Source organism: Oncorhynchus masou, chromosome 25, assembly GCF_036934945.1.
Source record: "Oncorhynchus masou masou isolate Uvic2021 chromosome 25, UVic_Omas_1.1, whole genome shotgun sequence".
Classification (NCBI taxonomy): domain Eukaryota; kingdom Metazoa; phylum Chordata; class Actinopteri; order Salmoniformes; family Salmonidae; genus Oncorhynchus; species Oncorhynchus masou.
Genome location: NC_088236.1, coordinates 41601959 through 41704152, shown reverse-complemented (window position 1 = coordinate 41704152; position 102194 = coordinate 41601959). Strand labels below are relative to the sequence as shown.

The 102194-nt window shown below is 44.5% G+C and overlaps 3 protein-coding genes across 14 annotated transcripts; 1 reads left to right on the top strand and 2 right to left on the bottom strand.

Moving 5' to 3' along the window:
- Positions 1-255: 255 nt before the first annotated feature.
- On the bottom strand, positions 256-36168 carry pole (polymerase (DNA directed), epsilon). 2 transcript variants are annotated; one of them, XM_064937795.1, is made up of 47 exons: positions 36096-36168; positions 23410-23545; positions 22816-22896; positions 22665-22709; positions 22475-22567; positions 21696-21850; positions 21175-21319; positions 20880-20960; positions 20536-20643; positions 19277-19387; positions 19094-19179; positions 18833-18952; positions 18571-18703; positions 18147-18260; positions 17843-18055; positions 17638-17745; positions 17136-17264; positions 16898-17000; positions 14489-14635; positions 14240-14385; positions 13816-13964; positions 13558-13650; positions 11623-11925; positions 11171-11366; positions 10633-10847; positions 10376-10478; positions 10123-10203; positions 9762-9884; positions 9239-9667; positions 8750-8893; positions 8333-8473; positions 7888-8041; positions 7513-7619; positions 7141-7317; positions 6593-6816; positions 6115-6335; positions 4580-4784; positions 4176-4349; positions 3852-3977; positions 3380-3512; positions 3027-3225; positions 2750-2881; positions 2238-2431; positions 1775-1975; positions 1324-1449; positions 994-1083; positions 256-858 (listed from the first exon to the last, which is right to left on the bottom strand). In XM_064937795.1, exons 2-47 carry the CDS (start codon positions 23527-23529, stop codon positions 739-741), a joined length of 6798 nt encoding a protein of 2265 aa, XP_064793867.1. In that variant the 5' UTR covers positions 23530-23545; positions 36096-36168; the 3' UTR covers positions 256-738. The 2 variants fall into 2 exon arrangements, with proteins under 2 accessions (XP_064793867.1, XP_064793866.1); XM_064937794.1 differs by lacking the exon at positions 36096-36168 and adding an exon at positions 25724-26151.
- LOC135514354 (acetyl-CoA carboxylase 2-like) lies at positions 26260-69516 on the top strand. Of its 11 annotated transcripts, none has more exons than XM_064937783.1 (54): positions 26260-26344; positions 30889-31546; positions 36505-36637; positions 36864-37002; positions 37213-37322; positions 37517-37598; positions 37743-37841; positions 42260-42369; positions 42665-42775; positions 42989-43198; positions 43423-43593; positions 43828-43989; positions 44097-44260; positions 44586-44736; positions 44856-44959; positions 47146-47227; positions 47421-47566; positions 47700-47850; positions 47972-48106; positions 48420-48566; positions 48845-49033; positions 49720-49820; positions 49925-50013; positions 50135-50259; positions 50601-50714; positions 50906-51019; positions 51110-51199; positions 51295-51413; positions 52589-52612; positions 53190-53330; positions 53754-53853; positions 54166-54276; positions 54509-54565; positions 55056-55097; positions 55221-55436; positions 55637-55792; positions 56103-56306; positions 56576-56731; positions 56848-56970; positions 57129-57398; positions 58021-58118; positions 58428-58548; positions 58699-58809; positions 60014-60157; positions 60446-60566; positions 60763-60859; positions 61251-61347; positions 61571-61706; positions 62013-62190; positions 62338-62462; positions 63823-63977; positions 65113-65283; positions 65538-65674; positions 65797-69516. In XM_064937783.1, exons 2-54 carry the CDS (start codon positions 30909-30911, stop codon positions 65921-65923), a joined length of 7404 nt encoding a protein of 2467 aa, XP_064793855.1. In that variant the 5' UTR covers positions 26260-26344; positions 30889-30908; the 3' UTR covers positions 65924-69516. The 11 variants fall into 11 exon arrangements, with proteins under 11 accessions (XP_064793855.1, XP_064793859.1, XP_064793856.1 ...); XM_064937787.1 differs by lacking the exon at positions 26260-26344 and adding an exon at positions 27139-27249 and having other exon boundaries at positions 54169-54276; positions 62338-62450; XM_064937784.1 differs by lacking the exon at positions 26260-26344 and adding an exon at positions 27139-27249 and having other exon boundaries at positions 54169-54276.
- Positions 69517-69661: 145 nt separating this feature from the next.
- Positions 69662-87631, bottom strand: LOC135514357 (forkhead box protein N4-like). Its single transcript, XM_064937796.1, is given in 10 exon segments — positions 69662-70619; positions 71132-71275; positions 71278-71514; positions 74925-75132; positions 75586-75682; positions 77450-77577; positions 78481-78591; positions 78717-78829; positions 83742-83929; positions 87552-87631. Coding segments are annotated over 10 exon segments (1563 nt in total). The 3' UTR covers positions 69662-70362.
- Between the last annotated feature and the right edge of the window lie 14563 nt (positions 87632-102194).

The window sequence follows — 102194 nt, the reverse complement described above, 5'->3', positions numbered from 1 at the left end:
TGAGTTCGGAACAACAATGTATACGAAGTAGTTCACGCAAACTTTGCCCGAACTAAGAATAAAATATGCTTCCCAAAAAGATAACATGTTCGCTGTGGAAGAACGTTTATTATGAGTGCCGATTTCCTGCATTTATCAGCGTCATCAGGTAGCCTGATTTCAGATGTGTCCATGTAAACAGAAACTGATAAACGGGACTGATAAGAGGATTTCACAAACTCTGCCTTCAGAAAATGCGCATTGAAAGAAACTGTCAATTGTGTACTCATTACAAAAAAATATTTATTGACAAAAATATTAAGACAATATGAAACCCTTGACCAGAGGTCTATAATTTCTCTCATCAATAAGCATTCCTATACAAACTCAAAACACCATATCTACAATTTCGCATTGAGACTGGAAAGCTGATTGACAACTCATTTACATTTCCAGTACTTGGGTGGTCAAGAAATGTATGTTTATGTTGTTTTTACAGCTACAGTATAGAAAAGCATAGAGGAATAAAGGTGCATTATCATAATTTATTGTCACATCAAAGCTCTGTCTCAAAGTGAGGAATATTCCCATTCTGTCCATTCTGCATTTAAATATCTCCAGCAGGTGACATCTGGGTGAATTTGTCCAATAAGAAAAAGCCTGCGGTGTGCTTTAATGAGCACAACCCTGGTAACTGACAGGATCTCCAGATACAGCCACAAAAGCCAGTTTTAGCTCACAGACCCAGACTGTGGCTCATCATCTAGACTGGCTTATTTGTGGACTCATGACCAGTAGCCAGTCAATGGTCTCTTCCAGGAAGTTCATGTTGTAGTGTGTGGCGATGTTCCGGAACACTTTGATCTGCTCTGAGAAACTCTGTGGATGGAGAAGAGGAGACCTTTTCAAATCCGAGAAAACACAATGGTTCATAACCTTTGAATTTAAGATGTTATAGTGGGTGGCACATCGTTTTAACACGGCTAGGGACACATGGGTTGGAGGAGCACAAACCTTGGTGGGGAAGGTGAGTTCAAAGTCTCCTGCACAAGTGCAGTAAAGAGGCATGTTGGCCTCCTTCACTCCTTTACACTTGGCACAAGCCTGCAAGGGAACGCAAGGCACGTTTTTACTTCCCAGTGAGACACGGTCACAATTCCTGAAAACAGTAGTTACTAAGTAGTGAACCTGGGTTGTGTTCATTAGGCACCAAACTGAAGAAACAGGCAGGGACTACCTGAACTGCTCCTTTTGAAAACGTATTCTGTCGCTTTCCTTAATGAACACGACCCAGGTCATATGAATCCCAAAGGATGCGTCAGATATGAGGTTGTGTTTCCTCACCAGGTCCTGCAGAGTGTAGCTCATGAGTTTCTTCTGCAAGGCCTCCACCAGGGCCATCTCAATGGACTCAGTCTCATACTGGGTCTGGCAGTTGGAGCAGAACCACTGGGGCAAAACAGAGCCGTCCTGTGAGCACAGAACAGATGATTTACATAGTGAACACGAAGGAGCACGCACGCACACAATTTAAACCAAATTGAACATGTTTCATTATTTGAGACTAAATTGATTTTATTTGTATTATATTAAAATAAGTGTTAATTCAGTATTGTTGTAATTGTCATTATTACACACACACACACACACACACAAAAATAATAATAATAAAAAATAAAAATAATATTTCGGCCGATTAATTGGTATCGGCTTTTTTTGGTCCTCCAATAATCAGTATCAGTGTTTAAAAATCATAAAATCGGATTGGATGAGCTGTAGGGGTGGGGGCACTGACCTGTGCCACCGAGGGGTCCTTGCAAAGGTCGAGGTCGCGGCAGAAGTTGCAGTGGTGGCAGATGACCTCGGGCAGGATGTAAGAGTTGCAGGGGTCGCGGAACTGGGCTTCCTCCGAGAACTCACCCACATCTACCAAACGCAACAGGTCCCTCTTCAGCTTGTTCACCTGGTTCACTATGTTGGCATCCAGGGAGAGGACCTACAGGGGAAGGTTGTGTTCATTAGGCACCAAACGGAAGAAAACATAACTGAAATGCTCATTTTTGTTTTCCGTTTTGAAATGGTGTGCACTAATGAATACAACTCTGGCGTGAATTCACTAGGCACAAAACGGAAACAAACGGGTTGAAACTGGGAGGGACTACCTGAACTTACCCAATAAGAAATTACAATTTTTCATTGCAAAAATGCTTTGCTACGGTGTGCACTAATAAATATGACCCTGGTTCCCAGTCACTGACCTGGCAGACGTATTTGATGAATTCCAGGGCTGGGTTGCTGAGAGGCAGGTGGGAGCCAGGCAGGACGGGGAACATTTCCGAGGGCTGGGTCACGCTCCGGGTGCCTGTCACCTTCTTCTGGATCTTCTGGGTGATGGTGAAGAAGTTCTGGGTCAGCTCGCTGGACACATACTCTTGAGAGAAGGAGATCATACCTGTGGAGGAGAGACGGCTTATTTTAATCTGTAGACTGCTAGACTGGATATGTGGGGAGACTATTGAAGGTTATAGCTGGCTAATAGTCAGGTATTGCTGGGTTTTCCAGTGTAAGCCAGCTAGGGGAGACTATCGAACAATGTAGCTGTCTAGTAGTCACAGGAAGTAAGTGGTGGACAGCAATCTAAAAGCTATTTGGAGATTAGACACAAACCAGATCACCTTAGACACCTGTGGTGGTCACTCCTCAGTTTTCACACCAAAATAACTTTGTTTATGTCTGCGTATGGTTGTGGTGCCGCTCTCTCGTTACTTACCAGGAAGTGCTGTGGAATCTCCTGCTGCCTGCTGGGAAGTCTGGCTTCCGCCCCGCCTCTTAATGGGCGTGGCTCCCGGGGCGTTGCGTCTTAGCTCCTCCCGCATGCTGTGGTAGATGGCAGCAATATAGGCTGAGAGGAAAGAGGAGACATGGTAAAAGTCAGACGAACACAGGATATCAAGGAGCTGTGCCCACGGACACCCTCCAACTTCATTCTGGATCAAACACTGTACACGTGCTATGCTAATGATGACGATGCTTGCGATAGTGCCTACCGGAGATGATCATGAGGAAGTATTTCTGACAGGAGGCGGTCTGAGGCAGATACTGCATGATGTTCCAGCTGCTCTCGATCAGCTCCTCCACCTCATCCACCTCTCCGGCTCTATCCTCCTCCTCCTCATCAGCTTCCTCCTCGTCCTCGCTGCCCTCCTCCTCACCATTCTCCTTCCCCTTCTTCTGGGCTGTCCCGTTCTGAAAGTCAATGTAGGTAGTGAGTGTCATTTCAACCCCAAATATTTTCATTGGTTATGAGACATAGGAAAAACAACACACATATCCGTTAAATATTAAATGAAATTGTACTGGTCGCATACGCATATTTAGCACAAGCAGAACTAGAAGGTACCTCTCCATACAGGACGCTGGAGGGCAGTTTGCCCTTCACGCCTCCATAGTTGGCCAGATCCATCCACATAAGGAACTCCCAGCAGCGGGAGAAGGAGATGGAGAGGGAGTGGAAGATTTCCCGCGAGTGAATGCTGAGGAAGATTTTTTTTTAAACAACCTCAGTCAGAACAAGTAAAAAAAAAAAAAAAGAAAGAAAGTTCATAAAACAAAACCTTGCCTACTAATTTATGGTTAGTGCTTGATCCCACAGGGTGACGGTATGCTTGGCTGCATGAAATCAAAAAAAGGTGACGACTAATTTCCACAAACCTTCACCCCATGTGATCTCGCTTGGGGTACATTTAACCTTCATTTGATTTAACTAGGCAAGTCAGTTATGAACAAAATTCTTATTTTACAGTGACAGCCAAACCCTCCCCTAACCAGGGACGACGCCGGGCCTGCCCTACGTGTAGGTTAGCTAACCCAACCTGTTGGTGATGTACTCCACGTAGCCGATGGCGTCGTCAATCCTCCGCTTCTTAGTGCAAAGGAGGATGCGGTTAAAGTTCCCGTACACCACGGTGGAGCCCAGCCGCTTGAACTCTGCCACCAGTCTGAGATAGGAGAGCAGAGAGAGCCATTCATCAAGGCATCCAACGTCAATACATGGCGACAGACCATTTAGAATTAGAATAAATTAATTACAACCCCCCCCCCCCCAGATAAAGCTGTATTTGAAATGTCTACAGTTGACTCCAATGGAAACAACCAAGGGCCAAGTAGGGTTGTGTGTGTTGGGCAGTGCCACTTACTGGAGGAATACCTTCTTCATCATGTTGTGTAGGGTGCGGTGCAGCGCCGGGTCGTAAAGCAGTGAGCTGGGCGAGCGCAGCCAGCGGTAGAAGTGCATCACCTGGTTGTCGGCGTAGACGTTGTGGTACCGCGTGATCTCCCGCACCCAGCCAACCACCATGCTCTTTAGGATCCTGCTCGCAGACAATACATCCAATCAAATCAAACTTGATATATAAAAGTACATTATTTTAACCTGTGCTGGGCTTCAGTGCAAGGAAACATTTTTTAATTTTTAAAATCAGCAACAACAAAAAAACAAACACACAGGCTAGTTAGTTTAGAGGCGAAACAGTTGCTTGAGGGATCTGGGGTGTTTCGAGGTGTCGGCGGCAGTGGTTGCATGTTATTACGAAGAGGTCACCTGAAGGTGTTGGAGCAGAGGGCGGTCTCGTCGTAGCTGGCCACGGCACTGGCGCCCTGGTTCCCCGACATCATTTCCTCCAGCGAGGCTTGCTGGATGACGTCAAAGCTGACGCCCAGGCTGGCTCCTCCCTCCATGTCGTTGACATGCTGCGACTGCAGGATGGTGTTGACAGCCAAACTCTGCAGGTCCAGCTCCACACACACTGAAACACAGTAGAACGACAGGGGAAAGCAGGTTGAAAACTAGTTGAAAGCATATTTCCATTTATTCCAATGAAGTTGTTTTAAAATGTACCGCATCACCGGTTGCTATGCACAGCTGATTAATTCCTAAATACAAGACAATGGTTGGGGCTACTTCAATGCGTCAGTTTTGTCCATAATGTTTGTATTAGAGCGGGGATGATAACCCCAAAAATTACAGGCACCATCATTTTCCTACCTCTTCAATTTTGCATTTGTCAGTTATTTTTGTGTGATTATGCTACACAACGTCCCTAAAACCATTATTTGGTCATCGGTAATGTGAACTATATGAATTCCTGCTATGACAACATCTGAAAGTATCCGCCTGTCCCGGGTTTCGATGCCGTGTGAGTGAGCCACTCTAACACCCACTCCGTTGACGTTGTGCAACCTTTCAAAAATGCAATTACAACTACTGTCGTTTTCATTAAAAGATGGGAGAGTGTCTCAGCTTCCTGTGCGTGTCAAATGGCACCACTTTACGACGGCAGTTGGCTAAGCCGTACGGTTTTGGTGTGCACACGGAGCGTGGCCTTTGCAGTGAACACATCAAGTAGGGGCGGCAGTGTAGCCTAGTGGTTAGAGCATTGGACTAGTAACCGAAAGGTTGCAAGTTCAAATCCCCGAGCTGACAAGGTACAAAATCTGTCGTTCTGCCCCTGAACAGGCAGTTAACCCACTGTTACTAGGCCGTCATTGAAAATAAGAATTTGTTCTTAACTGACTTGCCTAGTAAAAAAAAAAAAAAAAAAAAAAAAAAGGCCCACTCCTAGGAGCTGGGAAGTTTGAGTAGGACATTCATTAAAATGACATAGCTATCGAGCAACAAAAACATAATTTGCGCAATCAAGCAAAGTGTTTTTGGATTTCCACTTCCGCCGGCGGTGAATGATGTAGCCTACGTAAGTTTGCACATTTTTTTTTGGGGGGGGGGGGGTTGACAAATGAATCTAGAAAAAGAGCCAAAAGATATGTGATAATTCTGGATCATATTTTAAAAATGTTGCACATCAAAATATCAAATCATGCATCCCCTGGATATGATGGATGAAATGGACATTTTTTTCTTGAATCTGTTGCCTTACTTGGCACAAGAGAGAGAGGAAAAAAAGAAGAAAAAAAAGAAGAAAAAAAATCACTATGGAGAAGCAACTGCGTATTCATGTATTTTTTTTATTTTATTGGTTGTATTTATTGTTATCGAGCAAAATGTTTAAATGTATCATGATTTGACCGTTTGTCTATACGGCCCAGCTCTGGTGTGTGTGAATGAGTAAGGCTGGCTACCTGTTGAGTAGCAGCCCTGAGCGTTGATCTCCATGGAGCCCCGGTCATCAGCCTCCATCACCAGCCTGCTGTCATCGGCCTCCTTGCCCCCCAGGTCAGGCCTGGCGGTGGGGGACAGCCACAGCAGGTGGTTGTGTTTCCTCAGGTGCCTGGCCAGGAACAGGTCAGAACCAAAGATGGACACGTCGTGGGGCAGGTTTCCCACCGGCAAGTGGTAGTATCTGAGGTGGGATGGAGGAGAGGGAACAGTAAGCGACAGTAGCCCAAAACGAGCATAAAAGTCAATGATATTACACAAATGAAACTCCACACTAAATATGTAAAGTGTGAAGATTATTATATAATTTTTGTATATACAAATAGAATGTAAACACCCCTCCCCCCCCTCCACTAGGGTTCTTATTCCAGTTGTGCCATTTAGACTGTGCTAGGTGTACAGAGCTAGGAGACAGACCTAGTCTCGTGCTGTGTTACCTACCTGGCCATGTCAAAAGCCTGCGACAGGCAGCTGTCCAGGTTGAGGTAGTGGCGGACCATGCGGCGGGCACCGTGGCGCTGCCAGTCCAGCACGTTGTAGCTGATCTCGTCCACCACATGCACCGGCACCACCGGGAACTCCTCTAGCACCGGCATGCCCGCCACCAGACGCCTCAGCTCCCAGTTGGACTGCACTGCGATCAGGGTGGGCCCGCGGCGCTCCCCCTGAATACAGAGAGAGGACAACGGTCAATAGTGTTACCAGGGCTGTGTTTATTATGCACCAAACGGAAGAAATTGGACTGAAACCCAGAGAGAGGACCTGCACTTGCCCAATAAGAAATGCTCATTTACGTTTTCAGTTGTAAAACGACCCTGCTCTATCCTATTCATCTGTGATAAGCATATAACCTTACACCTTCAATAGCAAGTCTGAAAACTTTAGAGACAGAGAAGGCCTAAACAAAACAACACATCCGAGAACAAGCTGGAAAGAGCAATAGAGTGGCAGAACCATGCAGGTGACAGGGGTGCAGTGGATGGAGGTACCTTGTAGTTGAGCAGTATGCGCTGCAGGGCTCGGTGGATGGCCTTCACGTCGTTCTCAGCCCGCACCTCAAAGGTGTGTTTCTCGGGGGGCAGGAGCTCTTCGCTGGTCTTCTCCAGCAGAGCTGTACGCTCTGCCCCATACAGGGTGTTCAGGTTGGGCATCTGGTTACTGCGAACCTAAGGTAGGAAGGGGAGGAAGACGAAGGGGACTTGATGTCTTTTTTTCTTCAACAATTTCCTAGGAAATGACTTTAAAATCACTCTCTCGTCACATTTGTGTAATGAAGCATTACAAGGGAAAAGTCAACTATTTTAAGGGGAAATCTGATGTGTAGGGTGCTTGGGTACAGAGTAGATGAGGTGTGGTCTTACCGTGTCCAGGACAAAGATGCTGGCCTTGCGCTGTGAGGGGATGAACAGGCCGAACAGGGCTTTGTGGCCCTGGCTGTGGTGGTAAAGGTAGATGTGTCGGACGCTCCCTGGGGAAGACAACACAACGATACTGATTCAACGCTCCCATCGTCACGTTCCATGTAAGGGGTCGTGTTCATTAGGCACCAAAAGGAAGAAATGCCAGGTTTAGGTTGATTTACATCATAGTAAATGTCAAATCAGTCAACACAATAACTTTTAAAAAAGACCGGTAAAGAAAGATTACAAATAGATGTTAAATATATGGACGACACATTGAGACACAGTAGAGAAACAGTGAAGGGAATCTGCAGTGCCAGTGGGAGCTAGTCCTACCAGGCTCCAGGTAGCTGAACTGGGCCAGGGACCTCATCTCCAGGTGCTCTAGGTCGTACGCCTCAGCCTCCCGGCCGCCCAGGTCCCGGACCAACTGCTTGTTGACCATGCACATACAGCCCAGCTGTACCAGGGCCCGGAACAGCAGAGGGACCTGGGGGAAAGAGAGAGAGAGAGAGGGTTGTTCATTAGGCACCAAACAAAATAAAACAGATTAAAACCATGCAGGGGCTACCTGGACTTTTATTTTGCAAACTTATTTTAAAACCTTTTCTGTTTATAAAAAATTTGTACTACACACACGGAGACTAACACTCAAAACACAGCCATTGATTAGATTTCCCTAGCTATGAAATGTTAACCATGATCAAGACACACAACACTGGATTCAGGAATACAGTACAACACGAGGAACACGACCTTGTCCTATCCCGTAGGTAGGTACCTGTGTCTCGTAGACCCCCTCTATGTCTGGGGCAGAGAGGTCAGCGTTGATCTCGTTGATGTGCTCCTGGTACATGTCCTCAGGGACAGAGTACTGGTACAGGTAGTAGACGACGTTGGAGCGCGGCAGAAGGCGGTTCACCTGCACAGAACAAAAAGCAGAGTGCTCAGTCATCAAATAATAACAGTAATAATGAGAAATGTTACGTTTATAGTGCTTGTCATTACAAAAAAAAAACTCAACAAGCTTTTAAGCGACAAAAAAAAAAAAAAAAAAGCTAGGCAATTTGAAACCGCCGACATATCATTCAAGAGTAGACGGACGCTCACGAGAGGGTCGGGAGGCTTGAGCGGTCAGCGGAGGGAGATTGATTAATAGACCCGTGACAATCTGTCTCTTCATTAGACTAACATGTACCTTCTTGTATGTGGCTCCCTCCTCCTGCTTGGGGACCTTCTGGTTGACGTAGAACACCCGCGGGATGTTGAGCTTCATGCAGTGCAGGTCACTGCCGATCACAGCCCACAGCTTATACAGCCCAGGGTGACTGGTCTCTGCAATCTGGGGGAGAGAGAGAGAGAGGAGAGGACAGGACATCCAGTCACACACAGACTTCTGGGTTTAAGCATTCTATTTATTAGGAAGAGCATTCAAAAGATATATACATATTGTCTTCCTTCTGCTCTGTACAGTTCCCATGAACTATTCTGAAACAAAAGGTATTTAGAGTTTTAGTCAGCGTGGACACAGTTTAAGCCTAGTCCTGTACAAAATACTTTAAACAGATTCTCCATTGAGCAGCAGCATGCTTTTTAGATCAGCACGAGGCTTGATCTGTGTCCCGGAAACCGGCCTAACTAAATGTTATTTGACCCCCACCCCCCCCGTAGGCCCAACTTAACCCACCTGTACGATCTGCCAGGGCATGTCCAGGATACTGCGCGCCGTGCGGCGGAGGAAGCTACCCAGGCCTGTGGCGGGGCCCGCGTCCCGGATCACCCCTCCCCCCACGGCCTGGACCTCGCCGTCCAGCAGGCGCCGGCGCTTCCGGCGCTCCTTCCTCTGCCGCAGCTGCAGCTCCCACTTCTTCTTGTGGTAGCGCAGCCACACCAGGCGCGCCTCCTGCGTTTCCCCAGTGGGTGGTGGAGGGCCGAGGATCTCCCTCCAGGACTGGGTGAGCTCCATCTCCTGGGACTCCACGTCCTGGCTGTTCTCTCCCTGCGACACCCGCTTGCGCTTCGTGCTGATCAGTATGGCCGGCTGCAGGGGTCGGGCAGGCATCCCAAAGTCCTCAATGTCAGCCGCCTGCCCTGCCTCCAGGGCATGATGGGCCACCTGAGAGGCGGAGGCAAGAGAGGGGGAGTGGCGTGAGTGGGTGTGTGCGTCTATCTGTGCGTGTCACCACTAACCGTTGGCTAGGCGGGTGTACCTGTCTCTTGCCCTCGCTGGTGAACAGCTCGCTGATCTTCTTCTGCTTGTAGATGTCGTTCTTCTCCAGCAGCTTCTTGTGGAGCCAGTCCGGGTGGCGCACTCTGGGCACGGGGTTCTTCACCTACAGCCCGGATCACAACGGGACCAGATAGGGTGAGCAGCGAGCAGGTACAACTTGAAAGAATCTACATGAATCAGGAGTAGGGTGAAGTTGCACCTAGGCACTGGTCTTGGATCAGTTTTGCACCCCCCCCCACTAATGGGCAAGGTTAGGATTTGGGGAGGGCAAGATGATCCTAGATCTACACCTAGGAGCAACTTCACCTCAGAGCCACGGATCAGAGCTGCTGTGGGTTTACCTGTTGCAGGGCAGCTGGAATGGTGATGATTTTCTGGATGGCACTGCCCAATCTTTCAATGTAGTAGCTCCAGTCAAGGATCTGGAGAGAGCCCATGGCTAAACTCGTTAGTGACTGTGACTCAGCTAAAACGCTACAATTTAAATTAAAAATTAAATAAATAAAAAAATCATCGCCCATTCAGTACATCAACAGTCTTTGTATTGTGCCAATATGGAAGCGCCATGAAGTTAAAAATCGCCCAGAGACTTACGGAGCGGATGTCGAGGTCGTGGAGGCTGGGCATCTTCAGCCACTTGCGCAGGAAGTGCTTCTTAACACTGGGTTCAGCTTGGAAGATGGCCAGGGGGATGGCCCTGTCAGAGAGAGAACGAGAGAGGAATTAACACTTCTCCACTGTCGTCATTTGCAATAAGCGACACTACGCTAAAATGAGCTGAAGACAAAACGTGAAGTGAGGAGCCCTGACTGTCAGTCTGTGGTCGTGGAGTGTGGGTCGGTCTGCCTCACCGCTCCGTGACCGGCGTGCCCTCTGGCTTGCGGGAGATGATGTAGCGGCAGCTCAGCCCGGCGTCCTTCACCATCTGGTCACCCAGGAACTCGGCCAGCCGCTTGGCCGTGCTGATGGTGTTGGACTTCTGCTCGCCATAGTCCTCCAGCTTCCGCGACATGGAGCGGTTCTCCGAGATGAGCTCAAACAGCTCCGCGTCTGGCATGTTGGCAGCCTGGGCAAAACAAATCCCGTCAGGACACAGCATAGTAGAACGCTCAGATATAAATAGATTACGTCCAACAAACACGCTCTCTGACATGATTCCCCGTTGCAGGCGGGGCTACACGTCAGCTCTCTACTATTGACAATCTGCAACTTTCCGCAACTTTCCCCCCCCCACTGAACGTGGTAGCTTTCAACATGCAAGCAGAGATGGGGAATATTATTACAACAGCCCAGGTTGGATCGCTCTTTTAGTACTTGGATGAATGAAGAAGAACTGATCAAATGTAAAGTTATCACACACAGGCGCGCGCCGAGAAACAAGCACGTTACCTTGCTGTAGAGCACGTCGAGCCAGTAGTCGGCCACCTTGGCCACAGAGTCATACACCTCCTCTAGAGTGGTGCCTTTGAGGAAGGCCTCGAACACAGACGACTGGAAGATCTTGATGAGCTGCAGCTCGCCTCGCCTCTTCACCTCGAAGCCCTTGAGCTCGGCCAGCGAGCCGTCCTCGTTGAACACAGCGTACCTGGACACAGGGCAATGTCGTAATCAGTGTCATCAGGACAATGTCGCAATCATGTGATTATCAATGTCATTGGCTGGATTCTCTCTCTGATTGTTGGGAAGGGCCCGCAAGTAAGCATTTCATTGTTAGTCTACACCTGTTGTTCACAAAGCATGTGACTAATTCAATTCGATTTGGATAAATGATGCCAACTGGCCACCAAGAAAGGAGAACCATCATTCTCCATATCCCCCCCCCCCCCCCCTCCAATATGTACCTTTTCTTCAGTTTCTTTCCCTCCTCTTTGGAGGCGGGCAGAATCATGGCCAGGTAGGGCCCGTCCACCTCGAAGAAGATGCTGTTTTCCGCCCGCGTCTCGTAGGTCAGCGAGGCAGGGTCCACCAGCTCCTGGTACTGGTCGTTGGTGAAGCCTTCCTTCACCATGATGTTGAGCATAGCGCCCGGGTAGGAGATGGTCACCTTGGGCTTCTTCTCGTTGCTCGTCTTCACCACAAAGTTCTCGGGGAAGGTGTTGGGCAGGACGCACCAGATACCATCAGTGTCCAGCTCCAGAGGCCTCCTGTAGTGCCACAGACAAAACAAAGTAACATAAGTGGTCGAGTTTGCATCAAAAACAGAAAATATATATGGGGGGACGACGACTATGCTGCCCTACCAAGCAAAAAGGCAGTAACTGCTCATAGCGTGGGACTGAGAACAATTGCTTTAATTTACCTTGGTTTCACAGTAACTTTATGCAGTTACTGCTAACATGACCCCCGTTTTCTTAAAAACACAATAGAGGCAGGATACTTGTCCACATGATTAAGCATGTATTTAATGTAGCAAAAATAACATGAACTCATTTTTAGACCAAATGAGCAGTTATTGCCTTTTTGCTTGGTACACAACATGCAACAATTTCAAAGATTTTACCAAGTTACAGTTCATATGAGGAAATCAGTCAATTGAAATAAATTCAATAGGCCTTAATCTATGGATTTCAAAAGACTGGGAATACAGATATGCATCTGTTGGTCACAGATGCCTTAAAAAAAAGGTAGTCGTGGATCAGAAAACCAGTCAGTATCTTGTGGGACCACCATTTGCTTCATGCAGAGTGACATCTCCTTGTCATAGAGTTGATCATGCTGTTGATTGTGGAACGTTGTCCCACTCATCTTCAATGGCTGTGGGAAGTTGCTAGATATTGGCGGGAACTGGAACACGCGGTCCAGAGCTTCCGAAACATTCTCAATGGGTGACACGTCTGGTGAGTATGCAGGCCATGGAAGAACTGGGACATTTGCGCACAGATCCTCACGAAATGGGGCTGTGCATTATCGTACTGAAACATGTGATGTTGGTGGCAGATGAATGGCACGACAACGGGCCTCAGGATCTCATCACAGTATTCATGTGCATTCAAATTGCCATCGATAAAATGCAATTGTGTTCGTTGTCTGTAACTTACGCCTGCCCATACCATAACCACACCGTCACCATGGATAACTCTGTTCACAACGTTGACATCAGCAAACCGCTCATCCACACAACGCCGTACACGTAGTCTGCGGTTGCGAGGCCGGTTGAACGTACTGCCAAATTCTCAAAAACGATGTTGAAGGCGGCTTATAGTAGAGAAATTAAACATTCAATTCTCTGGCAACAGCTCTGGTGGACATTCCTGCAGTCAGCATGCAATTGCACGCTCCCTCAAAACTTGAGACATCTTTGGCATTGTGTTGTGTGACAAAACGGTACATTACTGTCCCCCAGAACAAGGTGAACCTGTGTAATGATCAAGATGTTTAATTGGCCTCTTGATATGCCACACCTGTCAGGTGGATGGATTGCATTGGAAAATGAGAAATTCTCACTAACAGTACTGTAAACAAATTTGAGAGAAATAAGTTTTGTGCACATGGACAATTTCTGGGATGTTTTATTTCAGCTCATGAAACATGCGACCAACACTTTACATGTTGGGTTTATATTTTTTGTTCAGGGTATATTCACTGTAACAATAAAAAAATACCTGTGACCATGCTATGTACAGCCATGGTGAAGCAGAGTGCTGTTCATGCATGATCCGTGTGCTACCCAGCACTACACACAAGTCTCTCTAAAAAGACAAATCTCCATGACATGAGTGCTAAAAAAGAAAGCATTTGAGAAGCCTTCTGTAAGAGGATGGACGTTATTAAGTTACCCGATCTGTTCCACGAGCTCTCTGGCCTGGGTGATGATGTTGGCTCCGGTGTAGCACACTATGCCAGCCATCTCCATGGAGTACCAGCGGGCCCTAGTGGAAAGACATGGCAACCACACAAACACAGCAGCACTGTCAACAGGTTGCTAAAACATTTTCTACCTACTGAACACAGCCCAGATCATTTTTCTCGCTCTCGATAAAAGTAAATATTCCTCTCTGGGAGGGGGGGGACGGACGGACGGACGCTGCACATACCCTTTCCTCATGACGTAGCCATAGAAGGAGTTGAGGATGCACTTGTGGGCTAGCTGGAGAGAATCGTAGAGGATCTCCATGTTCTTACAGCGTTTCACCAGGGCAGCGTCACCACTTTCCTGGGCTGCAGACAGTTTCTTCTTCCACACCTGCAGTACCACAGAGGACGGAGAGGAGAGAGGGAAACACTTAACATGCTGCGGACAGGCATAGTCCCTGGAATCATGCTGACAAAAAAAGGAGAGAATGTAGCGACAACAACAACAAAAAAGATCAGAGCCAACACGGTTTGGGTTGGCACGAGTGTAAAAATGGTATTCCTCCCCATGTCAAATGCACACCTTGCGTTGTATGCTTGACATCTTTGGGGCTAGTTTCTAGTGGGAGAAGAGTAAATAAGTATGGTAGCTCTTTGGGCAAGTACCTTGTGCAGTCCCTTAAACTCATAGCGACGGTCTCTGAAGGCTCGCACAGTGTCCACGTAGAAGGAGTTCTCCCTCTGGCAGATGGTGGTGACCCGCTCCTCCAGCTTGGTCTGGCGGACCTTCTTATAGGCCCTCCTGCAGTAGTCTGGGACAGAACAGACAGTGCGCAAATGTCATGAAGTGAAGTGCCCAACAGTAACTCACCGACAACTTCTGGGCCAATCTAAAAAGATTTCTCCCTTGCTCACCGCCCAGGCGTTTCTTCTCGTGGCGGGCCTGCTCCTCTAGGTTGAGCTCATGGAAGGCCCGCGGCCGGCCGTTAGGGAAGAGCGGAGGAAACTTCTCTGATTCCAGCTGCTGCTGGATGCGGTGGTACTCACTGCGGCTGGCCGGCACTGCAGACAGGGCGGAGCAAGCAGGTGAGCGTGAAGGGAAGAAAGAGGCAATTACAATTAGGGCAATATATTGAATTAATCCAAATAAAATTGAGTACGATATTCCAAATGCCTTTCAATCATTATTTTATTTTTATGAGCGCCTATGTCCGCTTGTTGCCTTTTGGTCTCGTCTCCTTCTGTGCTGCGTACCTCTTCCCATTTACTCGCATGCATGCACACAAAGCCCCTCCCCCTGCCACTCACAACAACAAAGATGAGAGATCACTTCTTCCTCTCTGACAAGCGGTTTCAACTCGCCATTTGGTCCAACAGAAAATTGGGTTATATGGACACTGAAGATATGCCACCTGATTTGAACATCTGAACAAAGTGGACAGGATAGCACGCTGTTCAAACCGTTGGAGACGGACAGAAGGGTGTGCTCATTACAATTCAACTGTTCTACCTTACTAGCTGGCAAATGGATCCAAGCTGGCTAAACTTGAAATATAGAGATCAGCTGGCTGACTCACTAGCATGTGGGCTTGTGCTTGAGACGCTTAAATTAGACTTGAATAGATTTTCTATAATGCCTGCTACTTGAAGTCATTCATTATTAGTGAATGTGCAGTATGCATAGTTCTGGTCAAATTTGGAACAAAAATGGCATTTTCATAGACCGAGTTAGAAGCCAGATCAGTGATTATTGAAAAATAAAAGCAGGTTAAACTATTTTGATAAAAATAATTAAATTATTAGTGGGTTTTATGGTTGTGGAAGACTTATATTTAGCCGAGGTATAAACTTCACAAGCGCTGAATTCATTTGATTATTGCTTGAATGTTTTAAATGCAGTGTATTTAAAATTGTACAAAAAGCTTTTTTAAAACAATGAAATATATTAATGGACAATTTATATCCATATTGCCCAGCCCTAATTACCATTAAAAAAAAACTGTTTTAAGTGAGAAGTAGGCATTGGCATGAAGCACCCCACCCATCCAAAAACAGAAGAAATACACATGGAGCACCAAAATGCCTACTCCACCCATGCTCTACCAAGGTTTTCCAGCACACAGCTTTGATCTACTACAGTAGCCATGTTGGTCTATTGTACTTCAAACAATGTGTATGAAGGTTGCTTAGGATTCAAACCTTCTCAAACAGCTAGCTGCTAAAGGCTAAAGTAATTTTTGTAAAAACCTTCCATAACCAAATATATTTTTCCTGTTCGTTAGTTAACCGTTAGCCATCTTTCAGATGACTGGTGTTAGCTAGTTACAGAGGCTAACTGCTGTACGTTGGGTACGCACGCTAACGTTAGCTAGGTAAGGCTAGCTAGCCATCTAATTGGTCGACATGAAAAATATGTTAGCATTGTCGGAAATGCTTTAAAAAGGAAGCACATCGTTGGTTCTTAATTGGACAGAAATGGGCATGTGAGAGCGATAAATGACCAACATGTAAAGAAACTATTGCACCTACAAACTTAGTCGATCCAACATGTTTCGTCAAATGGTCACTTTATGGACACTATAGTCTTGTTTTAATCCGACGACTGGAATTTGAGCTAGGTGGGTGGAAATTGTTTTTCTGAAAACTACCTTGTTAAAATTCCAGTATGTGGGTCTTGGTAACGACCGGACAGCTAATGATGAAAGTTTTGTTGTGTACCTCCATTTTTATTTTATTTAACTAGGCAAGTCAGTTAAGAACAAATTGTTATTTACAATGACGGCCGAGGAACAGTGGGTTAACAACAGATTTTTACCTTGTCAGCTTGAGGATTCAATCTAGCAACCTTTCAGTTACTGGCCCAATGCTCTAACCACTAGGCTACCTGCCGCCCCCAATCAAGTTGATTTGCTAATTTTCATCGACATTGGTGTCATATTGGCTTGGATACGATGGTAGATAGATATGAATTTAACATTGAGCTTCAGCCATTGTGACAAGTTACATCTCTGAAATGGACCGTCTCTAAAGCAAAGCAAGGGCTTAGGGTGACACTGGTACAGCAGCAGAAAAGCCAGTCTAAAAAGAGCTGACCTCCACAACACATGTTAAGTTTGTGTTTTACGTATCCCTATATTTCTGTTATTACGGGGCTATCACTCAGTCAAGAGTGCGCCTGCGCAGGGAGTCTTGTCGTTGATGGACCAAGCCTGGAGTGGAATGGCTACCATGTCGTGTGTTCATATAGTATAGTCAACTTTGTTAAACTGGAACCTTGTCGTTGTGTCATTTCGAGTTAACAACACACACACTACAGGAACTTACTGATCTCCCCCCTCCATTGCCAGCTCATTTTCCTCTGACAGTTGGCCCCCGGCTTGTTGAAATCGCAGGCGGCACACGTGGCCTCGTCAACCATAGCAGAGGGCTGAGGAAGAGAAAGGGAACAGAACAGTGTTGCTTTCTGGAGCGTTGCCAGACCGAGCCCTTCGAAATGATGCACGCAATAAAGGGAGCATCCATTGCTGACACGTGCGCGCATACACACAGCAGTGTAGTTTACCTGCAGGCGGTTGGTGAGGATGATGTTGGGGTACATGGCCGCCACGTCCAGATGGTAGATGAGTGGACACTCGATTCTGTTGGGGACCTCCTTCAAAGAGAGGAGCTTCTTCTTGATCTCGTCACACACCTGCAGACAGGGCAGATGATGATTCGTGGAAAGTACAGAAAAGAGAGAGAATGTATTTTCCATTTACATGCACACTATGGGGGTCAATTCCAATGTTCCCCTTTCTTTAGGGGGAACATTTTTACTTTGACAATGAGAGTGGATGGTGTTTTGTGGCCCGAGATTGTACATCAAGAGAAGTTGGTAACGCTATAGATGTCACCGTTTTTAAATGTAAGGAGACGTAGGTTGATGGCATGATAATAGGCGGGCCACAATGGAAACAAGTCTAACTTTTTGTCTATATAATCCTCTGCAATTTTGGTACATGTATTGGTTGGCCTGGCGCGGCTTCTTTATGTACTGTATTTTAAATTGTTAAATCAAATCAAACCTCGTTGAAGTTGGTGACTTGCTCCAAGGGAATCTTCTCCTCCTCCTCGATGGCGTGACGCAGTGTTTCCTCCACCCGCTGAAGCAGGAAGTCGAATGCCGCCGGATTCTGTCCAACACACCAGAAAGTAAACCGTGTCAACAAAACACGTCAACTAAATACCCACACAGGCAAATAACAGACTGGGCCCCGAGTAGTGCCATACCATTTTGAAACGGCAGGGGATGTCGCTGCGGAACACGCCGGACTCTAGGGCCTCCACGTGACCCCCCACGTAGGTCTCAGAGTCCATGACGTGACCATCGTCTGTCAGCTTGTTGAACACCTGCTCCTGCTTGTTGGGGAAGACAATGTTGGCATGGTAGGCCTGCACCATGAGCAGCGCCTCACAAAGGGTCCCCGAACCCTTACGCAGCACCTGCACACACAACCACACACACCAGTGAGCAATAGCCCAATCCCACCACCCCACAGTCCATGTTTCAACTGACAAACTGATAGAGACAAACCTCATCCGGCTCCATAGGGATGATGGTGCAAAGAGCAAAGATGAAGGGGTGGACGTACTTCATGTATAGATAATACGTGGCCACGGCATCCGACACAGAGTAAGTGGCCAGAGTCTGGGGACACAGCCATGGGAAAACCAGTCAGACAACCAACCTGCATCACATCTACACCCACAACTTGAACTCCTTCTCAATTCACCTTTCCTCCATCCCTTGCAACCTCTCTTACACGCCTCCTTCTCAAAATACATTGGAGAAGAGGCTCGAAAAGGGGAGGGACCTTGGACCTTCTCCTCCAACACGATTGAGAAAGCGGCGAGGAGATCGGATATCAGGACTCAGAGAAAGACATTGAGATAGGTCCTATCTCACCACTTCTAAAAGCGGTGCCTGTGTTTGCGTCTCCCAGAATGCACCAGCTGACCTGTGACTCCTCTGTGGCCATGCGGCACATCTCCTCGGGGTCCAGCTCCACTGGGTCATAGCCCAGCTTGGCCTTGGCCGCCGCCTTCAGGTTGTGACTGCCCACCGGCAGGTAGCTGTCACGCTTCACCCACCTGGCGCACACACACACACACAAGGTGGGTTAGACAGTTTGTGTTAGTCTGAGCGTATCATTATTTGTGCAGGTACAACACCACACACATAGCGAGGCACTGTGTTATGAGATGTATGGTGGCCCTTACCTAAAGGCGTCCATGTGGATGGCCTGGCTAGCCCTGTACTCGCCCTGGTTGTCCTTCTGGAAGCCAATCTCTCTGTACATGTTCAGGCCGTGGTGGGCAGCCCTGGTCTCCACAAAGGGCCTTTTGGAGCGGAGAAGTGGAAGAGGGAAAGAGAGAAGGATGAGGGGAGAGTGATGAGGCAAGTGGGGGGGGGCATTTGAGCACAGTAAACCAAACTAAATTCAGTTGATCAAAGAGTTTCTGTCCCCCAGACCGCCTCACCAATCGAAAAAGTCTCCGTTGTAGGTGACAAAGATTTGGGGCTTGGTTTCTTGGACGTGCTCAAACCATCGCTGAATGAGACCCGCCTACAAGCACAGAACACAGCATGTCTTTATATTGTACGTATTTATGTATGCCCGTAGGCGTTTACTTGTCTTTCGTTATTGATGCTCCCCTCCTTACCTCGTCCGGCTCATTGAATACAGTGAAGGGTCCCTCGTACTCTGGCTTAGGGGTGAACTCAAAGTCCTCAATGTCCTCAGAGACAATCTCTCGGTTTGTGATCAGGTAGCCCTGGCAGGAATCATGAACAGTTAAGACATCAGTTAAAGAAGCAGACAGGAAACAGACAGGAAATTCAGAGCTCCAGATAAGGACATCCTCATCGTAGACTCCGATCGGGATGTGCTTTTGTGCTAACGAAAACTAAGATACAGGGATGCAAACTACGGAGGGCCCAAAAAGGTGACACTTTTTTGGGAGGGCATTGAAACATGCAAAAACAAAACCCTGCTAGGTGGGAATGCAGGTTTTAACCAATTAAACAACAAAGAATATGATCTACATGATCCGTCTGTGTGTCAAAGAAAAAGTGGTTCATGTGAACCTAACTCGCAGATTTAAAAAAAGAAGAAAGAAATCCAACTTTACTGCAAATAAGAAAAACAATACACTAATATCGCTGTTAGCAATGACAGCCTTTACAATAGAACGCTTGTGACCACACACACCTAAATATTGCACGTAGGAAAAAAAAACATCTTAAGTAGAAATAGAATGAAACAGGCATTCTATTTTTGTTCTATTATAGTGGCCACTATAGTAGACATCGTTCAAGTGCACAAGCCTACATGCGTGCATACCCCTTTATATCCACTGTATTGAAAAGGTGAGAAAAAGGTTAAGTGTGTTGTGTTCCTTTCACCGTACTGTCGTCCAGCATAAGCCAGGCCCAGCTCCAGCTACACTTGATCCCTGAATCCACTTGTTTAACAAGCAAGGCCTCATTTTTCACCTAATTATCTCATTCTGAAAATTAACCACATACTGTAGAGGGAAAACATTACTGTTAGTTTAGTTTGTTGGCTAGTTAACGTTTCACACAGATTGCCAGGGTCCAGTAAGCAACTATAGTATTTGCTTTATAACTTGAGGAAGGGCAAGGAGTCGTATACCAGTTAATACTATAGAGAATTGGTTAGGTTACTCATGTTAGCTCATCTGATGTTGCAACATTAGCTAGCTAATGTTAGCTGCCTGACTTTATTAACAAGCTCATTTTCACACCATAAACTAAATTATTTAATCGGATAAGTTGGCCAACGTTGCTCAACATTTCTCTCTCCTTGGCGAATTTAGCCGAAAGGTGACTAGTTTGCATCCCTGAAGATAGCGGTTTGGAATGTCTTGCCAAATCCTGAGACCAGGCTGGTCCAACGTACCTGTCCGTCGATCATGTAGGATATCATCATAATCTGGTCCGTTTCTGCGTCAGGGAATTTCAGAGGAAGCTTGGTGGTCTCTATGTCAAAAGCCAGCACAACTGGGTCCTGAAAAACAGGGAAACAAAATCACGACTACAAACACTGCTCGGAATGTCAGTCAGATTGTGAGTTCGGTCAATTAAATTATAAAAATGAAGATAGAGAAAGACCATTGTATCTGGACAACAAGAAAAACCTGGATGGCTCAAAGGTAATCCCAAACAACTGGAAATCATTTTAAAACATCAGATAGATGGCCATCAGGCATAATTTAAAAAAACAAAACTAAAACATGTTCTTACTGGTCGTTCCACCAGGTCGCTTCTCAGTATGATCTCTGGAGGGTATGCACTACCCCTGTAGCGAACGTTGTACCAGTGAGCCTAGGGAAGAAACAAAGAATGTGAACTAAGTCTTCATGGGGGATTACTGTGGAGAGAAAGCCCATCATTCCACAGAGCACCCACTGCCTAGCCTGGTCCCAGATCGGTTTGTTCCGTCTGGCCAACTCCAATGGTCATTGTGGCGAGATAACAGAAAAAGGATCTGGGAGCCCAGGCTATCCATTGGCCAAGCAGGAACGTCAAAGGCCCTTACCACGTGGATCTTAAGGTCGATGGACAGGCGCACGTGGTAAGGCACGTCGTACTCTCTCATGTCCACTATGTTGTCCATCTGGTCGGAGGTTTTCTTGGACATGCCATCTTCATCCGCTGCTGAGACACTGCCTCCTGCCAACGCACTGATGAGCAGAGAGCTTGTCAAAAACAGATCGAAAGACCCAGAATAATAGAATTTCACAATGATACTGTACTACAGCACTCCACATCACAGTAACACTTCATTCCACAGCCTGTGGGGTTTTAACCGAGAAGCTACACACTAACACCATAATGAACACCCAATAATTACTATATTGTAACAAATATCAGGAGGTAACAATTTTTACCACAAAGTTATTAACTCTTAAAAGACTTTCAGATGATTACCAGAAAGTACAACATTTTACCACGTATTTTCACATTAAATACTGCATTTAAAAAAGTTGCAATAGGACTGTAAAATAAAATGTTTACCAAAATCACACAGTCAGTCTACGAGTCACTGAGACACTGTACCTTGATAACATGGAGGTGTAGGTATCGTTGGACTTCTCCCTCTCCCGATTCTTGCGCACCGCCGGCGAGATCTCCCGTTTGACCTTCATGAGGTCATCCACAGTGTTGAATGAAAGCTTGATGTAGCTCCTCTTTAGTCCCACCAGGTGATTGGGCTACGGAGAAAACACACGTTGACATGGTTATCCTACAGTAACACTGGATGCCATCTCACAGAGGTCAATGTCTGAAACGGCGTGGACGCTGTTGACGTCATCACGTTTTATTATACAAAACCCAGTGTGTGTACGCTAGAGACGTCCTGCTGCAGCGCAACAGACTGAATCTGCCGGTATTAGCCATTAGCCTGTGTGGTAGACAAGCGCCTTGCGTTTGTCAGATGGCAGGATGGCGAAAAGTTCAAACAGTTTAAGCTAGAAACTAGTTGGACCCTTACGAATGCAAACTCAATAACAACCCAACGTTTATCCAGAACAAACTAAGTAGCAACTGCTAGCTAGCTAAATGTCGTTGAATCTTTCATATGCGTTTCAACCTGCCCCGAAATGAATAGAATTGATTCACACTTGATTTTGGTACTTAACAGGCGTGTCATGATCACGTCTGGTGGGGATAGACAAAATGATAACGCACGAGCGGGGCCGGTTTAGCCATGGTGTTAGACTCAAGAAGGTTAACACAATTTCACATTTTAAGAATGATCACGAGCTCAATGACTGTATACGTCTATTATTCAGTGACTTATCTTTTTCTAAATGGGCTATGGTTTGGTTTCTCACCAGATCCAGGTCCTCCTTAGGGAGCATCTCCAGCTTCGCCACCTTCCCTTGGAACTTCTTGGACAAGAATGAGATGACTTCTCTCTCACAGTTCTGGATGGGGAACATGGGTGGTCGACGTTGTCATTCATATGAGAAGCAATAAAGCCTGTTCATTTAAAAACCGAGTACCTGGTCACCCCTGACTTACCTTTTTAGTGGCTATGTAGAAATAGGGCTTAAAGGGGAGGGGTACCTACAACAAAAGGAAAGTGAAACAGAAGAATGAGATTGCAGCAGCTGAACATCGCCATTGTGATGAGTCTTGCACTATTGTTTATAGCAGGTGCTCGGATCCTCACCTTGAACCTGCTGCCATCTTCCTGGATGAAATAATAGTCCACAGCGCTGACCATCCGTTTGTCATCGTCCAGAATCTCTGTCTGAGATGGGAACAGGAGAATTAGATATTGACAAGTCACATTAAGATGAGATGATCAAGCCTTGCGAAAACATTTCTTCAATTCCGGCACAAGAACCAGACTTGTATATTATAAATACTGTGTCATCAGGACAGTGACCTTATTTGTCTATGTCAGCCTAAGAACGAGTCTTCCACAATGCAATCCCCAATTTGGGGGTGGCAGTGGTTAGAGCGTTGGGCCAGTAACCGAAAGGTTGGTGGATCGAATCCCCGAGCTGACATGGTACAAATCTGTTGTTCTGCCCCTGAACAAGGCAGGGGCAGAACGTTCCCCGATAGGCCGTCAGTGTAAATAAGAATTTGTTCTTAACTGACTTGCCTAGTTAAATAAAGGTTAAACAAATATATACAAATAAAACTATCATAAAAATAGCACATGAAATACATGAAGCTAAAAGAGAGCAGGTCCAACTTAAGGGCATCCTGATCATCTGCTTTCCAGAGCCAACTCTGGTCTGTGTGGTCGACCTACAGGGTGCATGTTGATGAGCCAGCCAGTCTTCTCTCCTGGGTCCTTCATCCTCTCGAACCCAAAGCGGGTGTCCATCTCGTCTGTGAACTGGCTGCGCTCCAGCCGGATAGCAGCCGACATGGATGACCGGTCATCTCTACAGAGGAGAATACATAACATCAGAAATACTGCTACATACCGTACATAACAGTGTGACTGTTTTGTGTATGTGTAATTAACTAACTAGTTAACTATTCATTTAGCCAGGCAGCAGGGCAGGGGTCATTTCGAATTGAAGGCAGTCAACTCAGGAAGGGATTTTAATTCAACATAACTTCTACTCCTAAGTTATTTGAGAAGTCATGAAATGTTTGTTTTTTCCAAATTTTGAGTTGTTATTTAAGTTTACTTCATGAACTGAGTACCAGCATTTCAATTGGACCCCAGCCTAGCATCTAAAAAAGGATGTAATAGTTTATTGTACATTGCTCAGCGATTCTCCGGTCAGAACCGTCTACAATTTTATGAATGTAAATTTAGCAGCATGAAACTAGCTATATATACAGTGGGGCAAAAAAGTATTGTCAGCCACTAATTGTGCAAGTTCTCCAACTTAAAAAGATGAGAGGTCTGTAATTTTCATCATAGGTACACTTCAACTATGACAGACAAAATGAGAAAAAAAAATCCAGATAATTACATTGTAGGATTTTTAATTAATTAATTTGCAAATTATGGTGGAAAATAAGTATTTGGTCAATAACAAAAGTTTATCTCAATACTTTGTTATATACCCTTTGTTGGCAATGACAGAGGTCAAACATTTTCTGTAAGTCTTCACAAGGTTTTCACACACTGTTGCTGGTATTTTGGCCCATTCCTCCATGCAGATCTCCTCTAGAGCAGTGATGTTTTGGGGCTGTTGCTGGGCAACACGGACTTTCAACTCCCCTTCAAAGATGTTATATGGGGTTGAGATCTGGAGACTGACTAGGCCACTCCAGGACCTTGAAATGCTTCTTAAGAAGCCACTCCTTCGTTGCCCGGGCGGTGTGTTTGGGATCATTGTCATGCTGAAAGACCCAGCCACATTTCATCTTCAATGCCCTTGCTGATGGAAGGAGGTTTTCACTCAAAATCTCACGATACATGGCCTCATTCATTCTTTCCTTTACACGGATCAGTCGTCCTGGTCCCTTTGCAGAACAACTGCCCCAAAGCATGATGTTTCCACCCCCATGCTTCACAGTAGGTATGGTGTTCTTTGGATGCAACTCAGCATTCTTTGTCCTCCAAACACAACGAATTGAGTTTTTACCAAAAAGTTATATTATGGTTTCATCTGACCATATGACATTCTCCCAATCTTCTTCTGGATCATCCAAATGCTCTCTAGCAAACTTCAGACAGGCCTGGACATGTACTGGCTTAAGCAGGGGGACACGTCTGGCACTGCAGGATTTGAGTCCCTGGCGGCGTAGTGTGTTACTGATGGTAGGCTTTGTTTCTTTGGTCCCAGCTCTCTGCAGGTCATTCACTAGGTCCCCCCGTGTGGTTCTGGGATTTTTGCTCACCGTTCTTGTGATAATTTTGACCCCACGGGGTGAGATCTTGCATGGAGCCCCAGATCGAGGGAGATTATCAGTGGTTTTGTGTCTTCCATTTCCTAATAATTGCTCCCACAGTTGATTTCTTCAAACCAAGCTGCTTACCTATTGCAGATTCAGTCTTCCCAGCCTGGTACAGGTCTACAATTTTGTTTCTGGTGTCCTTTGACAGCTCTTTCGTCTTGGCCATAGTGGAGTTTGCAGTGACAGTTTGAGGTTGTGGACAGGTGTATTTTATACTGATAACAAGTTCAAACAGGTGCCATTAATAGAGGTAACGAGTGGAGGACAGAGGGGCCTCTTGAAGAAGAAGTTACAGGTCTGTGAGAGCCAGAAATCTTGCTTGTTTGTAGGTGACCAAATACTTAATTTTCCACCATAATTTGCAAATAAATTCATTAAAAATCCTACAATATGATTTTCTGGATTTTTTTTCTAATTTTGTCTGTCATAGTTGAAGTGTACCTATGATGAAAATTACAGGCCTCTCTCGTCTTTTTAAGTGGGAGAACTTGCACAATTGGTCGCTGACGAAATACTTTTTTGCCCCACTGTATAAAGGTACAGGCTCGCACGCTGTCGCCATAGAATGCCCTTAGATCTTGTCTCTTTAAGTAAGTAATTAATCAGAGGTTTAATATTGGGCTAACCCCAGTCCTGCTAAGCGGAGATGTTTTGTTGACATGTGAATTGAAACTTGCATGCAGCCATTTCAGGCAGTGACTTACTGTTGATTGTCCTGGTCACCCCCTTGTCCTCTCTCTGACCTGTACCGTCCACTGTTTTGTAAAACCATCTTGGACGGGATTCTGTGGGTAACGTGGCCGAAAAAAGGGTAACTTGCATTCAGTGACAAGTAGTTTGTAAGAGATATGCAAATCCACCTCGCAAGTGAAAGTTACAGCTAACGTTAGCTAGATAACTGTTGGCTAACGTCGTTAGTTGCCACGCGAAATTGTTGACTGTGTTGAAAACACAAAATATAAAACTGCTCGCAAATGGTTTGCATATGGCAAATAACTTCTCTCCGTACACCCAACTGAAACCCTAAAACTTTTTCTCGTTCAAATTCTCATTAGATAGCTAGCCTAGCAGGCTTTGACAGACGTCGGTGTTGTTCTTTTGCAAGTCAGAATTTGGCGCGTTCTCTCCTCTTGCCGCGAGAATGTCTTGGGAGTGGTCAAGTCTACGTCTCTGTGGATGCCCCGCCTTTGGGGTGGTACTTCGCAAGCCCTTCCCTCATCGCCCCTTTGAAACGTAGCAGCTCGGGTGCGTTCAGTTCACTTGGACGTTTGCTACGTTACTGGACGACACGTTTCCTCCAAAAACGTTCTTGAACAGACTTTGAGGTACGTTTACGCCATTCGGTGGATGTGCTGGGGTTTGGCTTGAGCAATAATTTAAGTATTTTTTTAAAGGACAGAGGTGCATTTTCAAACCACAACTGAACCCCTCCCTGCTTTTCAACTGGTCGTTCAGTACAGCACTCCTTGTTCTATTACGTGTTGGTGTAATGAACGCAGCCGTGCTGCCTGCAAATAATTTTCACACAGTAGGGCCATTGTTTGTTTTTTACAGGTAGTGAAATCAACTCACAAAATCCATGCATTTCATCCAGGCAATACTAGATGAAGACAACTTCAGACATCTGCCCCTTTAGAATAAGGTTGCATCATTGATTGATGGCAATATTGTTTGGTATAATAGCTACAAGGTTTTAATTTAGTCACTAATGAAAAACTGATTATTTTAGCGACAAACCAAAACTATTTTTAGCAGCACAACACCACGTAGCGAGCTAAACATGTTGCGGATTCGATTATGTTGAGCCGCAGGTCGCCGTCTATGGCCCGTGACCTGAACGATAATCGAAACCCCTCAGTAACTATGCCAACAATCGCGACCCCGAACCTCAGATTTATTACGTTAGTCCACTCACTAGAAATAAATATACTCTTGTCGAGTACATGAATCATGCCAACGTGAGCATGCGATGTAGCTAGATATAATAATAGACAGTAAGATGTGTACTCTTTGACACCGTTTACTCAAAACGAAAAACGTTTTGTAACAAAAACGAGAGGTTCAATTGGACAAATTCAGGTAGGTCCCGCCCTGTTTCGTTCGGTCGTTCCAGTTTTGCTTCCGTTTGGTTCCGAAACGGTAAACGGTTAATCTGTTGGACGCGTGTGGTTAGTCGACATCACAATTGTTAGCATCAACACGCCCAATAAAGCTGCAATGGACAGTAGAGGTAAGCCTACAACTAATTAGTTAACTAGCTACAGTACTGAACTAACCATAGTCATCGGACAATAGTTGTCTTTCAAAAACGCGGTAAAGAGAGTAGCTAGCTAGCCAGGCTATTCTTGCTTCCATATAACTAGTCAATGCCCAGCTTGGTTAGTAATGTTTACTATATATTGTTGCCTATTTTAGCATTGGGGAGTTGAAACTTTATGCGACATGTAGCCTAGGCCTGAGATCCAGGATTATCCATCCATATTTGTGTGATATTGTGTAGAATTGGCCCTGAAAAAATGTTTTTGCACCAAATCCAGAGATTGATAGTCTACTGTAATCAATGTCCGAGATACCTAACGTTAGTACTTTTGTTGACTACCCCATCTGAAATATTGATGTGATGAGTATCACTTCTGACCTAGTATATTTGATGTTTGATAAACTTAAACTATTGCATGGGCATACTTAGAAAGCAGAGCATTGAGCACATAAATCTACTCAAGCATGTCAGAGGAAAGCATATATTATAAATGGCCCTCCGGCATTCTGAGTCAGGAGCCTGTTCACTTCAAAGTTCAAACTTGGCAGAGAAGAGTATGCCTTTTTATTTTTATGTGACATGGTATCATTTGGCCCTTTGGTCCTGTGCTTCATCCTATACCACTGTTGTTTACATGACTTGTCTGTCCCTCTCCCTCCCCACTCCATTCCCTTACAGCTGACCTTTCCCCCATATGGGACAAGGACAGCTGTCAGCCGTGCTCATGTGTGAATAAAACCCACTTGTGAATTAAACCCACTCGGTTCTCTCTCTTCAGCTGCCAGAGACCGGTTGTTTACTGGTCACAAGGTAGTAGTGAAGGAAAAGCCTGCCTCGCTCTGCCTAGTCCCCGAAAACACTGCAAAAGGTTTTTTCTGCAAATGATTCCATTTGGGTTAATTATACAGTAATTTACAGGCTACCTCGTGCACTGTCAAGACAGCATATTTGGCTGCTTGTTTTTTTACCGCCTATTTGTGTCTAGTGCTTTTAGACTGTCCTTTTCATTATGAGGTAGAAGTTGCCCTTTACCACAGAACTAGGATCAGATTACATTACTCCCTGACCTTGACAATTAGCAGGATAAAGACCTAAGAAGATAACTGACCCTTGATCAGTGGTTGGGGCAACCTCCACATAGTCAGTTCTCTGTATAATGTTGGTAAAGCATTGAGAGAAAGGGTAATCTATTCAGATTGTATATCTGATTTTCTACTAGGTACACTATGTGGACACCCCTTCAAATTAGTGGATTCGGCTATTTCAGCCATACCCGTTGCTGACAGGTGTATAAAATCGAGCAGACAGTAATGGAATCTCCATAGAGAAACATTGCCCGTAGAATGGCCTTACTGAAGAGCTCAGTGACTTTCTATGTGGCACGGTCACGGTCATAGGATGCCACCTTTCCAACAAGTCAGTTCGTAAAAGTTCTGCCCTGATAGAGCTGCCCTGGTCAACTGTAAGTGCTCTTATTGTGAAGTGGAAAGGTATAGGAGCAACAAAGGCTCAGACGCGAAGTGATAGGCCACAAGCTCACAGAACTGGACAGCCGAGTGCTTAAACGAGTAGCCCGTAAAAATCGTCTCCTCGGTTGCAACAGGCTTGTTCCATACTGCTTCCGGAAGCAAGGTCAGGACAATAACTGTTCGTTTTGGAGCTTCAGGAAATGGGTTTCCATGGCCGAGTAGCAGAATAATGGTCTGGGGCTGTTTTTCATGGTTCAGCTATGCCCCTTAGTTCCAGTGAAGGGAAATGTTAACCCTACAGCATACAATTACGATTCTGTGCTTCCAACTTTGTAGCAACAGTTCAGGGAAGGCCCTTTCCTATTTCAGCATGACAATGCCCCCATGCACAAAGCGAGGTCCATACAGAAATGGTTTGACGAGATCTGTGTGGAAGCGCTTGACTGGCCTGCACAGAGCCCTGAACTCAACCCCATCGAACACCTTTGGGATGAATTGGAACGCCAATTGCGAGCCAGGCGTAAACGCCCGACCTCACTAATGCTCTTGTGGCTGAATGGAAGCAAGTCCCTGCAGCAGTGTTCCAACTAGAGGTCGACCGATTATGATTTTTCAACGCCGATATCGATTATTGGAGGCCCAAAAAGGCCGATGCTGATTTAAAAAATAATATTAAAAAAAAAATACATAAATAAATACTGATGATGATGATGATAATAATAATAATAAAAAAATATGTATATTTTATTTATTTAGTAGTAATAATGACAATTAAAACAATACTGAATGAACACTTATTTTAACTTAATATAATACATCAATAAAATCAATTTAGCCTCAAGTAAATAATGAAACATGTTCAATTTGGTTTAAATAATGCAAAAACAAAGTGTTGGAGAAGAAAGTAAAAGTGCAATATGTGCTATGTAAGAAAGCTACTGTTTCAGTTCCTTGCTCAGAACATATGAAAGCTGGTGGTTCCTTTTAACATGAGTCTTCAATATTTCCAGGTAAGAAGTTTTAGGCTGTAGTTATAATAGGAATTATAGGACCATTTCCCTCCATACCATTTGTATTTCATTAACCTTGGACTATTGGATGTTCTTATAGGCACTTTAGTATTGCCAGTGTAACAGTATAGCTTCCGTCCCTCTACTCGCTCCTCCCTGGGCTCGAACCAGCAACACAACGACAACAGCACCCTCAAAGCAGCATTACCCATGCAGAGCAAGGGAAACAACCACCCCAAGGCTCAGAGCGAGTGGCGTTTGAAACGCTATTAGCGCACGCTAACTAGCTAGCCATTTCACTTCGGTCCACCAGCCTCGTCTCGGGAGTTGATAGTCTTGAAGTCATAAACAGCGCAATGCTTGACACACAACGAAGAGCTGCTGGCAAAACGCCCGAAAGTGGTGTTTGAATGAATGTTTACGCGCCTGCTTCTGCCTACCACCGCTCAGTCAGATACTTAGATACTTGTATGCTCAGTCAGATTATATGCAACACAGGACACGCTAGATAATATCTAGTAATATCATCAACCATTTGTAGTTAACTAGTGATTATGATTGATTGTTTTTTATGAGATAAGTTTAATGCTCGCTAGCAACTTACCTTGGCTTACTGCATTTGCGTAACATTTGCGTAACAGTCTCCTTGTGAAGTGCAACGAGAGGCAGGTCATTATTGCGTTGGACTAGTTAACTGTAAGGTTGCAAGATTGGATCCCCTGAGCTGACAAGGTGAAAATCTGTCGTTCTGCCCCTGAATGAGGCAGTTAACCCACCGTTCTGTTCCTAGGCCGTCATTGAAAATAAGAATGTGTTCTTAACTGACTTGTCTAGTTGAATAAAGATTAAAGGTGTAAATTAATATTTTCTTTTTTTTTTAAACGGCAAATCAGCGCCCAAAAATACCGATTTCCGATTGTTATGAAAACTTGAAATCGGCCCTAATTAATCGGCCATTCCGATTAAATCGGTCGACCTCTAGTAACTATTGCTTGTTCACTTGATTGAATTCCTTACATCTGAGGCAGTCACATAATTCATTTTGAATCAATATAATTTTCCTTGTTGGTACAGTGACATTTGGATTAGAATCATACTTAGGTTAATTCTCTCTTTTCATGGATTTGCAGTTTCAAGAGGATGTCTGTGAATGCTCCCACTTCTACTCTCGGGATTTCTGCTCATATTGTGGCTACTTTGGAGGATTAAGGACAAGATGATGCTGGACCAAGGTGGGGAAACTCAGACTGGTTGTGGAAGCCCTGCAGCTGCAGCACAAGAGGAGATGCAAGCGGCCGATGGGCTCACCGCAGCTGTACACACCCCTGCTCCTGTTGAACACTCCACACCAATGGTTCTTGCATCATCTACCTCTGACAGCGGGGCCAACGGTCCCCAAACCCACATTGACCCCTCTGAGGGACCCATGATACCCAGGGCAGGGGGTTCCCAGCCTCCTCAGGCCTCTTCAGAGGGGATGACAGAGCAGTACACACAGACCCAACAGTCTCCCTTCGTCGTTCCTCAGCCTCCCAGTAGAACGACCAGGCCCAAGCTCAGCTCAGGCCCTGAGGTTCGACGAGCCTGTCTCAAGTTCATCCTGGGGGCATCGGAGGACAATTCATCTGATGACGAGCTGCCTTTGACCATGAAACCCCCTACAGGTTCGAGTTCCTCTGAGGCCACCGCCTCCACCGTACGGCAAACTGCATCAGCAACCTCAACTGCCTTCTCCCCCCCACAGCAAGTTCAATCAGTAACGTTAACCACCACCTCCCCTGGCATGAGGTAGGCCAATGTTGTTTTGCCCCTTTGTTCAAGTTAACTTTGTTTTCATAATTGAGAACCGGTTTAAACATCCTCAATTTCTCTAGTCAGGTGGCATCTGAAATGTATTTTGTTCAGAATGTGTTGGTGGTGAATGCAAGTGCCTGCTCCAGTAACACAGTATGAAGAAATAAATGGACCATTGAGCAAATTAGCTCGTATCTCATTGACTAGTGAGGTGAGGGTACCTGTCAGTGCAGTAGCCTCTCACTGACAGTAGAGTGCGTTGTTGCCCAACAGGCGAGACCAAGTGTTGGCCAGGCCTGAGTGGAACTTTGCCAACCACATTGTGGTATGATTGCTGCCTTGTGTTCTGTCTCCAAACAACCAGCCTGCGATCACCTGACCACAGCATGCCGCTGACAGTGAACTGTATTATTGTCGCATGCCTCACGTCTCTGCACTATTAATGGAACAGGTCTCTTGACTGACCTTGAGAACCAGGGTCCAAGTCCCAAGGGCCACACGACAACGTATGGTAGCTAGACAAACCTTAATCCCGCACTTGGAAGGTCTCTGCAAATACATTTGACTTGCTGTACGTGGCCTTTAGGTTTAGCCCACGAGGAGCTATTGTTTATCTTTTTTTGGTGATATCGTGATGGATATCTGGGGTAGTTGGTCAGCTAAGCTTATCTAAGTCTACTTCTTTGACCGCCCCAGTCTACTCTGAGCCAAGTATTAAACACTTGTTTGTAGACTTGAGCCACTTGTGCAGGAATTACCATGGAGGTGAAGCTGAAAGAGGAGAAAGGTAAGAACTTACTGAGAACTTGTTTTTTGTATTGTAAATAAGCCTTTTGTTTTTCCTAATATTAAGAAGTAGCATAGGCCTATGAATAGCACTGACGGACATCATCATACTGTGTAGGCTTACACAACAATGTTTTGGCAATTTCAGTCAGTTTGCAAAATTGCTACATGAAAGGATTAACCTTCAAGTTTTTGTTTACAATGTGCTAGAAGGTTATGATAAGCTTTAGTTTGGTGGTTTGTGAAGGGACAACTTGTATTTAACTTTAATGATAATTTGTGTGTGTGTGTGTGTGAGAGAGATATCAGACAAGACTGTCAAACGCGTCTAAACAGACAAACACTGCGGTGCTCTGTTCCCATTCCATGTGAGTCTGTGGGTGAAGAATGTTTTTCTCTGCCTGTGTGACTGGAGAGGGAGGTTGTGGCTGAGCTGAAAGGAAGGGATTGGTGAAGGTCTTAATGTTTTGGTCTCAGATTTGAACTCTGCTATTCACACATCAGAAACAATCTGCCATGGAGGGAGATGGAAGCCCCACCTGGTTTCAGTATGGATCTCCCCTCACCTGGCTGTCTTAATTGAAAAAAAAAACAAACTGAAAGACACTAGGCCCTCCATGGAATGAGTTTGGCACCCCAAGCTTTAACATGCTGCAGTAGCAATGTTTTCACCGGTGGAATTGGGGTGACCACATCTAAAAAGCCCAAATGGAGGAAGGGAACTATTTTTGCGGAACAGTGGACAAAGTAAATGTTTCCCATTGTTTCTGCAGACATCTTTGAATCTTAATTCTTGTCCTGTTTCCTAACTCCTCCTGAGACACCCTTGGAGAGTGGGGTCATGCCAGGCATCAGCCATTATTGACGGTGACCCTGGAGCAATTAGGGTCGAGTGCCCTGCTTAAGGTCAAAAAAGTACAATTTTTTACCTTGCCGGCCCTAACTTCAAGCCTACCTGCTGCCCTGGTCTCATAAACTGTGAGAGATTTTACTGTCATTCTGTTACCTGTTAGTCAAATGCTCTGTGTCAATTGTTACAAGAAGCCTTCTGCAAATAGGTGTATGGTTTGTTGCCATCAAGTTTTTGCTTGGCATATTTTAAAGTGAAAAGTCTCAGCGTCACTTATCGTGTCCATTATCAGTCAGATGTCGGCTCTGATGAGTTGAAAGACTGCAAAACTAGCCAAACAGAATGTCTGGAGCTTGACAAGTGCACTTTCATCACAGGAATATGAAACCCCAAAGTACTGTATCACTTTTGACTTCTGGCTTGAATTCCTGCAATCCTACAGTGCTATAGTCTAACTGAATATCCCCTCCCCCCCCATTTCAGCCCTTACTGAAATAGAAAATTGGCAAGCCAAGCAATGGAATTGCGATGCCAAACTTTTCCATCCTCTGGATCATTTTAGATTGGATGGAGGAAGAATGAGCTGTGGCGCCCAGTGAACACTACCCCGTGTCGTTAGTGATGTTTGTCAACATTTTACTCATTGGCCATGCCAGGATTGTGACTTACACTGCACGCACACTTGTTATTTAGGCACATGTAATGTCTTTCAGGAGTTCGGCTAGACTGGTTGCCTGAGGGGTGAAATAGCATGTTTTAAATTTGTCAAATCATCCGGAGTAACAGCAATTCATTCTAGTTGAGCTTTCGATCAGTCGACCTTCATCAGAGGATATCTCCACAAACAACAGTGGGACAGATTAAGCCACGCAGTGAGCCAGAGGTAATTGCAGACACCTGTGGTAATATAAAATACCCAAAACCCTAATATTTCATTTCCCTAGGCCTAGCTATAGCTTCAACTCTCATTTGTATATGGATTGAGGATCCTGCGGAGTACAGATTTCATTCTGGTCTTGACATTGTTTTCCTTAGTGAGCCATAATTGAATGGTCATAATTTATAGCCACTAGAATCAACTTCACTGCAATGGTGGAAGTGAGTGGCAGGCTTCCTCTTAACCCTTCCCTGGTACGCTATCGTTTTATGTCGCGTGTCAGCTTTCAATGAAGTGGATAGAGTTTCTGAAGTAGTCTGGCTAATTATTAAGACATCACGTGATCACGTTGAACCCTGTCATTGTATCATATCTTTTGCATATGAACTTGGTTCATATTAATATTACTGGTGGTTTGGCACAATGGAGAGATTGTAAAATTACCCGCCAGGGCTTGCGTGTGTAATTAGACTATGCATTTTTGCTGATTACACGTGAACTCTTAATTGGCTCTGTGGTCTGGGAAGTCTTGTTTATACGTGCTGTGACTACCAGAGCCACACTATCTCTGACGCACCTCCCTGACGGTAACAGAGAGGATTAGTACTTTGTTTTATTGACATCTTGTCTGATTGTAGCCGAGTTGGAACATTCGTCTATCTAGGTAGGCTCAACAGCCTGTGTAAAATATGGCTGACGAGATCTTTGGCTTACAGAGAAGGTAAGGAACTTGTGACCTGAGCAACAACGGCACAGCTGCTGCTACCCTTCGTAGAGACTAAACTTTGTCTGACTGCTGCAATGGTCCATCGATTTTTTTTTTAACAATGTCGCCGCTGTTTCCTTCTCCTTGTTATGGGTTTTGTTGCAGAGTCCGATGATGGGCTTTCCCCTTGGGACAGTAAAGTAGGTTATAGCACATTGTAACTTGCTAGCGCTGGACGGGAATTTTCTTCTAGTAGTCTTATGTCCTACTTTACCGGGACATACTTTACATGCGTAGATTTGTCACAACACAGACATTTGTGAGTGCCAGTTGCTTGATGTTTCGCTTGATTAGGTACTAGGTTACAAAATGAAATACTGTAGGTTACAACATTGACATATAAGAGGACACACATGTCATTTATACTCACTTTAACCTACTTCACTGGAATTGGGTCAAATGACATGAAATTCCTCCCTAAGCACTCTTTATGCTTTATCAAATGGCCTGTTCAGTGGAAGTGCCTGACTTCCTCGTACTCTCTTCCCTGGTAGGCTATAGAGTTGAGTGTTGGCTCTTTCTTGGTAGTGAACTTCTGAATGAGTCTGGCTACTAATTTAAGTGATCATGTTAAACTGAGAATTTGAAATTCATTTCCAGGTTAATTCTCACGAAGTTGTCATTGTTTCCATTATCTTTTTCATGAACTTGGTTCATGTGGATATTATTGGTGGTTTGGCACGATGGAGAGATGGTACAATTCTCTGCTAATGATAGCCTAGTTACACAAGTCCTTTTTGCTGATAACACGTTAACCTTTGCTTGGGTCTGGGAAGTCTTGTTTATGCGTGCGTACTTGCAGTGTGCAGGAATTGAATTACCAGAGCCACACTATCTTTGAGACACTTCTGTAGGTAGGTAAGAGAGGATTAGCAATGCGTTGTGTTGACAACTGCCAGATTGTAGCAGAGTTTAAACATTTGTCACGGTAGACTGAATACCTTGCGTAGGATATGGCTGACGATAGGGCCGGGACGATACCAGTATCGTGATACTCGTTGGTATTGCGGTAAGAATAAAACGAAGCGTAGTTAACTTCTTTAGGAAAATTAGCTCGAATGTTGCAAACAAACATTTGTTGTCATCCAGAGTCACGTGTATTTATTTTCCAAGCTGTAGCACACTATTTTACATACAGCAGGTTTTTAAAAGACGAAAGCGTTTGCTTTGCGTTTTCATTTTTTCCATGGAAAAAACTATTGTTTTACTGGTGTCGTCCCTACCCTAGCTGACAAGATTTTTACAGATAAGGTAAGGCACTTACTTGTGACATGAGAAACAACAGCACAGCTGCTACCCGCTGAAGAGTCTGCAATTGACTGCTGTAATGGTCCATCGATTACCGATGCTGCTGTTTCCTCCTTGTTATGGGTTTTGTCACTGAGTTCGGTAATGGTTTTCCACTTGGGACAGTAAAGTAGCCTATAGCATATTGTGACTTGCTAGCGCTGGACGGGAATGTTCTTCGAGTAGTCCTATGTCCAATTTTACCGGGACATACTTTACATGATCGTTATGTCACATCACAGAAATGGGCGGGTTGCTTGATGTTCGCTTGAGTTGGTACTAGGATCCAAAATGAAAGTGTAGGTTACAACACGAAATGTTGACAAAAAATGAGAGGCATTGACACATTTGTGGTCTTCGCCAACAACTCGTCTGTTTTTCTCCAGGCCTAGCATGTCTCACCCACACCTGGTGAAAAAGGTTCGCGAGATCCGGAAAATGGAGCTGCAGAGAGACTTCACAGTGGCCTCGCCAGCCGAGTTTGTCACCCGCTTCGGTGGCAACCGGGTCATAAATAAGGTAAGACGTCCCTGTCTGTCTGGGCCTTTTGGATGCTTTTGGAAGAGTGACGCAAAATTGTCACTTTTTTTTTTACTAAACTCCTCGTCAATCTACGTGCAACAGACTGAGCAGCCAAAATACAGCGCCAACGTTGTTCTAGAGTATTGTCGTTTATTCTCAAACTCTTTTCTTTTCGCTCTCTCTCCATTTCACTTTTGCTCTCCACCTATTTCTCTTTATCAAGGTGCTGATAGCTAATAATGGCATAGCAGCGGTCAAATGTATGCGTTCCATCCGCCGTTGGTCCTACGAGATGTTCCGTAACGAGAGGACCATCCGTTTTGTGGTGATGGTCACCCCTGAGGACCTGAAAGCCAACGCAGGTCAGTGAGACAGGTTTTCGCAGGTCATCAGCAGCAGCTCCAGAAGGATGTTCCTCATTGTGCCACTGAGCAGATCTGGAGATAAAGTCTACAGCGGGAAACGCCATAAATTATTTTCATTTAAATTACTCCATGGAAATATCTAAATCATTTCCCTGGAACCTCTGGGAAAATAACTGGTGTGACTGTCTGTGTGTGGCTCTTCTATAGAGTATATCAAAATGGCGGACCACTATGTACCCGTTCCAGGCGGAGCCAACAACAACAACTATGCCAATGTAGAGCTGATCGTAGACATCGCCAAGAGGATTCCTGTACAGGTCAGACTGTGTTCCTCCACTCTCACCCACAGAGACATTCCCAATCCCAAATCAAGTCACAATGTGAAATGATAAGTGGACCGGCGGCCATGAGTGTCCCAGTCAAATTACCATGTTCTTAGGGCTTTGGTCTTATCAAGTAATTCTATTTTTATGGCTCAGACTCTGATCTCTGCTTTTTCTATTGTTCATAGGGGGTCTGGGCCGGGTGGGGTCACGCCTCTGAGAACCCCAAACTACCTGAGCTCTTGGACAAGAACGGAATCTCTTTCTTAGGTACAGCCCTGTATTAAGCCGTTTGTGGATTATTGGATTGTAATGATTTCCCATTGGTAATTTCAGGTTTAATGACATTACAACACAAGCGCCATTCATTGCGATGTAGATATCGTTGTTGATTTTTGTTGGTGTGTGTCTCAGGGCCGCCCAGTAAGGCCATGTGGGCTCTGGGAGATAAGGTGGCCTCCTCCATCGTGGCCCAGAGCGCAGACATCCCCACCCTGCCCTGGAGTGGATCAGGTGATGTACCTCTCTGCCTGCACCCTTACCCTCAGACAACCCTGCCACATTCCCAATCCCCTATTATATAATACTCCTAACATATAGTATTAGGACTCTGACTGGGTTACTGAGTGGGTTGTATATTGAGACTAATGATTGTAAGGGACTGTCAGGTTATTACGAGGCCCGGAATTGAAAGGAGTTTAAGACCTTAATCCCATTGTGGTCAATCCTCAAAAGGCGGGTGGACAAACAAAAACCCACAAACTCCAAGCATTGATTATGCAAGAATGGGCTGCCATCAGTCAGGATGTGGCCCAGAAGTTAATTGACAGTATGCCAGGGCAGATTGCAGAGGTCTTGAAGAAGGGTCAACACTGCAAATATTGACTCTTTGCATCAACTTCATGTAATTGTCAATAAAAGCCTTTGACACTTGTGAAATGCTTGTGATTATACTTCAGTATTCCATACTAAACATCTGACAAAAATATCTAAAGACACTGAGGCAGCAAACTTTGTGGAAATTAATATTTGTGTCATTCTCAACTTTTGTCCACGACTGTACACGGTAACCTCAGTGCCTTTCGACTGTAGCCTGATCCTTTGCTGAATTCCAAGGCCTACACTCTGCGCATCGTTGTTGTGCAAAACGTGAAGGGCCTTTTTGCCGCTGCCTTTGTTATCCAATTGTGGCCAATGTGGCAGCAGTGTGATCTCAATTTGAATGAGGGGGATGAGGTGAAGCCATTGAAGTCGAATAGGGAGCCTCCCATAGATATCCTATTCAATTACTAGTGGCTATGCCATCAACCCTTAAAAGTTCCAGAATGGGGTGAAAATGGCAGCCATATTGGTCCGGGAGAAATATAAACCTGTCTGATTGGAAGTAGAGGCATACTCCTGATTTTACTTTACAGAAAAATAAAGTAAGACATATAGGAGGATATATATCAGAAATTGTGTAATAGAATTATTGTCAACCTAAAATATTGTCAGAATTATAATTCCAATTAATGCATGTTTTATACAAATAGTCAGTATAAATAGGCTCTGAAAGATAGTGCCTTCGGAAAGTATTCAGACCCATTGACTTTCTCCACGTTTTGTTACTTTACAGCCTTATTCTAAAAATGGTCCCCCCCCCCCCTCATATCTACACACAATACCCCATAATGACAAAGCAAAAACAGGTTTAGACATTTTTGCTAATTTAGTAGAAATAAAAACTGAAATCACAGTTACATTAGTATTCAGACACTTTACTCAGTACTTTGTTGAAGCACCTTTAGCAGCGATTACAGCATTGAGTCTTCTTGGTATCACGCTACAAGCTTGGCACATCTGTATTTGGGGAGTTTCTCCCATTCTTCTCTGGAGATCCTCTCAAGCCCTGTCATGTTTGATGGAGAGCGTTGCTGCACTGATATTTTCAGCCAGAGCTCGGATTTGAACTTGATCGAACATCTCTGAAGAGATTCAGAGATGTTCGATCAGGTTCAAATCCGAGCTCTGGCTGGGCCACTCAAGGACATTCGGAGGCTTGTCGCGAAGCCACTCCCGTGTTGTCTTGGCTGTGTGCTTAGGGTTGTTGTCCTGTTGGAAGGTGAACCTTCCCCCCAGTTTGAGGTCCTGAGTGCTCTGGAGCCGGTTTTCATCAAGGACCTCTCTGCTCCGTTCATCTTTGCCTCAATCCTGTCTAGTCTCCAGTCCCTGCCACTGAAAAACATCCCTACAGCATGATGCTGCCACCACCATGCTTCACCGTAGTAATGGTGCCAGGTTTCAGGCTAAAGAGTTCAATCTTGGTTTTATCAGACCAGAGAATCTTGTTTCTCATGGTCTGAGAGTCTTTCACTGAGGAGTGGCTTCCGTCTGGCCACTCTACCATAAAGGCCTGATTGGCGAAGTGCTGTAGAGATGGTTGTCCTTCTGGAAGGTTCTAATAATAATATATCCCATTTAGCAGACGCTTTTGTCCAAAGCGACTTACAAGTTCTCCCATCTTTACTGATGAACTCTAGAGCTCTGTCAGAGTGATCATCTTATTCTTGGTCACCTCCCTGACCAAGGCCCGTCTCCCCCGATTGTGCTCAGTTTGGCCGGGTGGCCAGCTCTAGGAAGAATCTTGGTGGTTCCAAACTTCTTCCATTAAGAATGATGTATGCCACATTTCTTGGGGACCTTCAATGCTGCAGACATTTTTTGGAACCCTTCCCCAGATCTGTGCCTCGACACCAATCCTGTCTCGGATCTCTACGGACAATTCCTTTGACCTCATGACTTGGTTTTTGCTCTGACATGCACAGTCACCTGTGGGACCTTATATAGACCGGTGTGTAGCTTTCCAAATCCTGTCCAATCCAATAGAATTTACCACAGGTGAACTCCAATCATGTTGTAGAAACGGGATGCACCTGAGCTCAATTTCGAGTCTCATAGCAAAGGGTCTAAATACTTATGTAAATGAGGTATTTCTGTTTTTTTTATACATTTGTAAACATTTCTAAACCTGTTTTTGCTTTGTCATTATGGGGTATTGTGTGTAGAATGCTGAATATTTATTTTAATTTTGTCCATTTTAGAATAAGGCTGTAAAGTAACAACAAAATGTGGAAAGTCAAGGGGTCTGAATTAGAGGTCGACCGATTAATCGAAATTGCCGAATTGGTACTTTTGGACACCGATTTTGCCTTATTTTTTTACACCTTTTATTTAATCTTTATTTAACTAGGCAAGTCGGTTAAGAACACATTCTTATTTTCAATGACGGCCTAGGAACGGTGGGTTAACTGCCTCGTTCAGGGGCAGAACGACAGATTTTCACCTTGTCAGCTCGGGGGATCCAATCTTACAACATTACAGTTAACTAGTCCAACGCAATAACGACATGCCTCTCTCTCGTTGCACTCCACAACTGCCTGTTACGCGAATGCAGTAAGCCAAGGTAAGTTGCTAGCTAGTTAAACTTATCTTATGAAAAACAATCAATCATAATCACTAGTTAACTACACATGGTTGAGGATATTACTAGATATTATCTAGCGTGTCCTGCGTTACATATAATCTGACTGAGCATACAAGTATCTAAGTATCAGGCATGTAAACGTTCATTCAAACATCACTTTCGGGCATTTTGCCAGCAGCTCTTCGTTGTGCGTCAAGCATTGCGCTGTTTTATGACTTCAAGCCTATCAACTCCCGAGATGAGGCTGGTGTAACCGAAGTGAAATGGCTAGCTAGTTAGCGTGCGCTAATAGCGTTTCAAACGTCACCCGCTCTGAGCCTTGGAGTGGTTGTTCCCCTTGCTCTGGAAGCTATACTGTTACACTGGCAATACTAAAGTGCCTATAAGAACATCTAATAGTCAAAAAAGGTTAATGAAATACAAATGGTATAGAGGGAAATAGTCCTATAATTCCTATAATAACTACAACCTAAAACTTCTTACCTGGGAATATTGAAGACTCATGTTAAAAGGAACCACCAGCTTTCATATGTTCTGAGCAAGGAACTTAAATGTTTGCTTTCTTACATAGCACTTTTATTTTCTTCTCCAACACTTATTTATTTAAACCAAATTGAACACATTTCATTATTTATTTGAGGCTAAATTGATTTTATTGATGTATTATATTAAGTTAAAATAAGTGTTCATTCAGTATTGTTGTAATTGTCATTATTACAAATAAAATAAAACAGCCGATTTTTTTGTATTTTTTTTGTATTTTATTTTTTATCGTTATCGGCTTTTTTGGTCCTCCAATAATCGGTATCGGCATTGAAAAACAATAATCAGTCAACTTCTACTCTGAATACTTTCTGAAGGCACTGTATGTAAACAGCCATGCATGCATGTCTACATTTTTGGTTTCATGGAAAGCTGTGTGTGCTATTATGTGATACAATGTCAGTACCTGTTGCATTTACAACTTGTCTAAGGCCTATCATCAGCTGTTTTCAACCAGTGTATGGTTGTGGGTTGACTGCATTGTTTGAATGGAATGTTGGTATATTGGCAGTTATTTAAAACAATTATGGAATAATGTCTCTAAAATTGGCTGGCTAGCTAGCACATAAGATATAGTAAAATAATTAATTTATTACAGCACTGGCAAAACCATGGTTGACCAACTCTACTGCATTTGAAATTTGTTTCGCGGCGTGTTTACATGGTTTTGACAATTATTCTAATATACCTACACAGCCTATTGTTTATCTCTGTCATTTGTGTATTTGTATAATGCGACGTCTCTCTGTATCACATCCGTCCTTGATTGGGAGTCCCATAGGGCGGCGGACAATTGGCCCAGCGTCATCCGGGTTTGGCCGGGGTAGACCGTCATTGTAAATAAGAATTTGTTCTTAACTGACTTGCCTAGTTTAAATAAAGGTTAAATAATTAAAAATGTATTTTTCTCCTGCCTGTGCTGTAGGTCTGAGAGTAGACTGGACAGAGGACGACCAGAGGCTGGGCCACGTGATTAGCGTGCCTCCGGAGGTCTACGTGCACGGCTGCGTGCGCGACGTTGACGATGGACTGGCGGTAAGCAGCTCCACGCCATCACCCGCCTCACTAACGCTGAAACCACAGAGACAACCTTTTCTAGGCAATCCCTCTGTTTGAAATAATGCCCTTTTTTTTTTAGATGTCTGAAACAATATATTTCAAGGTACTTTTCCCAGAGAAAGTCAAATACGGCTGCTATTCGGTTACAAACCAAGGTTCATGAATAGTGGAGCAAACTGAAGAAATGCGTTGATTTTATACAGTAAAATTAGATTTTAAGGGTAGGGTTGCTGAATGTCCTTTCATTTTCAATGTGCTTTCTCCTTTAAAGGGAGCAGACAGAATTGGCTACCCGGTGGTGATAAAAGCGTCAGAAGGAGGAGGGGGCAAGGGCATCCGGAAGGTGGACAACGCTGAGGACTTTGCCAGCTTCTTTAGACAGGTTTGTGCCGTCACACTGTTACACCACACACCTGTATGTTGATCCTCATTGCTGCTGGGGGACGTAGTGTCCGAGGACCACAATCAGGAAATGAATTGTGCGACTTGGTGTTGTCGTCGACAATGTTTAACGCTACGTGTGTGTGTGTGTGTGTTTGAACTTGTTTTTAGTAAATTATCTAACAAAAATCATGCGACGGATCCCCATCCACAGGTGCAGGCGGAGGTGCCCGGCTCGCCCATCTTCGTCATGCAGCTGGCCCAGCATGCCCGTCACCTGGAGGTCCAGATCCTCGCCGACCAGTACGGCAACGCCATCTCCCTGTTTGGCAGAGACTGCTCCATCCAGCGGAGACATCAGAAGATCATTGAGGAGGCCCCGGCCACCATAGCATCTGCCACCACCTTCGAGCACATGGAGCAGGTGAGACACAGAGGGGCTTTCCTCATCTTTAAATTCTCCACTTTGACATTTAGATACTTTTCTCTCTGCCATTTCCAATTTAATATTCCATTTGAACACTAAAAGTGTTAGGGCATGCAATGGAAAATGTTTCACAATGGCATGTCCATCCCTGTTTCAGTCTGTTTTTCGTTTGGTGCCAAATGAACATGAGCTCTCTATCTCTCTATATGTCTATATGTCAGTATGCAGTGCGGCTGGCTAAGATGGTGGGCTACGTGAGTGCAGGCACTGTGGAGTACCTCTTCTCTGAGGACGGGAGCTTCCACTTCCTGGAGCTCAACCCCCGTCTGCAGGTGGAACACCCATGCACAGAGATGATCGGAGACGTCAACCTGCCCGCCGCCCAGCTCCAGGTACGCTTCAGCCAGAGGTCAGGGGTCACACCCTAGCTATCACAGCCTCGTGGTTTAATCTCTGGTCCTTTGACTTAGTCAATGGTCGCATTCTAGGTTATATTTTTCCGCAGTATCAGTAAAATTGCTATGTCATATTAATGTGGTTGTTGAGCTGTTAAGTTCTGGAAGCCCTAGGGACTGATTGGAGATAGACCATGTTGGGTCTAACTGGGTCAATTTCCTTTGTTGTAGATAGCCATGGGGATCCCCCTCCACAGGATTAAGGATATCCGCGTGCTGTATGGAGAGACTCCTTGGGGGGACACCACCATCAACTTTGAGGCCCCCGACTGTGTCCCCAGCCCCCGAGGACACGTCATCGCGGCCCGCATCACCAGCGAGAACCCAGACGAGGTGTGCATTCTTAATTCTACAGGGCTGGCCGGCCATATTCTAAACAAGCGATGGCATGGGTTCTGTAGGCTCACAACTGGCCCGTCCTCTCTCCTTGTAACTCGCAGGGCTTCAAGCCCAGCTCGGGCACGGTGCAGGAGCTCAATTTCCGCAGCAGTAAAAACGTGTGGGGCTACTTCAGCGTGGGGGCTGCTGGGGGCCTGCATGAGTTTGCTGACTCCCAGTTCGGCCACTGTTTCTCCTGGGGGGAGAACCGAGAGGAGGCCATTTCGTGAGTTTTTCCTTCCCTTCTGCCGTAGACTAGGCTATCAGTCCTTCCGATGATGGTTCTATCGACCCTTAGCCCCTACTTCCAAGCCACTCCTGGAGACCTGAGAGGATTGGATAGGTGGAAGCAACAATTCCATCCGGCCAATCAGAAGGCAAGGTGAAGCTATTATCGTAAGACTTTTCCAATCCTCAGATCTACAGGAGCGACTAGGGTGTATGGGTTAGGCCCGGTTCCGTTTGGAATGCAGCATGAGTTAACTGTGTGTGTTGGTGTCTTGCTGTACCTGGGTGGTGATAGTGGTGGTGGTTACTGTGTGGTGGTGCAGGAACATGGTGGTGGCCATGAAGGAGCTGTGTATCCGGGGGGACTTCAGGACCACGGTGGAGTACCTCATCAAGCTGCTGGAGACTGAGAGCTTCAGGAACAACGACATCGACACCGGCTGGCTGGATAATCTCATCGCTGATAAAGTTCAGGTAGAGAGCACCCTTGTGAAGTACGAATGTGAATCTGAACCGTTTCAATCCTGTAAATCTAACAGTTGGTAAAAACAAATCTTCTGACGTGCTTGTGTGTGGCGTGTTTTCCCCCGAAGGCAGAGAGGCCAGACACCACGCTGGGCGTTGTCTGTGGGTCGTTACACGTGGCGGACGCCAGCTTCAGGAAGAGCATGTCTGACTTCCTGCACTCACTGGAAAGGTGAGTACTACTTTACTGACTTTATTGTCCCCTTTGGGACATTTTGTCGCAGTTTAAAGTGCCATTTTAAATAACAAAATAAATTGACAATACAACATTCATAACAGTTACATACCAATAAAAAGAGACTAACCTGCTGGCCTTACTGAGTGGATAGGAACATTAGCCCCAGCTATTTCGGAGGGATATCACACCTGGCACAAATTGTCTAATTCTGTTTTTCTTGCCGAGGGGTGTGTACCTGCGCCCAGAGGGGAGTAGTTCAAAGTCCAGATACGGGGGGGTGGTTTGGGTCAACGATTTTGTGAGCCTTGTGGAGGGCCCTGACATTAAAGATCTCCTCCAGGCCTGTCTGTTTTGACTGTACCTTGCTTACTGTGGCAGCATAGTTCTCTGGCTGACAGTGGCATTGCCAAACCAACAAACAATAAACAAAAAGTTAAAACCCTCTCATTGAAAGATTTGTAAAACAAAGTCTGTATAGTTGTCTACATTGAAAGATCCCAGCTTTTTGAGAAAGTACAGTCTCTGTTGACTCTCTTCGTATATCAGGTCTGTACATTTACTCCACTGAAGCTTATTGTCTAAGAGGACACCCAGATATTTCGATTTCTCTATGTTCTGACCTCTGATAGATGTTGCAGAGGTAGGTGTTGCTCGCTTCCTGAAGTCTATGCACATCTCTTTGGTCTTGTTGGTATTGAGGACCAAGTGTGATTCGTCACGCCACTCTACAGTTGTTTAGGACCATGGTGTTTCCCGTCATCATGCATCAGTGAACTTAACAAGGTGTCTGTCAGGATGGTAACTAGTTCAACTATTAATGTGCAGGAGATATTAACACATTCTTGAGGAGAGCCTGTGATGGTGGTGTGTATGTCCGACACGTGGGGACCTACTATGACCCGCTGTGACCTCTGGCTCAGGAAGTCCAACAGCCACAAAACCAGGCAGAAGAAAAGTCAACAAACAGAACTCTGACATGGGATTTGGCACCCTCTAGATGTCTATAGGCCATGTTGAGGAGTGTAACAATGGCATCATCAACTCCTCTGCTGGGCTGATCTCACTAGCTGAAGGACTAAAAACAAAAGATAACCATTTTAAAATATATGGTGTCTGTAAAATATGTACAGTTGAAGTTGGAAGTTTACATACACTTAGGTTGGAGTCATTAACTCGTTTTTCAACAACTGCACAAATTTCTTGTTAACGAACTATGGTTTTGGCAAGTCAGTTAGGACATCTACTTTGTGCATGACACAAGTAGTTTTTCCAACAATTGTTTACAGACAGATTATTTCACTTATAATTCACTGTATCACAATTCCAGTGGGTCAGAAGTTTACATACACTAAGTTGACTGTGCCTTTTAAACAGCTTGGGAAATTCCAGAAAATCATGTCAATGGCTTAAGAAGCTTCTGATAGGCTAATTGACATAATTTGAGTCGGTTGGAGGTGTACCTGTGGATGTATTTCAAGGCCTACGTTCAAACTCACTGCCTCTTTGCTTGACATGATGGGAAAATCAAAAGAAATCAGCCAAGACCTCAGAAAGAAAATTGTAGACCTCCACAAGTCTGGTTCATCCTTGGTAGAAATTTAGTGAAGGTACCACGTTCATCTGTACAAACAATAGTACGCAAGTATAAACACCCTGGGATCACGCAGCCGTCATACTGCTCAGGAAGGAGGCGCGTTCTGTCTCCTAGAGATGAACATACTTTGGTGCGAAAAGTGCAAATCAATCCCAGAACAACAGCAAACAACCTTGTAAAGATGCTGGAGGAAACAGGTAAAGTATCTATATCCACAGTAAAACGCGTCCTATATCGACACAACCTGAAAGGCCGCTCAGCAAGGAGGAAGCCACTGCTCCAAAACGGCCATACGGTTTGCAATTGCACATGTAAACTTCCGACTTCAACTGTACGTATTTTACACACACACACTGTGTTTGTAAAACGGTTATCTTTTTTGTTTTTAGGCCTTCAGCTAGTTAGATCGAGTGTCTATCAACCATATTTCCTACACCAATCCTATGCTTTTAAATCTTTGGGGGGGGGGGAGCGAACACCTCTGTAAGCAGCAAGAGAATCTCAATGCCTCCCTAGCCCGTTGTATTACTCTAATGCTTGTGCTATGTACTTTTCTAAATCCAGTATGTGAAATGTCTTCTTGTAGAGGCCAGGTGCTGCCCGCAGCCAGTCTGCTGAATACGGTTGATGTGGACCTGATCTACGAGGGGGTCAAATACTGCCTCAAGGTAGGAGGACCTGATGTTACACCTCTCTCATTCTCTGTCATGACAGAACTTCCTCATTCTCTCGGGGACAAATCCTAACCAGTCAAGGTTTCACTTCGTCGCCCATTGACATCAGTGCATGACTAAGTGAAAATGTGTCTTAAGAGGAAGTTCTCAATCAATTCAACCCCCAACTGTGTTTTATGACTGACAGGTAGCTCGCCAGTCCCCCACTACGTACGTCATCATCATGAACGGCTCGGACATCGAGATCGACGTCCACCGGCTGAGCGACGGCGGGCTCCTGCTCTCCTACAACGGCAGCAGCTACACCACCTACATGAAGGAGGAAGTGGACAGGTGAGACTACCTGTCCATCTCAAATCTGAATGGATGGATGGACTGGCCATGAAGTCGATACTTTCAAAATGGTCATTTGTCTCACATGGGAGTTGATGCTCCATCGTGAACGTATGCGTTTGTAACCCTCTAGCTACCGCATCACTGTTGGCAACAAGACGTGTGTGTTTGAGAAGGAGAGGGACCCCACGGTGCTGAGGTCGTCCTCTGCCGGTAAACTCCTGCAGTACCTGGTGGAGGATGGAGGCCATATCTGCGCCGGGAACTCGTATGCGGAGATCGAGGTGAGCAGAGGGTTCCATGAGAACATACTGTACCAGTTTGGGTATGACAATTAGATCCTCATTAGATTGGTTGTGTGTGTGTGTGTGTACACACGGACTGATGTCTGCGCTACGGTTGCAGGTGATGAAGATGGTGATGACGCTGACGGTGGTGGAGTCGGGCTGTGTCCACTATGTGAAGAGGCACGGGGCGGTGCTGGAGCCTGGCTGTGTGGTGGCAAGATTGGACCTGGATGATCCCAGCAACATCCAACCAGCAAGTCACCCATTCACCAACTGCTATACAACTCTGGCTGCGTCTGAAATGGCAACCTATCCCCTATATACTGCACTTGGCTTATATCGGGAACAGGGTGACGTTTTGGGCGCAGCCTTTAATACAGCTATTTATAGGAAGCAGTCTTTTTAAAGAAATATCATGTAATACGATCCAAATCACAAAATGATGCTAAAACATAGGTCATGTAAATCACACACTTTCAGTCAGTCAATCGCAGGGTGGCTTGGTGGTCAGGACAACATTTGAAGGCTGTTTTTATCTGAACCCTATCTCCCTGTGGGTCTCCTAGGTGGAGCTGAACACGGCCTCCTTCCCGGCCCAGCAGCCGCTGCCCATCGTGGGGGAGAAGCTCCACCAGGTCTTCCACATGGTCCTGGAGAACCTGGTCAAGGTCATGGCCGGCTACTGCCTCACCGAGCCCTACTTCAGCAACAAGGTGAGGTTCTCCACCCACTGCAGCTGTGCAGGGCGTACCAGTACAGTGGCTTACTGCTTTATTCCACTTCGTCGTTATTAGCAGACGATCAGATCTCACAACGTCCCAAAGAAGTGCTTTAAGTTCTCCGGAACCACCTCCTTCTTGGATGATTTCTATAAAGACGTGTCTGGAACGCAGGCAATAGAATGGCATGCCTAGAATAAGGTGGACGGGGGTGTTGATATTGGGGTGTGTGATGGCAGCATGTCTCTCTCCCCCCCCCCTCCTGCCTGCAGGTAAAGCAGTGGGTGGACACCCTGATGAAGACCCTGCGGGACCCCTCGCTGCCCCTGCTGGAGCTCCAGGAGTTAATGACCAGCGTGGCCAGCCGCATCCCGCCCAGTGTCGAGAAGGCCATCCGCAAGGTCATGGCTCAGTACGCCAGCAACATCACCTCGGTGCTCTGCCAGTTCCCCAGCCAGAGGGTGGGTGACTTAGCCTTAAGCTATAGCCAACGCTCAAAGTATCTGCAACTTTTCTACATGTGTGTATTTGAATCGGGTTGGAACCGGTTCAGGGAACAGAACCGAAAACTGGAAAATAACAATATTTATTTGAAGAACGGAAACAGAACCGGGAACAAGGTTCCTCCCGTATTAGCCGCTAGTATATAGGAATCTAGTAGTATATAAATAATGATGGAATTCAGTGAAGTAATGTTAGGCCTACTGCTAATATCCTAAACGCATTATAATGCAAGTCATATCATGATGCCCAGCGCTTCAAGCCAAGCCTCCTCCGTGCCCCCGTCTGTCTCTTTCGCTCTCTCCCCACCCTGCAGAATTTCAGTCGTATCTCACGCCCAGCACTTGTCTGTATGAGTCAAGCTTGTAAACAACTAGCTTTCCTGGTCTATAGAGCAGTTTTCTATCTCCACTGATTGGTGGAGTAATTTAATGCGCTAAATGTCAAAACTGTTGCTTTTTGTAGTTAAAGGAACAATATAAACGGGCACCCTTTTTTTTTCTGGTTCAAAGTGGTTCAGAACTTTATTATGCTGGTCAGAACAGTGGAACGAAACAATTGGAAAATAAGTTTGGTTCCAACCCCTGATTTGAACCCAGGTCTGCTCTACAGTACCCTTGGTGAATTGGTTTCCCATCCATTTCAGATTGCCTGTATCTTGGACAGCCACGCAGCCACCCTTCAGAAGAAGGCCGACCGGGAAGTGTTCTTCATGAACACTCAGAGTATCGTCCAGCTGGTGCAGAGGTCGCACTTCTCTTACTTCATTACCTGAATCATCACTCCATGACATGTACGACTTCAGATAGGATGTTGGATTGTAATAGTGGATGTGGATGAATTTGCCGCAGGTACCGCAGTGGAATCCGAGGATACATGAAGTCTGTGGTGCTGGATCTGCTCAAGTGTTACCTTCAGGTGGAGATGCAGTTCCAGCAAGGTGATTTTGGTGTTTCACTGTGGATCTAATCGAGACCGATATCCTGCTGTTTATGACTTGTTTCATGTCGAGGTGATGCATTGTATGGCCACATTTTTTTTTTTTTCCTTTTTGTGAACAGCTCACTACGACAAGTGTGTGATCAACCTGAGGGAGCAGTACAAGCCTGACATGACCCCTGTGCTGGAGAGCATCTTCTCTCACGCTCAGGTCTCCAAGAAGAACGTCCTGGTCACCATACTCATCGTAAGGCTACTCTCTCTCGCTCTCTCTCTGCTTGACACCCACCGCTTTGCATCCACTTGATGAAGAACAATGAAATGAAGCTTAAACATGAATTCAGTATAAAGGAAACTGCATTGTGCTAAAGTTTTTGTTTTGGAGGGGTCAACCAACGCAACCTGCGAACTGTTTTTCTCATTGACTTTCACTGGATAATGAAACCACACTCTTTTTAAAATAGTGTAATTTTTTTTCAGTGTAAACACTGCAGTTTTCCTTCATTGGCAATTGATGGTGACGGGGAAATGTTTCAAGACTCACCAATGCTAATAGGGAGTGTGCTGTGTGTCCCTGGTGACGTTTAGGATCAGCTGTGTGGGCGGGACCCCACCCTAGCAGACGAGCTGATGGTCATCCTGAACGAGCTCACACAGCTCAACAAGATGGAGAACTCAAAGGTGGCACTGCGTGCCAGACAGGTACGTTTCGCAACCGTTTGTACTGAATGATGTTTTCACACAGCGGAGTGTACCGTTCGTCAACATTCTAAGACCCCCAGTCAGTCTGGTACGATGGTAGCTGTTATTCACTTAGATGGGCACTACATATTGTAGTTTAGTAGCTTCAAAACAACATTCTGAAAATTGATGGACACGTGTGTATTTTTCAGGTTTTGATCGCTTCCCATCTGCCCTCTTATGAACTGAGGCACAACCAGGTGGAGTCCATCTTTCTGTCTGCCATCGACATGTATGGACACCAGTTCTGCCCAGAGAACCTGAAGGTGAGCGTCACGATTTCTCCAAAACAGCTTTTTGTTTTTTTTGTACTTCCGTAAGATCTGAAGGATAATATTTCTTTACTCCTCGGGCAGAAACTCATCCTGTCTGAGACCTCCATCTTTGACGTCTTGCCCAATTTCTTCTACCACTCTAACCGGGTGGTGTGCATGGCTGCCTTGGAGGTGAGCATAGTGAACAGCATATAAACCTGACATGGCTTCATCCTGATGTAGATTTGAGCTCAAGAAATGTTCCTACCGTGGCCCCCTACCTATAGGTGTACGTGCGAAGGGGCTACATTGCTTACGAGCTGAACAGCCTCCAGCATCACCAGTTGCAGGACGGGACGTGTGCCGTAGACTTCCAGTTCATGTTGCCGTCGTCCCACCCCAACAGGTACCCAGCCAGCAGTTCTCTACCAGAGTCACAAAGCAGCTCTACAACAAACGTAACCTACAATGTCCCAACTCTGGATTTGCCACTTTCAATACACGGCTGCCATAGCTGCCAACTATCCCCGGTAAAATAAAAGTCTGAGTTGAGATAGAAGGGACAGGGTGGGTGCAATTTGAAATAGACAGGAAAGACGTTTCGTTTACAACCTCAAGTTACAACTGTGCCATTATGCAAACTGTGTCGTTAATGAAAGGCAAGTTGGTTATATATAGTTAGCTAATTTACTTTTCACCACATAAGGATTTGAATCATTCTCAAGCAATGTGAATGGACATCTTTTTTTTTGTATATTTGTTAGTGAATGAGCCAATCGTATTTTATTTTGGTCCGTCTTTATACCATCTCTCTGCGGTCCAGTATTCCTCTGGTTCTCATTGATTTGCTCCTGTTTCCCATTTCTCCCCATCAACATGCAAGAGACTCACCCGAGTGATTCACTCGACGCGCGCCAACACGTAGTCCACTCAACTCTACACGCTCAGCATTTCTGAGAAGGTGTGGTTCAGTCCCTGTACCGAGAGCACAAATAGGGCCTGTAAACCCTGGTCATGGTACAGTCTGTGTGCTGTTTCCTTTTGTGTAGAGGAGTAGATCATCTTTGTCCTCCTGGAAACCCCCATAACCCTCTCCCCTTTGGGACAAGCCCTTCAATGTAATTGTTTCTCCACTGCCATTTTGGGGCAAACCGCCAGGCAGAAGTAAACTATTGGGATGGACTCTCAAAGATGCCAAAGCTCTAATTCCACAAACCAGGAAACGGACTTCCTTTTTTTGTATAAAACAAAATGTCACCGTTGCGAAAATTCAATTAGCTGAAAGTCAGGCCTAGTTGCAAATTATTGACTTTCGGCTTTCCCCTCTGCTCTATCCTGTTTTGTTAATGTCAGGTTTTGTAATTGCAACTTGATAAATCACAATGGATCTCAATCACACCCAGTAGTTAAATAAAATGACCCATTTTGCTACTTTTAACATTTTAACTTTGGAATGGTTTTTCATGGTCATTATTAATGTGCAAAGCGAGAGTATGCCGTAAAGTGAAACTAATAAGAATGCATTGTGGTCAAGGTTGATCATCCACTGCTTACATTCACCTGTCAATGATCTGATTTCAGAGGGAGCAGCCCTACTCTGAACAGGTAGAGTACAGCTCCTCCTTCCAGGCAGCCTGCCACACTGTGTTTAGCTCCGTCTGTATATGTCTCCTAGCAATGCATGGCTGAATGCGCTGTTTTGCTCTTCCCCATTTTTATAAAAAAAAAAAAAAACATAAACCTCTGCCGAAGGACTCCTCCACCACCTCCTTCCTAATTTATACCCTTTAAAAAATATATATATTGCCTTTCTCAACTTTCATAGAGATAAGTACCTTTTGAGAAGCATATGTACTTTGTCTGACCTACTGTTTGCAATGTGTGTTTTAAAACCTTTTTTTTTTGTGACAAAAAGCGCATTCTGTATTCTCCAGTTGCAGATTTGACCCTCTTAGGCCACTATAGTAATCTGCCCTGCCTCTTTTAATCAACCATAGTCAGTTATACACCATCAGTCAGTTAATTTCGAACGTATTATCAAACAAAACATGTCTAGTAAACATAGATGTTACAGTCTGTTATGCTTTGTGGAAGGAGAACAGGTACAGTATGCTATACCATTGCTCCCAGTGCCCATCCCAACCCTACCCAGGTGTCACCAGTGTGTCGTCCCTTACCTCAGGTTGACGATGCCGGTGAACAGTGTGGGACAGTTTGAGATGAGGCGGCAGGGTAGCGAACTCTTCCTAGATGGGGCGTTCTCTCCCCCATGTCAGCGCATGGGAGCCATGGTGGCCTTCCAGTGTTTCGAAGACTTCAAAAGGTAAAAAACCCACAGAGAACAACTCTTGGATGTCTGGTTTGTCTGGATGTCTGGCAATATAAGCCTTGTCCTGACCTTCAGCTTCTGTTTGCAGCGAACATGTTGCCACAATTTCAGTTGAACGATTTGAATGAACATTCCGAAATGTTACAGTGAAACATCAAACAGCTACTTTTTTTGGATTACTGTGGCTTTCTAGCGACAATATTCAAACTGTAAACGACTTAACTATTCCTACTAATTACAGTAGAAATTCTACATGGCCACTTTATTATTTTTAGTGGAAGTTTAGACCCGAAACAGACATTTACGTTCGCGGCACACAAGCTTCTCAGACTGCTAGCTAACTTTAGCGAACAGTCGCGGTTTACACAAAACAAGTGGAATATTGGGTGTGTGTCCGTCTGCTGGGTTTGTGTGCAGGAACTTTGACGAGGTTATCTCCAGTTTTGCTGACCCGCTCCTGGAGAGCCCGCTTTTCCCCGAGGCCTGCTCCAGCCTCTACGAGGAGGATACCTGCAAGGTGTGATGGGATCGTGTTAGAGGCTTTATGGAATTGTTGCTTCTGGGGGTTGCTCTCAAGCCACAAGGGGTCTACTAAATGGACAGAAATATTGGCGAGGAAAATACCTCATTAGAACAACAACAAAAATATTTTTTTTTTTGCTTAAAACAAATTTGTTTCATTAGATAAGGAATGGATATGATATAATATTGATATCTTTGCATATGAACTATACAGCTACAATCTGAGTTTTTTTGTGGGGTTTTTTGGTATACGAGGTGAAGGCTGACATTTCTCACTAAGCTGTGATTATTTCCCCATGCGCTCCAGCAGAACATGAAGGAGAACCCCATCCACATCATCAATGTGTCCATCAAGTCGGCGGACACAGAGGATGACGATACCTTGGTCACGGCCTTCGCTGCCTTTGCCCAGTCTAAGGTCAGCAGCATGGTTCATCCCACCAAACTGTCACAGTATAATTATGTTGTGGCTTTTTTCTTCATAGGGGTGAATCCTAGATTCTGCTCACGTTGAATTTCAACTTTGTCTCCCATTGACCTCAACACAGGATTAAGTGAATATTTGACTTAAGTGGAAGTTAGGATCCTTCTTCATTGTTATCCCGGGTGTCTCCTATGATTATACTTGATATGATGATTTCTTATTACAGAAGGTTTTACTCTTTGAGCACGGCATCCGAAGGATCACGTTTTTAGTCGCACAGAGGGTAAGATGTTTCTACGAGACCATTTTGAAATGGCCTCGTACGGCCATCCTGATCTCGCGAGCTTCCATTCTGTTGCACGGAATCCACGTAGCAAAACGGATTGTAAGCTCGCGAGATGGAGATGGTCGTACGAGGCAACATTTTGAAATATCCCTTTGCTGCTGTTGAATACGACTGTTAATAGTGCTCCGTCATCTCTTCTTATTAATCTGATTTTACTTACGATTAACTTCATTTTAATCTACTTTGGATTTACTATTAATATACTATTAACTTAATATTAACTTACTATTAAACTATGGCTAATAAAAGCAGGGTCGTTTCCATTAGTGCACACCGCAGCAAAGCGTTTTGCAACAGAAAACGAAAACGAGCATTTCTTATTCGACAACTTCAGGTAGTCCCTCCCTGTTTCCGTCAATTTTCTTCCTTTTGGTGCCTAATGAATACGACCAAGATGAATCTAATTTTCCTCTTTGATTTTTACCAGAGGGAATTTCCCAAGTTCTTCACTTTCAGAGCCAGAGACGGGGTAAAAAAATAACTTCTTTACAATTTTTTTTAGATTTTTTAACAATAACTAGACATTTTTTATACATGAACAGCTTTAAAACACCACCCACTCTCTCTCCACCTGTGTGTGTCTCTCTCCCAGTTTCAGGAGGACCGTATCTACAGGAACCTGGAGCCTGCTCTGGCCTTCCAGCTGGAGCTGAACCGCATGCGTAACTTTGACCTGACGGCCGTGCCCTGTGCCAACAGCAAGATGCACCAGTACCTGGGTGCCGCTCGCGTGCAGGAGGGCGCTGAGGTCACAGACTACCGCTACTTCATCCGAGCCATCATGCGCCACTCTGACCTCATCACAAAGGTACGGGGGGGGGAATAAACGCCACACGAGCGCAAGTGTGCAGGGGTGGAAGGAGGCCCCTTTACAAAAACTCTCTTCTAAACAGGAGTTAAAAATACATGTATTGATTTTGCTCCCTTACATTGAAAATAAATCATTTGTGTCTTGCTTGGAACATGACTTTTCTCTCAAAACGCCGGCACCCCTTTCTCTCTGTCCAGGAAGCGTCATTTGAGTACCTACAGAACGAGGGCGAGCGTCTTCTCCTGGAGGCCATGGATGAGCTGGAGGTGGCCTTCAGCAACACCAAATGGCGCACCGACTGCAACCACATCTTCCTCAACTTTGTCCCGACCGTCATAATGGACCCCTCCAAGGTCCGTGTGTCTGTGCTGTTGGCTCCTCCGAGACAAGGGATTTTGGCGACAATCCCATTTTAGTAATAGTCCGTCTTAAATGGGGGCTTATGTGGCTCCTGATCCAAAAAGGGTTCCATAAATGGACAGAAATATTGCCCAGAAATGACCTCCTTGGACAGAAGGGGCACACCTGCCCATACACACGAGGAAAAGCATGTTTGCCTAACACAGAGGATTGTGGGGTTTCATGAGCTAGTTAAAGTGATCCGTGTTATATCATGATGTGTATATGAACTACAGTATGTGTTGCCACTCTTGTGTCCTGTAGATTGAGGAGTCGGTGCGCTCCATGGTGATGCGTTACGGCAGTAGGCTGTGGAAGCTCCGGGTGCTCCAGGCCGAGCTCAAGATCAACATCCGGCTGACGCCCACTGGGACCGCCATCCCCATCCGTCTGTTCCTCACCAACGAGTCCGGCTACTACTTGGACATCAGCTTGTATAAGGAGGTCACAGACCCCTCAACGGGACAGGTAGGCCGATCAGGAAGAGCACTATAAACCGGCACGCAGGCTGGGATCAGCTCACTGGCACAGATTGGTGCACGATGCACAGCCAGAGAAAGTGTTGAATTCGCAGTGCAGCAGGGTCTACAATTTGCTAAACGCTTCACAGGGTATTCCTGAAGACTATATGGAGGCTTAACAAATCAGTTATAAACACTTCTATTTCAGTTTCTCTATCCGTTCGATGCAATGATCTGCAGCTGACAACTGACCTCCGTCTCCCCTCTGACCTCTAGATCATGTTCCAGTCGTACGGGGACAAGCAAGGCCCTCTGCACGGCATGCTCATCAACCATCCCTATGTCACCAAGGACCTGCTGCAGTCCAAACGCTTCCAGGCCCAGACTTTGGGCACCACCTACGTCTACGACTTCCCAGAGATGTTCCGACAGGTGGGGGTTCCTCTCTCTTTCTCTCTCCTTTTTAACACTTGACACTTTTTTAACTGCAGGTACTTAAAAAAATGTCAAAAATGAATCTGTTTTTTTTTACCTTTTGTGTCTCATAGGCCCTCTTTAAGCTTTGGGGTCCGGGGGACAGCTACCCTAAAGACGTGCTGATGTGCACCGAGCTGGTGCTGGACCCGCATGACCGACTGGTGCAGATGAACCGCCTGCCTGGAGACAACGAGGTAGAGCACATAGCGTGCTCACGTGGATTGGAACTGCAACATATTCTAGTGTTACAGAGACGAGCAAGGCCATCTTTCTTTTAAAGCCCCTTATGTTGTCCCGAAACCCTCCTGGCAATCCGGAATACTCTACTTGGCTCTTTATCCCTCTCTCCCAGGTGGGAATGGTAGCCTTCCGGATGCGGATGAAGACTCCAGAGTATCCCGAGGGCCGCGACATCATCGTCATCTGCAACGACATCACCTACATGATTGGCTCGTTCGGGCCCCAGGAGGACCAGCTGTTCCTGCGGGCGTCGGAGATGGCCCGGGCCGAGGGCATTCCACGCATCTACATCTCAGCCAACAGCGGGGCGCGCATCGGCCTGGCCGAGGAGATACGACACATGTTCCAGGTTGCCTGGACCGACCCCCAGGACCCTTACAAGGTGACTTGTCACTACATAACAGTAGATTCTACAGTGTACATAAGACCTTTTCTTTACAAGGACTGTTCAGTTGAGCGCACCTGCTACTGAATTGTCTTCAGTGGCCTTGTAAAAAGGGTTTTGACTTGTAAGGGCATACCATGCAACAATGTACTTTATTTGGTAAATATTTTCTTAACTCTTCTTCAACTGCACTGTCGGTTAAGGGCTTGTAAGTATGCATTTCAGGTTCAAGTCTACACTTGTTGTATTCGGCGCATGTGACAAATAAAGTTTGATATGAAAGGTGGAAAAAAACGCACTCTCTGGAAATGTTAATTAGAAATGTTAATAGATTTGCAGCAGCAGAGGTCACAGCAATGCAAATTCAATTACGTTTCTTAAGATTTTTTCCTTCTGTCTGTGTGACACTGGCAAAGCTGATTTTGTTACCATGTGCTGGCGGCATGGTCTAATGTGTCGGACAAACTGACTGGTGATCAGAAGAGTGGGTGTGATTGATTTTCTCTGTGGGGCATAATGGCAAGGTGTAATCCTGATGACCTCTTATCAGACTCTACACTGTTTCTGTGTCTGCCCACTTTCTTGGAACTGATGACTGTTTGTTTGTCTTCACCTGTAGGGTTTCAAGTACCTGTACCTGACGCCCCAGGACTACACCCGCATCAGCTCCACCAACGCTGTCCACTGCCACCACGTGGAGGAGGGCGGAGAGTCCAGGTGGCACACGCACGCCCGTCACCTGAGGGGTGTACCACAAAGCAGGATCAATTAGTTAACTATTGATTTGTTGGGACATTTTTTTACTTTTTTTTTTTTATGCTCAAAAGACATATCTATACCTATTTTCAAGCTTATCTTCAAATATCACAATGTTATGGCAGGTCAGCCATAACTCCTTGAACCTGCTTTGTAGTATACCCCTCTGGTGCTCGTCACCCTTATCAACTAGCACAGCTAACACACATAGTCTGGTATCCCAGAGGTCCGCTGACTCACTCTCTCCCCATCCCGTCGACTGGACTCCAGGTACATCATCACTGACATCATAGGGACCGAAGATGGTCTTGGGGTGGAGAACCTGAGAGGATCAGGCACCATCGCCGGGGAGTCTTCCCAGGCCTATGAAGAGATCATCACCATCAGCATGGTCAGGAGGACACACACACACACACACACACACACACACACACACACACACACATCTCTTTGTCTGGTGTTAGATAAACCACGAGGCATGCTATGCTTAACGACCTGGGTTATGTTGACGCTATGGTACTGTATGTCCTGGGTACTGCAGGTGACATGCCGTGCCATTGGGATCGGGGCTTATCTAGTGCGTCTGGGACAGAGGGTTATCCAGGTGGAGAACTCCCACATCATCCTGACCGGGGCTGGGGCCCTCAACAAGGTACGCCTCTGTCCCTTCTGCTTGGATTCTTCATGCGTTTTACAACTCTGAGACTTACATAAGAAGTATACACAGGCCCACTGTTAGGATAACTATGGGAGCTCGTATGTTCAAAATAATATATGAAAATATGTTTTTCAACTAAAATACCCCTCTAACCCTCATACTACCAACATGTTATATACATGGATTACCAACTGGGGTCATTTTGACAAGCAACAATCATAGAAAAATATTAACTTAATTATTATCAAGACCTCATTAGACATATAAATAATGCAATCAGTTTAAAAAAAATACCAAACTGACTTATTTTAGCAAAATGTGTTAATTAGCATATTCTATTAAAAAAAATATATATATTAATGTTAACCTTCATTAATGTGCATAATTTTTCCCAAAGTCCAAACCACATTAGTACTAAAAAGCTGATTTACCATAATTTGATTGTAGTATCATTTAGTTTTTCAGAATTTTGAAGTAAATATTCATTTTGACATGAGCTAAATATACATAATTGTATTTACAGTGTTTAATCCATTAATCATGAGACGATTACCATAAATATGGCTTTATTTTATGTATTTACTTACCCCAAAGCCATAAGCATCGCTTCTAGTGAAACAATGGAAGTGGTAGGGCCTATGGCAGGAAGCTTCTAAAAGCATGTCCAAATCCTCAGTCACTTCAAACCAAACGTTATAGCAACCAAAACACCATAAAAAGTTGCATGTATAGAATATTGGAGGATATTATAGGAATTCTGGTATTTATAAAATATTTCCTGTAGAATAACTATGGATAACTTGTAATTATGTCTCCAGAGAAAGCTAGATTCAAATAAAGGTCCTATTTATCAAATGACTACAGGCGGATTAGGTGTTTTTGGCCGGGGTACAAAATTACCCCAAAGGTCTTCTAAAAATAAAAATAAGTCCATATTGATACAGAAACACTAAACAACTATTTAGATTGGTTGATTGACAAAAGTCATGAAGAATTGAATAAATCACCTTTTGGGCTATGATCAAAAATATGACTCTTGTGTCAAAATGACCCCAGTCGGTTGTATGACGGTTAAGGAGTCTCGTATTTCATAAGTAGTGAAACCTGTTTTAAATCGTCAGAACTGCATTGTCCTATAATCCTCTGGATATGTGACGCGTTTCCACTGCCCTTGACAGTGAAGCTGTTGCCGTTACAGGTTCTGGGTCGAGAAGTGTACACCTCCAACAACCAGCTGGGAGGCGTCCAGATCATGCACAACAACGGAGTGACGCACACTACTGTGCCCGATGACTTTGAGGGCGTTTTCACTATCCTGCGCTGGCTCTCCTATATGCCGAAGGTACATAATGAAAAAGAGGAAGACCAGGTCTGACCCCATATTCATAAAGATTCTCAGAGAAGGAGCGCTGATCTGGGATCACATCGCCTCTGTCCATGTAATCATATTCATTATGATCTGATGGACAAAATGGATCCGAGATCAGCACTTTTTTAATCTGAGACGCCAATTTGGCAAGACAGCCCAAACAGATCTCAGACCAGGCTGAAGATGTCCCATAAGAGGTCAAACTCAGCCAACCAACCCCCAGATAGGAGTTGTCAGCACATTGTTCTACTCTTATTTCAGACCAAGCACTCTCCGGTGCCGGTGATCCCACCCAAGGACCCAGTGGAGAGGGAGATCGAGTTCACCCCCACCAAGGCTCCCTATGACCCCCGCTGGCTACTGGCCGGGAGGCCCCACCCCAGTGAGACATACCCTGCAGCATACATAACCCTCTTAACTCTGCCCAGGTTCTATTTCTCCCAGCCCCTGAGTTGACAGACATGGCTATGTCACCCAGTGCAGTGTACTGAATATTACATTTTTAAAGTGCATAAAAAAAGTTTGCAATATACTGTACATTATTGCTGTCGTAGACTATTTTTGTGTGTTGTGTTTAGCTGTAAAAGGAGCCTGGCAGAGTGGATTTTGTGACCATGGCTCGTTCATGGAAGTGATGGGGTCTTGGGCCCAGACAGTAGTGGTGGGCAGAGCCAGGTGAGTGTACTGTATAGACAGACACACACACACACGTATATACATGCGCGCAATATAAAAGATTACAGAAGACATATGGGTAACAATTTCTTAAAAGCTGCAGGTACAATGCAGTTTTAATACATTCATGCATTTTAAGACTAGTCATGAGCATGTTTGACCCCGTTACGTCTTATAATCATCTCATAATGACCCTTACTAAATATCAGTCATTTCGAGTCAGTTGATACATGGAGAGAGAGCGAGACAACTTTAATTATTATATACAATTATGAAGGCTCATAGATGATTATAACAGCTTGTTCAGCGTTATACCTGCAGGATATGGAATCACTGAGATGTAGCAGTTCCAAAGGCAGACTGCCAACTAATTTGTAACACAACACCACAGGTTAGGAGGGATTCCCCTTGGCGTCATCGCTGTGGAAACACGCACCGTTGAGGTGGCTATCCCGGCCGATCCAGCAAACTTGGATTCTGAGGCCAGAGTGAGTGGCTTTGTGTCCTCCATTATATGTTGTGATTATGTATTGGACCTGCTTGGGCCGTATGCCAAGGCGACATGTTCGTCAACCATCATGAATTAAGAGTTGATGCCTTTGCTCATTTTCGAAAAGGGGACACATGATCTGACAAGGTAATACAGACTCATTTGACACCTGCAACAGAGTTTAACATCCCTCTGTGTGTGTCACTCACACACTCACTCAGCTGGTGCAGCAGGCCGGCCAAGTGTGGTTTCCGGACTCTGCCTTCAAGACGGCCCAGGCCATCCGTGACTTCAACCGTGAGCGGCTTCCTCTGATGGTGTTCGCCAACTGGAGAGGCTTCTCCGGGGGAATGAAGGGTACTGACTGGCCAACCTGGGATTAAATACTATTCAAAATCATTTCAAATAATTTTTGTATCTGTGCTGGGTTGAGCTTGCCTGTTGCAATAAGACTACTAGGACATCTCAAATGCAAGTCACACTCACCTGGCACTCCAGCCAGACTAAAGCAAACGCTCAACACATTTGAACAATTTCTAATAGTATTTGAACCCTAGTCTGGTACTGACTCGGGTTCAAATTCTAGTTTTTCTTCTAAATCTGTAAACAATATTGTAAATATTGGTGTTACCACAACTGCAAGTCCGTTTTTATTTCTCTCAGACATGTACGACCAGGTGCTGAAGTATGGGGCCTATATCGTGGACGGCCTGCGTGAGTTCCGCCAGCCTGTGTTGATCTACATCCCGCCGCACGCTGAGCTGAGAGGGGGATCCTGGGTGGTGATCGATCCCACCATCAACCTTCTGTGCATGGAGCTCTACGCAGACCGAGAGAGCAGGTGGGCTATTTTTTAAAAACATGCCAGGGCAGCTTCTCTCCAGAGTCACGAATGAGCTGCTCTCTTACTCCTTTCCCTCTTCTACTCTCTCTCATCCCCCTTTCCCTGTTGTCTCATCTCCACCCCTCTCCCCCTCTCCCTGTCAAGGGGTGGTGTTCTAGAGGCAGAGGGCACTGTGGAGATCAAGTATCGCAGGAAGGACCTGTTGAAAACCATGCGCCGGATCGACTCGGTCTACGCCGGTCTGGCTGAACAGCTTGGTAAACAGCCTGGTAAACTCTTACAACAGTACCTGTTGTTCCACCCATATGTACGATAGGCATCGTGTTTTCTTTTTAGTTGGCATTGTAAAAAAAAAAAAAAAAAAGCTAAAGGTCATGAACAGTCAATCGTGTTTGTGAAGTTATGATATTTGAAGGACACCAGATCAAAGTATGAAAAGTGTCTGTTGGTCCTACATTGATAAAGTGTGATCATAAAGTTACTGGTCCACTCCCCCATGTCCAACACTTGGATTCAGAAGATGGGATTATTAAGGGGATAGGTTGACATTAACTCTAATTTTAATACACCGATGATAACATGATATTCTCTTGCCTAATTACTGGCTAGCTATGTCTTCAGCCAACTTGGAACAAAAGGGGGGGGGGGGGGTCATTCAAAACTCGAACGCAGTTGTAAAGTCAGCACATCTGTCTGATGCATCACAAGAGACATGCTAAATGGGAGATGTATACTTTTTTCAAATGTCCTGGTAGTTAGCCATGAGAGAAAGTACTTTTCAGAATGACTGTTCGGTTTTCCCATGTCTAGAGTCCAGTGGTGTAAATTACTTTTCAGTTTTTACGTATTTTCTTTTATGTATCTGTACATTACTATTCATATTTTTGACTTCTAATCCACTACAATCGTTTAGAAAATAACATACTTTTTACTCCGTACATTTTCCATGAAACCAATAGTACTTGTTACGTTTCGAATGCTTAGCAGGACAGGAAAATTGGCCAATTCCCACACTTATCAACAGAACATCCCTGGTCATAACTACTAACTCTGATCTGGCGGACTCATTAAACACACATTTTTCATTTGGACATTATGTCTGAGTGTTGGAGTGTGCCCTGGTTATTTGTAAATTTTAAAAACAAGCAAATCGTGGCGGATGGTTTGCTTAACATAAGGAATGTGAAATGATTTCCTTTTGATATATTTAAAACCAAATACTTTTAGACTTTTCCTCAAGTAGTATTTTACTGGGTGACTTTTACTTGAGTCAAAGGAAGCTATCTTTACTTTTACTGTGGGTACATTTTCCACCAGTGCTAGAGTCACAGGGGTTCGACAACCATTCAGAAAACAGCGGGGTCGTGTTCATTAGGCACCAAACGAAAGGAAACCGGGCAAGACTTGCTAATGCTAATTTTCTGCTTTCCATTGCGAAATGTTTTCAAACATCTTTAATTCGGTGTCCTAATGAGCAGGGACTGAAACGGGGAAAGACATCCTGGACTTGGCCAATAAGAAATGCAAATTTTACGCTTTTTAATTGCAAGATGTTTTTAAACCTCTTTAATTCTGTGTCCTAATGAACAGGGAGGAGACATTGGTTAATAAATCCTTTTGACTGGCCAGGTACACCGGAGCTGACAGACAAACAGCGGAAGGACCTGGAAGCCAAGCTGAGGGCCAGAGAGGAGTTCCTGCTGCCCATCTACCACCAAGTGGCAGTGCAGTTTGTGGACCTCCACGACACCCCTGGTAGAATGCACGAGAAGGGTGCCATCACGGTAAAAAAAAACTCCCTTTTTGTGTTTTACAATAACACTTTGTGTTATAATTGGGGTTGGAACCCCCAAAAATTCAAATAGTTTATTTCTGAACGGAACCCACATTTAAATTCCTTTCCACTGTTCCGACTAGCAAAATAAAGTTCTGAACCAGTTTGAAAACGAAAAAAGTTATGGTTTATATCGTTCCTGTCTGTTATTTTTTTAAACATTTAGCTCAACATAAAATTACTTCACCAATCAGTGCGGATAGAGCAGCTTGCTAAGAAGTGGGCAAGCTATAGTTGTTTACATGCAACTATAGCGAGATGCGACTGAAATTTTGCGGGTGGGGAGTGAGATGGTGGAGGAGGCTTGGCTTGAGGCTCTGAGCATCTTGTTATGACATGCATTATCTGAATTAGTTACACAAAATTATACCAACAGAAGAGTGGCTTTTATGAAGGAACTTTGAATGTCCTTGAACTTCCAAGAGTTAGCTTAGCGTTGGACCAGAGCTAGCTGCCTAACCTTTTTTTAAATTTAATAAATCCAATGTGGAATGTGATAACTGTAGTAACCTTAACTAGTATTGAAAAAGTTAATCCATTCTTCTCTAATTAAAAAAATCTCTCTCCCTAATTTCTGAATCACGTTTGTAATGTCGATAGACTACAGTAGCCTATGCTTCGGCGGGGGAGGGGCAGGTAGCCACATCTGTCAGGCAGACAGTGGAATACATTTCTGAGTGACAGCGTGAGGGCTTTGCATAGGTGTTTTGTTGCATTTTGTTTGGTACTGGAAAAAACGCCAGAACATTAAAATAACTTTATTAACTGGTTGCCATTCTTTTAAAATGACAGTTCTGTTCCAGAACAGTGTAGATCACTTTCGTTCTGATTCTGTTCCTTGAACGATTCCGATATTTTCTGGTTTTTGGTTCTGTTCCCTGAACTGGTTCCAACCCCCAGTTGTGATAGTCAATCAAACAATGGAATGTGCCAGAACAATCCCTGGAAAGCAAAATAAAGTTCAATGAGACCTCAATGGGCAGACAGGAGATGAATATGTGATGCCTGGTCCCATTCTCCACGCCTGCCATGGGGCATTAGTGTCCCTCACTCTATGGTCTATGTAACCTGGTGGTCACATGCAGGACATCCTGGACTGGAAGAATGTGCGGAGCTTCTTCTACTGGCGTCTGCGGCGCCTCCTGCTGGAGGGCGTGGTGAAGTGCGAGGTCCTGCAGGCCAACCCAGAGCTGAGTGACGGACACATCCAGTCCATGTTGCGCCGCTGGTTTGTGGAGACAGAGGGCACGGTCCAGGTATGGATGTCACAACGTAATTGCTCTGTTCATGTGATACAAGCAAGGTTATCCTATTGTAATGGAGTACCCCTGTCTGAAACATGTAATCCCAATTGTCACCCTCGGAACATTTAGTTATTTTTGGTCCAGTGTTTAAGATGTTGGGTTACTGCGTGGGGGACCCAGGTTCGAATCCCACTGGTTACACAATCTATTACAATCCATGGTGTGTAGAAGTGTTTTTAGAGTTAGGTTCTGTGCTTAATTTCCAGGCGTACCTTTGGGACAATAACAAAGCGGTGGTGGAGTGGCTGGAGAAGCATTTGGCCAAAGAGGACGGCACACGATCCGCCATCAGAGAGAACATCAAGTACCTGAAGAGGGACCACGCCTTGAAACACATCCGCAGGTACACACACACACACACACACACACACACACATTTCTACACTTGAAAGTACTGTGTGCATATAATCCTATGTATGTACTGTGTGTGTGTGTGTGTGTGTGTGTGTGTGTGTGTTATCCCAGCATTGTGCAGGCCAACCCTGAGGTGACCATGGACTGCATCATCCACATGAGCCAGTCCATCACTCCATCCCAGAGGGCCAAGATCTCCCACCTGCTGGCCACGATGGACGGCACCGCGCCCAGTTAAACTCCAGATCTGAGGTTGAGCTGCCCAATGCCTTACACAGGAAATCTCTGAAGTTCTAGCATAGGGGATAGAATAGTTAAGTAGGTCTGTGGGATGTGGACCCAGGGCATGGGGACAGGGGGACACATGCACTATCTCCCCATCGGTGCCGCCTACTTTCTATTGTTGAGTTGAGACAATAAAACTAAGGCGCCAAAGAAGCCAAAACGTGTCTAATTCTCAGGGTTGGGGCGAGTTCGGGCTGCTCATACGCTATAACCATGCAGCACTATACACTACACATGCAGAAGATCAAGGGTCCCTGCTTTGGGTAGATTTAGTTTTCTTTCCGCGGCTGGTCGGGGGGCCGGAACATAGTTATAAATCATTTGTACACTGCAAATTGACCGCAAGAATCCAAAACATATATAGTATTTGACAAAAAACGGTATAATTTTAAACCTTGATTTCATTGGGATACGATCACTTATGCCTCTCTATTTATGCGTGGGAATACTTGGGAACAGATTCCCTAAATTTAAATACCTTTTAGCTGATTTCCTAGCGATTTTAGTCTTATGTTCAACAAATGAAAAATATTTTTTTAAATCTTCAGCTTGGGGTGCCAAATAAAATCGCCCGGGGGTTTCGGTAAGTATTCAGACCCCTTCACTTTTTCCACATGTTGTTACGTTACAGCCTTGTTCTAAGATGGATTCATTTGTTTTTCCCCCTCATCAATCTGCACACACTACCCCATAATGACAAAGCAAAAACAGATTTGGGGATTTTTTTCTGAATATATACAAAAATAAACGCTACAAGCTTGGCACAACTGTATTTGGGGAGTTTCTCCCATTCTTCTCTGCAGATCCTCTCAAGCTCTGTCAGGTTGGATGGGGAGCGTCGCTGCACAGCTATTTTCAGGTCTCTCCAGAGATGTTTGATCGGGTTCAAGTCCGGGCTCTGGCTGGGCCACTCAAGGACATCCAGAGACTTGTCCCGAAGCCACTCCTGCGTTGTCTTTGCTATATGCTGAGGGTCTTTGCCCTGTTGGAACCTTCACCCCAGTCTGAGAACCTGCTCAGAACTTCATCAAGGATCTCTCTGTACTTTGCTTCGTTCATCTTTCCCTCGATCCTGTCTAGTCTCCCAGTCCCTGCCACTGAAAAACATCCTCACGGCATGATGCTGCCACCACCATGCTTTACCGTAGGGATGGTGCCAGGTTTCTTCCGGACGTCACATTTGGCATTCAGGCCAAAATGTTCAATCTTGGTTTCATCCTTTAGGTGCCTTTCGGCAAACTCCAAGCAGGCTGTCATTTGCCTTGTGCTGAGGAGTGGCTTCCGTCTGGCCACTCTACCATAAAGGCCTGATTGGTGGAGGGCTGCAGAGATGGTGGTCCTTCTGGAAGGGAACTCTGGAGCTCTGTCAGTGACTCTTGGGTCACCTCCCTGACCAAGGCCTTTCTCCCCTGATTGCTCAGTTTGGTCGGGCGGCCAGCTGTAGGAAGAGGCTTGGTGGTTCCAAACTTCTTCCGTTTAAGAATGATGGCCTCCGTGTTCTTGGAGACCTTCAATGCTGCAGAAATGTTTTGGTACCCTTTCCCAGATCTGTGCTTCGACACAATCCTGTCTCGGAGCTCAAGGGACAATTCCTTTGACCTCATGGTTTGGTTTTTGCTCTGACCTGCACTGTCAACTGTGGGACCTTTTAAATAGACAGGTGTGCCTTTCCAAATCATGTCCAATCAATTGAATTTACCACAGGTGGACTCCCAAGTTGTAGAAACATCTCAAGCATGATCAATGGAAACAGGATGCACCTGAGCTCAATGTTGGGTCTCATAGCAAAGGATCTGAATACTTACGTAAATAAGGTGTTTTTATATACATTTTCAAAAATGTCTAAAAACCTGTTTTCGCTTTTTCATTATGGGATATTGTGTGTAGATTTATTTAATACATATTAGAATAAGACTAACGTAACAAAATGTGGAAAAAGTCAAGGGTTCTGAATACTTTCTGAATGTGCTGTACATGGCAACATTGTTGTGGTATTGTAGCTTTAGCGGTTCAAGAGCAGTGGTGGATCCAAATAATTCCAAATCAAGCATATGGAGCTTTTATGCACATTTAAAAGTATAAAAGTTATCAAAAAGCTGTAAACAAGCAACCTATTCCAGACTGGTCTACACATTTTTAAGTTTGAAAGGTGTTTCCAGCTTTAACGGTACAAGACTAGTTATAGGCTACATTTTTACCATTCTAGTCTATGGCCATTGAAATGCATTGGGAAAGGGCTGTTTTTTGTGTTGGTAGCTTTTACGGTTTTGGCACTACAGGTTCCAGTGGAATAATAATAATTGAAAACATTTTAAGAGTAAACCATTTTAATATTTTCATTAATCACACCTAGTTATCAAACGTACAACCCCCCCCCCGCCCACCTGACACGACAGGCAGGTTAAAGTAAATGGTCGAAGTATTTGAACTCAGGTCTGGTTTCATGTAGTTTTAACATTGCTATGATCAGAGGGAACCACCACTACTCTTTAGCATTTCTGATTCACTTCATCAATAGGATTTGAAAACATGAATTGAATGGATTGGACCATGTGCCTTTTTATCAGTATTTTATCAAGCTTCTCATTGCTAATGCTGTACACTGGCATTTTACAACGGGGGTGAGGAGGGTTTTTGCTCTGGTGTGTTGATCATTCTGTTCATATCTGGGAGAATGTGTGCCGACCTTTGAATGTACGCCAGCCAGGGGCCGAACAAAGCCCTCGTTTGTGTACCATGTAAAATACCTTATTTTTTTATGTGCCAGTGCAAAGACAATACACAAGCCTGTCTGGGGGTTGGGTGATGTGTAGCCTTTACTTCAGTATGTTCCTAGGCCGTCATTGAAAATAAGAATTTATTCTTAACTGACTTGCTAGTTGAAATAAAGATTAAAATATTGACCCCAAAAAAATACTAATTTCAGTGACATTAAATTACATTTCATTAAATAAAATTTTTATTCATTTCATTTACAGAATCATTTCAGTGACAATGGTCTAGTAGGAAAATTTCATTTTTTTCCCCCTCATTAATTTAATCCAAAAATGGGATATGCCAGTATTTTTTTAGTTTTTATTAACCAGTGTTTGTGTGCTCTTGAATTTCTTTCTTTGTATTATTGTTTTTTTTGACTGAATAACAAATACACCTGAGTCATTTCATTTTTATTTTTTTGTTGTCAGTGATGGTGTATGCTGGAGTCTGAGTGAATAATCTTATATAAATGCAGGTGGATAAATTCACACCCATAGTATTTGTATAGTAATAATTTGGAACAAATTGACATTGATATGACTGTCTGTGATATGTGTCTTCATTGTTTTTAATATAATGCTGATTGTTGCTTAAACGCAGGTGAACAGGGGCAGAGAAGGGTATAATGGGTCCCCAAGCCGTTCTGCTGCTGTTGCCTTCATCAAAATACCAGATATCCATTTGAAATGGTCAATAATATATGTAAAATATCTGCCATGTACTTACCCCTTATTAGAGTAATGTATAGTATCTGTAAATAAATGGAATGAATCTGTTTTCAGCAAGTAACTTTTTATTTATCCATTGTGATTTTACAGTACATGTAGCCTGACATCCTCCCAAAAGTTGTGAATAATTCAATGAATATTATTCATTGATTTTAGCATATTTTTCAAATCCTGAAATTTGTCAAATTGTCTACAAATGCTATTATTAGACAGGTTTTGGAATGTATGGATAAATACTGTTTAACAAGCTTTTCAGTGGAGATCACAGGGATTTAAAACACAAATATACAGTAAACGGTGTTCGATAAATTCCTCCCTTTTCTCCAGCTGCCATTTAATAAATAAAACATCAGTGATACTGCCTAGCACAATACACACAATGGGTAAAGAACAGGGAACTAACAGTGCCATGGTAAGGCTTACAAACACAGGAAAGTCAACATTGTACAAAACTGGCAGAGATGGTTCCTGTTGCCTGCTAGGTTTGTGTACGAACAGTGTAGGACAGCTCTGGGGTCTTTGCTTGGCAAAGTTTCCCCCCAGAGACATCACTATATTCTAGTCAATTACCTCCCGAATTTCACTTTTCCTCATTGGTTACTCCTATTGTAAAACCACACAGGTAAAAAGCATTGACTTTGATCAAATCCCCCTCCGAGCAGACTTCTTTCTCTCATCTGAAGTAGTGGCTGAGGTATGGCAACACAAGTTGCTCTGTCATCGGGGATAGAGAAAAGCAAAGAGGATTCAGGCTTTTCAGTGGAGGATGTGGGGGCTTTTTGGTGCCAGGAGTGGGATTGACAAGTAGAGCCACAGCAACAAATAAAAAAAGTTTTTGTATTGTTGGTGATGCCTCGTTGCAGCTCTCCCCTTGTGGTTCTACTCTGTGGTGCAGGGGATGTTTTCATTAAAGCAGGGCAGTGATGGGCTTGCTGTTGCCTGGCGTGCCCATGTATTGGGAGGAGAGGGTGTCCAGGGCGGTGTAGGAGGTGTACATGCCCGTCACCTGTAGGTCTGAGAAGGGCATGCTGCCCCCGCTGTAGACTGGAGGGAGGCTGCCCGTCATGGTGCCAATGTCACAGTCAGACAAACGCAGGGGAGAGTTACTGAAGGTGCCCAATGCCTCCAGATTAAAGCTGTCGTCTTTCATCTCCCACAGGTTACCTGGGGACGGAGGTAATCGTGTCACGTCACTGGTCATCACTGCTTCTGAAAGCCAAGAAAATGGCCCAACTGCCGTGCAAAGTCACGTTGGTAGTCAGATTGTTAAAGGCCCAGTGCAGCACTTTTTTTTTTTTTTCCCTAGTTCGAATCATTTCTGGGTAAAAATCAAGTAACTTACTGTGATTGTTTTTGTTTTCAATACAAAATTGTGAAAAAGAAACAAATAGCTTTATTGGTAAGAGCAATTTTATTGGCAGAGGTTTGGAACTCAGGTTATTCTATTAACCAATTTACTGCCTGGTGATGTCAGGCAGGCCAAAACATTAGGTTTTCAGGTGGTCTTTTCAAATGAGTCTTACACTAAAAGGCATCATCATAATAGAAGAAAATCACAGTATTATTCCAACCTCAGTGTGGAAATGTATATAAATCACATGAAATCACATTTTTGATTGCACTGGAGTTTTAAGACGGTATATAATGTTGTTGTGACTAGTACTATAGCTGCCCACCTTGTAGAGCGAAGTCCATGATGCTGGTGTCCAGTGTGTCCACCTCTGCGTTGACCTCACCATGGAGACTGTAGAACTCGTGCGGCTGCTTGCCGGCATGATGGGTAGCGAGGAGGCTGTTGGAGAGGTCAGGAACGGTGTGGAGGGGGGCGTTTGGGCAGGGGGGGGGGACACCGGGGCCAACCTGGCCTGGGCATGGAGCTGGTGTTGCTGGTGCATGGGCAGGCACTGCAGGGACAGGGTGACCATGGGCTGGGGTTGCATCTGGCCCGGGACAGGCAGGGATAGGCCAGATGGACAGATGGGCAGACGGGTCATCCCGGGGTCCATGGGCTTCCGTCTACAGCTCTCTGGCCGGTCCGTGATCAACCTGTCCAACTCATCTGACAGGGAAAGAGGGAGCAGACCAGTTCAGCGACTGATGACTCCCTTTAAAATGTAAAAAACAAAGCAGATTCTTTCTCTGTGATGCTGCTTATCGCAAGGGCCGGCTTACCAGGGCCCAAGAGGCAGCTATTTTTTTAAATAAATAAAGTAAATATACACAGTATAGATTATATTTACCATATATATATATATATATATATATATATGTAATATATTTTATTATTTTACTACAACCGCCAACCAGAGGAGGATTCAGGAGCCTGCTCTCAATGAGCGTAGACAGCCTGCTGCTCCCTGCTGCTGCTCTGCTAATTGTCAGTTGTCAGATGGGAGAAGGAGAGGGGGGGGGGGGGGGGACATCCCTTAATTGGGTAACTGATTAATAAAAAATGAACTGCATAATAAATTGATGTGATTGGTCAATGTGTGAGTCGGGGGCTGGGCACAAGAGGCAAAAGAAAAATAATAATTGCATTTGTTTATCCAGCGACAGGAGCCCGCTCTCAATGTTCAAGATGCACCAGAGAGCATCATTTTGCCACAGAGGATCAATAGTTTCTCAAAAATAACAGTGGATTACATTTTAGCACAAGCACATACAATTACATGTAAAATGTCAAAATAAAGGAAAAACCAACATGGTGTCTTAAAAGGCCAACACGAGCTGCACCTTGGCATAGATTCTACAACTGGACCTAAACCATGCCAGGAAAATGCTTCCCACTCCCACATTTTATTATTTGTATCCCTCGTTTACTCAAGTGTTTCATTTACTTTGGCAGTTACTGGTTGCCTGCAGTCGGGAAGGCCACAATTTGGCCAGCATGCGCGCCAAATATATAGCTTGTTGTGTTGTAGCCATAGACACAATCCATAGAAGGGTTTTGGACTTCTTACCCTGGCAATTTGACTATTAAACTCATGGGTACACTAGCAATGGCTGCCAGTCCTGACTTAAATGGGAACTGCCATCTATGGATTATATTTCTATGGTTGGTTGCTGCTGTCTGTTTGCCTTTTGAAAATTTTGCAGGAAAAACATACAGTTTGGAAAGCCAATGCCTTCCGCTGAAAAGAGAAGACTAATCTGTCTTTAGAACTAATAGAAGCATTTTTTTTTGTAGGGCTTTAATACAGGCAGAAATACTTCTCAGTTTCATCAGCTCTCCGGGTGGCTGGTCTCAGACGATCCCGCAGGTGAACAAGCCGGATGTGGAGGTCCTGGGCTGGCGTGGTTACATGTGGTCTGCGGTTGTGAAGCCGGTTGGTCGTACTGCCAAGTTCTCTAAACAACATTGCCAATTGCACGCTCCCTTAAAACTTGAGACATCTGTGGCATTGTGTTTTGTGACAAAACTGCACATTTAAGAGTGATGTTTTATTGTCCAAAGCACAAGATGCACCTGTGTAATGATCATTCTGTTTAATCAGTTTCTTGATATGCTACACCTGTCAGGTGGATGTATTATCTTGGCAAATGAGAAATGCTCACTAACAGGGATGTAAACAAATTTGTGTACAAAATTGTAGAGAAATAAGCTTTTGTGAGTTTGGAAAATTAATGGGATCTTTTATTTCAGCTCATGAAACATGGGAGCAACACTTTACATGTTGTGTTTATATTTTTGTTCAGTATATAGTGCCCCACTAACCCTAACCCTAGCAAAAACATGTTTTTAAAACTGAAATATTACATTTACATAAGTATTCAGACCCTTTACTCAGTACTCTGTTAAAGCACCGTTGTCAACTATTACAGCTTTGAGTCTTCTTGGGTATGACGCTTGGCATACCTGTATTTGGGGAGTTTCTCCCATTCTTTTCTGCAGATCCTCTCAAGCTCTGTCAGGTTGGATGGGGAGGGTTGCTGCAAAGCTATTTTCAGGTCTCTCCAGAGATGTTCGATCGGGTTCAAGTCCGGGCTCTGGCTGGGCCACTCAAGGACATTCAGAGACTTGTCCCGAAGCCAATCCTGCATTGTCTTGGCTGTGTGCTTAGTGTTGTTGTCCTGTTGGAAGGTGAACCCCCACCCCAGTCTGAGGTCCTGAGCACTCTGGAGCAAGTTTTCATCAATGATATCTCTGTACTTTGCTCCATTTATCTTTCCCTCAATCCTGACAAGTCTCCCAGTCCTTGCCACTGAAAAACATCCCCACAGCATGATGCTGCCACCACCATGCATCACCGTAGGGATGGTGCCAGTTTTCCTCCAGACGTGACGCTTGGCATTCATGCCAAAGAATCAGACCAGGGAATCTTGTTTCTCATTGTCTGAGAGTCTTTACAGTAGGTGCCTTTTTGGTAAACTCCAAGTATGTGCCTTTTACTGAGGAGTGGCTTCCGTCTGGCCAATCTACCATAAAGGCCTGATTGGTGGAGTGCTGCTTCCTTCTAGAAGGTAATCCCATCTCCATAGAGGAACTCTGGAGCTCTGTCAGAGTGACCATCAGGTTCTTGGTCACCTCCCTGACCAAGGCCCTTCTCCCCCAATTGCTCAGTTTGGCTGGGTCGGCCAGCTATAGGAAGAGTCCTTGTGGTTCCAAACTTCTTCCGTTTAAGAATGATGGAGGCCATTGTGTTCTTGGGGACCTTCAATGCTGCAGACATTTTTTTGTACCCTTCCCCAGATCTGTGCCTCGACTCAGTCCTGTCTCGGAGCTCAAAGGACAATTCCTTCGACCTCATGGCTTGGTTTTTGGTCTGACATGCATGGTCAACTGTGGAACCTTAAATAGACAGGTTTGTGCCTTTCCAAATCATGTCCAATCAATTGAATTTACCACAGGTGGAGTCCAATCAATTTGTAGAAACATCTCAAGGATGATCAATGGAAAAAAGATGCAACTGAGCTCAATTCTAATGTAAGTCTCATAGCAAAGGGTCTGAATAGTCATGTAAATAAGGTATTTATGTTTTATACATTTGCTAAAATTGATGTTATTATGGCTTTATTATAAGGGTTCTTGTTGTTCTTTAACATCAAATTTACCACGCATCCAATTGCATCTCGGTGCACAGATTTGTTTACCGAAAATGATGTTGTGACTATGATTTCTTAATCCAGCCCTGTTTATAGCAGTCCACCAAATGTGACAAATGGACAAACCTCTTTCGTTTATTCTTGAATTAGAATGTTGTCATCAATTGTAACATAGCCAACTGTAGCCATGACACTTGCCACACTGACATATAAAACTGAATGGGCATAATCCTCATAATTGGTGGTGGTGCGTGTTCTTCATTGATGGGCTATGTTCATTCTAGTACACAAAGGAAAAGGTTTTTAACCATTATGCAATGGAAAAGGTTGTCCCTCCCGGTTTCCTTCCCTTTTCTTTCATTTTGTGCCTGGTGAACAGGACCCAGGTTATGTGTGAATGTGCCTCAGTTGGTCCTGTGGTCTCACCTGGGTTGGCCATGCTGCGGCGGATGGCTGGGAGGTCCTTACGCTTCCACTTCTGCATCTCCTCCTCCATCTTGTCGATCTTGACCGGGTTCAAGGCCCAGAGGCAGCCCTTACGAGACGACCCACTCGTCTTGTTCTCCACCTTCTCAAAGCACTTGTTTAGCGACAGGTTGTGTCGGACTGAGTTCTTCCATCCATCTGGTGCTGTCTTCAGGGGGATGAAAACCCAGGGAGAGGAAGGAGACATTTAAATGACTGATTTAGCACAATGCTTACCTAAAATATCTGCTTCCCCAATCCCTATTGAATATTAGGCCAGTTTCTCAGGCCCAGATTAAGCCGAGTCCTGGACTAAAAAGCATACTCAATGGAGATTCTTTATTGAGCATGCTTTTTAGTCCATCACTAGGCTTAATCTGAGTCTGGGAAACCAGCCTTTAGAGCTGGGGTGTCAATCTCATTCCATGGAGTGCCTAGTGTCTGCAGTTTTTTGTTTTTTTCCTTTCAATTAAACCCTAGACAACCAGGTGTGGGGAGTTCCTTACTAATTAATGACCTTAATTCATAAATCAAGTACAAGGTAGCAGCGAAAACCCGCAGACACTCAGCCCTCTGTGGAATGAGTTTCACACGTGCCTGAGAGGATCCGATCGAGTCATACCTTAAAGTAGGGGAAATGTTCCTTCATGAAGGTGTAGATCTCGCTGACTGGGAGACTGCCTGTCTTGCTGTTCTTCAGAGCCATAGAGATCAAACAGCTGAGGATGGACCAAAGTAGCGAGGCAATAAGTGCATTAGGCTACACATACTGTTGATAATTAGACCAGGTTTGTGTTCACTGGGCATCAAAGGGAAGAAAACTGACTGAAACAGGAAAGGACGACCTGAATTTGTCCTTTTCCATTGTGTGCCCTAATGAACATGACTCAGGCAATACAATAATACTATACTGCTCAAAAAAATAAAAGGAACACTTAAACAACACAATATAACTCCAAGTCAATCATACTTCTGTGAAATCAAACTGTCCACTTAGGAAGCAACACTGATTGACAATACATTTCACATGCTGTTGTGCAAATGGAATAGACAACAGGTGGAAATTATAGGCAATTAGCAAGACACTCCCAATAAAGGAGTGGTTCTGCAGGTGGGGACCACACACCACTTCACAGTTCCTATGCTTCCTGGCTGATGTTTTGGTCACTTTTGAATGCTGGCGGTGCTTTCACTCTAGTGGTAGCATGAGACGGAGTCTACAACCCACACAAGTGGCTCAGGTAGTACAGCTCATCCAGGATGGCACATCAATGCGAGCTGTGGCAAGAAGGTTTGCTGTGTCTGTCAGCGTAGTGTCCAAAGCATGGAGGCGCTACCAGGAGACAGGCCAGTACATCAGGAGACGTGGAGGAGGCCGTAGGAGGGCAACAACCCAGCAGCAGGACCGCTACCTCTGCCTTTGTGCAAGGAGGAGCACTGCCAGAGCCCTGCAAAATGACCTCCAGCAGGCCACAAATGTGCATGTGTCTGCTCAAATGGTCAGAAACAGACTCCATAAGGGTGGTATGAGGGCCCGATGTCCATAGGTGGGGTTGTGCTTACAGTCCAACACCATGCAGGCCGTTTGGCATTTGCCAAAGAACACCAAGATTGGCAAATTCGCCACTGGCACCCTGTGCTCTTCACAGATGAAAGCAGGTTCACACTGAGCATGTGACAGACGTGACAGAGTCTGGAGACGCCATGGAGAACGTTCTGCTGCCTGCAACATCCTCCAGCATGACCGGTTTGGCAGTGGGTCAGTCATGGTGTGGGGTGGCATTTCTTTGGGGGGCCTCGATGTGCTCGCCAGAGGTAGCCTGACTGCCATAAGGTACCGAGATGAGATCCTCAGACCCCTTGTGAGACCATATGCTGGTGCAGTTGGCCCTGGGTTCCTCCTAATGCAAGACAATGCTAGACCTCATGTGGCTGGAGTGTGTCAGCAGTTCCTGCAAGAGGAAGGCATTGATGCTATGGACTGGCCCGCCCGTTCCCCAGACCTGAATCCAATTGAGCACATCTGGGACATCATGTCTCGCTCCCTTGCACCACAGACTGTCCAGGAGTTGGCGGATGCTTTAGTCCAGGTCTAGGAGGAGATCCCTCAGGAGACCATCCGCCACCTCATCAGGAGCATGCCCAGGTGTTGTAGGGAGGTCATACAGGCACGTGGAGGCCACACACCCTACTGAGCCTCATTTTGACTTGTTTTAAGGACATTACATCAAAGTTGGATCAGCCTGTAGTGTGGTTTTCCACTTTAATTTAGAGTGTGACTCAATAATCCAGACCTCCATGGGTTGATAAATTTGATTTCCATTGATAATTTTTGTGTGATTTTGTTGTCAACACATTCAACTATGTAAAGAAAAAAGTATTTAATAAGAATATTTCATTCATTCAGATCTAAGATGTGTTATTTTAGTGTTCCCTTTATTTTTTGGAGCAGTGTATAATTCCACTTGGCCCAGGGGGAAGCTCACCTGTAGGAGTAGATGGGCTTAGGGAAAGTCTTGGGCTGCAGGTCCTGGTTTTGTGGAGCCAGGCGCGGCTGTGTGAACAGGCTTTGGTTGTTGAACGAGACATTGCCATAGAGCCCAGCAGGAGTACACTGAGAGGGAGAGAGGGCAATGAGAAATGTGTGAACAATCTAGAAAATCTGTATTGTGTATTATTTTCAACTTATTTCAAAAACATATTTCTTGATGTTTGAATAAATGGCATCTAAATATCAAACCCTTAATCAGCAGCAGGCGGTGAACTGGTAGAGTAATCTCTAACGAATTACATTACGTTGCTCTTATACCCATGTAAAAACACTGTAATTACTCTAGTAACAATACTATATTAACAGGTTTACATTGTAACTTAGTTATCCACTGGACAGCTCTTATAACTATTTTAGTAACACTAAATACTCTAACTATTCTGTGTACAAAATATTAGTCACAGCTTCCTAATATTGAGTTGCACCTCCTCAGAACAGACTCAATTCGTTGGGGCATGGACTCTACAAGGTGTTGAAAGCGTTCCACAGGGATGCTGGCCCATGTTGACTCCGATGCCTCCCACAGTTGTGTCAAGATGTCTGGATGACCTTTGGACCATTCTTGATACACATGGGAAACGGTTGAGCGTGAAGAACCCAGCTGCGTTGCAGTTCTTGACACACTCAAACTGGGGCGCCTGGCACTTTCTACCATACCCCGTTCAAAGGCACTTCGCCTTGCCCATTCATCCTCTGTATGGCACACACACACAATCCATGTCTCAATTGTCTCAAGGCTTAAAAATCATTATTTAACCTGTCTCCTTCTCTTCATTTACACTGATTGAAGTGGATTTAACAGGCGACATCAATAAGGGATCGTAATTTTCACTGGGATTCACCTGATCAGTCTATGTCATGCAAAAAGCAGGTGTTCCTAATGCTTTATACACTCACTGTATGTAACAATTAATCTCTAATTAACAAACTGTATCCACAGCCCAGTTGCAGGGATGACGTAGTTACCTGCTGGCTCGTCTGGGTCAGAGTGAACACATGTTGGGGTGTAGGTTGGTAGACAGAGGCAGGGCATTGGTACCCTGGGGAGGGCTGTCCATTCATGGAGAATGGAGACATCTGAGAAGTAGACCGAGGACAAGTTTAGTATATTAAGTTTTTCCTATACTTTATTGTCCTAGAGTATAAGCATTGATTTAAAAAAAAATGTGTTGATAAATAATTGGTCGGGAAGCAAAACGTACACTTCTGCTTTGGCCGGTGATGACATTAATTCCCAGGGGGCTGTGCTGCATGTTGCTCTGTAGGTGGATCATGGCTCCCTGTCCCCCTGCCATGGTTATATTGTTCATCTGAGCTGTGAGGAAGGAAGAAGAACATCCAGGTCAGTCTCCAATCAATCTCCACACATCTGTTACAATCCTTTCTTCCTCGTTTCCTTGAGGTAAATGTAGATATATAGGTGATGGGACAAGTTCCTTTCACTAATCCAACCATTCAGATCTGTGATTGTACTTCAAGGAGGATGCATTTGATAGGGCCCATGGCCCTATCAAGATTTAGCACAGGCCCGAGTCTATACCCCCTTATACTTTAACGATTTGATTTGTCTTGCAAGTCTTTTTAACCAGGTTGGCAGTTATAGCTTGTTTCCAACTGTAATGGCTTTGGCTAACTTGTCCTCCTCAACATCCGGGCTTAGCTGTACTCCTGAACTATCCAATCAAAGCATATGTGTGTGGATTTGAAATGGCACCGCCCCACCGACGTGGAGTGTGTGTGCGTCTCACCTTGAATCCAAGATAACATAGCAGCAGGACGTGTGTGTTTGTCTTTTGTCTTATCCCGTGTCTTATCCCGTGTAAATAGCCAGTGTTTTTCGTATATATCTTAATCTCACTTTCTATCTACGAACTAAATATACTTTCCTGCAACCCGCCTCACCCAATGTGGTACGGATCTGCTATTTTTATTATTTTTACTGGGAACTTCCATCAGGAGCTAGCCAGCTAACTAGCTACTAGTCTTTGTTAGCCACGGCTAGCAGTCTTCACCTTTTTCTCTGTCACCAGCCAGCCTTAGTTCGGACAACACCTGCCAGTCTGCACAGCATGATATCAACCCAGAGCATATCAGACTGCTTCTTTCTACCACATCACTGGATTCCTGCCGCTCTGGATCATTATACCGGATCATCGCAGCTAGCTAGCTGCAAACGAGTGGCTACTGTTAGCTAGCGCCTCTGTCCCGAAGCAAGCACCAGCTTGCCTTGAGCTAAGCCCATATACCAGCTAATTCTAGGGCTACAACACCTCCTTTGCCAATTGGCCTGGACCCTTTATTGTCGACATGGAGCCCCGCCGATCCATCACGACTGGACTGCCGACATGATCACCCGATGTGGTCTCAACAGGCTATTCTGTTACGATGTCGCCGAAGAAATATCTACTAGCCCCGGCCCGCTAGCTTTTCTGAACACTGTGTCCCCTGCTCGCCTAGCGTAGTAGTGACTACCGAACAGCACCCTGACTCACCTATTGCTGCTCTTTTGACCCTATGATCACTCGGCTACACAGCTGATGTCCCCTGGACTGTTTCAATAACACAGTACCTCATTTTGTTTACCTGTCGGCCCCAGCCTTGAACTCAGGTCCTGTATGTACCGAACTGACCCGCTCTGCCCATTCATCGCCATTTACCCGTTGTTGTCTTAGCTCTCCTGATCAACGCCTGTGATTGCTTTATACCTCTCTCTAATGTCATTATGCCTTATCTACTGCTGTCTTGGCTATTTCTTAATGTTTTATTTCACTGTAGAGCCCTCAGTTCTGCTCAGCATGTCTCAGATAGCTCTTTTGTCCTACCCCGCACAAATGCGGAGACCTCATCTGGCTTAACTAGTGCCTCCAGAGACGAAACCTCTATCATCGTCACTCAATGCCTAGGTTTACCTCCACTGTACTCACATCTTACCATACCATTGTCTGTATTATGCCCTGAATCTATTCTACCACGCCCAGAAATCTGCTCCTTTTATTCTGTGTCCCCAACGCACTAGACGACCAGTTCTTATAGCCTTTAGCCGTACCCTATTTCCTTCTCCTCCTCTGTTCCTCTGGTGATGTAGAGGTCAACCCAGGCCCTGTAGCCCCCAGTCCCACTCCTATTCCCCAGGTACTATCATTTGTTGACTTCTGTAACCGTTAAAGCCTTGGTTTCAAGCATGTTAACATCAGAAGCCTCCTCCCTAAGTTTGTTTTATTCACTGCTTTAGCACACTCCGCCAATCCTGATGTCCTGGCCGTGTCTGAATCCTGGTTTAGGAAGGCCACGTAAAATTCTGAAATTTCCATCACCAACTACAACATTTTCCGCCAAGATAGAACTGCCAAAGGGGAGTTGTAATCTACTGCAGAGATAGCCTTCAGAGTTCTGTCATGCTATCCAGGTCTGTGCCCAAACAGACCTACTTTTAAAAATCCACCTTTCTAGAAATATCACTGTTGCCGCTTGTTATAGATCACACCTCAGCCCCCAGCTCTGCCCTGGACACCATATGTGAATTAATTTCCCCCCCATTTATCTTCAGAGTTTGTACTGTTAGGTGACCTAAACTGGGATACACTCATAGATATCATCCTGACCAACCTGCCCTCTAAATACACCTCTGTTGTCTTCAATCCGGATTTCATAGATCACTGCCTCATTGTCTGCGTCCGTAATGGGTCCGCGGTCAAACGACCACCCTTCATCACTGTCAAACGCTCCCTAAAACACTTCAGCGAGCAGGCCTTTCTAATCAACTTGGCCCAGGTATCCTGGAAGGATATTGACCTCATTCCGTCAGTAGAGGATGCCTGGTTATTCTTTAAAAGTGCTTTCCATCTTAAATAAGTATGCCCCATTAAAAAAATGTAGAACTAAGAACCGATATAGCCCTTGGTTCTCTCCAGACCTGACTGCCCTTAACCAGCACAAAAACATCATGTGGCGTACTGCATTAGCATTGAATAGCCCCCATGATATGCAACTTTTCTGTGAAGTTAGGAACCAATATACACAGGCAGTGAGGAAAGCAAAGCCTTGCTTTTTCAAACAGAAATGTGCATCCTGTAGCACAAACTCCAAAAAGTTCTGAGACACTGTAAAGTCCATGGAGAATAAGTGCACCTCCTCCAAGCTACCCATTGCACTAAGGCTAGGAAACACTGTCACCACCGATAAATCTACGATAATAGAGAATTTCAATAAGCATTTTTCTACGGCTGGCTATGCTTCCACCTGGCTACCCCTAACCCGGTCAACAGCTCTGCACCCCCCACAGCAACTTGCCCAAGCCTCCCCAATTTCTCCTTCACACAAGTTCAGATAGCTGATGTTCTGTAAGAGATGCAAAATCTGGACCCCTACAAATCACCCGGGCTAGACAATCTGGACCCTCTCTTTTTAAAATTATCCACCGCAATTGTTGCAACCCCTATTACTAGCCTGTTCAACCTCTCTTTCATATCGTCTGAGATCCCTAAAGGAAGCTGCCGCGGTCATCCCTCTCTTCAAAGGGGGAGACACTCTAAACCCAAACAGTTACAGACCTATATCTATCCTACCCTGCCTTTCTAAAGTCTTCAAAGGCCAAGTTAACAAACAGATCACCAACCATTTAGGATCTCACTGCTATGCAATCTGGTTTCCGAGCTGGTCATGGGTGCAACTCAGCCACGCTCAAGGTCCTAAACGATATTAAAATGCCATCGATATTAGACAGTACTGTGCAGCCGTCTTCATCGACCTGGCCAAGGCTTTCGACTCTGTCAATCACCGCATTCTTATCGGCAGACTCAACAGCCTTGGTTTCTCAAATGACTGCCTCGCCTGGTTCACCAACTACTTCTCTGACAGAGTTCAGTGTGTCTAATCGGAGGACCTGTTGTCCGGTCCTCTGGCAGTCTCTATGGGGGTGCCACAGGGTTCAATTCTCAGGCCGACTCTTTTCTCTGTTTACATCAATGATGTCGCTCTCGCTGCTGGTGATTCTCTGATCCACCTCTACGCTGATCCACCTCTACGCAGTATTCTTCTGGCCCTTTGGACACTGTGTCAACAAACCTACAGATGAGCTTCAACGCCATACAATGCTCCTTCTGTGGCCTCCAACTGCTCTTAAATGCAAGCAAAACTAAATGCATGCTCCTCAACCGTTCGCTGCACCCACCCGCCCGTCTAGCATCACTACTAAGGACAGTTCTGGCTTAAAATATGTGAACAGCTACAAATACCTAGGTGTCTGGTTAGACTGTAAACTCTCCTTCCAGACTCACATTAAGCATATCCAATCCAAAATTAAATCTAGAATCGGCTTCCTATTTCGCAACAAAGCATCCTTCAATCATGCTGCCAAACATACCTTTGTAAAACTGACTATCCTACCAATCCTTGACTTCAGCGACGTCATTTACAAAATAGCCTCCAACACGCTACTCAGCAAATTGGATATAGTCTATCACAGTGCCATCCGTTTTGTCACCAAAGCCCCATATACCACCCACCACTGCAACCTGTATGCTCTCGTTGGCTGACCCTCGCTTCATATTCGCTAAACCCAATGGCTCCAGGTCATCTATAAGTCTTTGCAAGGTAAAGCCCCGCCTTATCTCAGCTCACTGGTCACCATAGCAGCACCCACCCGTAGTACGCGCTCCAGCAGGTATATTTCACTGGTCATTCCCAAAGCCAACTCCTCTTTTGGTCACCTTTCCTTCCAGTTCTCTGCTGCTAATGACTGGAACGAATTGCAAAAATCACTGAAGCTGGAGTCTTATTTCTCCCTCACTAACTTTAAGCATCAGCTGTCAGAGCAGCTTACCGATCATTGCACCTGTACACAGCCCATCTGTAAATAGCCCACCCAACTACCTCATTCCCGTATTGTTATTTATTTTTTTGCTCCTTTGCACCCCAGTATCTCTACTTGCACATTCATATTCTGCACATCTATCACTCCAGTGTTAATTGATACATTTGAATTATTTCGCCACTATGGCCTATTTATTGCCTTACCTCCCTAATCTTACTACATTTGCACACACTGTATGTAGATTTTTCTATTGTGTTATTGACCGTACGTTTGTTTATCCCATGTGTAACTCTGTGTTGTTTGTGTCGCACTGCTTTGCTTTATCTTGGCCAGGTTGCAGTTGTAAATGAGAACTTGTTCTCAACTGGCCTACCTGGTTAAATAAAGGTGAAATAAAAAAAATATGAAAATAAACCTGTCTGCTGCTCCAGCAGGCTGGCCCCCAGCCCCTGGGAAGGCCCGTTGAAGTCTCCTTCGCCACCACCGCGACCATCGGCCATCTGCTGAAGCCGGGGAACGTCTACAGAGGTGAGCCACGACAAAGACTGCAGGTCCCCGGGGAGATCCTCCTCTCGGAGCTGGGAGGGGTCTGTGGTCAGAAGTCTGCAGAGGCGGGACACAAGCAACACAACCACTCAGATACACAGCCTGGATTACAACTGTTCATTATATCCAGACCTGGGTTCAAATACTAGTTGAAAGCATTGTTGCGATGGAACCAATACCAAAAGTCCCCAAAGTGCAAACTCTTAAACAAATGAGAAAGTAACATTTTAGAAATAGTATTCGAACCCAGTTCTGGTTATATCTAGGGCAAATATAAAATACACTGACTGAACAGCGAGTTATTGTAAAGTAATACATTCAATACTGGAGGGGGAGAAGTGAGAACAAGTCATTATTCAGGAGTATCGTTTTATCTGGGATTTACCACAAGTAGATTATAGAGTGCTATTTAATTAGGTAATTACTGCAATAGTAACATTATGGACACCAGCCAAGATTCTCAACATTATTAATCCCTCTTTAAATTTGCTTGTGAACTTCCTCATCAACATTAGACATTTTAATGTTTACTTCCCCAGTTTTGGGAAATACTGTACAAAAAAAACCCCCACTAGATTAACTACACAACCACAACCTTGTCTAAAATGAATTTCCTTATCAGCGTACAATGAAATGAATTAGGATTTACTGTATAATTTCTGCTTAATCGGGGCATGGGCCTGCCTCTCAGCTTTTTATCATTATTTCTTTAAAAAAAAGTAGGGCTCTGTGGGAAGAAAAGAGAGGAATCCTCTTGAATCCTCTCCAGTCGTCTTTGCACACACTTACTGTAGAAGAGTTCAGTAATTGGGGTCGCTATGACAACACTCACTATTCAGTTTCTTTGTGGGTCTGGACACCGTAGGACCCCAACCCAACCCCAACTGCAAGCAAAATCACCCCTATGTCAGGTGACCACAATCTCCCTCTAACCATTGGCTGAATCATACGTACACAGCGCATGAGATCATTTGAAAACATGGGAGAGCGGCACATGTTGCTCTGTAACAGTTGGCCTTGTCTATTGAAAAGTGATTGTGTCCCAAACGACAAATCTGCCCAGTGGCACGTGGCTCTATTGTTTCCCCCCAGACCCTTCCTTGATTGTCTTTGCCGTTTAAAAAAAAAAACAGTCCCTGCATTAATCTGTTGGAATGACAGCTCTCACACAAGAGACAAGTAGGATGCCATCTGCTTCCCTGTCCCTTTCCAGCCTCTCCCCTCAATGCTCCCCCCTCCCTCCCTCCCTCCAGAAGGGCAGTAGACAAGGCCCTGGGGGAAGGTGGGGGTGAGGGGTTGGAGGTCAGGCCACACTGCTCACTCAACCTGTCACCTGAATAAATGACATCATTTCACCAGGGCTTTGGACACCTTGATTGCGTGTGCCAGTAAAGGCTTGTGAATAACCGTCTCTTTCCAAGCAGAGTGACAGAAGCTCCTGTGAAACTGTACACCACAGACAACACCTATTTCATCTTGAGCTTTGAAGCTACCCCCCCCCCCCAAAAAAAAGACACATGTACATCCGCCACATACATATTCTCTCTTTCTCTCTCTCTCTCTCTCTCTTGCTCCAGCAGGAAAAAACACACCAAAAATAAATATAGTTAAGGCTAAATCCAAATTGGTAAAACACATTTTAGAGAGCACTAGTTCCAGTGGAAGCATATGCCCAAAATATTATTATTTTGGCCTCAAAGGAGCAATCTGCAGTTGCTGCATACATTTTTTTGGCTTACAAATTAATAATAATAACAATTGTTTCTTGAAGAATATAACTTGGAAAAATGCCTCATGAGTTTAGTTCAGTTGTTGTACCCCATCAGAATCCAAAATATAAGCTTGTTTTACTCTGTTTGTAAACATCGTAAATGTAAACAAACACCGTAAAGCCTCAAAGATGCTTGAAAATATAATGTGGATATCTTGGATGATCAGTCCTTTCATCAATAGCTCTGTTTGTCTATACATTTAAGAGTGGTTATACATTAAAGAGTGGTTATACATTAAAGAGTGGTTATACATTTAAGAGTGGTTATACATTTAAGAGTGGTTATACATTTAAGAGTGGTTATACATTTAAGAGTGGTTATACATTTAAGAGTGGTTATACATTAAAGAGTGGTTATACATTTAAGAGTGGTTATACATTAAAGAGTGGTTATACATTTAAGAGTGGTTATACATTAAAGAGTGGTTATACATTAAAGAGTGGTTATACATTTAAGAGTGGTTATACATTTAAGAGTGGTTATACATTTAAGAGTGGTTATACATTAAAGAGTGGTTATACATTTAAGAGTGGTTATACATTTAAGAGTGGTTATACATTTAAGAGTGGTTATACATTTAAGAGTGGTTATACATTTAAGAGTGGTTATACATTTAAGAGTGGTTATACATTTAAGAGTGGTTATACATTTAAGAGTGGTTATACATTTAAGAGTGGTTATACATTTAAGAAGCTTTTTTATTGTTTCAACTCAATGCAACTTCCACATAATTTTTCCATTTACCATGGCTGTAGTTGGATCCCCAATACAGTTATTGGGATATGTATTTAGTTTAATTTACATAGGTATTTGATAGTTATTGTGTTTTGTCAGTATTCCAATAGCCCCCCCCTCCCCAATTATTTCTGAAATAGTCTAAAGCACCTTACAAGCACACCAAGCCAACTCATATTACACAAGTATCCCTCTCTCAAGGACGTCCGACGTTTATGGGGGTTCAATCTACTTTTGAATGTTGTAATTGAGATGCATCAACTGCAGACATGACATTGAGATGCATCAAATGCAGACATGATTCATGAATGAGTATTGGGGTGTTTGTAAGGTGTTTTGGACCTTTTTTCCAAATGAAAGAGGTACAAAAATCATGTTATGTTGTGTTTTGAGTAAAACATGAACATCCCTTTAACGATTAGTGGGATTTGAACAAAATATTTCAACTCGATTGGAAACAGTCCTAGCCTATGACTCATACTTAACGTGTTAAACGAATGAGAACTAGGCGAGGAGGTCCCATTCTTAACACTTGTCTGAAAATCTCGCAAACATCTCTAGACCCCTCCTCCTTCCCTCCCACACACTTAACCCACAATAAAGTAGATGTTCAGCGAGGCAAGGCATGTTGGGCTATGGTGTCCTCCATCTAGCACCAGTCACACACGTTCAACACTGCAGCTCACCCCGCTCCACCCCCACCTTATTCCCTCCACCTCCTCCTCCTAATTGGGAGCCACTTCTCTGCAGTAGTCACCCGGAGAGCCCCATCTCCCCCTCGGAGCCGGCGGGCCAAGAGGCTCAGTCTCTCCGTGTGCCGACAGCGGGAGTGTTAACAGAGCTGATGGTTTCTGACAGATCCATTCAGACTGAAAATCATTCATTCTAAGGTTGTTGTTTTTTCTTTCCACTTTTTCATAAGCCCCCTCCCTTCACTGAAAGAGCTGTCCGTCTACATTTAGATGAAACATATAGGGATATTTTGGAAAATATATCTTGGAATTATCCTTATGCCAGAACATTTTGAACCATATTTTCAGTGTTTAAGCGTTGCCAACTTTACAATATACAAGATGTATCAAAAACCTTATATCGGTGGTTAGGATTTAGTCTGGTTAAAATCATTCAAAGGCTGTCTTTAAAGTAACTGAATGTTATAAATCCAGTCTTACCTGTAGTCTTGTGGAGAGGGATGATGACCTGAATTTTCGAGAATTCCTGACATGCTGGTCGTAATACTACTTTCTATCATTTCCTGGGATGTTTGATAATGCTGCAACAAGGGAAAAAGTGCAACTGCGTAAGACATCTAGGCTACAGTGCTTTCATTTAATTTAGGCCTGGGTCTATTTCTGTTTTCAAAACTGAAACAACAATTTGAATTCCTTTGTTTCCTTGTTTTAGCAACTCATTATATATGTTATTATACTGTCATTTAGATAAAAAATAACATATTAGCACATCAAACAGACTACTTATTGGGAAAAACAAGCATTTTTTATTATTTATTTAATCATACAAACTACAATGAATGTATATAGAAAACTGAATCAGATTATGACCAGTTAATGATGGGACCTACTGTTATACGCTAATGACAATCATATCACCTCTTATGGCAAAAACATAACAATTTAATATTAACATAGAAAACAACACCTTTTTGGTGTAAAATTGATGGTGTAAATCAATTTATTGATTTTGCCAATAATGGGTTTTTATTTCATTTCAGTTCACAAGGCTATTTATTAACTTGACTGCTTAAAAAATGTATACTTGACGTGCAATCCCAAAATATCGCCGCGTTTCCCACCCTTACTGACATATCAATTGTCCTCTAATTGAAATTATCCCCTCACTCAAAGTTTTAGGCCTACAACTGTTTGCTGATAGTCGTTCTCGTAATTCCGAGAAAATAAAATATGAAAATCTTACCTGTTTAGAATAATCTGCAGCAAATTTGAGCTGGCGATGAGCCCCGTGTAGCCTACTGTATTTTCACTGTGCTGCACTTGTTTCCCAAAAACCGTTTTTAAATTTCCCTCTCTGGAACTGTCCAGCAGACTGTCATGCGCAGTAGGTCTACCTCAACGGAGCCTATTGTTGCTCAAGGGGCCTGCTGCCAATGTAACAACTTGTGACAGTCCCGTGGAAGACAGCAAGCACACCATCCGCACAGTCTAAACAGATCTGCAGTCTGTGCTTACTTTTTGTATTTAGGCCTATATGCTAGTTCTTCCTTTAATTATTGTGATTGTGCGCAGTTCCTGGATAAACTGTAGATATTGCGCTCAATAGCTGCAGCCACTACGACTTTATCCAATATTGTTGACAATTGTCATAGTAAGATAACAGATGATAAGCTATATGTGTGATACTTTTTGTTGGTCAGCTAAAATAAATTGTTTTGGTCATGACCGATGCGCAAGTGCACTTTAGATGCGTCGCTAGACTACAATAGGCTACAAAACTCTTCATCACTCTGTCAAGCCTTAATTGAAAATCAGCACTTGATTGTAAAAAAAATAAAAAAAGCACACACACACACATATATATATATATATATATACTAAGAAGTAAGCGGAATAATTGATCAAGTAAAATGTTATAGCCTATTTTTAGCCTATACAATTTTCCTTCTATAAGTTCATGTCGAGTCCATCTCCATAAGTTCCATTTTTAAATTATTCCAACAAATAGAGACCCTCGACTGTGATGGTGTCTCGCTACTTGTGAGCATCTAAATGAATGTACATTTTAGGCGAGTGTTTGCAGACAATTTTTTCCCCGCCGCTGCACCCGCGTCTTTCTCTGCACAAAAGCGGGAAAAAATAGCCTGGGAGGCGCGCATGGGAGGCGCGCATGGGAGATAGGAGCCCAGGAAACCTCAAGGCTGGAAAGGTTGACAGCTGTCAGAGGAGATTCGCGCTGGTGAGGTCAACCTGTGTTATGGAACACAGACAGTATTTCGACAAGTCTTCAAGCGACAATAAATAGTTGCAATAGACTCTTATGGGCTATAAGCACCCAGCAATAGAGTTAAGACTGTTATTAAGAAAAGGAGTAAACGTTTTCCTTGTTTAGGCCTATAGGCTACTTGAAAAAAAAAAAAACGTTTTTTTTTAAACTTCCCTTATTTTGTGGGTTTACCAAATTTAAAATCTGTTGACCACGTTCACATACACAAATATAATTGGAAAGACCTCTAAAAGTACAATTCACAAGGGGAAATTAACATAAATTCCTCTAAGTCTGTGGGGATAGAGCCAATGACAGTGTCAACCCCATGGGACACCACAGATGGTAAATTGCGCTGTCACAATAGAAACAATCAACGATTACATGCATGAACGTAACGGACAAAATAAGACCATCAAAGACTCTGAACGCTTAGGTCCTAGAGCCTGTGGGCTTCCACTGTATTCTTCACAGGGCTTCAGTTAGATTTTTTTTTACCGAGGAACACAAACCCCTTCACTGATTCATGCATGTCTATTGTATTTATAGGGATCTCCCATAGATATGTAAAATTATAATGGCTTATTTATCACTACAGTCTATTTTATAATATTGTTGAGAGAAACAAATATGTTGACAGAGAAATTATGGGATTGTAACTAAATATTTCGAGTTCTGTTTGTGTGTTTAATACAGTCTGGTGTCCTTTTGACTGTGCCCTTTGCACTCTCAAATGATTTCACAAGTGGTTACATGAGTTAAATTATACTGGTAAAGGATTGGAGTGTGTGACATACAGACACTGTCTACAGCCAAGGCAATCAACCAGTGCCCGGTTTCCCAATAGCATTTTAAGGCGAAGTTCATCGTTAGAACCTTCGTAGGAGTATTATTAAATCGCCGAGCTGTTTCCAAAAAAACATTGTTTTTAACGTTGCACTTGAAAACTGTCACAATCTAACGCATGCCTCAAACCACTCGTAGAATAGCTAAGTGCGTCGTTAAATGTTTTTTTGCGTCACATTTTACACAAAAGTTATCTGCTAAACACAGAATCACAGTGTTTATTAATCTCTGTGTCCGCCGATAACTTCACAACTAAGTTAATTTTAAATACACAGTTGGTAATGTCTTTGCAATTGTTACAAACAAGCGAATGATATAAATATGCTTAAAATAAAAAACAAGATGATTGCATTACAAGATAAATAGCCTACCTACAGTATAGGCTATAGGTGTATACAGTATATTTCAAGGAAATTGAAATACATTTTCATGCTCTTTGAATTTAGTTTGATTTTGCTATTTGGCTACTGTCAAAGTTTTTGCCTCAATATATTTCCGAATGTGTAGCCTAACGTGCGCAATGATGTGCCAAATATGGATTTAGTGTACTATTATAGGGTAAGTATTAAAATAAGCCGCCTCAATATTTGCAGCAGTAGGTGGTAATATTTCTATAGGAGCTGATCCGTCGTCAGTAGGCCTATTGTGAAACAATTACAATGTTACGATTTCAATGGAGAAAGCTTTTACAAGAGCAGCACTCACTTTCGATCCTTTAAGTATCGACACATACTGTATGTTCCAACGACGCACGTCGATAACTTCTCTCTCTTCTCACTTAGCATCACGAACGTTCTCTCTATGCGCTTGTTGGGGAAACACTTAAAAAAAAGTTCCCTCGTAAATAACGACGTATCTGGCATGATCATCATAATGTATAAGTTACATCACAACTGGGAAAGAGGCCTTGGGCCCATATTCATAAAGACTCAGAGCAGACATGCATGGACAGGGGGGACTTGCTCATAGATCAGCTCTCCTGCTCTGAGATGATTTATTAATATGGCCCAGATCACCAGATCCCCTTTAAACAAGTAATGTCACCACTGTTTGCATCAGTCAAGGAAGTCCCAGTAAACGACTCCCTGCGGTTCAGTGAACACAGTGATGACATTCCGCTCTCTCAGGAATAAATGGGGGGAACAACGAGATTCCCTCTCTAAAGGAGCAACAACCAGTGTTTGGTGGCTCTGTTTTTGTTCTTCCACCTAAGTGTTTACCAAAACACCCCTGTCTGTCCTTTGGACACTTCTAATAGGCGCCCCAGCCAGAGAGCCAGAGTGTCCCCCGGAATGACCTCATGGCCAGAAAGAGGAAGCCAGCTGTCAGCAGTGCTTAACCAAAGTGCAGCAGGAGAGTTCAGCATGCAGCCAAAGCCTTTCTGTTCCTGATTAGGCCAGGGTTGACCTGATGGGCTGTCCTCAGACTTGGGGTCATTCGGACCATAGGCCTTGTTGCTTTTGGCAGTTGCTGCCAATTTCTCCCTAATAAGAAGTTGGTGATAAGGACGTGGATTTATTTCATTCAAGGGGTGTTTCAGAAGTGTAGAAGTGACCACTGAACCAACCCATATGGAAGTTTACACATTTGTTGATGTGTGGACAGTCTCTAAAAATCCTGAACACTCCAGTAGGTTGACATCAGTGTCAGTTCTGACCATTTAAGGTGAAAAAAGTGAGGGGTGACCGGACATGTTCTCTAGACTCTAGCAGTACACCCAAATAAGCATTTGTGGACAATCAGACATTACAATATGCTATTCTGACATTATATTCATTCTCCATTATAAAAAGACAAAAACACCAAAAAGAGTTACAAAAAAGTGACTGCCACTAACTAGTACATCCATTATATATTTTATATTCTCTATCTTATGTGGAGGAAGGGAACCTCGTGGTTAGAACCGAAAGGTCGCTGGCTTGAATACCCAAACCGACAAGGTGAAAAATCTGTCGATGTACCAGGGGCACCTTACTACAATGCCTGACCCTGTAAAACAACACATTTCACTGCACTTACCCGGTTTATGTGACAATAAAAACATTTTTTTTTATAGTTCTAAAATGGTCTAGAGAGAGCAAAGATATACTCCTTCAGGACTGTCAATGAAGTTCTCCTGGAGTATGCTCTGGAGGACAGCTAACGACTGCCATAAACTTTTGACTTTGAACTGCTCTAACACAGGCAGTCATCTGTTAGCTTCAGACAGAGAGGAAAGAGTCAAAGCGGTTGAACTTCAGGGGTGACTCTCTCAGACAGGCTATTTTATTGATCTATCCCCCATTTAAAGTCCTCTCCTGCAGTTTCAATCCTTATGAAGACCCTGAAGCCCAAGACAACAACAAAAAAATAGACTCTTGGACTTACAGTATCTCATTTGGATGACTTAATATCTCATTGAACAACTTAGTATTTGGTTTGAACGACTTAGTATCTCATTTGAACGACAATTGTTCTTTTGTCTAATTAGGCCTCATTTGTTTACGCATCGACAGGGGGATTGTGAGATAAATCTCCTTGTAGACGCTGCCCTTCCCAGGAGTCACGTGTATCTCCTGTCGCAAGCGGAGACAGTGGCAATGGAGACATATGTCTCCAAATCCCTGCGTCAGGGGTACCTTTCGGGCCTCCACTCCACTTCTCAATCAAATCACGGTGAGGTACAGTTACCCGCTACTTATCGCCACAGCGATTGAGTCAATGCACTGGACGCACTTCTTCACAAAACTGGATATCAGGAGCGCATACCACCTGGTGCGTATCCGGGAGGGAGACGAGCGGAAGACTGCGTTTAGTACCACTTCAGGGCATTATGAGTACCTCGTCATGCCGTACGGGTTGATGAATGTTCCATCAGTCTTCCAATCATTTGTAGGCAAGATTTACAGGGACCTGCACGGGCAGGGTGTAGTGGTGTATATTGATGACATTCAGATATACTCCGCTACACGCGCAGAGCATGTGTCTTTGGTGCGCAAGGTACTTGGACGACTGTTGGAGCATGACCTGTACGTCCAGGCTGAGAAATGCCTGTTCTTTCAGCAAGCCTTCTCCTTCCTAGCATTTCAGCCGTGCGTAATTGGCCGACTCCCACCACGGTAAAGGAGGTGCAGCAATTTTTTAGGTATTGCCAATTACTACCAGAGATTTATCCGGGGTATAGGTCAGGTGGCTGCTCCCATTACCTCACTGCTGAATGGTGGTCCTGTACGTCTGCAGTGGTCAGTTGAGGCGGACAGGGCTTTTGGGCAACTAAAGGCTCTGCTTACCCTGGCGCCCGTGCTGGCCCATCCGGATCCCTCTTTGGCGTTCATAGTGGAGGTGGACACGTCCGAGGCTGGGATAGAAGCGGTGCTCTCTCAGCGCTCGGGTAGCAACCGAAGCTCCGCCCCTGTGCCTTTTTCTCGAAGAGTCTCAGCCCGGCGGAGCAAAACTATGACGTGGGGGACCGGGAGCTGTTGACTGTCGTCAAGGCCTTGAAGGTGAGGAGACATTGGCTTGAGGGGGCTAAACACCCTTTTCTCATCTGGACTGACCACCGCAATCTGGAGTACATCCGGGCAGCAAGGAGACTGAACCCTCGCCAGGCAAGGTGGGCCATGTTTTTCACCCGTTTTGTTTTCACCCTTTCGTACAGACCATGTTCCCAGAACGTTAAGGCAGACGCACTGTCCCAGCAGTATGACACAGAAGAGCGGCCCATGGATCCCACTCCCATACTCCCCGCCTCTTGCTTGGTGGTGCCAGTAGTGTGGGAGCTGGACGCGGACATTGAGTGGGCGTCATGTGCAGAGCCCGCTCCCCCTTAGTGTCCAGCTGGGCGTCTGTACGCCTGATCTATTGAGCCCACAAGTCACCCTTTTCTGGTCATCCTGGGATCGGTCGGACGGTGCGCTGTCTTAGTGGGAAGTACTGGTGGCCCATTTTGGCTAAGGATGTGAGGGTTTATGCTTCCTCCTGCTCGGTGTGCACCCAGTGTAAGGCTCCTGGGCACCTGCCCAGAGGTAAGTTACAACACTTACCTGTTCCACAACGGCTGTGGTCGCACCTGTCGGTGGATCGTTTTTCTAAGTCCTGTTGTCTCCTCCCTTTGCCCGTTTATAGTTTATAGTGTCTGATCGGGGCCCCCAGTTCACGTCGAGGGTCTGGAGGGCGTTCATGGAACATCTGGGGGTCTCGGTCAGCCTTACCTCAGGTTTTCACCCTGAGAGTAACGGGCAGGTGGAGAGAGTTAACCAGGATGTGGGTAGGTTTCTGAGGTCTTATTTCCAGGACCTGCCAGGGGAGTGGGCGGCGTTCGTGCCCTGGGCAGAGATGGCCCAGAACTCGCTCTGCCACTCTTCCACTAACCTCTCTCCCTTCCAGTGTGTATTGGGGTATCAGCCGGTTCTGGCTCCTTGGCATCAGAGTTAGACCGGGGCTCCTGCGGTGGATGACTGGTTCCGGCGTGCTGAGGAAACATGTGACGCCGCCCATGTCCATCTTCAGCGTGCCGTGCTGCGCCAGAAAGTTGGCGCAGACCGTCACCGCAGTGAGGCCCCGGTGTTTGCACCGGGGGACCGGGTCTGGCTCTCGACCAGAAACCTGCCCGCTGCCTGCCCTGTCGGAAGCTGGGTCCGCAGTGTGTGGGGCCATATAAATTCCTGAGGAGAGTGAATGAGGTATGTTATAGGTTACAGCTTCCCCCCGCATTAACCCCTCGTTCCATGTGTCTCTCCTCAGGCCGGTGGTGGCTGGCCCGCTCAAGGAATCTGAGGTGCGGAAGGTTCCTCTGCCCCCTCTGGACATCGAGGGGGCCCCGGCGTACACCGTTCGATCCATCCTGGATTCGAGACGTCGGGCGAGGGGCCTTCAGTACCTCGTGGACTGGGAGTGGTACGGTCCGGAGGAGAGATACTGGGTTCCGCAGGAGGACGTGTTGGACCCTTCTATGCTGCGGGACTTCCACCGTCTCCGTCCAGATCGCCCTGCACCTTGTCCTCCGGGTCGTCCCCGAGGCCGGTGTCGGCGCGCGGCTGGAGCCGTGCGTCAAGGAGGGGTACTGTCATGACTTCTACCGAAGTCGGTTCCTCTCCTTGTTCGGGCGGTGTTCGGCGGTCGACATCACAGGTCTTCTAGCCATCGCCGATTGTTTTGTCTTGTTTTCACACTCACCTGGTTTCAATGCCCTAATTACATGTTGTATATTTTCCCTCTGTTTCCCCCATGTCCTTGTCGGGAATTGTTTATTTGTAAGTATTTGTGCTATGTGTTACTGGTGCGCAACGGGTTTTGTACCCATGTGTTTGTTGTTTTGTATGCCGTTAGTTTTATATATTAAACTGCTCCGGCTATTCAACAAGTTCTGCTCTCCTGCATTTGATTTCCCTGCCACCAGTTACGCACCTCTTACATGCATTCTACTCGTATAAATTTATGGAAAAATATGTTCTATTTAATTTTAAATATATTTAATTGTATATTATCATTATTATAAAATACTATAATACTCTAATTTTTATTATGAATTGTGAGGGACTCCACAGGTGTAACTAAAATATGCTGGGAGTCAGAAAGCAAGTGCAGGTGGTGAGATAATAATAAACGGAACATCGGACAATATAACAAACACGAGTAGCATATAGACATGAAACACACAGTCAATACTGCCTGGGGAAAGAACATAAGGGAGTGCCAGATATAGGGGAGGTAATAAGTGTGGTAATGCAATCCAGGTGTGACTGATGATGATGTGCAGGTACTGCATAATGATTGAAGCCAGGTGTGCGTAATGATGGATCCCAGGACGGTTGGTTAGTTTACCGGCGATCGGAGGGGAGGAGCAGGAGTAGACGTGACAATGGGCAAGAAAGGCAATGAATAGCCTACTTCCTACACATGTGACTTGTTATGTTGTGATTTTGATGATGTCAAGGTTTGTAATAATATATAATTGGCCAATCAAATCTAAAAAAAATGTAACAATAGACACTAAGAAATATCAGATTGTTTTTGAACTAGCGATCCACACATGGTGGCAGCTTCATCTCAATGTATTTTTCAATTTTAGACTTTTCAAATATATTCCACTCTCCTGTTTATATTCTGGTATTTCCCACTAATATTCCTTTATGTAATTAAGCTTTCACGTGTGTTTTTCCGATTAAGAATCTTGCTGGTGCTTGCTTCTGTGCACAAATCAATTGCCGCTGCAGTTTGAGACTATTTATTCAATTTCTTTATCAAAAGAAGCTGATACTGGCCTTTATTATGTATGATTATTTTAGCTTAATTAAACTGATTAATATTATGGTGTTTCTATTCATACATTTGACAGTGGCTCATAGCTCATGCAGTGGCGACCTGTCATTCAGGGCAGGTAGCCCCACCTGTTTTGAGCCCCACATTTTTTGCAAAAATGAATAACTAAATATAAGTCACATGTCAGTTTGCAAACAATGTAAAAAAATATTTAATTCAGTTAATAAAGCTGCATACACATGCTCGCTTTTTTGTTTTCTTGAGTAAGGCAGCTTCAAAATGCAGGTGTTTCAGCCCAGCTCAGTGCTTTCTGTGGTGGTGGGGCGAGCCAGGAAAAAATAGGAGCATTGCGCCGTGATTTGCTCAGTGTTCTGTCACTCATGGGGACAGTAGGTCATCGCCAAGTTTAAGTGCTTTGTAAGGGTAGGCATCCCAAATTTCAGCCCTTTGGTTCTTGCAATAGAGTTATATCACAAGTGCCCTTCCAAGAAGGCTCAAGGTAATTGGCCACAGATAAAATCAAATCATGTTACATATACAGTAGCTTTGATTGGACTGATCATGTCAACATCTTACTTTCAAAGTCTTAGCTAGCAGTCATCATCATGAATCAAGTTGACAATCTACTGGAAAATCCTTTTTAATCCTTATCATATGAAGAGAAATAATGAAGAGAAATTATAGATAAAACGTATCGGTGCTCATCGGCCATTGGGCATAAAGTTTACTCAAGAAGTTGGAAATCGCAAATTCAAGAATGAGTCGTTTGGAAAGAAACAGTGGATAACTGCAAGCATTGCAATGCAACCACTAATGTTAGCCTGCTATTCAATGGAGTGGCTCTGTGTTCCCCCCCCCCCCCTGAGTTCCCACTATAAATCCAGAGAATGCCAGACTTTGATGACAAAGTTTGATGACAAAATTAGCCCACAAAGAAAATGTATTGTGTGCTGCTGCATACATTCTGTAATATGCCAGGGAGAAATGTGTACTGTAGCTAAGAAAGTAATACTAAGTGTATGTTGTGTAGTAAGCTGTTAGTAGCCCATGTGCCTCACCATAATAATCTGGTCTATTTTCACCAACGCGATACTGTAAACACCTCATTCATGGCCGGTGTGTGCTTGTTTGCCAACTTTTTTTGTACAGTTTTGACAGTGCTACTGAGAGTAGTGGTGGCGCAAATTCAGCACACACAACATTCTATAATAGTGTTATTTGTGTTATTATGTGTTATTTGACGCATCAAATAGTGTTATATGACGTGTATCTTTTTTGACAGGCAAAGTTCAACGTGCCTCACCCTAATAATATGGTCTTTTTTCACCTCTTCATTTCGCCTACTGTTCTAAGTTGGTGGTGCACATGTAGCCTATAACCTGTTTTAGAGAAATGTAATCATCGAATACTGTAAGAACTTTCATTGTCTTCTTATATGCCCCCTTTTTTATCCTACGGTTCTGACTTGTTGTGCAGGGAGTACACGTAAGAACAACCCATGTTCTGAATTCTGTCGCTGTACATTTCAAAGTACTGAACAAATACTTATATTGATTACGTCCGTCGTCGCTCGCTCATTAATGTCATAATCGAAATTACGGATTGCCTCTTATCCACTTGTCGTCCCCTTAAGCCATAGTTTGTACATCAAGTCAGCCATATCAGCTATGTTTTTTTTAAAGGCAGTAAATGAGCCTGAATGAACTGTTTCGTTGCCAGACAAGGCTCCGCTGAAAGCCAGGTGTAGCAGTGGTAAGGTGTTGGGACTGCTGTTGGGACTCTGCTGTTAGGACTGCTGTGCTTTATTTAGGTCTTTACAGTTTGTCGGTACCGTTTGGCACCGCTAAAGTGCAATTAATGTATTGTTTAGTGTTGTGTTGTATAGTGGCTTTGCTGGCATGCATCCCACTTCTTTTTTTTTGCCCCACCAAGATGTACATGCTAAAATCACCACTGAGCCCATGTAAAGCCTACCTAAAACATGTATAGCCTACCCTACATTTGAAGTCCTTCAAAATAGAAACTAGATATCCTAGTGGTAGAGAGTAGAATATAAACTGGATATAGGCTACTGTGGGTGGGGTAGGTTAAATAAATACAACCAAATAGGCCTAATCAAAAGAATAGTGATAAAGGGGAAAAAAAAAGATAAGCAGAGCATGCCCAGAGCTTGTGTCTGAGCACGACCAGAGCGAAGTTGGAGTGGGACAGAAGGCCGTTTTTTCTTTTTTGATCTTCTCCAGCCATTCCAGACGAATGACACCGCGCTCCTCGCTCCACACTCGCCCACTAACATGCTCTGGCATTCAAAAGCAGCACTTTCTTTAGGCTATCAAAAGGACTGTCAGAGAGGAAGCATATCAACGGATGGAATCAGTGAATAAATGGCTGCAGCAACGGTCTGATAAGCACAACAAATGAGACCTAATTAACACAAAATAACAATTCAGTAGTTTGAACAAGATAATCAGTCATTCAAACGAGATACTAAGTCTTTCCAACAACATACTAAGTCGTGCTGACGAGATCATTCCAAGGGTCTGGTTTATTTCTTTGTTGCCACCACTTCTATGTGATGTGGCAGATAGTGACCGTGCTCTGAGAGACTGCTGCATATGCCTAATATCAAAAAGGTTGCTCCTGTCCCTCTGTCACAGTGCTGTTGTATTGGGAGATCACACACCCTCCATCTTTCAGGTTTCAGGGTGGTAAATGGGGTTTACCTTTGTGTGACCAGGGTCAAGACCAATCAGCTGTGTTCTTTGGGAGGACAGCCCTTTTTCATGGGCTTAGACGGTAAGATGAAGACACATTTGTATTCTCATTCACGGGTGATCTCCGCACAACGACGGCTTTAGACATTGCCTCAACTCCAAAAGATTCATCAATATGCCCTTTGAAAAAGACACAGCAGTCGTTGTGTATTCCAGAGGGAGGGATGGTTCATGGACACTTCAATGTCAAGCTGCCTGATTTTTTCTCTGTACTTAGCCTTGTCTATGATGGGCTGCATCCTTATAGCGCACTACTCTTGACCAAGGCCAATAGGGCATAGTGCAATGGCCATAGTACAACGTCGGCCATGTTGGGAATAACTTTCGGTCATTTTTCCACTCTTATCCTTTGTGCATTCCTATTTTTCTGCACTGTGGATATTGCAGGGGTAAATGATACTGCCACCGCAGGAATGTATTCAGTGCTGTACATAGGGGGGAAATGCTGTTCACACATACATCTGAAATTATATGTAAGTTAAAAGAAATGCAGGTTTTTTTAATGTCTTATAGCTTCCTCAGCTAAGAGAGAGACAAACATTTTGTGAAAGTAAAGAACTGCCTTTGATGTACTGTAAACAGGGAGTAAGTAAACTTGCTGACCCTATCCTCCAAGGCGGGGACCTGAACTGAAGACGGGGGCCCATTCTTCGTTCTGCTACTCAGAAAAAATTACTATGATGGACTATGAGAGAAAGAAAAGAGAGAAAAACAGAGAGCGAGAGAGGAGGAATAGGGGGAATGGGAAAGAGAGAGAGAGAGAATGAGAAAGAGAGAGAGAGGGACCTGGCAGTAATGGTCTGAAGATGTGAGTGGTATCATCCAGCCTGCATTCTCAGCATGGAATCTCTAATGGGAAAATCAACCTCTCTGACTCCTCTGTAATTGGATTTAACTGGGTCTCGTGCAGAATCAGCCCAGTGGGTAGCTCAAAGCTTGTTAAGATTGGACAAGCATTGCTGGGCTCCCTGGTTGGGGAGAGTGAGGCGAAGGGCTCAGGCAAAATAAGCCCCCTGACAACTTCTCGGAGTGGAGGGTGGATAATTGAAATGGGCAACATCTGAACATCCATTATGTCTAACTTTACTCTAATGCTGGGAAGCAGCTCCAACTGCCACAAATAGAAGGAAATTGGATCTTTTCATTTGGTCATCGTGTCAGTGGAAACGGACACCTGTGCTTCCTATTGTGTGTGTGTGTGTGTGTGTGTGTGTGAGTTTGCTACTACAGGTTACCATGTTACTGAGATAACCAGGTTACTGCTCCCTTATGGTCTTTCCCTGTGAATAGCAAATGTGGGGAACACCACAAACAGTCTTCAGGCTAAAGTTTTTATTTTAAAAGTTGTCTCTTTTTTTATTTCAACTGTGTGTTATTAGGGCAAAAAGTGGACTAATATGATGTGAGAGAATGATTGGAGTATAAAGGACCATTGTGTTTGTATTCCTTGGCCCTTTGGAGATTATTTTGTAAACATTAGGCATTTCTTGTCAAACATGTGTAGTTTTCCATTGTGCAAACTCCAAGCAAAGTTTTGTGAATCAACAATTAACCGCTTCTGATCAGAGAGCTCTGAGATTTGATATTAGGATTGTATTCATTGGGCCCCAAATGGAAGAAAACAGATTGAAACAAGGATTACCTAAACTTGTCCAATAAGAAACACTCGTTTTTATTTTCTGTTGCTAAACATTTTGCTACGTTTTGCAATGGTGTGCATGAATGAATATGACCCAGTTTGGCACCTTGACAACAGCCTTATGTCGAGCAGGGAGTATTTGCAGCAGCAGTCAGGGACACTTATGAAATAGTAGTGGCCCGGTAGAACTATAAACGGAGTAGTTTGTAATTAGCCCGTTGTTTATCTGTCTAATCAAATATCATTGACAGAACCTATGCTGTGCCAGCAGGGGGTTGCTGTGGTGGTGGTGCTGCTGCAATGACACACACACGCACGCACGCTTAATGAGAGCGACTCGGAGGACGGTTGGATTGGATTGTGTTTCTGCATCTTTGTGTTACACCCCATCAAGCTAGTAGACCACTCAGGTAAGCACTGAATAAGATCTCCCTCTCCCTCCACCTCCGTTCTCGACGGCATGAATGATAGATTAAGCAGCTGGGCCGCAGTCTCCCGAGGATGGGTCAGTGCGATCACGGCGTGGAGGAGCAGAGCACGCAGGTAGACAGCACCACCATACCCTGTGGTAGATCCTTACTTAATGGGTAGATGGGTCACTCAGTAGCGGCTACAGAGGAGAGAGAGGACTGTACCGTAAATACACTATTTCTTCAGAATTGGATTTTTGCCAACTAACTGTCAGCACACGTGTGACATAACTCTGGTCCAGAGAGGGTGAAGAATTTACATCCAACCTGGATGTCATCATCCCGTTCCTGAGTTTGACTGAGAACTTACCCACACAGATTTGGAGAATGCAGGTATGCTTAAAATGTACTGTATGTGTACCATTTTGTCTTTTCACAGATGGGATGTTAACTTTTCATAAGGTCTACTGTAAAACATTCCTTGCTGCTCCTTGGCCCTTAAGAGCGTTAACTAGTTGAAATGCTTTAAAGTTGAAAGTTTGATTCATGCTAAAAGATAAAATAACCAACATCATCGCTTTGGGTGCTCACTGTCTGACCGTGTTAGATTTAGAGAGGGGGGGGGGCATAGAGGCCCAGCCAGGGGACCATAGATAGATAAAGTGCTTACGACAGGGATGGAGGCCCACTCTTTGTTAGTGGGGCGTAACAGGATCGTGTGGGTCAGGCAAAGAGATTGGCTTCCATACCGCGGGGCGGAATAGAAGAATGGAGCGAGGCAGATTCATTCCATCCTTAGAAGACGGATATGTTTTCCTCATGGTCCTGTACATTAGGGCACGCAATGGAAATCTTTTGAAAATGTTTTGCTACAGAAAACAAACATGAGTGTTTCATAGTCCCTCCCTGTTTCATTCCATTTTCTTCCATTTGGTGCCTAATGTTTAT

What these genes read in the sequence shown, in the direction of transcription:
- pole (XM_064937794.1), bottom strand. Translation starts at nt 25,791, where the DNA reads ATGGTTTTACAAAACAGTGGACGGTACAGGTCAGAGAGAGGACAAGGG. An exon ending in CGAGAAGAAACGCCTGGGCG is followed by an intron (nt 14,386 to 14,488) that starts GTGAGCAAGGGA and finishes GTTCTGTCCCAG; the next exon opens with ACTACTGCAGGAGGGCCTAT. An exon ending in TTCCAGCTGCCCTGCAACAG is followed by an intron (nt 9,885 to 10,122) that starts GTAAACCCACAG and finishes TCCGGGCTGTAG; the next exon opens with GTGAAGAACCCCGTGCCCAG.
- LOC135514354 (XM_064937783.1), top strand. Translation starts at nt 30,909, where the DNA reads ATGCTCCCACTTCTACTCTCGGGATTTCTGCTCATATTGTGGCTACTT. An exon ending in CCTTCGAGCACATGGAGCAG is followed by an intron (nt 43,199 to 43,422) that starts GTGAGACACAGA and finishes TCTATATGTCAG; the next exon opens with TATGCAGTGCGGCTGGCTAA. An exon ending in TACGCAGACCGAGAGAGCAG is followed by an intron (nt 62,191 to 62,337) that starts GTGGGCTATTTT and finishes CTCCCTGTCAAG; the next exon opens with GGGTGGTGTTCTAGAGGCAG.